At 43.7% G+C, this 130,901-nt stretch overlaps 5 protein-coding genes and 1 long non-coding RNA gene across 16 annotated transcripts; 3 read left to right on the plus strand and 3 right to left on the minus strand.

Annotated features, from left to right (window-relative positions):
• Positions 1–15,819: 15,819 nt before the first annotated feature.
• On the plus strand, positions 15,820–31,393 carry Lrrn4 (leucine rich repeat neuronal 4). Of its 6 annotated transcripts, none has more exons than XM_085696765.2 (6): positions 15,820–15,961; positions 18,590–19,712; positions 20,637–21,303; positions 22,465–22,669; positions 26,406–26,543; positions 27,531–31,393. In XM_085696765.2, the coding sequence occupies exons 3-6, from the start codon at positions 20,646–20,648 to the stop codon at positions 28,735–28,737; spliced, it is 2,208 nt and encodes a 735-aa protein (XP_085552891.2). In that variant the 5' UTR covers positions 15,820–15,961; positions 18,590–19,712; positions 20,637–20,645; the 3' UTR covers positions 28,738–31,393. The 6 variants fall into 6 exon arrangements, with proteins under 6 accessions (XP_085552891.2, XP_048311364.3, XP_048311365.3 ...); XM_048455408.3 differs by having other exon boundaries at positions 15,849–16,049; positions 27,621–31,393; XM_048455403.3 differs by having other exon boundaries at positions 15,852–16,049.
• Positions 31,394–33,593: 2,200 nt separating this feature from the next.
• Positions 33,594–53,621, minus strand: Crls1 (cardiolipin synthase 1). 3 transcript variants are annotated; one of them, XR_015004169.2, is made up of 8 exons: positions 53,156–53,621; positions 50,482–50,619; positions 45,522–45,651; positions 39,480–39,565; positions 38,776–38,844; positions 36,302–36,393; positions 35,446–35,548; positions 33,594–34,480 (listed from the first exon to the last, which is right to left on the minus strand). XR_015004169.2 is itself a non-coding variant. In XM_048455400.3 (7 exons), the coding sequence occupies exons 1-7, from the start codon at positions 53,462–53,464 to the stop codon at positions 34,393–34,395; spliced, it is 912 nt and encodes a 303-aa protein (XP_048311357.3). In that variant the 5' UTR covers positions 53,465–53,621; the 3' UTR covers positions 33,594–34,392. The 3 variants fall into 3 exon arrangements, 2 of the variants coding, with proteins under 2 accessions (XP_048311357.3, XP_048311356.1); XM_048455400.3 differs by lacking the exon at positions 35,446–35,548; XM_048455399.3 differs by lacking the exons at positions 35,446–35,548; positions 53,156–53,621 and adding an exon at positions 52,408–52,539.
• Positions 52,554–55,301, plus strand: LOC125413759 (uncharacterized). Its single transcript, XR_007236027.3, has 3 exons — positions 52,554–52,693; positions 53,613–53,862; positions 54,946–55,301. It is a non-coding gene; the product is annotated as an uncharacterized LOC125413759 (long non-coding RNA).
• A 5,361-nt stretch (positions 55,302–60,662) lies between these two features.
• On the minus strand, positions 60,663–92,543 carry Mcm8 (minichromosome maintenance 8 homologous recombination repair factor). 4 transcript variants are annotated; one of them, XM_048455393.3, is made up of 19 exons: positions 92,323–92,543; positions 91,338–91,509; positions 90,887–90,970; positions 88,880–88,962; positions 88,339–88,488; positions 87,030–87,133; positions 84,066–84,264; positions 83,017–83,102; positions 80,693–80,844; positions 80,184–80,379; positions 78,059–78,089; positions 77,210–77,350; positions 74,900–75,041; positions 70,635–70,830; positions 67,821–68,040; positions 67,052–67,261; positions 65,675–65,751; positions 61,832–62,021; positions 60,663–61,278 (listed from the first exon to the last, which is right to left on the minus strand). In XM_048455393.3, exons 2-19 carry the CDS (start codon positions 91,483–91,485, stop codon positions 61,186–61,188), a joined length of 2,502 nt encoding a protein of 833 aa, XP_048311350.2. In that variant the 5' UTR covers positions 91,486–91,509; positions 92,323–92,543; the 3' UTR covers positions 60,663–61,185. The 4 variants fall into 4 exon arrangements, with proteins under 4 accessions (XP_048311350.2, XP_085552890.2, XP_048311349.2 ...); XM_085696764.2 differs by having other exon boundaries at positions 92,309–92,543; XM_048455392.3 differs by having other exon boundaries at positions 92,264–92,543.
• Positions 92,544–92,686: 143 nt separating this feature from the next.
• Trmt6 (tRNA methyltransferase 6 non-catalytic subunit) lies at positions 92,687–105,986 on the plus strand. Its single transcript, XM_048455395.3, has 11 exons — positions 92,687–92,916; positions 97,788–97,915; positions 98,941–99,050; positions 99,531–99,622; positions 99,735–99,818; positions 100,075–100,199; positions 100,817–101,172; positions 101,534–101,619; positions 102,934–103,036; positions 103,135–103,221; positions 104,696–105,986. Exons 1-11 carry the CDS (start codon positions 92,789–92,791, stop codon positions 104,885–104,887), a joined length of 1,491 nt encoding a protein of 496 aa, XP_048311352.3. The 5' UTR covers positions 92,687–92,788; the 3' UTR covers positions 104,888–105,986.
• Positions 105,987–114,793: 8,807 nt separating this feature from the next.
• Positions 114,794–126,930, minus strand: Chgb (chromogranin B). Its single transcript, XM_048455391.3, has 5 exons — positions 126,788–126,930; positions 123,281–123,327; positions 122,748–122,841; positions 115,798–117,557; positions 114,794–115,123 (listed from the first exon to the last, which is right to left on the minus strand). Exons 1-5 carry the CDS (start codon positions 126,855–126,857, stop codon positions 115,046–115,048), a joined length of 2,049 nt encoding a protein of 682 aa, XP_048311348.3. The 5' UTR covers positions 126,858–126,930; the 3' UTR covers positions 114,794–115,045.
• Between the last annotated feature and the right edge of the window lie 3,971 nt (positions 126,931–130,901).

The raw sequence follows: 130,901 nt of genomic DNA on the forward strand, positions 1-130,901 counted from the left end.
TCAGGCAGACACACAGACAGAATACTGTATACATAATAAATAAATAAATAAATATTTTTTTAAAAAAAAATGAAGAAGAAGAAGAAGACAGCTCAGGAGGGGAGCTACCCTGAGGTCATATGGCTGAGAATCAATGGAACCAGGATTCAAAGTCAAGTTGGTGAACCTTCTCCCACCCTGCTCAGCCTTGAGGCACTAGCCACCTGCCACATGCCCCCCACTCACAGGGCCACTGTGACTCAGTGTCCACCACTCTCAGCCACCAAGTCAACAGCCCCACGTCAGACTGATACTGGTAGGAAAGTGTCACCAGCTTCGGGAAAATGGCTGTCCAGAGTTAGATGGGCAGGTAAAGGTGAACCAAGGAGGTCTCAGAGACAAAGAACTCACTTAAAAAGTTTCTTTTTCTTTTAATTTGAGTTTTGAATCCTAAAAAGTAAGGAAATGAGTCTTTTCATTTGAAAGCTAGTCCTTTAGTTGGTAGCCTTAGGATCCAGGGTGTTTTGCAACGGTTATTTCCTGAAGCAATGTAAAAACCATTTAATTGGCCTGAGGACTATCTCGGTTAGTATGCTTCGTGCCTAGCGAGCGTGAAGCATAACTTCAAAGCTCACCTATATAAATCTAAACCTAAGAGTACGTGGTAACTTCTCAGATGTCTTTGCAAAGGAAACTATCTTGCTAAATGAAGAATGGGACCCTAATAATTAAACCATCCCTAAATCCAGAGTCACATGGAACCCAGCCTTAATTCCACCAGATTGGAAGGTATAGAACAGCCTCCAGGAGGTCCTCCAACATTCTGAGATCACATGACATGAAAAACTGGGCCCTAAGGAGGAGGCTTGGTCCTTTGTGAGAAAGCAGAGGGCTTCTGAGAAAGATCCCAAAGCCTATGGGGTATGACCCAAACAATGCATCATCATGAGGCCTTGGTGGCCCCCATACAGATTAATAGAGAAGGCCCTGTGCTGGCAGTGGGGGAGCTGGCTTGAGTGCAGTGCCTGGCTGGATCCCAGGTGTGCCATATGGCTATCAGGAGAGAGCAAGGGCACTGTTCCCGGCATCATAGCAATTTACCAGTGGAGTATTCTTGGAACTGAAGAGGGCTGGGGTCTTTACAGAAGGGACTAGACCTCCTTGTTGTCACTCAATCTTCTGGCTGCCCTCAAAGAACCAGGATTGGAAGTCAGGCCAACTTCTGACAATCACAGCTACATTTTTTTTTTTTTTTAAAAAGCCAAACCAGTGTTTCTTTTCCCAAAGATACACACTTCCATCGAGGATTTTCTCGCTGCTGTTAAAGACCATGTGTCGAGTATTAAACCCCCAAAGATTTCAAGCTGAGGCCTTGCTACTGAAAAGGTAATCCTCAGCCAGCACATCTATCAGAAACACAAGACCCAAACCAGGACAGAGTCAGCAAGGCACTATAAGGCACACGGCAAGAGGCTGTGCAAATGCCAACACAACCTTCTCATCTGGGCCAGCTCATCCGGCTATGTAATTTACATTTCAGGCTAAGAAGACAGACAGCACTGTTGCCAGATATGCCCCGGAGCAGAAAAGATACCAGGAGGATAAGCAGCTATGCAAAGCTACGTGACAGTGAATGAAACCAGCTTCTACAAAGAGTAATCTCAACAATATAACTTACAGGTCATCACAGAGTGATGTGGTATAGCCTTCTCTGTGCTATGAATATGTTTTATGACCATTGGTTCATAAAGAAGCTGCTTTGGCCTATGGCAGGGCAGAATATAGCTAGGCAGGAAATCCAAGCAAACATAAAGAGAAAAAGAAGGTGGAGCCTGGGAGATGCCAGCAGCCAAAAGGGGAGCAAGGTGTGAGGTAACAAGCTGTGAGCCTCATGGTAAAATATAGAATAATAGAAATGGGTTAATTTAAGTTGTAAAAGCCAGTTAATAATAAGCCTGAGCTAGTAGGCCAAACAGTTTGTAATTAATATTAAGCCTCAGAGTGGTTATTTAGGAACTATCGGGTGGGAGAGAAACCTCCAGTTATAACAGAGAGAGAGAGTGACTTTGAGAGAATGACAGAGAGATGCCGATATAGTAAGGGCTGTCACTTGTGCTTCGTGCCTCCCACAAACTCTCTCCATTCATCCCCTCTTAGTCAAGGACACATAACAAGCCCCACTGCACAAATACAGGAATGGTGTGCCAGTAAATGCTTAGAAACTCTGGTGGGGGGGGGGATGCTGATTTGCTGATTCCTCTGAGGTCAAGACTCATGCCACAACTAATGCGACAGCAGTGGATCCATGCTTGGAAGAAGATGTGAACACCAGGTGACCCAGCTAAAATAATCCAGCTCCAGTACACAATGAGATTGTGCATAGAAGTCAAGCAGCTTGTCTTGGTTAAAAGCTAATATAGAGGAAACAAGGCTTTGAGTCCTTGTCTTCTGAACTGAACACTGATCTTGAATCTCAGTGTGAATTTAAGGCTCCTATGCCAGGAATCCTAGGTGTATTTATTCATAACAGCATCTTTGCGGGGCAGGGAAAAGTAGAGAATAGTTCTGTTACTGGGACTCTACTTGGTTTGGGCAACACACACACACACGGAGAGAAAGAAAGAGAGAGAGAGAGAGAGAGAGAGAGAGAGAGAGACCTTTTCTAATAATGCCCTTGGAAGCCTGTTAGCAACCTACAGACCCAAACCTGTTTTGAGCAGCGTGCACAGTCTTTTCCTCCCCTATTGATCAGGTTCTATGCAAATATGGTCCCAGTTATGCCTGGGTACAGGAGGCAGGGTTCAGCCCAGGCTGAACTATTTGGGGGTACATGAACAATAAGCATAACTATGTCCTCACATGAACTTGTAGGGGAAATCCCCTCTTTATTATCTTATGCCTCCGTATAGTTGGAAGCACATGTTTATAGCAGATGTACTATGGGAAGGGCAATGAGCACCATGCAAAAGCTTCCATAATCCAAATCTATTCATTAAAACAGAGAACTGCCCACTCTATGCCCCTTAGCAACCAATGCCTTCTCCTCTTGAACTCCATAAAAGGAAGCCCCAAACAATAGTCAGGGACCACAAGTATTGTCACTTGTCATGATTTGCTGTCAATCCTGACAGTAGAGTCCTTTCTGTCCTGTCTTCCGTTCTGTACGATGAAATAAACTCTTTCCTCCCAAGTTGCTCATGGTCATTGTGTTGGCTAGCTTTCTGTCCCCTTGACATAAGCTAGAATCATGAGAGAGGAGAGAGCCTCCGTTGAGAAATGCTTCCTTTAGATCGGCTATAGATCACTTTTTTAATTAGTGATTGATAGGGAAGATACCAGTCCATTGTGGATGGTGCCATCTCTGGGCTGGTAATCCTGTATGCTATAAGTAAACTGCACCCCTTCATAGCCTCTGCATCAATTCCTGCCTCAAGTTTCCTGCCCCCTTTGAGCTCCTGACATGACTTCCTTCAATGATGAACAGTGTTGTGGATGTGTAAGCCCAATAAACGCCTTCCTCTCCAAGTTACTTTTGGTCATGGTGTTTCATCACAGCAATAACTGTAACTAAGGTTGTCATGGTCTTCATCACAGCAATAGGAACCCATAAGTCACCTGAAAACACCTAACTCAGACACTGACCACGGGTAGGTAATACTTGATTGATTTTTTTTTGCAGCATACATTGAGATGAAATTCATAAAGTCATGGAATTTCCCCCTCTGGGTTACTTTATATTAGATTTAAAATGCCAAATTTTCTACTAAACAACTCATCAGATGCCAAGGGTCGCACAACTCCTCAGGTGCCAAGGATCACTGCACTTGTCCAGCATGGCACTCATTTGCAAGCCTGGCTCATGGGTGGGCTGATGGGGGAAGGGATACCAAACCCCAACCAGAGACCTGCAACAAACCCTTGGTTGGCCCAAACCTTGCTGTTGCTTGCAAATGGTTGATGCCAAATTACACCAGAGAACAACAGCTCTCCCTCAGGGACTAGAACCCCTTTGGGGAATGAGTAGAGTGAGATGTTGTTCTAACCTTTTCCTCCCTTTGTAGCTGGCTTTGGAAATCAAGGGTTCATCAGGAAAGCAAATGACCAGAGGATGCTTGGGAAAGGGCTGCTAAATAACCCCCTTCTGGAACCTGTAAAATAGAATCGCAGACACAAAATCACTGGGAGGCAGGGCACGGACAGGTGTGTGGTCAGTCAGCTATGAGGCCATCTGTGAGCCATCCCCTGCCTACTGTTTGCAGAGGAGAAGGGAACTGAGGCAGATACATTTGTGTTCTGGTTTAAAGATGGTTTCACACTGCATATCATAAAACAGAATCGGCACACGTTAGTAGTAGCTTAGCCTGTGCCCACTGCTAATCGTCTATGTGTTTTGAGTTACTGCCACCTCTAGCCCAGATGACTCTGGAAAAGTACAGAGTTGCCACCGCAGACATTAAATTAACTGGACTCAGCATTTTGAGATGTGCCTGGGCCCAAATGTCCACAGGGGGCGGAAAGAGGGAAAGGAATGGTAATGAGAGTTTAGCCATCATAACTCTCAAAAACAAGGCTGACCTCCTGACCAGAGGGGCAAACCTGAGTGTCACAGTGATTGACTGCCTTTGTCCCCCTTCCCGACCCCTACATATACTGTGCCTTCCGGCAGTGAGATGCAAGACAGATCTGGGCATGTTAATCCGCTATCCTCTCAGAGGGCCAGCTCTCTGAACAAAATTCCATGTTAAAGACTCAAGTCCTGTCTCTGTCACCGGCATCTGCAAGTGACAAGTAGCATGCAATGCTAGTGTTTTTATTCCAGTGTGCACACATGGCATGGCAGGACAGATGCTCAGTGGTGAAGGGTACATGTTGCTCTTGCAGAGGACCCAAGTTCTGGTCCCAGAGCCGACTCAGGTACTTGTGTCTCACAACTGTTTGTAACTCCAGCTCCTGGGTAACCCAATGCCTCTCACCTCCATGGGTACCTGAGCACACATGTACATCCTCACACAGAGAGACACGCTGTGTGATATTTTGTTTGTGTTCTGACAAATAAAGCCTGCCTGAAAATCAGAGGACAGAGCTAGCCACTAGTTAACCATAAAGGCCAGACAGTGGTGGCACACACCTTTAATCCCAGCACTTGGGAGGAGGAAGAGGCCATCCTTGAAATCCCATTCTCCTCCTATTTTTTCTCTGCCTGGCAGCCCTTTCTATTCCTCTCCTGCATAGCTATTAGGTGTTCAACTTTTTATTAGACCAATCAGGTGTTTTAGGCAGGCAACGCAACACAGCATCACAGAGTTAAACAAATGCAGCAGAAAAGAATGTAATGCACATGTGCATCATTAAACAAATGTTCCACAGCATAAACAAATGTAACACATCTTAAACTAATATTCCACAGCAAATTCCTTCTTGGGGAAACTTCCTTCTTCCTCCTAACCCTCCTCAGGCAGGCAAGGCTAGACTACAAATCATGATACAAGCCAGGAGTCTACATACTTCCATCTTTTTGCTCTGCCATATTCAGCTTGTAGTTCCAAAGTCAACCCTTGGTCCAACAAGGCAGCTATAGTCCCAGGTATGTCATATGGCTTTAGTTCTTCTCAAGAGAGTTTGGAGTATTTGTTCTTTATTCAAAGTGGCCACAGACTGAACCAGAAGTCAAGATTATTTTACTGTTAAAAATGGTGAGAGTGGATATTGGGAGACAAGCGACTGCCTCTCCACGGGCATGCATGAGGTGCCAGTTGCACAAAGTGCAAAAACAGGTAGGAGACAGACGATAGGGCAAAGCAAGACAGTCAAAAAAAAAAGTTAGACAGTTTGTGCTAACACAACAAATAAAAACACACGAAACTAAGGAGAGGATAGTTTGTGACAGTGAAGTCAAGGGCCTGTCAAAGAAGTTTCTGAGTATTTAGACCCGGCCTGAAAGGTCAACAAGAGGTTTGCCAAGTAGAAAGAGGAATTCAGTCAAGCTTGGCAGACATTGACCATAGAGAAAACTCAGCAATGCTTGTCTCCAAGATGGCCCACAGTCAGCTTGGCGTGCAGAAATGCACGTGTGGCAGTTGATGGTGGAGCAATGGAAGGCAGGCCACATTGGAGAGTGCAGGGGCAGGCCAGAGCTAAGCCAGCACCTGGGGCAGAAGCACACTGGCAAGCCACCTCAGAGCCAAACAAACTTTGCTGCTGTGGCCCAGACTATTATCTATGAACAAAAACCATTTTCCTTTCTTCCTCGGTAATAGAACTTGATTTTTGGCGAAGTCAACGTGTCCAGCCCCGGTGGTGGATGTTTGCTGCTCTATCCCAACCGTGACGATCCTATTTCCCAACCTCTCATCTTGTTTTGCAGAGAAGGGTGCACATATGACCTAGTTCTGACCAGTGAGGCTTGAGTGTGCTGTGCAGACGCCTGTGACCATCTCCTTTCTTGATGAAAAGACAATGCCGCTTGTCTATACTTCACCTTTCTAGTTCATCCTGTCCGGAATTTGGATGCAATGCTGGAAGCCTTGGAGTCACCTGCTGCCAGAGGGGTGGTGACCAATCCACACAAAAATGAGACAAACGCTGAGACAACACACCTCTCACACAGAAAACTCCTGTGGCAACACGGAACGGCTGAAGGGAAAACAGTAGCTCGCACCTGCTTGTACGTTTGTAATGCCATTCATTTCTGCCAGTTTTGACTGGCGAGGGAGAGAGGCTATTTCTAGGGGCTTCGTTATACGGCCATGAATTCCTGACCTTATTAAGTAGGTTTTCTTGAACCTACGACTCAACACACTCCTGGTTGTTCTAACACTGACCCCGTGAATTAGCTCAACGAAGGGAAAGAGTCAAGCTTGAACCTGAAATTTCTTGCTTGGTGAGCTGAATAGATAGAAACTCAGTGAACAGCCACCAAGGGTCCCGTACACAGTCAGTGGGCCCCCAGTGTGCTGCTGGTGTGGAGATCAGAGCCCACTCGTGACAATCACGCAATGCTATGAACCCTGTGAACTTTTACACTGGTGCTGCCCAAAACATTCTTGGAATTCCCCTTGGGAATCCTCAGCAAGGTCTTATCTACTGTTAGAATGTCCTCACCGTCAGCAAAACCACATTAGTCCCATGACGACCCAGTCTTTGGAAATACCCAAGATAAAGGTGAGAAGTGAGATTATGATAAAGCAGTTTTAATGGGTGATTAAAGAAAAATCTCTGTACGTATGTGTGATAACCTCATGAAAGAAATTTCAGAGCAACAATTACAAGTACATAGTCAGCAGGATGGCTCAGTGGGTGCTTGTCACTAAGTCTGATGACCTGAGTCTGATCCCTAAAAGGTGTCCTCTGATTTCCATGTACATACCATAGTGTCCTACTTCCCATCTCACATAAATAAATACATGTAATAAAAAAGTTACAAGCATAGTTTTGCATCACTTGCAAAAAGATATTGCCTATAAAGTAAATTTCTGAAGAGTAATTCTTGCCTGATTTTTTTTTAAACTGATTAGAATGGATACTACAGTTGATCTTAGTCAAAGGGTTGAGAAGCAATGCCAGACTCATTTAAAAAGAATTTTTATTGTGACCACAGATGCTCAGTGGTTAAGGGCATTTGACACTGTTTCAGAAGACCTGAGTTAACCTTACATGAGCATGTGTAGTCTCAAGTGGGGAAATCCTCCTGGGGACTCATGCTCTGGGAAACTGACATCTTTTGTTTATGTGCATATATTATTTATGAGCAGTAAAACATTTTAGTTAGTATATAGTTAAAAAAAAAAAAAGAAGACCTGAGTTTAGTTCCTAACGCCCACATACTGATCCAGGAGATCTGATGTCCTCTTCTAACCTCTATACACATCAGTCACACATGTATAGCCGTGGTACACACACACACACACACACACACACACACACACACACACACATGCATATTATACCCAGATCCGCAAAGTTCCCCAAAAACCAAAAAGGAGACCAAGTCCCATATGTAAAAGCAAAGAGCCTTTATTTTATACAAGTTTGCAAACTCGGTCTCTCCGTGGGTCCAATGTATTGGAATAATCGGAAAGCCCCAAGCTCAGTTAGAGTTGGATTTTTATAGTAGTAAAGATGGGGGTGAGGGATTTCTAAGGTTCAGGACCCCTGATTGGCTGACATTTGTCTAGGGGTGTCCTGGTGAATGTGAGCTGGCAGGTGATCCTATCTACAAAGGTTGGAACGTTAGGCATTTCCTTTGGATGGTCTGTTTTTGGGTGGTGCTGGATAATCTCAGTTTGAGGTTCTCCCGGCAACCAGGTATTGCCTCAGGGTAAACTACTGAGACTCAGGCCTCCATTAAGTTTCTCATGGCTGGGTCCTACACTGGCAGGTGATAATGGTTGAAATTAAGAACTTCCTTTAGGTGGTCTGTTCCCATTGAGCTTATCATGGCTGGGTCCTATAATATACAGGCAAAATTCTCATGCATTTAAATGAGCAACTTTTAATGATTCTTAATTTTTTTTAAAAAAAAATTCATGTGTGTGTCTATGTCTTTGTGCCTGTGTGCCATAGGTCAATCTGATGGAATCAATTTCTCTGTGTGCCATAGGCCAATCTGATGGAATCAATTCCTCTGTGTGCCATAGGCCAATCTGATGGAATCAATTCCTCGGTTTAGGGTCCCTCTTCCCAGGAGACTCTAGTTTGTGTCAAGCTGACAACCACTTAGCAGCAACTCCTAGAATATGGGCTATCTCTCACAGGTTCTGTAAAGATTTTAGGAAATCAATAATTAGCAATAAAGTTGCAGGATTACCAATACATTATTGGGGATTAGTAATTATGTATTTCTAATTGATGTTATTTTCAGTAATGACAGAATGCCATCCCTATTTAAATCTGCTTTAAAAAAAAAAAATCTGGTCTCCCAGCCCTGAGTTTCCGTGCCATGCCTTCTTCCCATCTCCACTCTCATCAAGTGACCTCAGCCAGTGTCATTTGGACGTTTTGTCTGTTGAGCAGTGTGGCGTGGCATCATCCTGCCCCTGTGTCTGCCCTCTCTATGACTTTCTTCCCTCTTGTCTCAGTGAGAAGAGTACCCATCTCTAGCCTTCTGAGTGTCCCCTTAAGGCTTCTGAAGGGCTTCACTCCTGCAAGTTTCTCTCTCCTAAGTGTGACTGATTTTTCCCAGCTTCCTGGCACATTCCCATCCAGCCTGTAAATGTATTCTGCCTCGGTAGGGGTATTAATCATCGCTGTAAATTATTTAACAGTGTTCCCATGAAGAGGTGGGATTATACCATTTCCTAAGAGATCCTGGTGGGCTTGTGGTTGAACTGACCACAGAACACGGCAGAAGTAACATCAGGCAACTTCCAGACATAGATGACAATAGACCATGTGCCATGTCTAATTGGCTGAACATTCTCCTAGGAAGTCCCAGCCTGACCCAATAGAACAGACCTTCTAGCCATCTCAGAACAGTGTGTGAAATCACCTGAGTTCTCAAGGGCAGCCCATTCAAAGCTGAATCTTACCTATGACTTCATCCAACACTCCCTGAAGTAAATGGCCACGTAGCCAAGCTCTGACCAAATTCTTCACCAGAAAATCATGGAACAGACTACAAGGACTTGTCTAAAGATATTAAGGTTTGGGGTCTGGTTAGCCAGAAGTAACCATAGTATCTTCCACCTCAAAACTGTATGTTGTCCCATCTTCTTGTACATCTCATAGCAGAACTTGCCCCAGTGGGGCTGGGGAATTGGTTCAGTGGTTAAGAGCACTGGCTGTTCTTCCAAAGGACCAGGGTTCAATTCCTAACACCTATACTGCAGCTCACAGCCATCTGTAACTCCAGTCCCAGGGGAATCCAACACCCTCTCTGACCTTCTGTTTGCTTAAAAACTTACTGGCCATGCTTTTCTAGGTGAAAGTGTTCTCAATTTCCTGAGTCAGGTTTCCCCGAGTTTTCGGCCACCTCCCTAACTGCTCCTTCCCAGCCGCTCTGGCTTATTCTGCTTTCAATGCTGGTTTGACCTTTTCCTCTTCTCTTCACACACACACATTCCTTGGGTAAACACAACCCATCAATTTCCCCTAAGAATCATTTATCTGCTGATGCCTCCCTCCCAAATGCAACTAACTCCCCAGCACAAGGGAGAATTCCAGAGTTACACAGCCAGTTGCCTCCTCAGCATGTCCTTTGAAGGCAGAACAGCCATTTGAAATTTAACATGGCCGAGAACGGAGCCTGCTCCTAATCTGCTGTGTTTGTAGATTCCTGTTTAGGTCTGTTCAACTCTCCGCCAAACACCAAGTCATCTTGACACCTTCTTCTCCCTCATCACATCAATTAGTTTCCCATGGCAACTGTAAAGAATTACACAGATTTGGTTGCTTAAAATAACAAGCAATGCTATCCACTCGCAAAAGGGAATTAAATTTTAATACACATTCTAATGTGAGCAGGCCTTGAAATTTTGTGTTTAATGAAATAATTCAGGAACAGAGGACACTGTGTATCATTCCATTTACATGAAGTACTTTAAATAGGCCATTGAAAGAAAAAAAAATACAGAAGAAGCTATTAGGAGCTTGGTAGAAGGGGCAGAGGGAGCTATTGTTTAATGGATGCAGGGTTTGTTGGAATTGATGAAAGTGCTTTAGGTGTAGTGTTGACTAGTTTTATGTCAACTTAACATAATCTAGAGTCATTTGGGAAGAGGGACTCAGGTGAGAAAATGCCTCTATAAGACTTGCCACTGGAGATGGTGTCATGCTCTCTTTGCTAAATAAGGTAACACCCCTTCTGGAAGTAAGCAATAAACATCTGTCAGACTATTATTCAGCCCACCACACTCAATTCCAAACTATTAACAGCTCTTGTTCATTCTAATTGCCAACACTCAAGACTATTTGTGTTCACTTTGCTGTCATTCCTCCCGGGCCAGCAGCAGCATGTTGACCCATGACGTTCATAACATGCTTTCAATGTAACATTTCTACCTTTGCTCTTTCCTTCAATCACCATGGCAATCTTTGGCCTTTGAACACCTGATGTATGTCCTGTGCATCTTACTCCTATGATAGCATCCCTGCCTACTTCTCTCTTCACTCACTATCTGCTAGCCACAAAGATCTGTGACTCAGGCACAGAAGGATCTTCCTCACCATCCCATAGAACATGCCTGTGACCCTCTACGTGACGTAGCTCTATCTCCTCCAGGGCCTCCGTTCCAAAGAAACAATGCCTCCTGATGGCCATCATCACTCTCCTTCCCAGTGTCTTTACATTCAGTCCCCTGGTTATTCCCTTTATAATGCTCACAGAAATCAGGAAACACCTTGTTCATTTGCTTACTGTCAGCAGAGAAGGACAGTGTCGGCTCTAGCATTCAGAACAGCTACTGAGTATAGAAAAGACATTCAAAGTCTTGAACTGAGCCCAACACCATACCCAAGGCATGCGACTGTCTAAACAGTCGAGTTCATGGTAATTCGCTCATTTCTCACACTACATACAAGTGTTCAGGCCAGAGGGAGTTCCTAGAGACCTGTGTAGCTGGGCAGATAAAGCAGCCACCATCACAGACAGAAGATAGATAGATAGAAAGATAGATAGATAGATAGATAGATAGATAGATAGATAGATAGATAGATAGATAATAGACAGACAGGCAAATCAATAGTTGTGCCAAAGGGAAGACAGACAACCCCCTCCACTAACAAGGATCACACAGCAACAATTGACTCTGATACCTGGAAACATGCCACGTTCTATAATTATTGGTAAAGCAAAGCTGGGAGAAATGTTCTTACTCAACTATGAGGGTTAGGAGGTACCATCCTACCACACAGTCAGACAAAGGAGAATGTGAGACGTGAAAATGCACCAAAGATGAATTAATGCAAAGCCTTTCACAAAATGACCACATATAACCTTCCGACTCTGCTCCCTCCAGCCCCCTGTTGTCTTCCTACCACACTGAATTCCCTCCACACACCATGCCTATCATACATTCAGTCCTCTGCCCATACTGGATCCTCCACCTCAGAGGCTCTTCAGAGCTAACTATCTCTTTAAACATCAATTCCTTTTTTGATACAGAGTCTCGCTATGACCCTAGCTTACCTGGAACTCACTTTATAGGCCAGGCTGGCATTGAACTTTGAGATCCTCCTGTCTCTGCCTCTAAGTGCTGGGATTAAAGGTGTATACCACTACACACAGCCATCATTTTCTTGAACTTCATATAAATGGGAACATAGATGTACTCTGTGTACCTAACTTCAAACAAAGCAAAGCCATGGAGAGTCGTATGTGGTTTTGAGAGTAGCATAATTTTTTTTCTCTTTTGTGGCTCTGCACCAGCTCATTGTATGTATACACTAAACTTTATTAATTAATTTTCATATTTAAAAGCCTTCTAGGTTGTTCCCAGTTTGGGCATTTACAAATGAAGCTGTAATAAGCATTCCTTCTCTCAAGGATAAAACTAAGGGTATGCTACGGACCGGCTCAGGGGAGCCACTCAGACCGTAAGGGAATCAGGGCGAAGGCACAGGAGAAATCAGGATACGGCAGAGGAAATTGACAGACAGTCACTCTCAATGTAATTTTGAAAATGCTGCTGTGATTTACTTACTTCAGTGCAGGATTATATATTTCTTTTTTACAATCAAAGAACTTGGCAAAGGCATACATCATCAAATCATAAAACAGAAAAGAACAGCATAAAACAGTTTACAAAAAGAATCTTTGAAGATGCTTTGACTTGGGCACAAGGACTTCTGCTCTCTCACACTTTACAAAACAAACTCTCTCCTCTTGCCTTCATAGAGATCACTGCCCTTGAGCTAGACCATCTTTATCAGCTTGCAGGTGGCTGGTTGGTTTGAGCTAAGTGACCTTGTGTGCCTGGGTGAGAAAGAAAAAGGCTACTATCTCCCTGGGAAAGCTTTCTGCTAGGAAATTTCTAATACATAGTCTTGAATCTCTCTGAAGTTTACTTTATATCACTAACTTCAACTCTCCTCCCTTCTCAATTCTCAGGCTCAGATATTGTCAGCTTAGGTTAGGTCTTTTTCTTCCCACAAGAAAGGTTTCATAGGCCTTCTATTTACAACTGTACATATTTCTCAGGCAAATGCCTAAAGCTTCTAAGGTTTTTCTTAGTAAAATTAACTCCTTTTGTTCCACATCATCAAGGAATTGTCCTAATGATGATTCTGGCAATTCCCAGAACTGGCTATTTTTTTTTTAAGGTTTTAATTAATAGTGGAGCAGATTTCAAAAATGTCCTCAGCAGTTTTGTTTGTATCCGCAACTGCCTGGAATAGTCTGATCTGTTAGCAATATGCAAGAATCACAAAGAACACACAGACAAGGGAAAAGACAGACATATGGCTCCAAGGACAGCCAGGTCGAGTCAGTACAAATGGCGACTCAGGTGACATTACACCACAACTGATTGCCATGGGGCAGCCAGGGACTCAACTCCAAGGAGCGCAGATCCCTATCCTCCGGCAATATTTGCCTGCCTAGTCAGCATTTCTGCTACACTGGCGAGACAGCCGTGGATGTAGCAGGGGCATAATTTCTGAGTAACAGGGTGCATGTATGATATCATATGGCATTCCCATGAACAGTCCATGAAGATTCTTTTTGCTCTGTATCCTTGGCAATACTTGGTATTGGTTTTCTATGTCTTGTATTTGCTTTTTTCCCCCATTGTTGGCCAGTGTGATGGACATAGTGTCTCATAATGTCGTAAATGCATATTTCCATGGCAAGTGATGAATTTAAACACCTATTTACTGCTTACTGGGCAACGTGACTTTCCTTGTTGTGGGGAGCAGATGTATTCCTGAGTGAATGTGCATTATTTGACACGGGCACAGCCATGTCCATAACCCCAATGCCCAAGACCCCTGGTCGAGGCAAAGCCTTCTCCCTTCCCCGTACAAATGTTGATGAACAATTGTCCTTTAACCCAAACCGATGTGTGCAAAGAGTATCAAATGCAACATCCTCATCCTTCTGGAATATTGACATTGTGTACAGAACTACCAACCGCAACAGCTTCCTCCTCCCAGATTACTACAACCTGAGACTGCTCCTACAGAAACCTCCTAAGAAGGCCTTCTACCAAGATTAGCTCATCCCTGTCCCCACTCCGTGTTGGTGCTGAACTTGCTGAGTGTCTGGACTGATGCTGGTGCACCTGCATCAGAACACAGAATCCTCCCCACCCCAGCTTTTCTGTATGTGTGTCTTTTCTTCATTTCCTGTCACCCCAGTAAGGTCACCCGCTACACTGTATGTGTCATTGAACCTTATTCAACAAAATGCTGTTTAACATGTTTATTACACATGCAAGTTGCTGTAGACCGTGGTGACAAGCAGTACCCACGTTCCTTAGGGTTACAAATCATTGTTTGGTTTGTGTGATTTGAGTTCTTTTATTTTGAAAGGACTTTCCTGAATATACTAGAAATCTAAACACACTCAATTTTGATTGCCTCTTCTCCAAAACATGCCAGATAAAGAAATATAACTAATCAGAAATAGAAGGGTACAGAATAATCAATAAACGTAATCAGTAAATAACACTTAAATAAGTGTGTTGTTCAGCTTTCTGTTATTGTAACAAAACCCGAGACAATCAACCATCTTACAAGGAGGAAGATTTGTTTTAGCACACAGTTTCGTAGGCTTCAGCCCATGGTAGATTGCCTGTCATTTGGGGGACTATATAAGGCAGTACATTACAGCGGTACCAGGTAGCAGGACAAACCCGCTTACTTTCCAGTGACTAGGAAGCAAAGAAAGAAGAAGAACAGGGTTTCAATATCTCCTTCAAGACTGCATTTATGATAAGACAACTTCCTACCAGTAATCCCTACCCCTTAAAGTTTCCAAATACCTCCCAGAAGTGCCAGGGACAAGGGACCAAGCCTTTGGGGTCTTTGGGGGCCTTTGATGCCCAACTCACAGAACATGTATCATGCATGAGTCCTGCCAGATATAGGGATGAGCAGTAAGCAAGCTGGAAACAGCTCACGGCTCAACTCCTTCAGATCTGGCCATGTGTGCTCACATTACATGTGGGGGCTTCTGTCTTCTGCTGCGGGGCCGGGTCCAAGTCTTACTCAGCTCCCGGAATTCATTTTATATGTGGGAACCCAAGGCAGATGCTGGCATTGCACACTGAAGTTGATAAACCAGCTGATCTGTTTGATAAATGCTATGTGGAATAGGCAGAATTTACATTGTCCTTGGTAAGGTGGGAGCCGCTCTAAGATGACAGTTCACATCCTACGTCCCACTTTAAAGTTCTTTGCTATCTAGAGTATCCCTAGCTGTGGAGAACTCCAGAAATCGGTCTATAATACAGCCTATGTCTTCATCTCACTTCTTATGTCTACACACAAAAGAATGGGACACATTTGTGCCTGGCTCCTCGGTTCGGTCTGCATCTTTTCCATGATGGATTTGTTTTTAAGTGGTGTGTTTTTCCCTGCCAAGCCTCCCACAGATCCCTGTGTTGAAGTCTCACAGACACTGAGTAGTTAAGCCTGGCTTTCGACTGCCACTGTCTTATTCCTTAAGACCACCTCCTCTCTGGCAGGTCGTCAGTGAGTTCACAGGGATGCCGTGAGCTCTTGCAGCCTTGGTGCCGCATACCATTCCATGAGAGCAGGCCCTTTCCGGAGACTTGACAACCTGGTACCACGTCCTCCCACACTCACCCTCCCGTCCCAGCAGCTTATCTCAGGTGTCAGAGAAGAATGAAGCTTTGCTCTTGGACATTCCAGCGCCGGCAACTGGAGGGGAAGTCCGCAACAGAGTCAGCTGACATCCGGAAAGCCAGGCTGACCCATCAGCTGAGCAGTCACCTGGCCAGTCCCTATCAACCAGGCTGCCAGAGCTGTGAACACAGACAGACAAGACCCCCCTTGGGAGATCTCTGGGCAACCCGTATCTAAGGTATATGTTCTGACACTCCTGGGAACGGGACGAAACCGCACAGGTCAAAACCCAGAGCTCTCTCTCCCCAGTGCTTGGCATTCAGGAGGTGAGTGACCGAACCGTCTGTGTAGGTCAGGTTGTCACTCCTACACCAGGGCGGAGAGACCTAGTGGACTGCGAGCAAACGGCCTGGGAGATTTATGAGAGGGAGGTCACACTTCTCCTTACTAACCAGAAACTCACACCTCTGTGACCTCAGCCACATCTTTGTCCTCTCTGGAACTGTTTTCTACCTCTAAAACGGGCAGGGTGCAGGGAGGGTCAGACAAATGGGCAAGCCCTCTCTCAAAGCAATGATCTTTGACCCTGACTTTTACACACCACCAGAGAAAAAGTATAATTACTTTTTTTTGTTTGTTTCCCCAGGGCCATGTGTTTCTAACCCTGTAATCACATAATCTTCCGGGAGAAATTCCCCCACCCTGAACCGCTAGAATGTGTTGGGAACCTGGGTTTGCAAAATCCTTGATTTAAGTTTCGTTAAAAATATTTGATCTAGGTCTATTGTTTATTAAAAATATATATATTTGATCTATGTATGTGGCTAAGTGTGTGTATGTGTGTCCATGTGTGTGCCTAAGTGTATGTATGTGCATCCTTTGCATGGAGGAACCCAGAAAGGTCAGAAGAAGGCAACAGATCCCTTGGAAGTAGAGTTATGGTCTTGAGGCATCATACGGACATGAGGAGCCAAACCCAGTTCCTCTGCGAGAACAGTACGTGCTCTTAACCACTGAGCAAGCTCTCCAGCCCCATGGTGATTCCATTTTCTATTTCTGCTTCAGTTTCCTCCCCAGTCTCTACCTCTCCTTAGCAATCTCAACACCGGGACCCACCACGATCCTGGCATGCCTTTGCCTGTTCATTTGTCAAGTATTTTCTCCAGGTGCCAGATTCTGCCCTACACTCTTGAGCTGCCAATGTAGCTAGTTCTCAGGACATTCAGTCTTACAGATAGAGGTACGCTATCAGTCATCTGTGGCACGCAGGCAGTACCACTTGGGAATGAGCACCCAGGAAGGATATTAATACAACTTAGAGCAAGGAGCTAGGGTTGATGCTCTCGGCATTCACCCATGGCAAGTGGGCCTCCTTGGAGTGGCTCCATCCATGCTCAGGGAAAGCCAGGTATGTCTGGGTGCTGCAACAGCAGTCAGAACCCTGCACCCAAGTCCTGAGTTAAAGGTCTCCTGAGGGAAACTCCAGGTATAGAGGAAGTTGCTACGAGACTGAGTTGGTCAAAGGGGAGACACCCCAGTAGGGGAATAGTTCAGGAGGCACCACGTTGGGGAAAGGATGTGGTAGGGATTTGAAAATCATGAATTTCTTGGTCCCAAGACTTTGTCACAGAATTCTAGCATCCTTTCTGGTGAAGTAAAACATTTATGCCATCTTTTCCTGTACTTTCAAATGTTAGAAGAGGAGAAAGGACTGCCAAAGGGTTCTTTGGTGTCCCTGAGAGATGCCCAGGGGTTCCATATTGTAGTCACCTTCAAGCCTACAGTGCTCATGAAGTTAGTTCATTGACAAAAGGAAATTTTCAACATGTTTTAGCATCTTAAGTGATATGTATTTATTTAAATATCAAAGAAAGATTATCTTTAAAAGGAATATAACACCTGGGTGGTGGTGGTGGAGCATACTTTTAATCCCAGCACTCAGGAGGCAGAGGCAGGCAGATCTCTGTGAGTTTGAGGTCAGCATGGTCTACAGAGCTATTTACAGGACAGCTAGGACTGTTACACAGAGAAACCCTGTTGAAGAAGGAGGAGGAGGAGGAGGAGGAAGAGGAGGAGGAGGAGAAGAAGAAAAAGAAGAAGAAGAAGAAGAAGAAGAAGAAAAGAAAAAAGAGAAAGAAACAAAAAGGAATATAGCAACAGCATCAAATACTAGAATCAGCTGAAATATCTAAACACAGTGATGCATACAGCGCACCCATAATCTACTCCAGAGCCCAGTCAACCTTGGGAACTGCGGATAGTAGTCAGCACCGTAAGAAGATTCAGTGGGAGAACACTTGTGGACCTGGGGTCTAACGACGGGAAGTACTTAGTGTAAAGCGGTAGGCGGTGATGAGAGGCAGAAAGCATTACACAAGGGCAAGGCTAGCCCAATCCATAAAAATCCTAAACAAACCCAAACAGGGACTGACATCCCTGGCACAGAGACACAGTTGGATAACACCAGGCCCTATCTGCTGAAGCAACAGAGCCACCCAGAGGTTCCCACTTAAGCAGCGCAATCAGCATAGGCAGGCCAGCTCTGGCCAGCTGACCAAGCAGGCAGCAAGCAACACAGCAGGTTAAGAGGGCCATCAGGTTAGGTTGGTTAAGAGGGTCTGGTCTGAGCTCCAGGAAAGCACATGGTGATGATCTCAGGGCCAACAGCTCTCCCTCCCCCTCCCAACTAGTGCACAGGGGCGTGTCCCCAACATGGTTTCTCATCATATTTTACAGTCCATCCAGGTCTATAAATGCCCTTCCTCCTGTGGCCTGTTAGAACTTACGTTTAAGTGGGTTCTCCTCTTTCTTATCTGATGTCTCCAGCTGAACTCATAACTCCCCTGCTTTCCCTCTGCTTCCACAGTGCAATGTTCCCATCACCGGGGTCAGGACCCAGACTCCTGGATAGTTCCCTCTCTGGACCTGCCTTAGGCAGAGGAGGAATGCTTCTGATCAGCAACGCCTCAGCTGGCCCTAGACTACAACACACATCTTTGAGACATTGCTTGAAGACCTCAAAGGAAGCCGCCAGGGACTAGTAATCCCATCGGACCAGTTTGCGAGGTGCCTGGGACTGCTCAGAGCTGCCCAGATAAGCAGTGACAGGAGGGAAAACAGGAAGCTCTGGTCCCAGGGTCTGCAGACAGAGAATTGGGGCTAACAGCCCAACCTGCTCTCACACTTCTGATAGGCCTGGGAGGATGGGGAAGGGTGCAGGAGCTGGATGGGAGAACAGCGCTGTCTGCTCCAAACAGGTGCCCCAAACAAAGCTGTGTCACCTTGTCCTCTGGGGGCACCTGCAAGCTTTGACAAGTGGGATCCAGCATGGGGCAGGAATGTCCTTTCTGCATTTCTGGTCTCTGTATTTATTGTCATGTCTCAGTATCAAACACAGGTTGTCAGTGAACTGGGTCTCAGAACAATCACTCGGCTTGCTGGCTTTTGCACACGGCTTGAGCTAGGTACAGTTTGAAGATTCCTCTGCAGGGCTGTGGTCACTTCTCTGTGAGTCTCTGCAAGCCACTCTGGGAAACTACCCCTCCCTGAGGAAAAACAGCTTCTTTCTCTCCCAGCTCCAACCACCTGGAAGAGAGAATAAGATTCCTGGGTGGGGGCAGGGCTGCCTCCCTGGGCACCAGCCCTTGCCGCTGGCTCCTTTTCTCAAGCTTGGGAAGAGTGAAGTAAGGAAAGACGAGGTGGGAAGGATGGGAGGACTGTAGGTGTGGGTGACGGTGCCAGGTCTGTGGAGGAAAAAGCCTGAGGCGGGAAAGAGAGGAATAAAAACCAGAAAAGTCTTGGTGGAGAAGGAGGGGCTTCAGGGCTGGAATATCTCAGGCTCCTCCTGGACGAGCTGAAGGAGGGGCAGCAGGGAACCAGAGGTTTTCCCTCTGACATTCAGAGTCACAGTCAGAAGGCATTGGTTCCTGCAAAATTCAAAAGTTTGAGGATCGTGAAGGGGTGCCACATACCACAGGGACAGCTTCCAGGTAAGTAAGACACACACACTGCAGGCATCCGCCCCTGGCCTTACGTCCCAGCAATTTTCTCATCACTTCAAATCCCTACCTTTCCCTTGGAGCCTTGATAGTGACTCAGAGATGGGTGTTCAGCGGGAAGCCATGGCAAGAATCTACAGTAACATTGGCGATCAGGCAGTGACTTCTTGCCCAGGGCCGGCTTAAAAGCCACTTTGCCATTCCCAAGTCAGCCCATAGCCACCAGAGCTGCCTCAGGCTACTGCGGCCAGAGGAAGCACAGGTAGCAGGACCAGGAAACGCTTGATTCAAGGGTCCAAGTCTTGTAACTGTCTAGGGCTCCTGTCTTCTTCTGCAGGCAGCCCTGAGCTCCCTCCCAAGAGAGGGACTCCAGAACTCACTTTGGGCAAAGTAGGATGTAGCTGGGCACTTCTAAAGAGGAAAAATTGGTCCAGTCTAGGTATGACTAAATCTGTCTTGACTCCCATTTAATCTCCGCTAAAGTTTAACCCGGGGGCATTCACAATTAGGGTGCAGCTGTATAACCTGGGGGGTTTACAGAGGAAAAGAGAACAAACAGCCTTCTCTCAAAAACTCATAGAAGAGGGACAAGGAAGCATGGGGGTTCCTGGAAGAGTCAGGGCAGGCATGGAAAGGCATTGCCAGGACAAGCAAGTGTGCATGGGTCCTGCACCAGGGATGGAGGGAAAAGGTGGTTTCCTCCTGCACGCTGACAGTACGAGGTGGGGGTAGAAAGGGGGTGGGGTGGGCTTCTCTCTCTCTCTCTCTCTATCTCTCTCTCTCTCTCTCTCTCTCTCACACACACACACACACACACACACACACACACACACACACACTACAGGAACATCCAGGGACACACTTTTGCCTTCCGTTCAGCGGCCTCCTCTGAAGTCATGGGCGGTCTTTCCCTAGAGACTCGACATGCAGTGGACGCTGCTGCTGCTTCTGCAGCCACTGCTCCCACTGCTGATGTTGCGGAGCCAGAGCCTGGCGGGACTTTCCCAGGAGACAATCCCCCTCTTCCGACTCACTCATCTGGGACCCTGGGACAACCACAACAGCCACGCCACCGACTCGCCCTGCCAGGGGCTCCCCTCCACGGGAGCCACGAGCCTGACCCTGGCAAACCAAAGCCTGGAGCGCTTGCCCAGCTGCCTGCCTCACACGCTGCGCAGCCTCGACGGCAGTCACAACCTGCTGCAAGCCTTCGGCGGGCCGGAGTTCAGTCGCCTGCCCGAGCTGCGCGTGCTCACCCTGAACCATAACCGCATTTCCACGCTGCACTGGGACCACGGCATGCCGGCCGAGCTCACCGAGCTCGACCTCAGCTACAACCTACTGGCCGCGCTGCCCCCCTGCTCCGGGCCCCCGGTGCGCAACCTGCGCTCGCTGATGCTGGCCGGGAACCCACTGAAGGCGCTACAGTCACGGACCTTCGCATGCTTCCCGGAGCTGCGACTGCTCAACCTCTCCTGCAGCGAGTTGGGGCGCATCGCCCACGAGGCATTCGCCCGGGAGGACGGCGGGCCCCTGGCGGCGCTGGAAGTCTTGGACCTGAGCGGCACGCGCCTTGAGAGAGGTGAGTGTGGTATGAGGGCTATGCGCGGTGTATGCGCCTCTGGGGGCATGGGGGCGGCTGGAAGTCAGGGCTGCATTCTTCCAGAGGTGGACCCAGAAACCAACCGTGTGACCCCGAAGTGCCACACAGTCGCAGAACTGTTGACAATCTCCTGGTTACATATGAGGAAACTAAGGCACAGAATGGCGGAATGACTTGACCAAAGTCTCACAGGTCTAGCGGCTAATGTCCCTAAATCCAAACCCAAGCATTCCACCAGCAGAGCTTAACACCTTAGCCACTGTTTTCTGGCTGGCTGGAAGCTGTGGGGTGGTGAGGTGGCATTGGGGCTCATGAACATATACATGAGCTTTGCCCCAAGCGTGCCAAAGAAGAATCCATTGATTTTTTTTTTCCCTCAATTGTTTCTACAGGTGTTGGATTCTTCCAACCGGGTGTTGGAGGGAGGTGCCTTAGATTCACAGGCATGCTTTGATTGTTCTTTGAAAACACTTTACGTGTCGAGCTATCGCAGCGCATGCCTTTAATCCCAGCCCTCAGGAGGAGGAGACAGGCAGATCTCTGAATTCGAGGCCAGCCTGGTTTACAAGAGCTAGTTCCAGGACAGAAATCAAGGCATCAAAGCTACAGAGAAACCCTGTCTTGAGAAAAACAAAAAACAAACAAACAACAACAACAAAAAAAACACTTTACATGTCTATAACCCCTTGTTCACCACAGTGGTGTGAGGAAGGGTGAGTGGCAAGGGGCTAGAGAGAACAAGAAATTTTAAAAGGGGGGGGATATTCTCCATATATTGGTAGACAACAAAATTGAGTTCCTGGGGTCTCCTCCAACCATGCGCCCCGCTCCTTTCTTATGCTCCTCGAAGGCTCTTAGGAGGCATGAGAGCGAGGTCTAGCTATTTTGCATGTGGAGTTTAACCTGAGGTTGTGACAGCACCAGGCTTGGAGATAATATCCCAGGTACCCACTTATAGCTGTGTGGCCTTGGGTCAGCCATGCTTCTCTATGTTTTTGGCTAACTTGTAAGAAAGGATTAGGCCTCGCCGAGAAAGGGCCTTTCCAGGGTTAGTTATACCTGTGGCCTCCTCCGGTCGCTCATGTCTCTGTCCTCTGGGGTTCTGCGCCTTGCTGTAAGGATAACTCCCTTTGATTCCAGTTGAGTCTGGGTGGATCAGAGACTTGCCACAGCTCAAGTCCCTCTACCTGAGAAAGATGCCCAGGCTAAAGGCACTAGAGGGAGACATTTTCAAGAAGACTCCCAACCTGCAACACCTGGATTGTCAAGAATCCCCAGCGCTTACTTCTGTCAACACAGAGATCTTTCAAGACACACCTTGTCTACAAGTCCTTCTGCTGCAGAAGTAAGTGATTCTAAGCCCAGCTCAGTCACAGGACTGATTTTGCCCATTATACTGTATTGAATTTTATATGCCATACCAGTCTTTACTGCTTCTGTCACCGCCCTTCCAAATCCTCTCTGGGCTTCTGTTCTCCCCCATCTTCCCCGGGGTATTTTAAGCAGGTGTTTCCGCAGCTTAATAGCTAGCAATGAGGAGACAAGGATGTTGGGTCTTCTCTCTACTGGAAGCCCCTTCGTTCCCCCAATGATGCCATTTCAGTCCGTCCCAGGGTATGAGTGGGGCTGGGAGGGAAGGAGGCAGAGTAGGAAGGTTTACCATGCAGTAGGATCTGGGCTTGGCCCTCTTCTTCTAGTAGCAGCCATTGGCTTGACTTCTCAGAGTAGCAGAACACTTAAGAGGACCCCAGGCCACCTCTGTTCAGTGTGGCCCACATCTGGGACTTGTCATTTGTCATAGAAGCATCCTCTTTTCTCCCTTTTGGTAGGGATGGGGTTAGAGGAACTTCCAGACCAGTGTCCAGTCTCTTCTCCCCTCTTTGATCAAGTTTACAGATGGACAATGAGCCAGTAACCCCCTTGGCATCCCTTGTCTTGAACAGGGTGTAGAGCAATTCTCTTTGGGATCTGAGCACCTCAGCCAGCCCCTGACTCAGTGCTCTCAGCCTGTATGGTTTCTGTTGACCCTAAGCCTAAAACAGCCCTGCTGGAAATACCAGTTATTTAACAGTCTGTTCTGTGTCATTGGCCGTTTGTAAAGGATTTAAAGTAGCAGCATTGCACCTTAGTTCTGCATGAGGTTCTGTGTTCCCTGACCCACCTGGGCCTGGCATTGTCCAGGGGACAAAGACCTGCACGAAGATGGTGTCTTAGAGGTGCTACAGGGCTTGCCACATGATGGATAAAGGTGGTGCTGTGGCTAGCAATTCCAGGGTAGCCTAGGAGTGTGTCTGTTTAGTTCTCTTTTGCCCAGTGCAGGTGCCAAAGATGAAACTGCTTTTCCTTAAGAGTAAATACTTGTCCTTCATTCAGTAACCAGATACTAAGCACACATGGTGTGGAGGGAAAACATTTTGTGGTTATGATGCCTTTGAGCTTGATAGAAATACAAAAATTCAAAGTAAAAAGAATGAAACATTGGAAAATTATATAAAGTGATACATAAATATAACACTGGTTCTCCCTTTGGGGCTTTTCACTTGGAAAAAGCAAATGGGAGGCCTTAAATTCATTTCTGGAGTATAGGAGGTGTCTAGAAAATAGAAGAAGGGAATAGAGAGGTGGCTTAGGGAGAAAGGTGCTTACTATGCAAGCATAAAGACCTAGTTCCAATCTCTAGTGTTCCAGGCATGGCAGTGCACATCTATAACAGCAGCATACTGGGGTGCAGAAACAGGTGCCCCCCCGCAATGTGCTGACCAGCCTCAGCCAAATGGCCAACTTCAGGTTCAGTGCAGAGACTGTGCTTCAAAAAATAAGGTGGACAGCAATTGAGGACGACATTCTGACGCCAACCTCTGACATCCACAGGCACATCCATGGATACACATTCCCACGTTCACATTGATAGGCACATCCCTGCCCCATTCTCTCTCACACAAATGTTAATACTAACTGGTGGAGAGGATGCTGGTGATGGTGACAGCAATGACAGTAGCGATGATGACTGTATGGTAATAATGGTGGTAGTGAAGCTGCCGATGCTGAAGATGGTGGTCATGACAGTAATGATGATAATATGGCCCCATCTTTCAACAAGGCCACAGTTTTAGTGTAGGAAGCAGGTGACTGCCAATAGAACAAGCCATCGTGAGTCACAGCAGAGGCACACACCCTGTGCTGTGTTATAAAGCAGGTAGTGGTAGTGGACCCTCAGGCTGGGGAAGGGAGGCTTCTGTAGGAAGGGCGTGAGGGAGCCATAGCTCTGTACAGCTCATGCTGCCCATGATGAATTGTAACTGTGAAGAGCAGGGAAGGAAAATCTAAGAGTCAAGGAGCTCAGAAGATGTGAAGAGCCCAGTTCAAACATTCTGTCAGACTCCAAGGAAGAAACGGGAGAGACAGCCAAGAGTGGATCTGCCATTGTTAGGGATAAGAAACTGTAAATATGCCTAGAGTAATTCTCCACCACCCCATTCCCCCGTTCCTGTCTGTGATTGCTCATCTTCACCCATCAAAAGCTTGACGCTTGGAGCATGGTGACTTTAAGCCAGTGTTGTATTAGCAAATGTAGACAGAAAGAAGAAAGCCTTGAGCCGGGTCTCTTTTCTCTTTCTCTTGGAGCCCCGACCGCCAAGTGATGCTCTAGGCTGACCTCCCAGGTGGTAAGAGGTGCATGGAGAGCCCACACACCCACTTGAGGCTCTCTATAGGTGAGGTAGTCCTACATCACCTGGTCCAGGAGAGCCTGCCCACACCAGCAACTACCAAGGCACCCCAAGAATCTGTGAATGAAACCAAGGCATTTGTAAGCTTCTACGTGTTGGTGCCATCCTCCACTTAACAAGGGCTACTGGGCACTAAGTGAGGCATGGTATAAGTATTGGCATTGTGCCATCAGCTATGGTCCAGTTCTAGCACTCAGTTGTTTTCTTATTTCTGGTTACATTCAATTTGCTAATATCCTCCTAGCCTAAGTCAGCCACCATGTTTCAAGGGGTAGAGAACTACAGATTAGCTTTGGATGGGGAGAGATGCAATCACATTGCAAAGGTACTTGCCTACAGAGATGAGAGAACCTATGGCCATTCTTACAAATAGTCCACCATACTCAGCAATGGCAAACCCACTCCTGGATCTACCCCTACCCCATTCTTTCCTGGAATTAAACAGAACCTTCGTCCTAGATTCATCCCACTCCCTAGGTCTCTCAGCTTCCTCAGGGGTGTTTTCACTAAGAGTTTTGGATTAAGGGTGGTAAAATGTTTGCCTAGTATATGTGAGGCCCTGGGTTCAATCCCCAGCACCCACCTTTAACAATCATATCTACTATCTACTTTTTGCGTAGTGATTTGTATTTACTAACACATTCATTATCACAGACTTTTGATAAAAGCACTTGGCATTGGGTACTTTCTCTGTTCAATGAGTTAATAATGACTTCTTTGGTTGGCAAAATAGGAGGTCTAAACTCATTTTGGGCTCTACTCAGAGTTCTATCATTGGCAGATTGTTTTTCCACAATCCTGCTATGACTCTTAGGAACACTTCTTTTTCTTTAAGGTTTAGTTATTGAGGGCTGGAGAGATGGCGTTAAGAACACTGGCTGCTCTTCTAGAGGGCTTAAGTTCAATTCTCAGCAACCACATGGTGACTCACAGCCATTTATAGTGGGAACTGAAGAGCTCTTTCAGTATAAAGGAATACAGGCAGATAGAACACTCATATACATAAAAAATAAATAAAAATCTTTTTTAAAAGATTTAATTATTTTTATTTCACGCGCATGTTTGCGTTGCCTGAATCTATGTCTGTACCGTGTGTGCAGTGCCCATGGAAGCCAGATGTGAGAACCTCTGGAACTGGAGTTATAGCTGGTTGTCAGCCACCATGCGGGTGCTGAGAACTGAACCCAGATCCTCTAGAAGAGCAGTCAGTGCTCTTAACCCCTGGGTCATCTCTCCAGCCCTTGTGGGAACATTGTGAACCTAATTGTTCAAATGGAACCTAAAAGCATGACTTAACTGGTGTGTGTGTGTGTGTGTGTGTGTGTGTGTATGTGTGTGTGTGTGTCATTTCAGCTGCAACTTGAGCTCTTTTGGTCCTTGGATTGTGAATTCCTCCCAGGCCTTATCTGTCGGCCTCTTTGGCAACCCTCTCACTTGCAGCTGTGAACTGGCTTGGCTTCTCGAGGATGCAAACAAAACGGTCTTATACAGGTAACACATTTACCAAACGGATGGCTGTGAGGTGAGCTCAGCCTTCCAGAGTTGGAGTTGTCCCAGCTCATGTCTTACCCATACACCACGTGGGCATTCACCCCAGTGTAGTCAGACAGGGGGGATGGGGGCTCTACTTCTACTCCGGCCAGCCAGAAAAAGCAAAGAACATGGGAAAACTGACTTGGGAGTTTTTAAATGGACGAAGCTGCCAGATGGTGCTCCCCAGTTCCACTCATATTGATTGGCCAACAGTTAGTGGATGGGGCACAGCTAACTGCAAAGGAGACTGGGAAATGTAGTCTGCATGCCCTGTAGGGAAAGGAAAACCAGCTGTACCATTTCTGCCTTTTACAGACAAAGGAATGGAGCCCAACCTAGTGAGGCACTTGATAAATTCATGCGGCTATTGAAGGAGGCAGTATCCGTCTCTATCTTCATCTGCGCTCTTAACCACTAGGCCCCTCCCCAAGATGGCCTAGCTTCCTGCTCTTGGCCATTCAGCCTAAGCCCAGTATGCTTACAGAACTTTCTCAAGGGCAGGAAACAAATTCTAATGGCATCTCTTAGCTTAGAAGAGCTTTTTTTTTTCTAAGATGCACCAAATCCCTTGACAATCAGGGCCTCCCTATGTCGGTAAAAAGGATGTTGTGAGCACACGCTGAAGCAAAAAGTACAGCTTTATTCTATTTCCTATTGTAGGTATGACTGTCGCACTCTGTGGGGATGACAGTTCCTACTGCACAGTGCTCCCAGGTTTATGCTCTGCCATTGGCTAGCTATGGCATCTTGGGCAGTTAGCACCTCCCTCCGGTTTCCTTCTCTGCCCAGAAGGGATGGTAGGAACTTCCTTCAAAGGTTTCCTGGGTCAATAAAATAATGTTACTAGGTGATGCCTGGTAGATATGTGTTGGCAAAGGAGATCCCCACATTGAGGGTTTAAAACCCTGAAATCAAGTATCTCCTAATGATTAATTTTCCCTCCAGGGCACTAGATACCATGTGTGAGCCGGCTCCAGGAGCCGAGGGCCCCTTCTCTGGCTCTCTCTCCCTCACCCAGCTGTCTACCGTGTGCAGGTCAGACCAAAGCACCACCCTCCTGGCTTCAAACCCGCCCCACTTTGATCATCCAGTTTCTGCACCGCGGACACAGGGGCCTTCCACTGGACAGAGCACGACCCTGTCCGCTCAGCCTGGAGGAAGCCAGCAAAATATCACTAAGGTCTCTTCCCACACCGTGGCTTCTCTTACACAAGGGTCACAGGTGCATAGCAATACTTCAGAGGAAGCTACCCAGGCCACTGCTGACTCTGTGACTGTTCACAGCCCCTCCAGGGCTTGGCCTGGTGCTGCCGGCACCGGGGCAGAACATATTCCCACACATATCCCTGAGCCCGGTATCTCACCTGCCTCCACCACACTGCCTGGCAAACACCTTGGGCCCTGGCCTACTTCACCAAACCCCAGGAGAGTCTCTCAGACCAACCAGAGGACACAAGCCACCACCGGGGTTCTCCGCACACATCCTCCGCAAGACGAGATCCCAGTCTTGCTGTTAGATGACAACAGTGAGGAAGAGGAGGAGACTCAGCAACAGGTGGCAGCCCCTCACCAGGATGTCTCTTGCGATTACCACCCCTGCAAGCATCTGCAGACCCCATGTGCAGAGTTGCAGAGGCGCTTCAGATGCCGCTGCCCTGGCCTCAGTGGGGAAGACAGCATCCCAGACCCTCCCAAGCTGCAGGGGGTTTCAGAGATGACCGACACATCAATGCTCGTTCACTGGTGTGCCCCCAACTCAGTGGTGCACCGGTACCAGATCAGCTACTTGGCAGAAGGAGGATCTGGGAATCAGTCAGTAATGGACATCTATGCTACAGCCCGGCAGCACCCACTGTACAAGCTGTCACCAAGCACTACCTACTATGTGTGTGTACAGGCAGCCAACAGGGCTGGCCTGAGCCAGCCGCAGATCTCAGGCTGGAAGAGGTCATGTGCTTCCTTCACAACCAAGCCCAGCTCTGTGGTCATCTTCTGGGGACTGTGTACCTCCAGTGGCCTGTTACTGGTTAGCACCCTCGTGCTCTCTGTGTGTCTCTGGAGGCAGCGCTGGAGGCCACACAGGCAGTTCTATGGCACTGACCTGGTGGCCTTCAAAAACCCGGCCAGGGCTGAGGAAGTAACTCAGTGGTAGTGACTTACCCATGCACAAGGTCTTGGGTTTATCCCCAACATCAAAATCAGACACATTTGAGGCCTTGGATTAACCTCTAGCAGCCAAATGAAACAACAGGCCAGCCTTTGACCACCTGCTGAGGCTCCAGACCTGCAATTATCCCAGCTTCTTTTTTCCAGTCAAACATCTGCATGCAGAAATTGTGATCTAATACCTAAAACAACCACAAGTTGTACATTTCCCAAAGTCTAGACGTGGTCTTACTTGCAACCCATACTGGCCTCAAACTCAGACCCTTCTGTCTCTCTCTCCAAATGCTGGGGTTACAAGAGTTTGGAGAGGAGGCAAAATTGAACCCACAAACAGTGTTTATTTCTATTGTAAGAAAAAATTGTTTGAATCCATCTCTGTCTCCAGAACAGGTTGCAGCACAAATACCATGCTGCAGAAAGCAAGCATATCCTAGTTAGACCCGAGTATGAAACACGCTATACACTTCGGAGTGACTAAGTTATTCAAGCATGTTTTCAACATACTAACATATAGCCCTAGTTTCATCAAATATATGCCCAAGAGAATTGGAGTAAGCATTTGAAAGCCCTCCCCTAGATCCTGCTTAAAAAGCTACAAAAGTCAAACATGTGGATGAGTATTGTCCTAAGTAATTAAACGGCCCCAGTGTTCTTAGCCTACACTATGCAGACACTGAGATAAGTTTGTCAATCAGCATATACAAATATATACCCTAGTATTTTCATTCAAAACAGCTCTAGTATATTTTTTTTAAAATGAATAGAATGCTGAGCAGTAGTGGTGCACACCTTTAATCCCAGTACTCGGGAGGCAGAGGCAGGTTGATCTCTGTGAGTTCAATACTGACCTCATCTACAGAGCTAGTTCTAGGACAGCCAAGCCTACACAAAGAAACCCTGTCTTGGGAGAAAAAAAAAAAGACGATGTATTTTTTTTTAACAATTTGGTATAAAAACAATCGTGAGGACGTTTGAACTATTTTGTAAGAGGAGATATGGAAAAAGTGATGAACAGAGCTAGAGCAAAACCCCTCTTACTAAGGCTACTATGAAACAACAATAACCACATAAGCAACTATAGTAGAGCAGAATAAACATCTAATTTCCTCCCTAAGCACTTTGACATCTTTTTATTTGACATCTCTGTGGGCTCGCCATCCCGGATGCTCCAGCAGTCCCTGTGTCTCTAGTCTCAGCGTCTCAAAGTTAGAAACTGTAGGGAGAGCTGAGGCGGGGCAGCCCCCAGGCTTGCCCCCCCCCCCCATCCCTCTTCCCTGTGAATCATGGGTAGGGTCTTCTATACTCCAAGGCCACGGCAGCTGCATTTGTCACTTTTCTATTACTTCGACAAAACATCAGGACCAAGGCAACTTACAGAAAGAAAGGTTTATTTAGCTTGTGGTTCCAGAGGGGCCAAGAATCTGTCACGGCTGAGAGGTTGCAAGTAGGTAGTCATGGCAGGTGGAGCTTAATGTTGAGAGTTCATTTTGGGGGGGGGGGTCTAAGTAAACTTTTCGTTGTTGTTTACTTTTATTGATTCTTTGCAGATTTCTCATCATGCTTCCCAATCCTACCCACCTCCCACCCCCATCCCCTCTCTCCCCAAAACAAATGAACAAACAAAACAAAGGAAAACCAACAAAACAAAATAAGCAACAACAAAAGAAGAATCTTGTGGAAGCTGTAGTGTGGCCTGTTGAGTTACGCAGTTCACCCAAGGCCCTTTCGTCTTCAAGTGTTCTTGCTAGGAGTCACTGGGTCTGGCTCAAGGTTATTGATAATAGGCTCTCACTAGATCTCCCCTTGGATATCCTGTTGTTTGTCCTGTGTCCTGGGGATTCTGCAGTTTTGGATGCATAAGTTTGTCCCCTTCACCTGTTCCAAAAGTTCATAGATATGGTGGATGTTCAGGTGGGCCAATGTATGGCCCTGGTTCTGGGCCTGGGTGGTAGCTGGGCTGGCCAGCCCACCAGCTCTCCTCCATTGTCACCCCTGGGATGAGCTCTCCAGCACTGTCTTGGTGAGCTCTCCAGCCCACCCAGCCTGCAACAAGGAGCGGGGCCAGTTTTCTTGCTCTCGGCCCCATGGGTCTGGCTCCCCCACAGATACCACCAGAGCCAGCTCCACTGTCTTGCCCAGGCAAAGGGGCAGGGCCCTCTCTCCCCATTGCTGTACTCGGAGGAGAGGGCATGGGACAGTGAGACCAACTCTCCTGTTCTCAAGCCCTTAGGGCTGGCTCACCTGCATCCCAAACAAGGTTAGCTCTAGTGTGCTGCCTTGGCAGGGTGAAGGGTCTGCTCTCCTGTGTACCACAGCAGTGAGGTGCCAGGCTAATTCTCCTACTCTCGTGTGACCTCAGGCAACAAGTGGGGGGCAGGCAGCTTTTCCTCACCTATACCACCATTGGGGGCTGCAGACCCGTGGCTCCTTGACTTTCTTTGCCTGCCTCAGCCCCTTTGCCTGCTGGAGTGGAACTGAGCAAAACAATTTGTTTGCCTGTGCCTGCAGCTGCTCTGAGTACGAGACCCGGATGACGGGGAGTGGGCTCTGGTGAGGTCGAGAGCTGGGGCGTGGCTATCAGTTAAGGATCCCTATATAAGCTTCCCTGGAGCACAATAAACTTGGCATTTTTGTATCAAGAATGACCCGTGTCCCTGTGTCTCTGCCTGTGTGTGTGTGTGTGTGTGTGTGTGTGTGTGTGTGTGTGTGTGTTTAAGTCTCTAGCTTAGTTCCCGGTTCGCATACCAGCTCGCATACTGTCCTGTAGTGCAGGCGCTACATACCACCACATGGCTGACTAGTGGGTGAGGGACCATTTCTCCTGCCCTCATACCCTCAGGGCTGGCTCACCTACAACACCATGTCAGCTCTAATGTACTGTCCAGGTGGTGTGCAGGGCTGGCTCTCCCATGTGCTGCGGGGCCCACTTGTGTGCTTCAGGCGGTGAGGGAAAAGGCTCATTCTCAAACTTTTGTGATACGAGAGGCCATTCCCCTCGCTCTTGCCGAACACCATGGCCCTGGGACACCAACAGTCTCCTGGCTGACCAGATCCATGTGGCCTTTGGTGGTACCACGGGCCGTGGACATCATCTCAGACCCTGGCTGCTGTAGAGCCACGAACCCAGACATGGCCCAAGCAGCAGCCCTGGCCTAGATGATATCACTGAGATCAGCATGGCCCTGGTGGCAGCAAGGCCCTCAGACATTCACAGACCCCCAGGCATCAGTGTGGCCATTGGTGGCAACATGGGCCACAGACATCAATACAGATCCTGGCTGTGGTAGAACCATAGCCCCAGACGGCAGTGCACGCCCCCCAACACCAATTAACACCAAGTGGTGGTCCAAACTACAGGCCTCTGCGTGGCCCTCAGTGCCAACAGGAGTCAGACGTCAATCCAGCTGCTTCAGATCAAGATTAGCCCAACAGGTCCAGCCATCACCTCGGACTCAGGTGGCAACAAGGCCTTTCACACTGGCCTGTTTCTCATCACCCTCCCCTCCTCAGATCTGGCTCTCTCCAGCCCATGGACCTCTCTACCTTACTCTCTTTCACTTCCCCATACTATATTTGCTCACCATGATGGTGTCTTGGTGTTCCTACCAGCCATATGGCATGACCTGGATCCATTGTTGCTGTGTCCCAGCCCACAGTCTCTAGCCCACTGTGTAGCTAGAGTCCACAGCGGCTCCTAGTTGAGTCCTGCACCACCAGCGGCATGGCATGGAGCCGTTGCTGTGCTGCGGGCAGGGGCTAGGGCGCAGGGCCCTCGGGCAGTGTTCAACCAAGCATGGCGCAGAGCATTTGCTTTTGCAGCCAAGGGCTGGAGTCCCCAGGCAGCTCCTGGTTGGGCGGAGCTGTCGCTGCGTCAGAGGCCTGGGGCTGCGAGGGAACGGGGAATCAAAAGCACATGGCTTTGAAACCTCCGAGCCTGAAACCTCAGGAGTATGACATGCTTCTTCCAGCCAGGCCACACCCCCTAAATCTCTCCCAAATGGTGCCAGTAACTGGGGACAAAACATCCAAACACCCAAAACTTCGGGACATTCTCATTCAAACCGCCACAGTAGATAATCTAGTACCTGACGACATGAGAAGCCAGGACCAGCAAGAGTTGCACCAACAAAAAACGCAAGGAGGCTTGAGTTAGTTATCTCTAACTTCTGTTTTAACACAGCTCAACAAGCTGACTGCAGAGCTGATGGGGATTCCCCTCTGTATGCTGTGAACATGTTTTATTACCATTGGTTAATAAAGAAGCTGCTTTGGGCCTATGGCAGGGCAGAATAGAGCAAGGCAGGAATTCCAAGCAGAGAAACAGGAGCAAAGAAGGCAGAGTCAGAGACATACCAGGTAGCTGCTGAAGGAGAAAGGTCAGCCATCAGCCACAACCTTACTGGTAGGCCACAGCCTTGTAGTAATACACAGATTAACAGAAATGGGTTAATTCAAATAAGAGTTAGCTAGAAATATGCCTAAGCTATTGGCCAAGTGGTATTTTAGTTAATATAGTTTCTGTGTGATTATTTTGGGTCTGGGTGGCCGGGAAATGAATGAGCAGAGTTTTACTATATGGTTCCACATTACACTTAGGTTAAAACTAAGGAGAAAGGTCAACCAAAGGCTTCCAGTATGTAGAGGAACCCCCAGCTTTCTGACCCTACCTGCACCCCACTATCCTAAACACAAGGTGTGGCAGGTGTTCTTTCAAGTAAAATGGTCCTGAACCAGTTATTTTTACCACGTAAGGGGAAGTGCTGCATCTTACTGCACTTCATAGATTGGGAAACTTCGACAATTGCATAAAGACACACCATGGAACAAACCAAGTGAAAGACATGTTTTCCCCAGCACTTTTATTCTTTTATTGAGTTAACAATAGAAGATTCTCCAAAGCTTAAAAAAAAAAGACTCCGAAAAATATAAAGTTTTATATTATTTACATGACATATGAGTACAGGTTACAATATCATACAAATCACATGTGAAGTAGTGGGGAGGCATGATGTAATTCTCTGCCTTTTAGATTCCTGTGTTACCTGTTATCCTAATACATAAACTATTTGGTACCTGAGAGGCTGGAAGACTACTGATAAACTCCAAGACCATCTATTTTATTTGCTCTTTTTTATTTTCAAAACTCTGTGCATTTTAAGTCTCTGTATACCTTTACCCTGCCCACAGCTAAGTTTATTCTCATCTTTTCAAACAGTCAAGTATCAACCCCATAAATTGTTAATGTGTACATAGACTTAAAATTCAAACATAAAAATGCGCAGCCACGCTGTGTAGGGTATATACCTAATCTCAGGAAAGCTCTCCTGCTTTTTTGTTTCAATGCTATCAACGATGTTTTTAAAAAACAGTAACTAGAATAATTCATCTCACAAATTAATCAAAAACTTAAGATTAAAAATTCTACATTATAGTTTTATTTGTATTTAAAAATACACTGGAAATTCTGCATAGGCCCATGATAGAGCTTATTTTCAACGTACATTACTTCGGTTTGAAGACATGGTTTGTCTGACAAGTCCTTTCTCAAGCTGAACACCAAGATGGGGAAAGTCCTGTAGCTTTCGCTGGCGCTGCTATCGACGATGCAAGTCGCTTCCTTGCTGCTGGAGCTGGGTGTCTCTCATTTGCCCTTTATCACCTGAACAGTTTTCCGACCATAGTGATAATAACTGTATGCTGACGCAGCTGTAGTGAAGGCTGTGCAATACCTTGGGAGGGGAGAAATGGGACTCAGCTGTCAAATCTAAAAACACTAACAGCAAAAATCATAAAGTACACATGTAAAAGATGGACTAAGAAAATAGAACTGTGTGACAGAATTGTCTAGCTAACAAAAATCTAAATCCATTACTTCCTTCCTGTAAGACATCTGAATTGGTGATGCCAAATAAGTCATCTAATCATCAAGGCCTACAACCCAATTAGCAGTCCTAGCAACTGTCCTTTCTGACTACAACCGTAGGTGCTCTATGTTCTCTTTTTCTCCCATGAAAACATGTTCAGACAGACAGAATGGAGACAACTGTAAAAAGACTGGAGAAATATGGCGTAAATCTAGACTGCTCCTACTTAGACGGCTTGGCACATATCTAAATTACCTTGCATTACCTTGAAGCAAAAACAGAAGAACCAAGTTATACATGGATGCAGTTTGAGAGAGAGAAAACCTTCACTAATGAATCAAAACACACACAAAAAACCCTTTCATTTTATGTAAGAAAATAAAGTTCAGATTGTATCATTTTTAAAAGTCTTTAGCATAATTTACTTTGGTTAACAAGCCACCTTTGTTTCAGACTGCTAAAGCATGTTTTAATTATAATTAAAAGTTTACTAAAATATAGTTCAAAATCAATAATGATAGTCTATATGGAATGCTTAAAATTTAAGCTGACGCATTTCAAGACATTTACAAATAATCACAAATAAGCTTTCTTGTCGGACTTTCTTTAGACTACTAGCCCCTAAATAATGACACAGTGACTTATTAATTATGAAAGCTTGACCTTAGCTTAGGCTTGTTCCCAACTAGTTCTTACTATTTAAATTAATCCGTTCCTGTTAATCTACATTCTGCCACATGGCTCTTTGCCTTTCCTCTACTCTGTATGTCCGACCCCTCCATGTCTGGCTGATGAATCCTACCCTCCTCTCTCTCAGAAGTCCCACTTACCCTTTCCAATGCTATTGGCCATTAAGTTCCTTATTAAAACAATTGCAATGACACATCTTCACAGTGCACAAAATGCACTTAGCCAGTCAATGGTTTTCAGGTCCTGCTAACAGAAGCGGGCTTAGTGCCATCATGTGCAGGAGGTTTTAAATCCAATCAGAAAGTAGTTGGTTATTCCCAAAATATTTGTGCCACTTCTGCAAACATTTGCTATTAAAGATTTCAGAGTTCAAAGCTGGGCAAACTGCTGCTTATGAGAACCTGTTTAGTACCCAGCTGCAAACAGAAGAGCTATACATCACATTCCCTATCCCCAAAGCTTAGAGATCATCATGCAAGAAGTAGGAGAAAATTTTAAGAGCCAGAAGCAGTGGGCATTTGCAACAAAAATAGTACTTACTGAACATGATGGTGACACTATACACATAAACTTATAGTGGCTATGACTGTAGGCATGCATTAAGAATAGCACAAACCAGCCAAAATGTCTGCATGAAGAAAAGTTGGGACTCATGAAATTCTACCCCTTTCTAAGATGCTACTGGCAACTGATGCCTGCTAGGGGAAAAGAGAATTGGTTTCCTTCAGGTATATGGTTCCTTAGAGATTACCATGTTCTAGTAGAGGGTATTATATACCTGCGCACATACAACTAGCATTAAGTGGACTCACAGAGCATTTAGAAAGAAAAAAAGACAGCAAATAAAACCAGGAAAAGTAGTAGAGGAAAATAATTGAAAGAGAAAAGGGGGTGGCCAGAATTTTGTCATCTAACTTCAAGAACAAAGTCACGCTAGGATTGTCACAATAAGCCATTGTACTCATTATTCTCAGAGTAATTCTAAATGTAGCTTACCACAGTATCTGAAGATAAATGCTGTCAGCATAATTGAAAACCGGAGCTGCCAAAGAAGCTGCCACCAAAATTAACTGGACTGCTGTATTTACCTTAAAAATAAAGGCATTATAAATGAACGGTGCCAAATGGGTCATGTTTTAAGCTTTCGAGGCAAAGGTATACTCATCATGACACACTCTAAGCATTGTGGATCAAACAGTGTTACCCATGCCAAAGTTGGCCTCCCAGGTGAGAATACCTAACAGGTCAGAATCAACAACTAACCTATCTGCCTACATCATGTTATTTACAGCAAGGGTGCTGACAACTATCAGAAGGGACATCTTGATTCCCGCAGCAATTCAAGGGTGCTAGAAAACTTTTTACCTTTTTTCCTTGTTACCCATCCAAACAGCTCTGTAAATATGAAATAATGAAGTGGTTTCTCCCTGGGTGAAAGAATCACAGCAAGCAACAAAGCCAAACCCAGAACCCAGACTTCCAAGGCCGTTTCCTTGCTGCCTGCCACACCCTGTGAGGTCAGAAACTGAAAAAATTCATTGCCATGAAATCTTCTGGGGAAATAAGCACTGCCTATCCTCAACAGCACAAAATAGAGCCCAAAACAGTCTGAAGACGACATTCTATGAAGCAATCTGAGTATGATGCAGCTAAGGAAGGTGCAGAGACACATCTTCGTCCTATTATTTATCCTTCAGTCAAAGGACAGTGATCAGTGGGATTTTTTTTTAAATAAACAATAAATTCTGCCTGAGAAACCTTCTGTGAGAACAGTGTTTATTCTTTATCCAAACTAACCAAAAGGCAGAGAGAGACTATGCAAATTAACAAAATCAGAAACAAAAATGGGAACCTAACAACAGACATGGAGAAAACCCAGAAAATCATTAGGTCATATTTCAAAAACCTGTACTCCACAAAATTGGAAAACTTAAAGGAAATGGACAATTTTCTGGATAAATATCACTTACCAAAATTAAATCAAGACCAGATAAGCAAATTAAATAGACCTCTAACTGCTAAAGAAATAGAAAGTCATCAAAAGTCTCCCAACTAAAAAAAAAAAAACCCAGGACCAGATGGTTTCAGTGCAGAATTCTACAAGATTTTCAAAAAAGAATATCAATACTCCACAAATTGTTCCACACAACAGAAAGAGAAGGAACATTGCCAAACTCTTTTTCTGAGGCTACAATTACCCTGATATCCAAACCACACAAAGAAACGGAATTACAGACCAATCACACTCATGAACATTGATGCTAAACTGGTCAATAAAATACTGGCAAAATGAATCTAAGAATACATCAGAAAAAAATCATCCACCATGATCAAGTCAGCTTCATCCCAGAGATGTAGGGATGGTTCTACATACGAAAATCTCTCAATGTAATCAACCATATAAACAAACGGGGAAAAAAAAAACACCACATGATCATCTCATTAGATGCTGAAAAAGCCTTCAACAAAATATAATATCCCTTCATAATAAAAGTCTTGGAGAGAGCAGGAATATAAGGAACATACCTAAACATAATAAAGGCAATATATAGCAAGCCAAACTAAATGGAGAGAAACTCAAAACAATATGGTGTTCTGATCACATGGAGCCAAGAAAAGCACAAAAGACTATAATCTTGCATCTCAAGAAGCACTTAAATGTCACCTTTTATCTGCCCTATGATCTCATTCAAGATAATTTCTTATCCCATCAATAAAGACAAACTACATATACCAAAGATCTAAAAAAATTTAGAAGACAGAAGAATTAACTTCAGACTGTCTACCTGACCCCTCTTCTAGCCCCTCTAATCAATGCATTTAAATGTCTCATTCTCAAGTTGATTAAGATGGCCAGCAATCAAAAGTGCCTGTAGCCAAGCCTGACAACCTGAGTTCAATTCCCAAGACCCACAGACAAAAAGAGAAAATTGACCTACAGTGATATTTCACTTGTATTTTAATAAATAAAGCTTGCCTGAAGATCAGAGAGTAAAACAACCATCCTGGTCAACCTTACAGACCAGGCAGTGGTGACACACACCTTTAAACCCAGCAGCCACACTAGTTTGCCACAGAAACCAGGCAGTAGTGGTGCACGCCTTTAATCCCAGCCCTAAAGAATATAGAACGGGAGGAGACAGTTCTCAAACACAGTCCCATTCTGAGATTCCTGGAGGCAGGATCGCCATTTCGGACTGAGGTAGAGGAAAGAGCAAGTGGCTGGCTGTTTTGCTTTTCGGGCCTTCAGGTTGAACCCCAATATCTGTCTCTGGGTTTTTACTAATTGTGCTACACTGATCCCCACAAGATGCCTCTGCCCTCTGGACATGAGCATGTACACACTCGCACACAAATGTTTAAGAATGCTTTTATTCTGAGCTGCTCCTGACTGAGACTTATATGCATTCTATTATAATAAAAGTTCATAAAGGACAGGCTTCTTTACAAGGCTGCTGTGAGTCTCTTACCTTGCTGATGAATGTGGGCTTCAACCTAGCAGTAGCATAGCAAGGATTGAAATACTTAGCTAGTGTTCGCTGCCAAAAGAAAAAAAAAGTTTCAATTTACTGTTCAGGTTTCAAACAAAAGTTATCAGTGTTTACCCTATGTCTAGCCCCAATGTACTGCACTATGTACATACCTTTCTAATCATTCTAGGCTATTGAAAATAAGATTCTTCAAACTGTAGATTTGTCAAGTCCTACAAAATTATTCCACTCTTCTATGACATATTAAAAATAACATCTGGATCATTCATGGTGAGGCTAAATGAAACAATATACAGCTTGGAACTATGAAACACCTATAAGAATGAGCTGTTTGGTGCCTGGCAAGCTGCCCTGGGTTTCATATATACTATCAACTGAAATTAGTTTTTGTTCTGTTTGAGATTAGGATCTCACTGTAGCCCTGTAAACCCCAGACTAGTCTCAATCTCATAAAGATTCACCTGCTTCTGCCTCTGGAATGCTGAGATAAAAAGCATGTGTCATCATACCCAGAAAGAAATCCATCTTTTAAAGCAGACTATGAGTGTGTTCAAACTGCAGGGTAATTTTTTTCAAATTCCCATTAAAAAACAATTACTATAAACTATTCTCATAAAGTGAAATTACAGTCAATAGAGTAAATATTTATGAGTAATGCTAAAGGAATATTTTGTGAAACTTACCGGTGTTGGCAGAGTTCGGTATCTGACATAAAACACTGCAGCGATCAACATTACATCTCTTGAAATGATCATGTAAGTGAGAGGGACTGAAAATCAAATATAAAAACCAGAAATGAGGAGTCTGAAAATTACAAATAGATACTTTGACTGCAGAAAAGCCTCAATCAGCCTCATACTACTTGATGCTTTCCATTAGTAAAATCTTTGTAATAAATACTTATTGATGATTCAGGCCCCTACAGTGAAGCTCTGCTCTTTTTATTCCTTCTTGTGATCAGAATGAACCGCAGACTCTGGCTCTGTGACTTCCCTCCGCTCACCACTTTTATTCTCTCCCATGTCTGTCTATAAACTGCAAGCCTGTACATCATAGTGGAGCCACACTCGGCCTCCCCATCCCCCACTCTTCTCAGCTTTGTGATTCTGGGAAAAAGATGTCCTGGTCACTGGAACTGGATGTAAAGTAACGAGAAGTGAATGGGGATGTAAGGGAAGTTAAAATATCCTGAGGTCTCAGTATCCCTTGTATCTGAATTGTAGTCTACTCTCTAAAGAGTGTCTACATACAGTTTACAGAAATACAAAATATGTTCACTCTTGTTGAGCTAGTTCCTACACACACAACTATTATTCTTCTCCCTACCTCACCTGTCAATTCTTATCACAGGCTGAGTGTCCCTTATCCAATGTGCTTGGACAAGAGATGTTTCAGTTTCTTGGATTTTGGAATATTTGCACATTGCCAGCTGAACATCACTAATCCCCCAACAACCCAAAACCCCTAGCTGCTTGCTACTGGGGATACTCAACTCATATTCCTCAGATTTTCCAGCACGGTCCCAGGGCCATAGTCAATAGGAGGATATGTTAGGTGGGAGGACAGAGAACTTACTTCACTTTAGAGCCTTCTGTACCATACAAAGTTTAACACACAATCCTGTATCTTTCACAAAATAAATCTGATGGGAAAAAATCCTGAATTCAAATCATGGTTTACCAATATCCTTCCCATGGTACTTTCAAACAGCTCAGAGGTAATCTGAAGCAGTGTTTAGGGTCCTATCCAGTTCTGACATACTATTGACTCTGTACCTGCAATTGCAGAGCAAAATGGATTTGCCTTGGTCTCACCCTCCACGACAGTGCTGCTTCAAAGAGAAAAATGTGTCTAGCAGAGCATATGACTCTAGTAGCCAGGCTACAATGAACCATGTGGATCATGATTTTTAGATGCACTTCCTTAATTATTAAGCAAGCATTTCTATAGTAAGCATCAGCAGATAAATTAACAATAACCATAGTTTAAAAGCAAGTTAAACCATTAACTGTGAGGAATCCGTGCCGGGATAGAGGTCTATGGAATGCAGACTTAGGCAGTACTCTTGGAGTCAATACGGCACCGGGACCTGGCAGTGTCTCTGGAGTCATTTTACTACCTGCAACCATCTGGTGGGCCACTTCCAAATAAAACACTCTATTTTTCATAAATATACAATTTTAACTTATGTGCTTTTAATATCATGATAATTAGAATTGCGGGGGGTAGAGGGGAGATGAGTAAAACAAGACACACCACACACACAAAAAAAACCTTTAACCTCATCTCTCAGTAACTTTCAAGAAAGCAAAAAAGGGGGGGGGGGAGGAACGGGGAGTCAAGATGTGAAAGATTTCAACAAGACTGAAAATTACACTTGCTGAGCTTATACAGAGAACATCACAGCATAGTACTGCAGAGTATCCATTCACTGAAGCACACGTTTATAAAATCTGATTGTATACAAGCTGCGAGACTAAAGTCATGGAGCATAGTCTCTGAACATGCAGTTAAGCTTGAAATCATTAAAAAGACACCTACAACATCCATACAAATTGACAACTAAAAAATATTGTTATTTTAGTTGAACCGGGGATTGAACATAGGGCCTTGTGCATACTAGGGAAATGTTCTGACCCTGAGCCACACTCACCCTAAAAAATAATTATTAGCCAGACAGACAAAAGATTATGAGGAAAATATTCTGTATTGGACAGCGACAAAGCCACTAACACAAAACACACACAATGCAGTGAAATGGTACATAAGCAGAAAATGCAGCCTCAGGGAAATGTGCTCATCGATAGACTGTGCTGTCAATACTACAGCCACAAGCTCACCAAAGTAGGAAGGTGCAGTAAATTGAGTAAACACTTGATTTGGAAGTTTTATAGTTTAATTTGGTAATTTCTTATTGAGATATGCTAGAATCACTTTTGAATTACACCTAAAGACTTAGTGTGTGAGCATGTGGGCGGGGTACACATGTGCTGACAAGAGAGTCAGAAGTGACTGCAGAATCAGTTCTCTCCCTCTTCTATGTGGGTCCAGAGGATCGAACAGATCCTCAGGTTTGGAGGCACCTTACTAGCCTGTCAATGACCCAGAAGAATGCCATTAATCCAGTGCATTAAATAAAATGCCTCATCAAAATTTTAATCTATTTCTTATTTTTAATATAGTTATTAAAAATGTTTCATTATATGTAGTGTCTTTTTTATTTCTACTAAAAGAACTGGTATACAAAAAAGGATCAAAGAAAACCCAGAGAAAGAGAAAGACAGAAGGGGAGGAGAGCAATATTTAATAACACAAATAATCTGAGTCTTTTCAAAGCCTTATTTGGTTCATTGGGACTCAAAGCACTGGCAAGCATGTGAAAAAACTAATCAAGAGAAAAGCAAAAGGAGTAAGACTCAAGATAAAAATGTGGACATTTTTATATACCATAAATCTTAAGGTACCACCAAAAAGTGCTAAAATAATAATTTCTTAATATAAATAAAATGGGTAAGTTCTTAGGGAATAAAATCACCACTTGCAAAGGTACAAAGGATGAATTATTAAACTGAATTACCCTGAAACAATTAAACAACTTTAAAAATTAATCACCTTTCAAAATTCTTCTCAATGGTTTCAACAAATTCTATCAAACATTCAAGATGAAAAACTGTAATGTCACACAAATACTACTCAAGAACTTAAGAAAAAAGTCACTAACCTGTTTGATAAGTTACAACACTAGTATAAAAACAGGGACCAACAACAAATGTTGAAGAGATTATGTGGAAAGGAGAATGCAATTACTAGAGGGATCTGTATGGAGCTTCCTCAAGAGAGAACAGAGCCACCATATAACCCAGCTATGCCACGCAAGTACGCAGCAGAAGGACTCTGAGAACTGCATGTCTATTGTTGCACTATTCAAAAAGGTCAAGAAACTCAAACAGCCTAGATGCTCATAAATGATTGGAAGAACAAAATTTTTACACCATTTAAAAAAAAAAGGAAGTCATTGGTGCTGGAGAGATGGCTCAGCGGTTAAGAGCACTGCCTGCTCTTCCAAAGGTCCTGAGTTCAATTCCCGGCAACCACATGGTGGCTCACAACCCTCTATAATGAGGTCTGGTGCCCTCTTCTGGTCTGCAGGCATACACGCAGACAAAACACTACATACATAATAAGTAAATAAATATTTAAAAAAAAAGAAAAAGGAAGTCATGACGTTTATAGCAAATGGGCTGGAAATCATTATTGGGCTCTGTAAGTCAGACTCAAAATCACATTTTCTCTCAGGTAGAACTTAAATTTAAAATTTTACACGTATGAATGTACACATGTATGTGTGCATGTATGTGCGTATTTACACTTTTGTAGGTCATAAAGCTAGAAAGGGGTTCCTTGAAAGAACAAGATCTTAAGCAAGGTGGTTGCAGAGCAGGTAATGGTATCATGTGTAATAGGAAGCAGAGGGCATCTAACTGGAGAATGAAAAGGGTCTACTGAAGACAAAGGGGAATGACTGAGAACAATGTGTAACAATACCTACTTATGAAGATGCCATGATGAAACCCATTACTTTATAACTTAAAAAGCTAATTTAAAAAACCAACAAAGACTTTTCAAGAAACAAATTCCAGCCTACAGCTTGGGAATTTAGCTCAGTGGTAGAATGATGCCTCGCAAGTATAAGGTGGGGACAAAAATCACAACGAGTGCCTCCCACAAAAAAGTATGCCAGCTGATCTCATAATCTGAATGCAAAATCTTCAACAAAATATCATCAAACCAAATCCAACAATATCTCCATGTATCGTGGCTAAGTTTAATTTTCACAAGAACTACCAGGTTGTTTTAACACTAGAAAAAGAGTACTACAACTCACCTCAATAGCAGCTTAAAGGGAAAACATGCTAGACCATAAAATGCCAAGAAGCAGTTCTCAGTGTTCTGTCATGATGAACACTTGGAAGAAATTTCCAAGAAAAACTACTACTTAATTTGCAAAACGGATCTATGAATACTTGGGGGAATCACGCCACAAAGTGGTTGTAAAAGCTGCGTCTGAATTGGGGTGAGTCAAGCTTGCTCCCGCTCAGCATGAGACACACAGTGTAGTGAGGAAATGAGAGAGACAAAACAAAACAGTCACAACCACAGACAGTGCATACTAAGCCTGGAGACAAGCCAGCAGACTAATAGCGTCAGGAGTAAGCCTTACTAGACACAGGCTAACATAGGAAAAGACCTGACTGCTGTCACATCAGTAACAATGATCATCACACAACAATGCTTTAATGATTCCAATGGCAAGAACATTACGAACTATCAGATACCTGAGAATAAATCTGTCAAAAGATGCCTATAAATTCCATGTAACCAAATCACTCAAATCCCCAACAGATTTTTATTTTCCCTTTGAAAAAAAGCTGATTCTAAGATCAGACACACTGGAAACAGCTAAGAATGTCTAATAACTAATAATGTTATTAGTTATTAATAATTAATGTTATTAGTTATAACTAATGTGTCTTGAGCACTTGAAAACCTGAATCAAACTGGAAGGGCATCACTACACGTGTCTACCAGACACCAACAATGGACACTCAAGGACTCTACCTAGAGACCAGAATGAGGCATCACTACACTTCACCTATCAAATGCCAACAATGGACACTAACGGACAACACAATAAGACACCACTGCACTTCTTTTACCAGACACAAACAACGAACCAGCTTCCGTTCTCAAACCTCACTTCTAACTCTTGGGGGATGAGGAAGAAGACACGCTTGACAAATACAGCCAGAGCACAGAATGAGGAACCATAGAGGCACGACACACATAAAGATTCCGAATACTCAGACAGTGCATTGTGTATGTATATAATTTAAAACTGAATAATAATGAACAGTGTCGGGGCTGGAGAGATGGCTCAGAGGTTAAGAGCACAGGCTGTTCTTCCAGAGGTCCTGAGTTCAATTCCCAGCAACCACATGGTGGCTCACATCCATCTATAGTAGGATCTGATGCCCTCTTCTGCCATGAAAGCACACATGTAAAAAGAATAATCATATGAATAAATAAATCTTTTTTTAAAAAAATTAAGGTAAAATTTACAGATATCTTTACAGTATCAGAGTTCCCATTATGAATAAACTGTATTTCATAAAGATAACCCTGGGGGCTGGAGAGATAGCTCAGCAGTTAAGAGCATCAGCTGCTCTTCTAGGAGACCTGAGTTAGATTCCAGGACCCACATGGTGGCTACAACTGTCTCTATCTTCAGTCCCAGTGGATATGATACCCTCTTCTGTCTTCCGTGGGCACAGACATACATGCAGGCAAAATACACACACCATATATATAAAATAAAAATTAAAAAAAACAAATCAGCGACTTGCAAGGATTTTAAATTATTTCCAAATATCTGTGTGCTAGAAACACATAAAGTATCACCAAAAAATTCCAGAGTATTGTGGATCAGCACTGTGGACTATTATCTCAATTAATTTTAAATAAAGTTATAAAGAAACTGTTTCTATTAGTGTAACAAGAACAAAATTCTACAATAAACAGTGTGGCAAGCAAAACGGCTTATTTAAAATTGAGGAAACAGTTTAAAGCTGAAAACATTTTTGAAGAAAAACTATTTCTCAAGAGAAGTCCTAAGCTCACTACCATTGTTCTTCCCTGTTATTTAAAGTACACACAAGTGTTCTTACCTGGAATAAGATCTGCATAGGTCAAGCTAACATATAAGATGCTGATAAGAACTTTATCAGCAAGTGGATCAAGAGCACTTCCCAAAGCTGATTTTTGATTGGCCCAGTTTCGAGCAATAAATCCATCCAACTGAAAATAGAAGTGTTTTTTAGATAAACATCATCATAGGAACAGAATAGGTAATTTGTAGCTTAAGAGATACCAGAAACAACTATGCTTTCAGAAAATGTCAGCAAAATCTCATTTCTTATCCCCAAACATTCTTAGTCTTTTAGCTTTTAAAACAGCAAATTATCTAAAAAATTTCATGTTTATAGTACTGTTCTTTCTTCTCCAAGGGGTCCTACTGACTTCTTACTAATTCCACAACATGCCCATGTGAAATGAGCACAAACATAAATGCAGAGATAAAAACCCACACAACTCACGGAAGGCATGACTGACAGAGCTGGGACTAAGAGCCCACTGTTTTGAGCCAAACGGCTACTGTTGCCTGTAAGAACTACTTTTTAACTGTGAGACACTCAGCTTTCACATCTCTGTTTTCCTGTATTGGCTGACTCTTGTGGGTCCTGTTTTAAAACTTATGTATATGTGTGACTGTAAGCTGTGTGTTTGTATGTGTACATGTGTGTTCACAGAGGCCAGAGGAAACTGTTAAATCTTCCAGAACTGGGCAACTGGGAGATGTCTGATGTGGGTACCGAGATTCAAACTCAGGACCTTTGGAAGAGCAGGAAGCACTCTACAGTTGAGCCATCTCTCTGACTCTTATCTAATTCAATCTTAAAATTTATTTCATTAGAGAGCTGGGGTGTATTTCAGTGAGCGCTTGACCAACTTCGATGAAGCCCTGGGTTTGATGACCTGCCCCCCTCCCCGCTTCTCCTCCCCCTCCCTCTCTCTCTCTCTCTCACACACACACACTCACACACACAAAGAAATAAATGTGCCACACACATACATATATTGTTTAGTTCCACTATTAATTCAATTATTCAACATTCTATGAAAGAAAAATGTAATCCTCTGTACCTACCCTAGTTAAAATGCTAATACTTAAATTATAGGGTTTCACTATGTAGCCCTGGCTGTCCTGGAACTCAGAGGTCTGCCTGCCTCTGCCTCCTGAATGTTGGAATTAAAGATATACATCACCACACCTAGCAAATTACTTCTTTTATTACTTATTTTGATTAGAAACAATATTTTAACCTAGATCACACCAGGTTGCCAAGTTTTCTTTTACCATAAACAATGAATCTCCAGTCTAACTCGAGAGGTGCCAGACTTGGTCATGAGGACCACAAACAGGATCAAAAACTGGTGCTGCCTAGTCACATGACACAAGGCTTGTTTATCCTAAGCTCCAATGTATAGTACTTGTTTTATTTAACTTTATACCAACAAATGTCTGAAACCTATTCTTATTTCTAAGAAAACAATATAAACTAAAACTAACTTATGTAAGACTAAGTACGGATTGCCAAGTATCCCAGTAAGTTAAGGAGAAAGAGTCCCAGGAGTGGTTACATCGCTGGTTTAAGCCTGAGGATGCGGCTCAGGTCACATCTCTCACCTGATACTCAGAAGGCCAGATGATCCCTAGCACAACAAAACAAAACCCACCAGCAACCACACAGCCACAACAGCAGAACAGACTGCTGCAAGTCCTGCTCTGCACACCCTTCTTGCGTGGCCTTGAACAAGGCCTCTGACTTGGCTTTTCTTCCTGCTTAAAACAGGTAACACCCACCTACCTCAAAGCCTTGGCTACCTTCAGCACATAATATGATTAATGCTTGTTCAGTCTCTTAGCAAGTCCTCAAAAGAGCAGTTACTAACTACTCCAATCACTATTAGAACAATTAGCTTTCTTCTTCCCTGCCCTTTCCCTCCCCTCACCCTGTAATATTCATTCATTCATTCACAGGCAGATTCTCTTACTCTGTAGCCTGGAGCCTACTAAGTAGACCTAGCTGGTCCAGATCTTGCAGTCATCAGCCTGCCTTTGGTGCTGTTATTTTAAGTGGACTGGAGGTAAGGTTAATTAACAAAGTGTTGATAATGGGGAGTTAAAGCCTTGAAGACCCAGCTTTTGGTACAGGTTCTGTTCTCCACTTCCCACGTTTTGGCATTACTGCCGTCTTCACTATTGCTCTAACTCACGTCACTCCTGTGCAAACAAGCACACTGCTCTCACTGCACTTCATTCCTCCAACAACACCAGCACCATGCACGTCAGGCCAGCATGCAAGTGGCCAAACACTGCTCCAAAAAATACATAAATGGGCTGACTGATCTCACAAATTCCTGACCACAGACTTCTGTGTGCACTCAACGCCTAGCTGTTATCTACTGACAGTATTACTTTATGCTGTAACCCTGACCTACTTCATGCCTATTAAATGCTCTCATTCTAGCCCACAGCCACGTCTCTACTTTCCTAGAAGAAAACAGTCACAGACAACCAGCAGTATTCCCTGCATTGCACCTAATACACAGTCAGCTGCTGCACTCATCTTGTCTTCCCTAATGGAATTCCATTCCTCATTTTATTACTTAGCTAATCCAAAATCTTCCCCAGCACACCCGTCTTTAAAACAACCCTCCTTTGGCCCTCCTTCGCTATTTCCCTACAAAACAAAACTGTTCTAAAAGCAGTGCCAGCCACTACCACCCCTCATTTGCTTACCAACTTAGGCCAATCATCCTCACACCTCTACAAAGTTCTCATGCAGATCACCAATGTGCTCTGCATGTTCAGACCATGTGACCTCACACTAGCAGCACTTTGGCACTGTCTCACCTTCCTTTCTCATCATCCCTATCGTCCCTGCCAACTTCTCCCTCTCACTGACTAATTCACCTCACTTAGATAGTTCCTCTGATCAGGCAGCTCCCAATCTGCCATCTTCTGGTCTACATTACCACATTCAACTTAAAGCAACAGCTATCAGGAGCTTGGTGGTTTCCCCTAAACCCTGTCCTGTCTCAAGGGTTCCCCATTCCCCAGTTTTATCACCAAGAACCTGATTTTGAAGATGGGCGTGGGTGGGGGTGGCGTGCCTTGGTGATCCTGTTTTATTTCCAGTCAATCTGCCCAGTGTAACAACATATCAATACTTTATTCAGAACATTATCCAAGCCCATTCACTTCTAACTCCAAACTCCAACTCAGTCTAAGCTACTTCCTCACCAACTCTTTGGCTCCCAACTCTTGCTGGCCCAGAGCCTACTTCCCACACAATCAGATCCTGCCATTTTCCTGCATAAAACCAGCAGGTGCGGAGGCATCCAAATCTCCATGGGAAAGTGCACAATATGGTACCAGTTAATTCTGGTTTCCATACACATCATGCCATGCTTTTTGATGGGGTGCCTCTCTCATTCAATAAGGCCATGTCATGTAGCAGCTGAACCCTTACCCCACAAAGTCCTCACAAATTAACAAATATAAAAGGTAAATCCAATGTCTGGGGGGAAAAAAACCCAACTTTACTATCTAAAATATTTCATTATCAGTCTAATGTTCTAGGACAGATTTTCAGACCACACCAATAATGAGTGGAGAGAGCTTCAGGAGAGGGACAAACAGGTCCTGAAGAAAGGAGAAGAAATGATGAGTAGACGGACAGATGCTGACAAAGGAGAACCACCATCTGAGAAGGAAAGGCAAAGCTCACTGAAAGGCTGTACCTGCTGCATATTCAGAAACACTAAGACAACACAAATGCTCACGTCTGTCCATCTTCAAAGCCTTCCATTAACTTCATTCATTACTAACACTACTGTTACTAGGTATCTCTATGAACCACAGACAGAAAAGCAAACTTTTTTTTAATTTTATTTTTTTGGTCTTTTGTGACAGAGTTTCTCTGTAGCTTTGGAGCCTGTCCTGGAACTCATTCTGTAGTCCAGGCTGGTCCCTAACTCAGAGATCTGCCTGTCTCTGCCTCGTAAGTGTTAGGATCAAAGGCATGGGCCACCACTGCCCAGAACGTTTTTAAACTTCCATACAATCTTTACTTTTGGGAAATCAGTTTTCTACTCTCATTAAATAAATGTTGAGCAAAACTGTTCAAAAACAAATAGGTTTGAAGACATAAATTTATCTCCTATCCAGGTGTAAACAGATCGCCCAGTTTTCCTGTCTGAGAAAATATTGGTTCTGTTTCCACATGCTCATACCGCCCTGACCTCAAGTTTTTCCTCTGCCCTTCTCCACTTCTCTCAACTGTGTTTGTGGGCATAAAATTTTGTAAGCCATTGCACACCCTCTGTAAAAAGGTAGGGAATAAATACAGTCATCTATGATGGCAGTGCTGGCCAGCAAAAGCAATAGAGCCTTCTATTATGGCACTGTTCTCCAAATTCTAATTTGATATCACACTCCCCAAACTGACAGTGATACCAAAGAACGCCTCTCCTTGTCCACGTGCTGAGGAAGTAGGAAAAGGGATGCCCAATTCCCATCTCGAACCAAGGCCTTCACTGCACAGCAGCCACAGGTGTGTTGCTGGATGACCAAGCAGAACACGACCTGCACCAGCTCCCAGGCCGCATCCTCCTCCACTTTCCCGAGATCAGAACACTTCCTTCACAGTAGACATGGAGTACCAGAACTTCTCTTTATTCTACCGCTACAGTAAGTACTTGGATCTTGAACATTTCTACATGTGTGGTTTTTTTTTTAAAAGAAGTTAAAAACCAAGGGTAAAGATTATCCTCTCCTACAGCTCTCCACAACCTTTACACTTGGAGATCTTAGATCTTCATCGTCTTTTCTAGCTCCTCTAGATCTCAGAAAAGCAGTTCCACATGGATGTTGAAGACAAGTCCTTACACAAAGTGCTAGATCACACTCATGCTGAGGTTGACCTTCCAGTACTCCAGGGGAATTGTGGGTAGTATGGGATTTAGAAGGGAGCAAAAAAAACAAACATATTCATAACTTACCAAATCCGTTAGCCCAGCTAAAGCAAAAACACCTAGTGCAACATTAAAATCTTCTTCAAGAATGAGATAGCCCAACACTGGGGCCAAGCCAATTCTCGTCATTGACAACATATTTGGGATTGTCCATGGATTTTCATACTGAAAGACAAAGACAGCATAATTTTTATAAAATACAACTTCATACGTTAAAATACATGGAAATGAGCTGGGCGGCGGTGGCAGATGCCTTTAATCCCAATACTCTGAAGGCAGAGGCAGGCGGATCTCTGTGAGTTAGGGACCAGCCTGGTCTACAAGAGCTAGGTCCAGGACAGGTTCCAAAGCTACAGAGAAACGCTGTCTCAAAAAAATCAAAACCAAACCAAATCAAAACCAAAAACCCATGGAAATGGAGAGTTCTGTAAATCTCTCCATTTCTAAAGTGGCCATGGAGATGCTGAGACACTTTCTCCTCCCTCAAATAAAAACTGAGGGTGTTCCCAGCTCCCACCTGGAGTTGTGACTTCTTGAAAGTTCATTTGGAGCCAAGCTGCAGAAACTGGCACTGACAAAAGGGCTCCTTGGCAGCTGCCCTTAAGGACAGACCTCCTGTGCCAAACAGGAGATTCCCGAGAGCACTGCAACTTTGGAACTCCAGCCCAGCAGACCTGACATGCCCTGCGCCACATGGGACAGAAACAGCAAGAAAATGTCTGTCCCTGGAGCCGGAACCGCGGAACCTGAAAGCAGATTTGCCCGCTGGACTTTGTCTTCAAAGAACCATTCTAACATCTTTTTAAATCAATAAATTAGTAACCAATTTGCCTGAACCTTAACCTTCTTAGAAAAAAGGGGGGGCAGGTTGGTGAGCTCAGCAGGTGTGGGTACCTGCTGCCAACTCTGACAACCTGAGTTCCCAGGACACACGATAGAAAGAGACACACCAGGAAAGTTGTCGTCATCTTTGCATGTGTTCACAGCAAGTGTGTGTGCACGCACCAAAGGGAAAAAGCGTCAATGTTCATTTCCCAAGATATCTTAAAATCTCATGAGCCACCTACCTCCTAAGAAAAGGCATTTATTTTACAAAAAGAATCCAACAGAAAGCATACTGGTGTAGAGGGATAATGGGGTAGCTGTTGGAATCAGATGACAAAATACTCTCACTGAAAACTATAGAACTTCAGGGCTGGAGAGATGGGTCAGTAGTTAAGAGCACTGACTGCTCTTCCAGAGGATCTAGGTTCAATTCCCAGCACCCACATGGCAGCTCACAACTGTCTCTAACGGCAAGATCTGACACCCTCACACCCTCATATGTGCAAGTAAAATATCAATGCAAACGAAATAAAAGTAAATTTAAAAAAAGAGAAAACTGTAGAACTTCAAATCCTACTACACCAAAATCAGAAGCAATACAGCCCTTTACTCTGGAATGTTCTATTCAAAGTCGGATCACATTATAAAGTTGTATGAAAACATGCTCATTTACACCCAGGTTCAAAATATTAGAGCATTCCTGAAACTTAGGAAAAGCGTCAGGCTGGTGAGACGGATCAGGGACGCTGTCCTGACCTTTGTGCGTGTAAGGAGGACAAGCCTGCGGAACACACTATGGTGGTACAAGGTCAGTCAAACACTGATCCAATATCACAGCAACTCACAAAGGCTGGGAAGAGGGGAAGAGAGCTCGTGGTGGAGAAGATGTGACACAAAGCAAAAGCCAGGAATGAAGAGCTCCAAAGTTAGTCTGCTATGCCCCCGGGGCAAGCCTAAGTCAGAGCTGCTGCCAGCAGTCGTACACTGGATGGGCAGCTACTGGGCCAGTGAAGGGGCTCGAGCCCTACAAGAAACGCTCGCCGAGAGCTAGTTATCACAGTCATCTGTACAAGTCAACACTGGGAAAGCTTAATCTCAGATTACCCAACCAGATAACCTGCGGCATACTCGGCCAACTGTGCTGGGTAGGGCTTCAGCCAGGTTGAGGGCCGCTTCAAGGCATCCAGCGTTCAAGCTCCGAAGGGCTTTAAAGCTATTCCTGCCGTTGAGACCCCTGCCGGGGTGTGGCCACCTCAGCCCATGCTGTGTAACTGATGAAAGCGGAGCAGGACAGGGGCCTCTGAAGACCTAACAATTGAAGATGTAATAATTGCACGAGCTTTGCTAACATGACAACAAAAGGTGTACCACACTCATGAACTGGGGTCTCCTGCCTGGGACGTGATGTTAGCAGGTAAGGTGTCACCTCAAGAATAGGCTTAAGTTATAATACAAAGTTGAAGGATCTTTCCATTACAACCCACGCTAAATAATTATCCTCCGTGTTACTGTATATGATGACCAATGGCCAAAGGTTGAAGAACCAAACCTGCACTAGCGAACAGATGGGCCTTCTTAGACGCTTCCGAATTTACCCTATACACTCAAGATTCGCTTCAAAAAATTAAAAATAGATTTTTAACTAGACGAGCGAGAGCTATGTTTTACCAATGCAACGTGCAGACACACCTCCCAGCAACGGGTGTAGACAGACGGGGATTAAAGTGGGTTCTAATTTGGCCAGAGACTGTACCCGGCTGGGGCCCCCGGAAGCTCACGGCGACCGAACGCGCCGCCTGCCCGTAACTTCCCAGAACATCGAGTGTCGCGACAGAGCGTCGAGCCCGTCACCTGCTCGGTCGACTCTCGTACGTACCGGGCTGGCGGCGCTCGCCGGGCCCCAATGGGCGCCCGGGGCCTGCGCTGTGGCGCCTCCTCCGGCCGCGGGCCCCGGGGTCGCCGCCTTCCCAGCGCCGGAGCAGTGGTTCCGCGGGCTGGCGCCGGGCAGCCGCAAGGCGAAGGCGGCCGGACGCAGGCGCCAGCGCTCGGCCAGGCAGCCCAGGCAGCAGGCCGCGGGCGGCAGCAGGGCCCTGCGGGAGCCGCCCCTGCCGAGCCGCGCCCCCGGCGGCCGGCCGGCCACGCGAAGGGGCCCCCACGCGCCGCGTGCCACGCGCCAAGCCAGCATGGCCTTGCGGCCGCCGTGCAGTCCAAGTCGAGAACTCAGCAGTCCCAGGCGACGGCCGCCTGCTTCTCCACGGGAACGCGGCAATGCCCAAGCCGCAAGGATGTCTCCATACTAATTTCCACACTCCAGCACGTCCCGCTTATTACAGGTGGCCCGGAACCGTCAAGGAAGGCCGCTTTCACGACACTTTCACGACACCCAGCAGCTTGGGCGCCCCCGGACGGCAGCGGCAAGCATGTGCAGCTAAAGCTGGCGAGTTCGTTCGCCCTGCAGCTCTTTCGCCTTCAGGCTAAGAAGAATGACAGGCAGAGAAAACCAGGAGCGAGTGCCACGTGGCCATAGGAAGCCAGTCATCTCAGGCCTCGACCCGAAAGCCTCTGGTGCCAAGTTGCCCTCAGGTATGCATTGCACTGTATGACTACCGGAGAAGTTTTAAAGTATTTGTGATGGATTAAAAGTATTAAGTACCGGACTGGAGAGAGGGTTCAGAGGTTAAGAACATTGCCTGGTCTTCCAAAGGTCCTGAGTTCAATTCCCAGCAACCACATGGTGGCTCACAACCATCTGTAATGGAGTCTGGTGCCCTCTTCCGGCGTGCAGGCATACACACAGACAGAATATTGTATACATAATAAATAAATATTTTTTAAAAAGTATTAAGTACCTACCCTGTTCTAGGGGCACTAAATAACATTATGAATAAGTCCAAAGAAATCAATGCAAAATGTCAATCATAGCAACCACTATTGCTATGAAAAAAGTGATTTCACTATTACTTGAAAAAAGTGTTTATTGTATAAGCTATTGTTCATCTAACCCTATTAACAACTCTAACATACGTTCTCTTATTTCCTTTACTTTTATAGGTATGGAAATCGATGTACAAAAGAAACTTGTTTATTCTTCTTTTATAAAGTATTTTTATTAAGGTTTATTTTTATTTTATGTGCATTGGTGTTTTGCCTGCATGTATGTCTGCGTGAAGGTGTCAGATCCCCAGAATGGAGTTACAGAAAGCTGTGTGGGTGCTGGAAATCGTACCTGGGTCCTTCGGAAGAGCAGTCAGTGATATTAACCACTGAGCCATCTCTCCAGCCCCAGAAGTTTATTCTTAAGAAATCCAAAACAGGACAGTGGTAACACATGCCCTTAATCCCAGCACTCTGGAGGCAGAGGCAGGCGGATCTCTGTGAGTTCAAGGCCAGCCTGGTCTATAAGAGCTAGTTCCAGGATGACCCCCAAACTACAGAGAAACCCTGTAACCCTGTCTCAAAGAGAGAGAGAGAGAGAGACAGAGAGAGAGAGAGAGAGAGAGAGAGAGAGAGAGAGAGAGAGAGAGAAAGAAAGAAAAAAAAGAAATACAAACTAGTAACAAATCAGTTCACTGTTCTGTTTTAACAAGGAACCTGTTGTTACAAGTTACACATTACTGGTACATTGGCTTCCTAACCTTACAAGCATCTTTCTACCTTTTGTTTCAGTGCTGGGCTTGAATCCAGGGCCTCCCAGGCAAGGGCAGTACCAGTGGAACAGCACCGAGTTCCTGTCAAATGGCAATCAACAGTTTTGCAGTCTTTCCACCATCCTCCTTCAGTCTAGTCTGAAAGCATACAATCATCTTAAGGTTGTTCTTAAAGCTTGAATTAAATTTAACGATTATAGATTTGAGGAACATTTTATCAAGACCATTTTAAACTTTGTTTTGTTTTTGGAGACCAGATCTCTTCATATGGCCCTGACTGGTCTGGAACTTGCTTTGCAGACCAGGTTGGGCTTCCACTCGAAGATATGCCTGACTCTGTCTCCCAAGGGCCAGAATTAAAGGCATCTACTACCATGCCTCGCTATCTTTAATTTCTTGTGCACCCATTGGAACACTGCTGTTAAGAGAAAAAGCTAGGGACTAGAGAAATGGCTCAGTGGTTGAAAGCACTGGCAGCTCTTCAGAAGACCCAGATTAGATCTTAGCACCCACATGGTGGCTCTTAATCTAACTCTAGTTCCAGGAGTTCTGATTCCCTCTTCTGCCTTCCATAGAACCAGGCACACAGATGCCACAGACATATATTCAGGCAAAACGTTAAAAATTAAGAAGATCTTTAAGATTCCAAACATGTTAAATAGGAAAAAAATCCACATTATACATTAAAAGAAAATCCAAGGATGTTATTTTAACAATGTTAAGACGTTATTTTTAAACTACCATTGGAACGAACGGTTCATCTCAAAAACTTGGGATAATTCTGGCGAGAAGAAGGCAAAGGGAAGAAGAAGCAGAGACCAGAGCCTTTGTAGTGAGACAGTGGTGGGTGGTAGCCAGCAAGAGATGAAACCCGTGGGGTTTGGGCTAGAGGGTACCTGATGGTTTCTTTGGAGTTACAAAAGCTGCCTGGCTGGAAGATGTAAACCGCTTTAGCTATTTGTTTATTTATTTGGTTTTTCGAGACAGGGTTTCTCTGTATAGCCTTGGCTGTCCTGGAACTCACTACATAGACCAGGCTGGCCCCAAATTCAAGATACCTCACCTGCCTCTGCCTCCTAAGTGCTGGGATTAAAGGTGTGCACCACAATCACCCCATGTTCAGCTGTTAGTTTGGTACTGTGACAACAGATACCAAAGAAACAAATACAGAATATAAGAAAACATTCAGCCGTTTCTCATAATTAGGCTTATAGTCTCTTATGTAACAGTCTTACCCTTAGACATAACGACCTGATAGGGCCATCTTTCTTTGAATGATTGTGCATTTCATCTTCCTCTTTCATGAAAAGCTACTATGCATTGACTTTTCTGAAATAGGCTTTTCGTTCTATTAACAAATTATCAGCTCTTCTTGCCCTTCAACACTCTAGGCTGGGCAAGGTCAGGTGCTCGCCTTTAATTCCAGCACTCAGGAGGCAGAGGCAGGCAGCTCTCTGAGGTCCAGGCCAGACTGGCTTACAAAGCAAGTTTCCAGGACAGCCAGAGCTGTGACACAGAGAAACCCTGCCTGGAAAACCAAAAAACGAATCCCCAGCTGGTGAGACAACTCAACTGGGATCAACTGACTCAATTCTCTGAGTTCACAAGAACACCATGACACCCGTTGCCACCCTCCCCCAAAATTAAGCATAGAGAAAAACATCTTTTAAAAGTAGACATCACCATATTGAACTGTAGATCCAGTTCAGTGTCCCTAGGTTCAATTCACTACATCATTATATTTAGACTAACAACTACCATTTGCTTCAAGTTAGGCCTTAATATTTTTATGGTATTTTGTGGCATTTTATCCCACATTTCATTTTCATTTTGGATGTATTATCAGTTAAATGCACATTATAAAATATGAGTATTTGTTTTATTTTCGTTATTCAATATATAGTGCCATTGTGTGTGTGTTTGGTGTAGGTGTTCAGGGGTCAGGGAAAGAGGCTGATGTTGAGTGACTTCACCTTACTTTTTGAGACTGGGTTTATCTATGAATTGGGACTCACTACTTGAGGCTGGCCAGTGAGCTTCAGGAATCCGCCTCTGTCCTACCCGCCCCGTGTTAGGGTTGCAAACCCTCTCGGCTTTGTAAGAGGATCTGAGCTCAGGCCCTCATGCTTGCATGTCAAGCCTCGCCAACTAAGTAAGCCATTTCTCCAACCCAGTTTTGGGGTGTCTTTTGTTGTGGTGGAATATTCCTTTACACTGTGTGAGGATATGTCACTGTGATTAGTTTAATAAAAAGCTAAATGGCTGATAACTAGGCAGGATTTGGGGGACAGAGAGGATGCTGGGAAGAAGATGGAGTCTCAAGGAGATGCAGAGTGAGCGGGATAGGATCTATGGAGATGATAAAGCTATGTTGACTTAATATAAAAGCTAGTTAGAAACAAGACTAAGCTATTTGCCAAGCTTTCATAATTAACAAGTCTTGAGAGCTGGCTGGTGGGACAGAAAAATCTCCTATGTGTGGCTTCCGATGGGGGGGGGAGGGCATGCATTTTCACATAAGATCTGAGAATGCTTTTAAAAAGTTCCAAATACTGTTTTGAGAATTCAGTCTGGTAGACAATTGTATTGGAGCAGCTCGGCCGAATGGGTGTGGTCGTCTCTAGGGATGCGTGACCCAATAAGAAATAGGGGCAAATGGTCACATGCTCTCTTGGATGGTGGGTGAGTTGACAGCAAGCTGCAGCTTGGAGCTTCCCCATTGCCTTGGGAACGGGGTTGTAGAGCAGCAGCAGTGAGCTGGTTCCCCAGTGGGAACCGCAGAGCAGCTGGCGACACAGGCTGGATTCCTCATTCTGTCTTGTAATCACTGTGCATGGATTTTGATATTAATAAAAGATAACACAATTCCCAAACTTCCCTCTTTAAAACACACCAAAGTGGAGACAAATGTGGCTTCTAGTCCCATTCTCTCCTAAGGGCCATGTTACACGGATGTGTCTTCCAGCCATTGCCTGAGGGCTTGAGCTGCCACACACCCTGAGTTGGGGTGCACAGTGGTTTAAGATTTTGCTCATGCAGACAGAAAAGGTGACAAATATGCAAAAAAAAAACCAAACAAACAAATCTAGACTGGGGGAAAAACTCTAAACAGTACGGTGTGTTTAAAAATGTGCCTAGACTTAAGAAAGAAAAGAAAATGGGTGTAGACAGTCATAGAAAGAGTAAACTGTTTAGAAGAGAAAAGGAGGAAGTCGTGTAGATGGAAATGCACAGGGGTCTGGGTCTGGGTGGTGGTTTGCTGACTTCAACCTTTCTGATTGTTGCCGATGAGCAAATAACAGCTGCTGAGACACTGAGTTATAAAGCCACTAAATTAAATCAACCTACATATTTTACAAATACCTTAACTTCAAAGTGGTAGTTAAAAAAATGTTACATTGGGAAGAGGTTATGCTTTTGTCTCCGCAGAAAACAAAAGGCTGTGGATTCCTTCAAGGTTGATAGAGATTGGATTTGATCGGGGAGACCTGGAAATCCTGACTACAGACATAAAGAAACAAACCTAGAGAACTACAAGACAGGTGGCATATTTACCTGTTCAGATATGGGGGGAAAAAAACCCAGCAAGGGGACCAGACACCAGTGAAAATGAGTGGCAGGTGATCCAGCGCTCAGACGCCTCTGGTGCAGTCTCCTCAGAGTTCTGCAGCCAGCACAGCTCCAAGGCAGTTGTCTGAAATGGCCCAGTCTCACAGACTATTCTAGCCAGGACTTGACCATTATCCTAATTATCTCTGGGTCCCCAAAACATGCCAGCACCCCCAGACAACATGAAGCAGTTTAGAAAACCCAGTACCCACATACCGCAAGATGAGGTGAATGATTATTGATCATTTGGTGGGTTATGGATGTTTGTCATTGCTTAGGAGTATTGGTTACAAATTGTTACTGGTTACGGTCAGGGAGAAAGCTAAACAAAAATTTTATTAGATTCAAGGATCTATTTCTAAAAGGAAAAAGTGGGGATATAATATAAAAGTGATGGGATAAAATGGTAGATTGCTGAGTCTATTTTTGAACAACTACTTGTCTCAAATATTTTACACTGGTATAAAATTTATTTTGTTATGCTGTATATTGTTTCTTGTTTAAGGTATTGTGCCTATGCAGCTCATTATAAAATGTAAAGTTTTAGCTTTAAAAGCTATTTAAAATAATAAATAAGTATAGTTATTATTAAACTATTATTTAATAATAAATAATAGTTACTCATCTATAACAATCAAACTTATAGTCATGTTAGATATGTTTTCAAGACCACACAGAGATATATTTTAGATAGGATGATCTTCAAAAACTTTGAAGACCTACAGAATATGCATTTAAAATGTTATAACAAGGCTCTTCATGAACGCTCCTGACAGCACCAATCTACTTCAAAAAGAAAGAAAGAAAGAAAGAAAGAAAGAAAGAAAGAAAGAAAGAAAGAAGAAAGAGAAAAGAAAAAGATGGGCAAAAAATCTCCAAATGAACTTTGCTTTCTTTGTGGTAAAAGCTAACCATTTGGGCAAGAAACTGCCCTTGCCTCAGTTGCTGACCGTATACTGTCAAATTGGACACAAAGGAAAGCACCTGCCAAGACACGGTAGGATAGTCCTTCAAAACTCCTCCTTCACAGATATTCTAGCTCTGTAGGCTGAAGATGGATGCCCTAGCATTGCAGAGGGTCCTTGGGTGACTGTTCAGGCAGTCAACTGTTCCTGACGTTTCTATACTTTTAGAAGTTGTTTACTCTACAGTTCCTGTTTACTCATGTAACATTACGTCTAAGGTCTTTGATGGAGTTCAAGACTAGGTAGTTATAGTTTTACTTAGTTATGATAAAAGAGAAATTAGATACAGAGCTTTGGACTTTCAAGATAGAATTAATAATGGAGTATTTTCTCCAAATATGCCAAACACAAATGGACTGGACATTGTAAATGTAATTCTTACCTGATACTTATTGTTTATAGTTTTATTATGTTAGCGTTAAAACCTTTCCTTTTTAGACACAAAGTGTGAAATGTGAACTATTCCTTTACACTGTGTGAAGATATGTAACTGAGACTGGTTTAATAAAAAGTTGAACAGCCAATAGCTAGGCAGGATTTTCAGGGTAGAGAGAATGCTGAGAAGAAGGCAGAGTCTCAAGGAGATGCAGAACAAGCAGGATGGGTACTACAGAGATGAGTTAATAAAGCCACAAGGCAGGAAGTAAATGAATAGAAATAGGTTAAGTTATAAGAGCTAGTTAGAAACAAGACTAAGCTATCAGCTGAGCTTTCATCATTAATAAGAAGTCTCCTTGTCATTTATTTAGGAACTAGCTAGCAGGACAGAAAAATCCTCCTTCATTTTGTTTCTTCAATTTTTCATTCATCCGGTTTCCTGGAAGTTTAGTATATTTCCAGCCAGTGGCTCACAATGCCTGAGTGCTTATATGTGGAAGTGTTTGATGGTTACAGATACGAAGGTGTCTTGGCTAGAGGTCCAGTTTCACTTGAAGCTTCTCACAATCTATTGTCAATTTTGACTTTATGGGCTCTGCCTCCTTGAAGCAGACATCAGAAAACTCCCCAGTTAGTCCAGCTTTTCAAACCAATGTTTCTTGTTGTGCTTTTTCTTCTGAACTCGCAACAGAAAGAGGCCGGATGAAGATGCTCATTTCCTGCTGTAGGAATGGCATCTGTGAGGCACGAAGGTGGGCGTGCTTGAGACACCATGACAGCAAGCTAGTTTTACATTTCTTTTATCAGTCTTCATACAATTTTGTAAACAATTTTCTAGAAAGGACTTCTGCTTAAGTCAAAAGATTTCTACTATTTCCAAATGAAAAACCAAGTCAGACCACAAGGGTTAGAAACAAATGAAGAGTTTTTTTCACGTAAACATTTTATGAAATTCAAAGTTTAATATAAATAAAGTTTCACCAAAATACATACTCATTTGTTTATATATTACCTGGATGCCTGAGAGACACTTGATATATAAGACTATAAAACACTAATAAAAATATGACAAGAAAAAGTATAAATAATGTTCATGTTATTTAGATAAAATAATACAAACATTTTACTTTTAGCCTTCTGGATAAATTATGGATTACTAATATACAATCTCACCACTTCTCAGCTGACAATAACATTTTTTCATTATGAGTTATGTGTCATTTTTCAGACCTTTTATTTTCAGTTTATGTAATTAAGATGATTTTGAGCTATAATAAACCACAGGTGGCTCTGACTTGGTAAGTTTGTCACATAGTTTGAAGTTGGTAAATCTTTGGGCCTTTTTTTAAGAGGTAACCCTGGTCATTCAGTGATCCAATGAAGTTTTCAAAAACGGCAACCTAGAAGCAAACATCCAGAGTCAGCCCATTTAGGAACACACCAAATATGACTTTCACATCAGTCTCTAGACAGACACCCAACAAGTATCCCAGGCAAATAAAATAGTATGTGCTTTCTATAGTCGAAAAAGCAAAGAATACTTTGTCTTAACCAAAAACCCAACTTAGACTACCGTTGTGGGACAGTGGTCTGTATTCTGTCAATTATATTTTAAATAAACGCTGATTGGTCTGTAGCCAGGCAGGAAGTATAGGTAGGACAACCAGACAGGAAGCAGAGGCAGATCAATGAGAACAGGAGAATTCTGGGAAGAAGGAAGTCCTTTCCAAAGTCCTGGCCCAGCCACAGAAGAAGCAAGATGTGACTTCCCCGCCTAATAAGGTACCGAGCCACATGGCTAACACAGATAAGAATAATGGACTTATAAAAGTTATAAGCGTTAGTAAGAAGCCTGAGCTAATGGGCCAATCAGTTTTTAACTAATTAGTAGACCTCTAGTAATGAGGACCCTCTGAAATTATTACAAAAACGATCTGTTAAGTATTCAGGTACCTGAATGTTTAGTTCTTTGGCAATCTGACGAAGTTGATGAAATTGAAATATATTATTGTAAGTTCTTTCAGCAATGCTGTTGAGAGCAGAAATAAATCTTTTTGCTGTTGACCTGTTGCTCATTCCAGAGCCATGCTGGGATCGCTCAAAATCCAGGTTCCCAAATTCATCTGAGTAAGTTCCTAGCATGCTTAAAAGTGGAGAAAAAAGAATTATCTCACATGGCATGGCTACAGACATTTTTGGACTGGGCTTCCAAGTCATAACAGAAGTTTGGGAATGGCTGTGAGACTTAGCTAGTTACTTTGAATCTAATTTGATATACATTGACAGAAACATATTTTGAACACAATTACAGCTATAAAGAAAGCATTTCAGCCAGGAGTGGCAGTACATGCCTACAATCCCAGTGCTCAGGAGCTAAGGCACAGAACTTCCTTGAGTTTAAAGTCATCCTGAAATACATAACAAGTACCAGGTCAGGTAGGGCTAAGAAAACCAATTTGCAAACATGAAATGCAAAAGCATAGAGTTGAAAAACAATATTACAAATAACAAAACATTCTTTCTGATTAATAAAACTAAAATTTCTGACCATAGCATTTTTGGCTTTCCCAGGTAAACATGTGCTATTAAATTCCACAGCAGCTGCAAAGAAAAGATGTTTCAAACTACTCTAGAGGGGCTGGAGAAATGGTTAAGATCACAGGCTGCTCTTGCAGAGGACCCAAGTTTCGGAGCAGCTACACGGCAGCTCACAAGCACCTGAAATTCCATGAGATTCCATTCTCACTTCTGGCCTCAGAAGGCACTGTGTATATGGTGCCAAGATGTGTGCCGGCAAAACACCCACACCTGCTGTGGAGCAATCTTTGCACACTGTACATATGTATTGCTCCCACTGGTTAATAAAAGAGCATGGCCAGTAGCTAGACAGGTAGAGGTTAGGAGGGACTTGCAGACAACAAAAGAGCACAAAAAAGAAAGAAAAGTCTTAGGAGTTGCAAGGAGACATAGAGAGAAACAAGGTGAAACTGTCGTGTTGAAGAAAGGTGCCATCACATGGCAGGGTGTAGATAAGAAATTCAGGTTAAGTTATAACAAGCATGAGCTGTCAGTCAAACATCTATTACATTTATTATAATTAACAGGAAGTTTCTGTGACTATTTGGGAACTGGCTGGAAAGCCTGCCTCCACATACCTATAAAAAAAATTCTTAAAAATAAATTCTCTAGGAATAAGCTTAAGCTCATGCTGACTTGCAGTAATGACAGGCACTAGCCCCACTTCTCTTCTGTTTTATTTTTACAGTATCACCAAAAATGGGAAATACATCTGACAGTGAGTTTTGGATGGAGTCTGTAAATACTCATTACAGACAGAATTAACCACGATGTAATCCAGCTCTACTGCTGAGTCCATCTGTACAATGGGACACATAAAACTCATTGCCAGTTTAACAAGTGAAGGTTTTTACCCAGGAATTATCAAATATGTATTGATCACCTGTTAGGAAGTGGGCTCAGGGTGGTAAACAAATCTAATCACTGTTCCTTCTTAAGGAGTCCTTAGGAATGACCTTCAGAGGTCATGGTCTGTTCCTCGAGTAGAGAAAAAAAAACTGTACATACAGAAATGTGCATCATTCAGGAAGACAGGAGCACATGACAGAACAGGGCACGTTAACGACCTTCAGGCTTAACCCACCTGAATCATGTAACAAACTAACGCTCCTCTATTGTTGGAAATGCTCTGAGTACTGACACGGCAATTCTACTTAGTATCACAAGCATCCTCCTAGTGACCTTGTGCTTTGAGAATTATCCTTACTCCATTTTACAGATGAGGACAGTTGTGGCAGAAAGACAAATGACTTTCCAAATGTTAACATTCCTAAAGAGTGACACCTGGAATTTTGATCCATGCTCCCTTGCTTCCATTTGAAAAAAAGATACATAAAACATTTGACATACTCCCCTGAATTGGAAAAGCTCACAGCAACCTAGTCTCAGTAGGCAGTTCTACTCCTAGAATATTTCCAATTGTGTAAGAATACTCATATAAGCTGTTTATTAAATAAAAACATTTACTTTTCAAAAAATGTCCAAGTATGTATTATGCTAACTCAGATAAACTATGTCATGGTTCATATTTTTCTTGTTCAGGTTTCTGCTTCCCAGTTAAAAGTATAATTTCACAGAATAACATGTTAATGGTGGTCTCAATGACGCAGAAGAGATAGTAACTAAAAAGGGCAAATTTTTTAAAGAGTACTTTAATTGATGAATTAATGAAGTATGTTTAATAACAAATGCTAGCCATGACTGTGGGCCCTGGAAAGACACTGGTAAACACACTAAGGTCCTTTCTCTCATACACTAAAAAGCATGTTAGTTTAACAGATCTGAACTTGATGTGTTAGCCAGTCTCAATCTCTGATAATGCTAGGCAATCCTAAGCACTGATCAAACTATTCTCTCCCCTTGTTACTGACACGGTGAATTAAAGAGAAGGCTGTGCTTCCACAGACTGGTTATAAAAGCAGGGAACAAGCAGTTACTGCTCAAGCTCTAGTGGACAGCAGGATGCCCGTCTACGTAAGTCTGCTTATGTACCTGTGGGAAGAAGGCACAGGTAAGGCCAGAGCCGCCATGAGCACAGCAAAGCAAGGTGAAGCCTCCCTCCTGGGAAAGGGGGGAGAGCAGTCATCAACGCCACACTCCTGAACAACCACAAGGACAGCACAAGAGCCAGACCCCAAAACATCGTCGTGACGTCTAATCTGTGCAGTAGTACTTTCTCATCGGGCCGCCAGCTCACAAATAGCAACTCAGAAACTTCCTATTAATTATGAAGGCTTGGCCATTAGCTTAGGCTTGTCCCACTAGCTCTTATAACTTAAACTGATGTGTTTTATTAATCTGTGTTCTCTATGGCTCAGTTACCTCTACTTTGTACCATATGTCCTATCGCTTCAGTGTCTCCCTGGCATCTCTCTGGTGCAATCTGCCTGCTTACACTCCTCCTCCTCTTCCTCTCTCTCCCTAGAAATCCTGTCTATACCCCTCCCCGCCGCCTAGCTATTGGCTGTTCACAACAGATCTGATCTCAGTTTATGGCATGAGTCAGAGGAAGGGGATCTATGCAGCCTTTAATATCATCAGATCTAGAGGACAGCAGTGCCTGCCAGCATGCACTACATTAGCACTGACAGAACACTACTGTTATTATGAGTATGCATGCCACAGCACAGGAGTGGAAGTCAACTTTGTGGAGTTAGATCTCTCCTTCCGCATTTATGTTGTTTCCAGGAATCAAATCATCCAATTTGTATGCCAAGAACTTTTACTGCACTGAACCACCTTGCAGTCCCTTTGGTATAACTTGCCATAGCAGCCTCAAGTTGGACTGTAAAACCCTTGCTCTTCAATTATACAGAATTGTGGTTCAGGGTCAGAGAGGAACTGGCGAAGCACCCTAACATGAAGCAAGTTCAGTATCTATACAATTTACCTTTGAAGAAATAGAAATTACCTATCAAGAACATCCAAAAGGAAGAAAGGAAAGAAGAAAGGACAGAAAGAGGAGATAGGGAGGAAGAAGAGAGGGAAGGAGGGAGTGAGGATGGGGGGATAAAGTTGAGAAAGAAAAAGAGAAAGGTAAAAAATACAAAATTTAAGGGGCCAGCAAGATGACTGAGTAGGTAAAGGCATTTGATGGGTCTGACAGCATTGGTTCAATCCACGTGGATGAAGAACAAAAACTGACTTCAGTTGTTCTCTGATGACCACACATGTATATACACTGCCCCCAGACAAATGTAAAATTAGTGTTAATCTTACCTATGTTTCATAATTTCAATTATATCTTCAGCATCTTCTTTAGTTGCTTCCTCTCTCAATTCTAACCTTGCTCGTGCCTATGAAAGAAAACAACTATTTTAAAATAAATGATAAATACTGTAACCATTGATTGTGCCGGTGTGTTGTACCTAAGCTTCATTATTCACTGTATTTCACTGTATGGGGAGGGCTGGGGGTGAATATGCTTAAAATAAGTTGTATGCATGTGTACAGTTCTCAAAGAATAAAAATTAGAAAAGTAACCAGATAGTGGTAGCACACGCCTTTAATCCCAGCACTCGGAAGGCAGAGGCAGGCGAATCTCAGTGAGTTTGAGGTCAGCCTGGTCTACAGAACAAGTTTCAGAACAGGCACCAAAGATACACAAAGAAACCCTGCCTCAAAAAACAAAAGCAAAAAATTAGAAAAATGTACAAATAGCTTAAATATAACCAAAATTTACTTTTACCTACTCATATTTTTTTCTGAGTGTTCATTTTATGAGTTTTGGTTATGAAAATGTGTTTTTTGTTCTTGCCTTTTATTTTCAGGAAATCACAGTTTATTTAAACTCAAATAACAGAGGTGTCAATCATATTTTAGAATCACAAGAACCTTACCATTCACTGCAGCTAATTTTAACTGCAACAGTACTCAGAGCACCATGCAATGTGACAAACAGTGCTCTTAGAAAGGCTGCCTACACCTACCGATCTGTCACACAATCAAATCAAGTAGTCAAGACACTCGACATATTCCATGTTCCCATATGCTCAACACTTGGAAGCCCAGGATTCTAGGTAATCTAACCATTTTTCAGACACTCCAGCAATCTACAGTGTCATTAAAAAAATTGACATTGCTTGGCATAACTGGTGCCTAGAAAGAAATCTATAGCTTTAATATGCTACAAAAGTAACTAAATCTTCTTTTAAAAAAACTTTTATTCATCCTTTTATGTTTTTAAAAATTTTTTAATGTCTCCTAGACAGATCTAGTCAATAGTGAAAAAAACTGATCAAAAGAGAAATCATAGTATCACAGACACATACATACATACTCTCTCTCTCTCTCTCACACACACACACACACACACACACACACACACCCTCTCTTATAGTACTGGAGACTGAACCTAGGACTTACACACACTGAGGAAGCACTCAAGACCACTGAACTATGTGTCATCTCTTTGTTGATTTTTTAGACATATCTCATACTAGGTAACCTAGTCTGGCCTTGGACTCACTCTGTAATCTGGGCATGCCTTCAATTTGCAATCCTCCTGCCTCAGCATCCTAAGTAACTGAACTTACAGGCTGAGCTCCTTCCCTCTTCCTCGAGCCACAAAAAGCATGACTGCAGGGAAATGCAAACCTCTGTCAGACGGATCAGAGACTCCAGCTGCCGGGTGGTGATGGGTGAGCTGCTCATGCGCTGGCTCTGCTTGCGGAGCTCCAGATAGAAGTCCTGAAGAGCCTGGGCAGCTTCTACGGAGAGCCTTGGGTGGACATACTGCCGTGCATAACCAACGTACTTCCTCAGCAGCTGATGTGGAATTGGATCTGTTTTCTCTCCAGGAGCCACCTAGAGTAGAATTTAAAAATAAAAAAACAAAACAAAACAAACAAACAAAAAATAAAAACAAAAAAGTTACCTTGTTTAGGTAAATTAAGAAGTTCCAAAACTTCTCCAAATAAACCAAACACTATGGTTACAGCTTCCAATCCCAGCCTTGGATCAGTGGTTCTCAACCTTCCTAATGCTGCGACCCTTTAATTCCTCAGATTGTTGTGACCTCCAACCATAAAATTATTTCATTGCTACTTCATAACTTATTCTGTTCTTATAAATCGTAATGTAAGTTTGTGATATGCACAATATCTGATATGCAACCCCTCAAAAAAGAGTTGTACCCAGTTTGAGAACCACTGCTTCAAATTCCAAAGTACCAGGTAAATATCTAGGGATGAGGAGGAAGGTGGATTTTATTCTGGGGGGGAGGGGTAGATGCTGAGGATTAAATCTAGAGCTCTGTACATGCTAAGCACATAATAAACCACTATGACATACTCCCAGCCCCCATAACACATAGAATTTGCACATTTAAGCACAATGAAACTAAATGATTAAGAAATAGGAATACCTTTAATCTTTCTGATAATGGTTTCTCAGAAACTACTTCAAGTACCGAAGTGTTTGGATCCTGACTGAGCGTCCGAGCTACCGTGGCACCGCTAATGGTTTTCTGCTTCCCAGCTCTGATTGCGATCACATGCTCAGAAAGTAAGTGGTCATGCTGCTCATTTGGCGTATCTAACAAGATAAAGACCAAATCGAATCTGGACAGTAGGGCACTCCCCATCCTAGGAAGTAGGGAACAAAGAAGCAGAAAAGCCTAAGAAAGTGTTGACTTGTTTACTAGTTCCGCGCAGAACTCCTAAGGAACAGTCAAGCTTTAGGTTAAAAAAATAAGCTTTCCGCAGAGCTGCGTGTTCCCACTCCTCACATAGCTGGACAGCTGTGGATGTGGTCTCTCCTCATACCGCAGAGTCACTGAGACCTACGTGCTCATGGACACAGAGCCTATCTATCAGTGCTTTCATAGCTCTTTTTGACTTTTTTTCCTTTCACATGCATGGGGGGGGGGGGGTTTGCCTGCATGTATGTCTATGAGCCAGAGGTGTGCCTGGTGCCTGAGCAAGTCAGAAAAGGATGTTGGATGCCTTGGACCTAAAATCAAGGATGGTTGTGAGCTGCTACGTGGGTGCTAGGAACCAAGCCCAGGTCCTCTGCAAGAGCAGCAAGTGCTCTTTAACTGCTGAGACATATTTCCAGCCATGTTTTGATGGCTTATCTCATCTAAACACTGTCTCTCCAGTACTCGTGTTCAGTTAAACACAGCAGAGTAAAGATGCTACACTCTTTTAGGCATCACACTGAGCCCACTGACCAGGAGCTTTCCTATTTATAACAAGAAAAACCAATCTAGGTAGTTTTAAAAAGTTTGCTGAAACCACCAAAGAATGTTTGTGCTAAAAACAGAACCAAGTCTGTGTAGGGTTTGCTCACCAGGATTATACAGACTTTATAAAACAGAATATCATTATTTTACTAAGGGAAATCCATTAACAGAAGATTGACTTTGTTGGAAGCAATGAAAAAACACTGCAAATTTCCAAATGCAATTGCAATTGTGTTCTATTTTTTACTTAAAAAAATTTCTCTTTAGATGTATTTGTGTGTGTGTGTGTACCATGAAGCACACCATGAAGCACACACATTCCATGGTACCATGGAATTCACAGGAGTTGGTTCTGGAATAAACCTTTACCTTGATCTTGCTAACCTGACAATTTCTATTTTAGATGTATAAATTTCTTAGATCTATTATTATAATTATTTATTTATTTTTGGTTTTTCAAACAGGGTTTCCATATATAACCCTGGCTGTTCTAGAATTCACTTTATAGACAACACTGGCCCCTCAGAAATCCACCTGCCTCTGCCACCAGAGTGCTGGGATTAAAGGTGTGCTCAACCACCACCTGGCAAAATTTCTAATTTATGCATGCATGTATGTATATATGTATGTTTTTTTTTGACAGAGAGTATCACAAGCACCACCTGGCAAAATTTCTAACCTATCTTAAATTTATTTATTTATGTTTTTTGGACACAGGGTCTCACTATGCAGCCCAGGATGGCCTCGAACTCACAGAAGATTCACCTGTCTCTGCCTCCCAAGTGCTGGGATTAAGGGCGTGTGCCACCACACCCAGCTCAAGATGTATAAATTATTTAACATTAGCTGTGGACAGCATCACATGCCTGTAGCTTCTATAGACGAGAAGATAGTGGAAGACAGAAGAAGACAGCAAGGGTCACTTAAACCTATGGATTTAGGACTAGCAATGAGTAACACAGTGAGATTCCCCATTTCAAAAACAAGAGGGAATGGGAGAGGTTGAAGAGATGGCTCAGTACCCACAGCACTCACAACCAGCTGTAACTCCAGTTCCAGGGGAGTCCAACACCCTCTTCTGACATGCAGGGAAAATACCAATATACATAAAATAAAAACAAATAAATCTTTAAGAAAAAGTAAATTTCCAAAAGAGAAAGAAATAAGCTGCTCTAGTAAGGCACTAGTTTTCCCTGAGATATTGTCCTCTCACTTTTATGTCACTTAAGTCTGTTTTTCTTTTATACACATTGCATTCACCCCGTACAAAATACAAAATAAATTAGAAGTGGAAGCACAAGCCAGGAGGTGGTGGTGCACCCCTTTAATCCCAGCATTCGGGAGATAGAGGCAGGTAGATCTCTGTGAGTTGAAGGCCAGCCTGAGCTAGAGAAAGTTCCAGGTCAAGTACACACAGACAAACCCTGTCTCAAACAAACAAAAAACAAGACCAAAAAAGAGGAAGAACAAAGTGAACTTTGTTCTTGAAAGAGTGAGGGCACAGCCCTTAAGTACACAACATAGCCTTCTTACTAAGCAGACAAGGATCCTTTATCAGGGTATGCAAAGCCACTAGCTTCTCACTGCTGCTTCCCACTATTCAGTCTTACTGAGGTTTAAACAATTTCTGATTTTTGATGGTGTTAACACTGCAATGCACATTCCACACACATGTCTATGGAGTTGCTAACTATGATCAGGATTTCCTAAGCATAGAGTACTTAGAATAAACAGAATTACAGAATCATACAAGGTAGTTTTCAACATACGGAGGACATGAGGATTCTTTCCCACTCCTTTAACATAGATAAGTGCATCTAAAACCTTGGCCTGTCTGGTAGGCTATCTGTGGCACCTTACTGTTTTTTTTTTTTTCAGGACTTTAGCACATTTCTGGACATTTGCTGGAGACCTGTAACTTCTGTGAGCTATCCACTGATATGTTCAGCTATCTTTTCCTTAGTGATCACAGCACACACATTTGAAGAGACTTACTTTAAATTCTCAGAAACTGTTTTGGCTTTATTGTAGTGTCCTCCAACTGGATTTGCAGCAGCAATAATGGAAGTCCTTGCAGGGAGGCTGCAAACCACACCAGCTTTAGCAAGGCTAATGCTCTGCTGTTCCATGGCTTCTAACAAGGCTTGATGTTGGTTCCCCATTTTATCAAATTCGTCTATTCCACAAATGCCTACAAGCACAGTAGGAAAATAGACAAAAACATCTTTCTCTGGTCAGGCTTCAAATCTGTTAAGGCAGAGGTTACTGCACAATGATTATTTCCATTTATTTCTAGAACTTAAAATATCAGGAGTTAATGAGAACTGCCATTTATTTTATAGCACATGATACATCTATCTTATTACTAAAGCTTGTGCATTATTCACCATTCTCTGTGGGTAACACACTATGAGGTGGCTCCATATATGAAGATATGCAAGTCTTAAAATGCATCAAGACCTAATCAGTCAGGTAAGACACAGACATCGAAGAAATGTACTTCTCAAACCTCTTAGGATATGCAGGATTATGTGCCTGCTTTCTGGAGCACAGTCTAGCTTAACTAGGGGAATTAAAAGGGCTGAAGGAAAACGTACTCCTTGAGCTGAGTCTTTGGGGGACTGTAGGCAACATGATTCAGGTTGAACATAGCTCCAGTCAGAAGGCGCAAACATGGCTCAGGAAAGGGAGGCATTGATTGATGGCACTTGCAGGGACTCTAACACATAGTACCACCACTGCAGGTTTTTTGAGTACCAGGGATGTCATGCCTGAAGTACAAGTTACTGGGATCATTAGCACATCTGGTAGTGTGCTTTCTCCCACTTGTGCACACCAGTTAGGGGATTCTCTGGAGGGCTTTCCCATGGTTAGACTCATTAATACTCTGTGGCCACCTAATCCTTGCCAGCTAAGCACATATGAGAAATAACTGCTTTTTAGCTTGTTCACGTTTAAAGACCTATACATCTAGTTTGTGGTGCTGGGACTTGAACCTAAGGCACATTAGAATCAGAGCTCTCGCACATCCTTCAATTCCAGTGCCACTTCTGGGTTCCTACTTCACGGAACCAACTTCCCTTTGTGTAGCATTTCCTTTCTCGTCATCTCTACAGATGCCCACGTCTAGTTATTCAGAACTTTGCTCTTTTCTTCCATACTCATTGACACTATTGTAAGCCTTTCCTCTACATCCTCTCATTTGGCAGGGTCAGTTTCCTATATTGATTATCAATTTTTATTTTTATGTTTTTGGTTTTTTCAAGACAAGGTTTCTCTGTGTAATAGTCCTAGCTGTTCTGCAACTTGCTTTGTAGACCAGGCTGGCCTTGAACTCATAGAGATCTGCCTGCCTCTGCCTCTTGAGTGCTGGAATTACAAGCATGTGTCACCACCATCCAGTAATTTCTTATTCTAGTATCTTTATCTCATTTTATTTCATATCTTTGTCTCATTTTATTTCATTAAATTCGTGTTCTCATTAAGTTTCCTGGGAAATTTTCATTGGTATTTGGATTTCAGTTTTGTGCTACCTTGCTTGTTTATCCTGTTCATGTTTACTGGCTGTTCTGCTCAAGCCTGTTTATACTGTCGTTCCTACCAGTACTTTTCCTTCTCTAATTGTGATCCACCCTTTCCCCTTGTCTGTTAGTTTACAGACTAGGTTGTTGACTACATTTTAGTAACCTGCAAGTGACCCAGGAAAGGGAAACAAGAGTGACTGGACTCTGCGCCACCTCTCCTCCTCTGCTGAGAGGGCTCACCCACCCATGAGGAAGGCACGAGGCTGCTCCACAGAGCTCTAGGACATGACCCTCCCTCCGGGGTCGGCTGTGTGCACATCACGCTTCCTGTGCTGCCCGCTGTCCTGTCCATGCCTCTGACAATGATGTTACTGGGAATTCTTAGTTGTTTGCACATTTCCTCCCAAGCGGGGATGAGGTGGGAACAAAATCAAGCAACTCCCTCTGTTGGCTCCTACTTCACAAAGTATAAAGCGAGGCAGCCAACTTTTTCTGAAAGGGTCCATAAGTAAGTATCTTAGGTTCAGGAGGCCATAGTTTACATACACTTATGGTTGGTTTTGTTTGTTTGATTGATTTTTCTGTACAATTCTTTAGCACTATATTTTAAAAAGTTATAGCTTTTACAGGCCCAACACAGGGATCCACGTATGGACTGAAGTCTGCTGTGCCCTCGTGTCAGTTGGTTTTAAAGGTCTCATTAGATAGCCTGGGTGATCTATAAAGCCTCAGAATCATGGTTCCCTCCTCAGTTTCCTGAAGGCTGGGATCACAAGCACATTCTCATCCCTGGATTTTTTTTATTATTTTATGTGTATGAGTATGTTGCCTGTATGTATATTAAGTGTACCACAAGTGTGCTTGGTACCCAAGGAGCTAAGAGGGTGTCAAATCCCCTGGAACTGGAGTTACAGATAGTTATAAGGCTGGGAAATGAGCCCAGGTCCTCCTCTGAAAGAACAAGTGTTCTTAATTGCTGAGCCATCTCTCCAGTCCTGGCCCATGGCGAAAACCAAGAACTAGAACCACCCTCAACTCTTCTGCTTGTTTGAGTACGAACGTTAAGTCACAAAATTTAATATGTAAACCTCTTCTGGTCATTTCATCAGATGCTGAAGGAAAATACTCTCTTTCTTTTCTTTTTTTTTCTTTTCTTTTGAGTTTTTCAAGACAAGGTTTCTCTGTGTGGTTTTGAAGCCTGTCTGGGAACTTGCCCTATAGACCACGTTGGCCTCAAACTCAGAGAGATCTGCCTGCCTATACCTCCTGAGTGCTGAGATTAAAGGTGCACATTACCACCATCTAACTAGAAAAGACTATTTTTTAAAAGCTTTATATTTTCTTTTTACCTCACAGCCCTTGTAAAGATTTTACAGAACCCTGTTTGTTGCTAGAACTCAGTCCTACTGGTATTTGTAAAATTCCTTTCTACGTATCTAACTGTGCTAGATAGCCTCACAGTGTTTAGTTAATCTAAATATATGCAAAACATGGAACTAACATTTCACATCTTACACTTCATTAGTGGTTGTACACCTAACCCTCTAATCACCCTGCCTTCTAAGAAGTAGCCTGAGTCTGCCAGCTAACTACCCTTACGTGCACTATTTCCTCCCACTGAGACCTCAGGGAAAGCACTGCGACTTCTGACAACACCAGACGACACCTGCTTCAGCAGATAATTGCTGATTATTAGTTGGACACCAGTGGCATGCTCCACACATGGAGAACAGCACCAGAAATACAAAATCGCCCTCCCCTTGTGAATTTATCTGGCCAGAAAGAGGCAGACAATTGAAAATGTGGTGATAACCGCTCTGGAAAGAAAAGGTAGGCATGTCAATGAGGACAGATTCTGCCACAGAAGAAGGCCAAGATGGAGATCAGCACAGTGAAACTACTTAAGTAGCAGCTCTAAGTTCATGGGGCAGTTCTTCTAGAGCACAAGATGGTATCCATCTTCTTTCCTGTTTCAAGGTAATTAGAACAATTTTGAGCTAAGTAACAGTAAGGCTCTCGCTGGGTACTCACTGTACACACACTAAGCAATGGGAACAAAGTAGTCTACAGGCTAAGTTCAATCCACTCCATAAGGAACTTACCACAGAACTCCAAAAGAAATGATCACAGATGTGACAGGGATATTAGGTGGGAGGTGTAGAAACCACCCACGCTTTATCTGATTATTTAATTTCAACATATATTGCTGTAAGATTCTGAAAACAAATCAGTTTCAATTGTGTAACAGAAATAAATATGATAGTACTGTATGTTCAATTATTTGACATTGTCAATCTACTGGTTGGGACAGTGCTATTTAAATGGCTCTCATACTAAAGTAAATTCATCAAAATGAAGAACGTATGCCAGAGGTGGTGCATGTGCCTCTAATTTCAGCATTTAGGTGGCAGAGGCTGGAGGTAATCCGATTTACACAGCAAGCCCAGTGTTCTAAGAAGTAAAGTTTTTGTTTTGTTTTGGAGGTTTTTGGTTGGTTGGTTGGTTGGTTTTTGTGTTTTTTTTTTTTCTCTTTCTTTAGCATTTTTTTGAGACAGGGTTTCTCTGTGTAACAGTCTTGGCTATCCTGGAACTCACTTTGCAGACCAGACTGGTCACAAGCTCATAGAGATCCGCCTACCTCTGCCTCCTGATTGCTGGGGTTAAAGGCGTGCATCACCATTGTTCATCTGAAGGAAGTTTTTAAGCCCAGAACTATTAATCCCTTTTGTTTCTCACCTTGGTCACCAAGTACCAGAGCACCAGCTTCCAAAGCAAAATCTCCAGAGGAACTGTCTTTTGAAAGAGTTACCGTCAGCCCAGAGCTGGTGGTGGTATTTCCACAGACATACACACCACGGGGTGCCACATTGCATGCTGCCTATTAAAAACAAAAGTTTTAAAAGAATCATTCAGAGGGATGGAAAAATGGCTCATCTTTGTTGCCATGTAGCATGAGAACCAAAGTCCAGATCCCCAGCGCCCTTGTAAAAGCTAGACAAAGCAGTGTAACGTTCCTAATCCCAGAGCTTCAGGAGTGGAAACAGCAGTTCCTAGGGACTTGCTGGCCAGACATTCTACTCAAAATAACAAGCTCCAAAGTTCAGTGAGAGACCCCATCTCAAAGAGCAGCATGCAGAGTGATAGAAGACACCTGGCTGCCTCCACACAGTAACACACAGGCAGGCACGCACGCACACACACAGTTAAAAAAGAATCACTGACCACAGGCAGCGGTTCAAACCCTGGTAGTGCGCACATGCTAAGTAAGGGCTTTATCCCTGAATTTTTTTTGATGGATATTTCTTATATTTTTGGTTGTGAGCCTACCCTTTAATGGCTGTGCCATTTCTCCAGCCCTGATGGATATTTCTGTGTGTGCACCACAAACACACTGGTGCCCATAGAAGCCAGAAGAGGGTACTGGTTTCCTGGAGATGGAATTACAGGTGATTCTGAGTCACCTGACAAGGCTGTTGGAAACCAAACTTGGGTCCTCTGGAATAGGAGCAAATGTTCTCAACTGCTGAGCCACTTGTTTCTCCCCAAGACAGGGTCCTCTTCAGAGTCACTAGTGGTAAGAGGATGGCCCTGGAGCGCTGCTTTTACAAGGGTACACCACCACAGCTGTCCTTTGTACGACAAGTATTCTATCAACTGAGCTACACTCGCAGGCCTCTTTGTTAGTCTTTTTTGAGAAGTCTCACCATGATCTGAGAGTGGGGTGGTTTACTAAGTGGTCAGAAGAAAGTAGGAATATAAATGCTAAGTGCTTCCCAGTAGTGCTGGTCTAAAACATGGCCTCTAATATTATAGCTTTTTAAAATTGTTTTTATTGTTTTGGGGGGGGGTGTGTGTTGGTGTTTTACATGAATGTATTAAGTGTACTACATGTGTGCAGTGCCTGGGGGGCCAGAAGATGATGTCATATCCACTGGAACTGGAAACACAGATAGCTGTGATCTGCTATGTGGGTACTGGGAACCAAATCCAGGTCCTCTAGAAGAGTACCAATTGCTTTTAATCACCTAACCAGCTCTTCAGCCTCTGCTTTCACTTTTACTATAACTAGGTAACCCTTGCCTCAATATCAGGCTGTTGCAAAGGTTGAGAACAGATTAAAGTATGTTCTTCTGGCCAGAGACCCAAACAAGGATGCAATGTTTTAAAGGAATGAAAAAGACAGGTTTACTATTGAACCACAGGGAATAAAGATGACAATGTGAAGGGTGGTGGGATGAAAATGCAATGGCAAGATCAAAGTAATCCTGTCTGCATACCAGGATCACCTTGGGGCACTACATGCGGACAAGTACTAGCTTCAGGCTGCCTATATCCTCAAAGAGTTTCAAAGACAACTGTGATATACAACCAGCGCTCAACTGCTAGACAAAGATTCATCAGCATAGGAGTGACTGCAAGGAGGGGGTTTGTGGACATCCTTAAGAAGGGCACTCTGGGAAAACCACGAGCTTCCAACAAAATACCTTCTAGAGCCATCACGAACCCAAGAGGAACACACCATCAGGCTCCGGCTGACAGAGACAAAATCTTCTTTGGTGGCTAACAACTGACTGGTCAGAAAAGCTGTTTTGCTTTAGATTCAGAGAAACAGTGGCAATGTACACAGATATAGATCCCTTACCTTTACCAGAATATTCTGAAGCCCTGGCAAGATGCCTATATACTTGTCAGGATAGAACACATGACCCAGCTGTATTTCCTTCTCTATTGTTCATTGCTGTAGTCACATCACAATAGATCAGCAAAGCATTACTAGGTGCGATAATGGTCTAAGGAAAACAGCATTTCATCATAGTTAATATTGCCAGAGACCAGGATGCCTATGTGGTCTGTGTGGCAGGAGACCAGCCTGATGTGAAGATAAAGCCACACACACAACACACATCACTAATACGAACTCCAGCTCCTCCATACCCTAGAGAAACTAGATCCTCTGCAACCCAAAATGCCATTTGTTGAGAAATGTCACCTGTCAATTATTCATACATTATATAAGCAGAAGGTAAAATACTAAATAATTGATACCTGCAGCATCTGACTCTTTCCCAAGCCTGGATCCCCAACAATCAGGATGTGTGGGTCTCCTCGAATAGGAATCCTGTTTTTGTCATCTGCGTACTTCTGGCTACCGCCAAAGAGTGCTAACGTCAAACCTGCTTTAACAAGCTCGTGTGGAAGGAGGGAACAAAAAAGAAAAACATCAAGATGACTAGCAAGAGGCATTCCTGCATGGTTACAGTACGACTTGTCTGTCTGGAGACTGTTTTCTCTTCACAGTGCTGATGGAGGGCAAGGCTTGGTGCCTAATTAGTCAGATCTCTAACCCTGAGCTATACTACCAGCTAGGATACTTTGAATTGTGACTGAACTTTATTTTTTTACAATGAAGTCAAGAAGCAAAGCCAGGCATGTCAACAATCCCAGCGCTAGAGATACCGACACAGGAGGGTTCTAAGTTCAAGGCTATGTGGGGCAACACAGCAAAAACCTGTCTCTAAAGTAAAAACATCTAGAAATAAACTTCTATAACACAATGATTAAAAACGAAGACTGAAAGTATATACATCAGTGGTATCTTAGACACTGCTAAGAACAACTTTGTATGGCAACAATCCATTCCCAAGTAAGAGGCATTCCCTATGGTGCTGACTTTAACCTGGTGTCTAATTACTTTGTCCACGTGTCACAGGGGTGCATTCCCAGTAGCTGCTGACAGCTCCCGAAGGCTATTATTTGCCTCCAACGTAATCAACTTATAGAGAATGGTGACTCAAATTAAAATATTAGTAACTGGTAAGAGAATCTAATTACTTTTTAGTATTAATATTGACACCTTGATGTACTTTTTGAATGAAGGTGAAGTAATATACTTACTTCATGACCAAATATGACAGGACAAAGTGAGCTGAAAAATAGAAGACAATTTATAAATTCTAACTTAAATTTCATAGGTCCATTAGAAGGTCTACTTTACAATTTGCTTAATTTTCTTTACTTAGTATCCAGAAAGGGAATAAATTTTACATCTCCTTAATCCCACAAATTTTATTATTACAGTAAATTTTATTTAATCTATAAAGAGAAAATGCTTTAAAACCCATGCCTCTCTGAGGGAGTACTTGAAAAACATCTTAACACAGCTGATCTTACAGAATTAACACTTAAAATGAACTATTATTGGGTTTTCCACATTCCAGGTTTCTTGTTTTATTTGAACATCTTTGATCTGTATAGTTAAGTCACTGAAAAGAGGACACTAATGACTAAGCTCAGTACAAATATTAGTATTTGAAGATAGTATAGAGTTTCATTTCTTTTCAGTTCAATTCAGAAGGGTCGGATTAAAATGTGAATATAAGAAAATAGATCTACAAGGGCTGGAGAGTGATTCAACCTACAGAGTTCTTGCTACAAAAGTATAAAAATTTCAGACTTCCAGAACCATGTAAAAAAAAAAAAGTATAAGCCAGATAGTGGGGCACATGCCTTTAATCCCAGCACTCTGGAGGCAGAGGCAGGCACATCTTGAGTTTAAGGTCAGCATGGTCTACAGAGTGAGTTCCAGCACAGTCAGGGCTACACAGAGAAGCCCTGGAACAAAAACAACAACAACCGTAACAACTGCCACTCTCAAAAAAAAAAAAAAAACCACAGGTATAGTGTGAAGCTGTAATCCTAGCACTGGGGAGGTAGAGATAGACGGATCCCTGGTGCTCACTGCCCAGCTCAGCCAACCTCTAAGTTCCAGATTCACTGAGAGACTGGTTCAAAACATAAGATGCTTAGCAATAAACACAAGGAACATACCTGATGTCAACATAATGCGCGTGCACACATGCACTGAGTATTTGCATGTGTCCATTTTGTAAGTAAGGAACAAATAAAAATGGACAGGGTAGTAGCCAGGAGTAAAGTGTGAATCTTCCTTCTGTTTTAATAAACAGAACCTGGTGTCCCTTGAAACTAATATTTACCATGTCCCAATCTAACTGCCACCAGCTTCCTACCAAGCACCTGTGCCTGTGACTTTTCTCCAGCCAGAGAAGCATCGTCAGTATACACAGGAGCAGAACAGAAGTGCTGGGCTGTTGCTCACATCTAGGTCCCCAGGAGGCACCCGTATTAGGGCGCCATAGCCCAGCTGCCGTGCCTTCTCTGTGCTACCCTGCCTTCCTGCTACTTCTGAGCTCTTCTCCCAAATGAATGACATTTAACCAAACTGCTGCTTCAAAGGCACTAATCTGCTAGGTTAATAAAGTGAAAGACAATTCTTTAAAAAACTTCAGTTTGGATGATGAAATCACAAACACGAAGACGGAAAAACAGGCAAACTGGTGAGCAGTGCCGAGGACAGGCCACTGAGGCTGCTGCACTTACAGCCGGCAGGAGGGACAGCTGCCTGAGCCTCCACGTGTCTGCTCCTGGGCACCTGCCGGCCCAGACACTCCTCTGTAGCTTACACGCGCTGGCCCTATCACAGAACTAGCTTTCCCAGAGTTGGCCAGGGTGGCTATGTGGTAGGAAACTCTACATGTTTAAGGACAAGAACTTAAGTAACACAAAACTTTCCTTAGTTGGCAAACTGACATACGAAAAACAGAAAGAAAAGACTCAATTCTGGAGCGCGAAACCTTGATCAATTTTTCACAGAATGCACTCCGAGCCTTCTTCCTTCTTGATTTTCCTCATTTCTTCAAAATTACCCCCAAATTGTCAGAATGCCAAAAGCATACCATATTAAGTAAGACAAGTATATTACAAACTAATAACTACATGGCAAACTTCTATGTGAGACAGTCGTCATTTAAGCTAGGCATCATTTTTCCTAAAAATGCATTAAGTATAAACACCCCTTGCCATGAAATAACAAATAGCGGGCTACATGTATGTGCTCTACGGACTCAACTTTGTTGCACATTTTGACTAGCTTTTCTGACAAGTCACCAAGAACATACTGACATGCACATCTGTGGCAAAGCCTCGGGTCACTAAGACATACTTAACAATGAGCTTCAGCAGGTTCTCTTCAGCCTGAATCTCTTGGATGGCATACAGGTCTTTAAGTGAGAACTCCATCAGTGTCCCATGCTGACACCCGTCCTCTGCAGTCTGTGCTTTCTGTCCTTTGCTGTTGCTAACAGAATTTGCCTCAATGTACAAAAGGAACATGCACTTATCATTCTTATTCCGAGAACCTGTAAATTCAAAACATTAAATGTACTGTTTTAATTTTCCATAAAGGACTTGACTGAGTGTTCAACAAGATTTATGGCTGAGGAACTTTATTTACTCATTCACTTGAGGCTTTTAGAGCCAAGGCCTCAAGAGGAATCTCAAACTGTGACAATCCTTCCACCTCAGCTTCCTGAGGACTAGAGCACTTCATCTTACATAGAAAAAAAAGGGAATTTCTAAATTATCTGAGATGCAGAAGTATCTTACACAGATTTAAAAAAAAAGCAAATATATCACTGTTGAGAGACAGTCATGAAGAATGTTACAACATACCTTCTTCGGTATTTGAGACTTTGACAATTCCAGTAATCGTCACTGTATCTCCTGGGACACAACTATCTACAAGATCATGAGCAAGTTCGCATTCGATTGTTCGAGGGATCCGCCCTGCTTCTCTCTGTGCATCAGACATCAGCTCCTGTATTCTAAGGCATTCAACAGTTTCCAGTTAGAATACATCTTCCCTTTAGCTGTTTCTTCAATACAGTGACTACTCAGGATCTGTACACTGCTGCTCTAGATGAAGGCAAACTGGTTTTTTTTTTTTAAATATTTTTTATGGTTTATTTAGCTTTATTTTATGTGCATTGATGTGAAGGTGTCAGATCCCCCGGAACTGGGTTTTCAGACAGTTGTGAGCTGCCATGTGGGTGCTGGGAATTGAACCCGGGTCCTCTGGAAGAGCAGTCAGTGCTCTTAACCGCTGAGCCATCTCTCCAGCCCCGGCAAACTGGTTTTTAAGGAGTTCAATGGTATTTCAAAAATCACTTTTAACAGTTCCCAATTGAGGAAGGCAGAATGAACATATGTATTCATTTCACCTAGCATCCCTAAGAATCCAACAAATAAGATTCACCAAAGAAGTGAGAGCAAGTTTGGAGCAGCGAATGTGGCGGTAACAAATGAGGTATTAGTGAAACTTCTGAAAAGAGCAAATAGTGAAACAGTGATGGATGAAGCACAATGCAGCCCAGAATGCACAGACACAACTCATAAGGGGATAGAGAAGTGGCAACCCAGGTTCTCAGAAGAGCCCCAAGATGTTCTCAAAGTTGGGGACAGGCAGCAACAGACAGTACAAAAATAAGTTTTTAGAATTTCTTTGGAAGGAGTGGGCAATCGAGTAGGGAAAGAACGAGAATTTACCACCAGGAGCAGGAGCACTATCCAATAGGAATGGGCAAATTCCTTCTAAGAGGGGAGCTAAGATGTCCATGAGGCTATCTCAACTCCAGAATAAAACCTCCTCAGTTCGACATTTTAGAAGCTCAAACCAATTCAAGAACACTAAGAACTGTCTTACTTGGGAAGAAGACCCGAGAAGGAAGAACTCCAATCCACAGAGAGCAGAAAAGAAGAACCTACCTCTCCAAACAATGTCTCACCTCATCTCTGAAATGGCAGAGGTTCAAGGAAGAGAAAATAAAAAACAGAAGTCTAAGAGTATGTCCAAAAAACAAAATAAAAAGTGTTTTGAGATGGGAACAGAGGGAAATCAGAAAATTAAAATCACCAGGGTAAGTCAGGGTGGTGCACATCTGTAACTCCAGTGCTCAAGAGGCTAAGAGAATTGTGGGTACAGGTTACACATGGGCTACAAAGTTAGTCTCGATACAATGACAACAACACACATAAAAAGCAAAGGTTTCTAGAAATGGTACAACAACGCCAACTTAATTTGGAAAGCAAGCGAGAAAAGAAAGGCGGGCAGACACGAGGCAATGGGTGACGTAAGGGACGCACATGACTGAGGTCCAAAGAGAAGATAACTCAGGGACAAAAGGTTTCAAGGGCATGAAGATAACTAAATACTCCTTCGCCATTCATAAGAACAGAAAGAGATGACAAAGGGGGAGTTCAGCACCCTAAAGGGAATGAGAGTTCGACAGCATCAGACGTCTCACTAACAGCAGGGAAGACAAAAACTAAGTAGACTCGAGGAGCTGTCATGGACATAAAATCAAAACAGCTGGAATGACTAGATGAAAACTACGTAAATGAGGAGACTGGAGAGAGGGCTCAATGATTCAGAGCACTTACTGCTCTACTAAAGGACCCATGTTCAGTTCCCAACACTCATGAACTGCCTGTAACTACAGCTCGGGGTCAATCTTCTGGCCTCTACAGGCACTAACACACTCATGGCTTACATTCATGTAGACATACTACACATAAATAAAAATAAACCTTCTTTGCAAAACAAAAGACAATGCCTTATTTGCAAAACAAATAAAGTAAAATAAGCCAATAGTAAATGAAATAAAATGCTGAACAGAAAATGAGAAGCTATCATAAAATAGCCCACTTTTAAATGATTATCTAAAACTTCAATATTATCACAGTCCATCATAGAATATGAAATGAGTCACGGCATTTAAGTACAAAATGAACCACTTCTCAGTAGCAATGGGATGAAATAGTTGTATCCTTTCTAGAATCCAGTACCAATCAATGTCAAAGAGATAATTAGCATTTTAAAACACAGACTAATCAAATAAGCACTGTTTGTAGATCAGATGCCACGATATATATATAATAAAACCATAGACTTCCTAGGCAGAACAAGAACTCTTTTACTTTATGTTCTGAGTGCTTACTTGATCAACTGCCAGTCCACTGTAACGGTGAGAGGAGAGCTGCGCAGAGGAGCAAACGACTTCCCTCGACACGCAGGCACAGGACACTGCAACACGAGATTTACACGGACTCTGGTAAGCCATAATCACATCGTACAGTAACTAGGTTACAATCTTACCCACTTCTTGTTATAATCTTCAGATGTCATTCTTGGCCCTTTTCTAGTTGACCTTTCTCACCGCTTGTACTTCCTTTGCTGTCAGTAGCCAAAGTTCCCACCGCATCTCCCTATCGTATACTTGTTCCTTTCTCTAAGCCCAGGAACTCTCCTCTCCCAGTCTTAGGCTCCTTGCCTGCCGCTTCTCCTTCAGTCTACATGCTTTGACCCAATCTTCTTCTTCTGGAAAGTCTTTATCAGGAACCTTTGTTTTAACCCTCAGGTCTCCCCTAGCCCCCTTTGCAGTGTGTGGTATATTCACTTGACAAGTGATTCTCACCGTATATGCAGGATGTGTTCAAGTTTTCCTAAGTCACTTGTTGGGTGTCTGAAGCTCCAGGTGCATTTATAAACTTTAGGCACTGTAACAGTGTAGCTCCCTGATGGAGCGGGAGTCAGTTTCCCCTCCTGGAATCTGGCAGTCTGACAGAAGTCATGGTGCATGATTTCCAAGGCTGGCATATGGAAGGCAGCATTCTGCCTACCAATTGCTCTCTTTCCACGGCAGCTGTCAGCAGCCAAGAGCAGACTACAAGCTCTGAACTGCCATCATGTGTGTGAAAAGCCAAAAGCTGCCCATAAAGAAGGTGCCCAGTCAGGACACCTCTACTAGCTCCAGCCATCATGGGCTGGAACACCATAGAGACACAGGCAGAATTACCCAGGTGGAAGTTCTTTTAGCCTTCTAAACCAAGAAGTCATTGAGAAATAATAGTCTTGTGGTTTTGAGCTCTAAGTATAAGGCCATTTGCTCTGCAACAGCTCTATCAAAGACACTGGGAAAGGTTTTCTGTAAACAGATGTGCCTTCTGAAAGAAGATGGAAGGTAAAGTTGGTTAAGGAACATATCACCTTTGTAGGAAGATTGTACTTCCCATCGGGAAGAGGGAAGCTCTGGATCTCTCCACATGCAGCACAACGAAAAGCCATCTTGGTGCAGAGAGGCTTGATGTTACCGACACGAACCACAGTCCCTCTTACAGAGATGTACTTCCCATAGCAATTTGCTCGGACACTCTTGAGGTGTGTTAAGGGCTCATAGTTGTACACTCTAAAAATAAAGCCAAGAATGTGCCTATCTATAAACTTATAATGAACAGAAGAGCTGTATTTTCACAAGTTCCTTTGGGAGCAGTCATAGAATTTATCCCAGAAATTTCACATCTGCTAAATTTTATTAAAAATACAAAGATGCTAAATCTTATATGTTGCCATCTAGGGAAAAACTGGGAGAGAGAGTATTAATGAAGAAAAAGGAAGTCATTGTGGAGTGTACGCCTTTAATACCAGAACCCAGGAGTTAGAGACAGGCAGATCTCTGAGTTTGAGGCCAGCCTGGTCTACAAAGTGATTTCCAGGACAGCCAGGGCTAACAAAGAAACCCTATTTTGAAAAACAAAACCAACAAAACAAAACAAACAAAAAAACAAAGAAGAAAGGAAAAATAATTTCAAGAGGAAAATTCTACGGATAAAGTGACTCTAGAGTTTCTAACGTTTTTCATGTTTTTCCATTTGTCTCTCTCTGTTTTATACTTAGTTTTGTTGTTGTTTTGAGACATTTTGTACACCGTCAAGGAGTATCACTCTGGTTGGTTTAATAAAGAGCTGAATGGTCAATAGCTAGGCAGGATTTCCAGGCACAGAGGATGCTAAGAAGAAGGTGAAGATGCCAGGAGACACGGAAGAAATAGGAAAACAGAATGGACAGTATGTAGATGAGGTAAACAAGTCTCGGGGTGGCCCACAGATTAATAAAAATGGGTTAATTTAAGTTATAAGAGCTAGCAAGAAACAAGTTCTAAGCTATCAGACAGGCTTTCATAATTTAATAAGAAATCTCTATGAGGTTATTTGGGAACAGGCTGGAGGGACAGAGAAAGACTCCCAACAGAGTTGAACTCAGATATCTGCCTGTCTCTGCTTCTCAGGTGCCAGGATTAAAGGTGTGCACCACCACACCTGGCCTAATTTCTCGGGTGCCAGGATTAAAGGTGTGCACCACCACGCCCGGCCTAACTTTTCGGGTGCCGGGATTAAAGATATGCACCACCACACCTGGCCTAACTTCTCGGGTGCCAGGATTTAAGGTGTGCACCACCACACCTGGCCTAACTTCTTTTTAAAGAGCTGCTACAAAATATCTCCTATAAATTTTTGGAAGAGAAAAATAAAACCCTGAAATTTAAGGAATTAAAAACTGGAAATGATGAACTAGAGAATATTTACTCCCCTGTGTCTAATATAAATCTAAGAATTTAGCTAAGTACACTCCACAAACTATCATATTTATATAGTAGTCTTAACAGGTTCAAAAACAACCTTCACAAAAGTTTTCAGGTCAAGAAATTAGCTTACTTGGGCTGGAGAGATGGCTCAGAGGTTAAGAGCACTGGTCCTCTCTTTCAGAGGACCTAAGTTCAATTCCCAGCACCCACATGGTGACTTACAACCATCTGTAATGAGATCTGGTGCCCTGTTGGGGCATGCAGGGATACATGTGGGCAGAACACTGTATATATAATAAATAAATAAAATCTTTTTTTAAAAAAAGAAAGAAATCAGCTTACTGGGGTAGAAAAATACTAATTTTATCATGATATGTTAGAATAATCCTCAGTAGGTAATTTGGTTATGGTATTAAATAAGCAAGGAATTCCTTGTTTATATAAACGGAGGTTCTCGTTCTGTTTTTGGCCTTTTTTCCTTTTCTTTCAGCAATTTGCTGATTGGTGTGTGCAAGGGCACACATGAGTGTACTATGGCGTACATGTGGTGCTCAGAGGACAACCTGTGGGCGCTGGCTCTGTTCTCCACTATACAGGTTCCAGGGACTGCGCTCAGGCCAGCAGGCTCAGTGGCAGCATCTCTTACACACTGAGCCATCCCACCGACCCAAGGTTCTTGTTCTTAAATACTTTTCACTACACAAAAACATGTGAGCAAGAAAGAATACACTGAATATAGTTCACAAGGGAAAAAATACAAATAACCAACAGGTATTTGTAGAATTTCACTGTCAATTAGGCATTATAGAAAAGCAAGATAAAACTGCTTTGAGATTTCATCTCAGTCAGTAAAAATGACTATCAATAAGAAAAAGAAATGGTAACAAATGATGTCAGGATCTCTCATACACTGCCAGGGAAATGTAAACTGGAAAATCAGTAACCCTAAGAAATGGAAAACAGGATTATTATATTACTCAGCTACACCACTACTGGGTATAAACCTAAAGGATCTTGAGTGAGCACACCACAGATGCCTGCACACTCACATTTACTGCTCTGCTATTCACAAGAGCCAAGATAAGGAACTAGTCTAGATATCTGTAATAGATAAATACATACAGAAAACGTGGTACATAACACAATTTTATTAAATTGAAAAGAAGAATGAAATTATAACACTCATGAAAATGGATAGAATCGAAGATCATTAATTAAGCAAAGTATGCAAGACTCAGAAATCTACACTGTATGCTTGTTCTCATACATGAAATACAGATTTATAGATTTATAGACACACAAATGAACGTAGAAAGGGTCATGGAAGTGGGGGAACAAGTCTGAAGAGAGATAGGAGGGGTAAACAAGAGAGGGAATCTCTGTGCCATGAAAACAGAAGCAGGGACTATTTAAAGGGAGGAAGGGATCCAGTCAAAGGCTGAGAGGGGAAATAAGTGAGGCCAGTGGGGGATGGGAGGAAAATAAAAACAGTCATGATATATGTATGCATAAATATTTCACAATGAAATTCATCTGTTTGTGCAATAATCAAAAAGTTATTGAGAAAAAAATAGCATCAAGTTTCTTACCTTGCAAAAATATGTGGCACATTTACCATTGTTTTCCCATTATTAGACAATCCCTCTTGAGCTTGTAATTCAGCTGCATGCCGTTCAAGGTCCTTGGTTAATACCTTAGTCAAAAATTCAAAAATAATACTATTTAAGCAGAACTCTCAGAGAGAACCCAAAGTTCATGAAGAACTCAAAAAAAAAAAAAAAAGTATCGTCATAGTCAGTTAAAAGACTGATAAGTGATTATGACTATTTTGCAGTAGATTGCTTTATTTGGGATCTTCTTGTACCTGTACCAGAAAACTTCAGCATCCCTACCTTTTGTCCCAAATAAGCCTAACATTAAAAGTCCTTACATAAGGGGCTGGCAAGATGGTTCAGCAGTTAAAAACACTCGCTGTTCTTGCAAAGGACTGAGGTTCAGTTCCCAGCACCTGCATGGTGGCTCAAGTTCAATTCTAGAGAACCCATGCCTTCTTCTGACATTATTGCCACCCACAATATACACATACATGTGGGCAAAGCACTCAGACACATAAAATAACAGCCCTCAAAGCCATTACCCACTGGGTTCCACTAAAAAAAAAAAAAATTTTGTAGGGCATGCCTCAGCCTGAGCCAGAGCAGGAAGGATGGAAAGGAATTGTGCTTATGAGCGTATTAGATGAGTAAGCTGCCTGGCTAGAGAAATAATGGACTGGACAAATCTGAAAGCAAGAGGCAGGGTTCCCAGTGCAGGGTGTTCAGCAGTGTACCTGGATGTCCTGACCTCCCCTGCAGTGTCCAGATTCTACGTATTCATTTAAGACCAATCCTAAGCCCACATCTTCCCTTGAGCTTTCCCCATTCTACCCCACCTCTGAAGGCACCCAGCACTAATCTGTGCCTTTCCTGGGAACTACTTCCCTTTACCTGGAAGCACTTCGGTGGGTGCTTTCAGGTGCTGTGTCGTCTGTCCCTGAGAAAAACTGATACAAGCACAGAACAACTGTCATTGTCAGTCTACACATGGGACCCTCGGAGAAGCGACTTTCCTGATGCTGAAGGAACTTACATTTGAGGTCAGTCCTTGTGCTCCAAATTCCTGACACCATGCCTGTTTTATATTCCATATTAAATCAAGTATCTCCTCAAAAAGAAATCATAACTTCTATATCTTTAGTAAAATTAAGCTGATTCAAGGAAATTATATATAGGCTGAATTTGCTATCTTCTAGGAAAAGTCTGCAATCCTTAAATTCTAACCAACTTCTGTTAGTAAAAGCTAAGTACCTTTTAAAAAGTACTGGCACTATCTCCATTTTAAAACGTTGGCTAAATTTACCTGATGTATTGCCAGGCCCATACACGCCAAGGTTTTCTCAGGGGCATCTCTTAATGCATTTTCTATGTCTGGTATCAGGTTAGTTATTTCATCATCTTTTGTCAGCTCTTTAAAGTCCACCAGAATGCTTCCCTTCCTTTCTATTTCATCCTATAAAAGATTAAATCTTAAATATAACAACTGCTTTTTTGCAAACCAATTATCATAATAATTCAGTATGCATTTTGAGAAAGCATGGAATAGTCAGTCACACAGTGATAATTCTAAGTTCTCTGACATAGCTGTAATACTGCAAATATTTTCATGTACACACTTAACAAACTTTTGAAGTTTCTATTTATAGTAATATCTCTAAGGATGAGAAAGCTTAAGTAGAGAGAATATAATTCACTTAGGCCCACAGTGCTAGTATGTGAGAACCAGTATCTAAGTGACACCCATCCACCTCCAGCGCTCACTCACTAGCACCTCAAACATACTGTCCAGTTAGCTGTCACATAAAGACAGACAGACTGTCAGTGTTGTTGTAGAAAGCACTTACCTTATCATAAAGGTCAATATGCCTTGTGAAAAATTTCTCAAAAGCTTGAATCTTCTCAATAAAAGGAGAGCTATTACTGTAAACTAATCCAACAAATACAGCATTAGCACCAATACTCAAACACAGAAGCATTTATATTTTCCTGAGACAGATCCCTAGAAACACCACAAATTTCCCCCTTACTTACTTTGTATTGTGATTATATTTGAATACTGATATGAATGAATACTTGAGATTCTAAAAAGAAAATGACATCTGAATAACCTGAAATATCTATAAAAGTCCAAGCATCTGAAAAACTTTCTACTGAGTCTTGAACTCCTCAAAGAGTATATCAATTCAAATATCTCATACAATAAGCTTAAACTAACCATTATAATAAATGCAAAGCCATACACATGAACGGAGCTAAACATAATCACTATCTTTGCAAAGTAAATTCTACTTGTTCAGACTGCCACCTTTCAAATTATTTCTAAAGACTGAAGACAGACCACAGACCAATGCTTAACTATAATGTCCAAACTATAATGCTGCTTCAGTCTAGTGAAATAGAGCTGGTCAACTTTAAGCAAGGCATCTCTTAAATCCCATCTTTAGTAACCTAAAGGTCACAGTTCTCTGAGCTAACTGCTAGGACAATAATAAAAACGTTGGTGGTTAATGTATCATAAAGGAATTAAAAGATCTTCCGTGAAACACATCTATCAAGTTAATAGGGAAGGAAAGAAGAATTCACTCACAGAATGAATACTGAAAATACAAAGACAGGATCCTTGACCACAGCAATATAGTATACTAGGGGCGAAAAACACACAGCTTTAGCTGGGCGGTGCTGGCATACGCCTTTAATCAGGAGGCAGAAGTAGGCAGAGTTTGAGGCCAGCCTGGTCTACAAGAGCTAGTTCCAGGACAGGATCCAAAGCTACACAGAGAAACCCTGTCTCGAAAAACAAAAACAAACAAAAAAAATCCACAGCTTTAAATAAAAAGAACAAAAAAGCACATTTCATAAAAGATATAACAAGCATGTAGACATCATAAAGAAGGAAGAACAAGATCTCCACAGTTCACAAAAATGTCTGACAGTAGATGGTATTCTTCTCTACACAAACTTGAAGTGGCATCTAACTCTTGGTTCCAAGCCTATTACTCTGTTTCTTGCTGGGACACTGACACCTGTGCCCAAGTTCCCAGACAACCTTTAGGTTTACTTACTGGAGACACTGTAAGGACTGGAAGGCGGCAAGAAGTATGAAATAAACTATTCTTGTTTTTATTCCGTCTTTTAAGATTTACTTTTATGCATATGTGTGTCTGTGTTAAGTATGTTACATGTGCAGGTGTCTGCAGAGGCCAAAGGAGGGTTTCAGAGCAAACTTTCTTCTGGAACCCAAGTTCAGACCCTCTAGAAAAATAGCAATTATGCTTAACTTCTCAATCACCTCTCCAGCGCCTTGTTCCGGCTCTTTTCAGTATCTCTCCTACTGCACAGAACAACTACAGTTCCAAGCTCCAGGATCCAACCAACATCTGATGAGTCCTTAGTTACTAGGATCAACCAGCTTCATTCATCTGTGTTCTGAGCACAAAGCGGGGTGCCTTCCTAAGTCCTAAAGCACAGCTTTGGAGGGTGCCCTGAGATTAAAGCGACATCTCTACTGTTCCTCCACTTTTGAACTCCCAACTTCTGACAGCCTTGGAATGTCTGGATTTTTGTCCTCCCTCAGCCACAAGGATCAGACTGCTGTGTTTGGTAACACTGCTTTCCAGGAGGTTACCTCAGTGTTCCCTTTCTGTTTTTTGAGTCTTCCACATACACATCTAATTCTTTGAGACACTCACCAGTTTGTTTTCCTGATACATGTATAAAAACAACGCTCCTAACAGATGTTTGGGAGAGTAGAAGGTATGTTATCAGACAGCCAGCCGAATCATGGTAACATGAAATGTAGTATCCAGAAATGGATACACAACTCCTGGTACTTTTAAGCTCTTTAACTCTACCTTCAGAGAAGTAAAGCTTCCAGCCCTTATACGGTATAAACTGATCCAACGTTGACTGTAGACGTAAAGACTGTGAAGTCTGCTCTGAAAAAATAGGATATAATGTTAGTAAAAAACAAAGCACTGTTTTCACTCCTAGTCCCCCCCCCCAGGGTCTATTAATAGAGTCTAAACTGGACAGTTCAATAAAAATAATATCCTGCTGTCTACTAGGCATGACTTGCTTTTTTAAAACATGTTTATACATATGTGTTGTCTGTGACCACGTGTGGGCCAACACATGCCAGTGTGCACATGTGGAGGTCACATGACAGCTTGCAGGAGTCAGTTCTCTCCTTCCATCATGTGGGTTCCTAGGGACCTGAGGGTCATCAGGCTTGGTGGCAGGCACTCTTTCCTACGCCACCATTTCCTGGCCCGTAAGCTGTTTATTTCACGAGAACGTACTTACCAGAAGTGTGTTTTCCTGTGGCTTTACTGGGGTCAGCTCTGTCCTCTCTTCCTCTCCAGCTTCCTGAGAAGCTCCCGCCACCTCTTCCTCTCTTCCAGCTTTGGAATCTTCCCCGTCCAAAACCTCTTCCTCTATATGCACTGCTCATGTCTTCTAGAGGTCAATAGCACTCCTAAAAATGCATTAACGGAGTAAAAGGAGGAAATCAATGTATTGTGTTGAGACTTGCAAACAGGCTTGCAAAATTCCATGCCACAGTGTAAAGCTTACGTTTTGTGTAATTATTTAAGAATTTTTTTGTTTGTTTTTCGAGACAGGGTTTCTCTGTGGCTTTGGAGCCTGTCCTGGCACTAGCTCTTGTAGACCAGGCTGGCCTCGAACTCTGCCTCCCAAGTGCTGAGATTAAAGGCGTGCACCACCACCGCCCGGCCTCAAGAATTTAATACCCGTCACGATTTATGGTACACTACAGTCGTTTACTCAGCACCAGTCTTCAAAGAACCACCAAGACAGAAATAAAGACGGTAACTTGAACCTGTCTGCAGTGTTTGAGCCTATTATTAGGCAATACTAGCTGCACATAATCCCCACCCGTAAGATTCTAGGGCTATATCGTAGTTCAATCTTTGTTGTATTATTTCCTGTGGCAAGCTGTCCTAAACTGTTCTAAAGGATAATAAAAATCCACTTAAAAACTCCTATCCCACTGCTACAAAGTATTAATGATATATTCATACACTGCGGTGAAATTCATTAGGAGAGCCTATTCTAATCTCGACAGGGTTTAGTTAGTAACTAAAAGGTTCGAAAGCAAACTAAGCTTGATTGTATTAACACTGAGATAAAAACTCAAGCCTTCAGGACCCTCAAGATGAGACATCCCATCGCAACACTACGTTCCACATGGACCCAATAGGATAACATACTGGGAACAGTGACAAATCCAACATATATTTAGGGAAGTAAGCCACCCGCAGTCCCTGACTTCATTCGCGTCCCATCGTCCTCACTACGGGAGTCCCAGTGTTCTCCCAGCCAGCGACCGGGCCTAGGTGGTGCGCACGCGCATGCAGGGCTACGCGGACACTCGGGCTCCAGAGCAACCCGGGTGCCAGGGTCGCCGAGCACCGGAACGCGAGACGCAGGGCGGGTAAAGCCAGAGCGCAACACCACAAGGTACACTCCGTGTTTCTCCGGAGTTCTTTTTTGGCGCGTCTATGACGCTTAAGGAAGCCACGCGACGGGAGGGCGGGATGAAGCGCAGCCAATCAAAGAGTTCAGATAGACGGAAGCCGCGAGGCTCCCGGAAGCCGTCCTGAGGTTGGGACCGGAAAGCGGAAGCGGCGCGCAGCACGTGGGGGCGGTGCCGGCGGAAGGGTAGATTCCTCTGGATCGTGTGGTGTTGCTGACGGCTGGAGCCGGTTACGGAATTTGGAAACGATCTGACGTCCATGGAGGCATCAGCGGAGCAGCCAAGCCCGCAGCCCCCGCAACCCGGGGAACACTGCATCCGTGACGGCGACTTCGTGGTGCTGAAGCGGGAAGATGTGTTCAAAGCAGTGCAAGTCCAGCGGAGAAAGTAAGTCAAGTTACTGGCCTTGGCGGCGCGCACCATCACCTAGATAGATAATCACCCCCTCCAGTGTCCCACTCTTGGTTCTTTAAATCCGGCGCCCCAGCCGTTGTTGCCACCACCCAGATCTTCCTACCAACAGAGGCCGTTTCCCACTGGGATCTTTTTGCATCCTTGGCCTCTAGGACTTCATTTGCCCCTTTCTCATGCTACAGTACTCGCCTCTACTTTTCATTCCCCAACCTTCTACCTTCAGCGCCGGATTCCCTTCCCAGGAATTCCGTTCTTGGTACTGCCGTCCCCGAGGGTGCTTTCCTTAGGTTCTTAGGGTCTTCTCTATTACGGAACTCCTCCGGCCTTTTACATTGAGATCTCTTTATTATGTCTGACTCTCATCCCCACCTTGCCCATAAATTCGACTTCCTCTGTAAGAAGAGGAGGGAGGAGAGAGAAAATAAGATCCCTTACACTTATTCTGACTTTCAGGTAGGCAGACCTCTTCTCGACCTCAGCGGGAAAAATCTGTCTTCTATGAATAAGAAAAGCCAAATTCCTACAGTATGCAATTACTGTGAGCCCTTCTTTGTACATCAAAGTCCTGGAAAATCGAATTGTTCATAAGCAGTTCGCTTAAGAGCTCAGAGCTCATACATAATTGGGCTTGGTAACTTTGTGACAGAGCTGATTAAGTTACTTAATCCTAATAGCTTATTGATGGTTAGAATTTATTGGAATATTTAGGTTACTTTGGTACAGTGAAGTTTTCTTTTGAACTTATGTATCATACTGCTTCTTTATTTGCTTGATTGTTGTAGTGCAGTGCAGAGGCTCTGTGCATACTAGACAAGGGCTCTGCCACTCAGTCACATTGCCATTCGCGTGATACTCCTTTGAAAGAAGTAAATCGTACAAGGTCAGAAGAACAACTCTCTGTGCGTCAGAAAACTGGGTATCATGAAATTTGGAACCCCTTCTAACGCTCACTTTGCATAAGTTATTTTTGCTACTGTTTGATTCAAGCCATTGAGTGGTATTTGAAATGGAGCAGAAAACAGTAAAAATCCTAAGGGCTGGTGATGTAGCTCAGTTGCTAGAGTGCATATCTGGCGTGCTCCAAGCCCTAGGTTTAGTTTCCAGCACTACATAAATAGACTGTTGGTGCAGGCCTGCAATTCCAGTACTTGGGAGGTGGAGGAAAGGAAGATCAGAAGGTCAGGGTCATGCTTGGAGAGTCTGAGGGCAGCCTGGCCAATGTCTCAAGAAAATAAAGCCAGTTAGACAGGCAGCAGTGTTCAGTGCATCAAGTCAGTTGGTAACCAACCTTTCTTGGCACAAGCACAATTTGATAAAGAAAAAAAAATCAGGGGGACGGAGTGTTCATTCTGGTCTAAAATCAAATATCTGCACCAACTTTTGAGCATTTTAAAATTCTCCATTGATAAGACTTTTTTTGGTGTTTGAAATTAGAGAAATCTTACAACTGTCCTCGTTGCCACTGTATTTTTGTGTTCTTGAAGGTAGTGTTTTTGGTTTTCCTTTGCAGAATTTCAAATTAGAAATCCTTCAAGTATGTAGGTTTTGAAATTGGCTATTTATAATTTAAACTTTTAAGCTGAAATGTAACTTTAGTGCAGCAAAACTCTTAGATTGCAAGCATGTATGTTGATGAGCCTGCCCTGTGTGCACATCAGCGCTGATGGCAAGGTGAAGCATGTTGTTCTTTCAACAATTTTCTGCCTCCCAGGTGGTGGTGGGATTACAGGTCTGCTACACCATGCTCAGTGTGCTTCCTGGTCAGATATAACTATCTGAATGTCTCTTTATAACCCTTTCCATTACCAATAAGACAGGCAGTATCTTTAGCTCCAAAGAGTACTCTTTAACACTAGTTTTTAAATTTTATTTATTTTTTTACACACTAATCCCAATTCCCCCACCCTCCTCTCCTCCAGCTCCCCGCCCCACCTCACCCTTCCATCTGCTCCTCGGAGGGGGTAAGGCCTCTCCATGGGAAGTCAGCTAAGTCTGTCCCATCACCTCCTTGAGGCAGGACCAAGTCTGTTCATCCCTCTCACCCCTCCCCCGTGCCTAGGCTGAGTAGGGTATCTCTTCATAGAGAATGGGCTCTGTAAAGTCAGTTCGTGCATTAGATTTACATCCTGGTCCCACTGCCAGTGGCCCCCCATACTACACGAGCCACAGCATTATCACCTGTATTCAGGGGGCCTGGATAGTCTATGCAGGTTCCCCCGTTGTCAGTCTGGAGTCAGTGAGCTCCCACTAGCTCAGGTCAGCTGATTCTGTGAATTTCCCCATCATGGTCTTGACCCCTTTGTTCATATATTGCTCCTTCCTCACTTTGATGGACTCCAGGAGCTCAGCCCAGTGGTTAGCTGTGGATCTCTGCATCTGCTTCCATCTTTTAACACACACCTTTAATCCCAACACTCAGAAAGCAGAAGCAGGCAGATCTCTGAGTTGAGGCCAGTCTGGTCTACAGAGTGAGTTCTAGGACAGCCAGGGCTATACACAGAAACCCTGTCTTAAAATACATAATTTTAATTGTGTGTGTATGAATATGTATACATGAATTTGGGTGCCCTCAGAGGCCAGAAACTTTGGATTTCCTGGAATTGGAGTTATAGCCAATTGTGAGGCACCCAAAGTGGATGTGGGAACCGAAGTCAGGACCTCTGGAAGAGCAGTAAGTGCTCTCAGCTGCTCACTCATTCTCCAGCCCCCTAGAAAGTACTCTTTAGAAATTATTTGAAAGCTCTTTTTATCTACCCATCTTGGCAAAGTCATGATGGTAATTTTTGACCTGCTGAATTCAGCTGCTTCCAAGCCAGACTCCCTATCACTAGAGCAATCCTGGCTTTTTTCAAATCTTAGTCCTTCCCAGGAAATAGAGAGCTCACTTACTTATCAGATCACATCCCCCAGTTTCCTGACTGAGCCTCCAGGTAGGTCGGTTTGAGTACATATCTCCCTGTCTTTGCTCGTAAGAGGCTGGCAGAGAAATAAATCAACCCAGCTTTAGTGTTTAACACCATGTGCAGCCAAGGGGCTGCAAATCTGGCCTGAGCTGAGCAAATGTTTTGAGTCTTATATGTTGGTTACTGAAAATTCAGCAAAGAATAAGAGTTGTCTCTGTTAGGAACACTTTAAGAGCCCACCTGAGTTCAGTCATATTCAGGTGGCATTTGATGAATGAAGCTAGGGAGATGGCCCAACGAGTAAAGCTGTTAGCACACAAGTGTGAGATACGGTGGTACATATCTGTGATATCAGCAGCAAGAAGGAATCAGAAACAGGAGATGCCCTAGAAGTTTGAGGGCCAGCTGGCCTGACATATGCAGCAGTAAACGAAAGAGAATTTGCCTCAAAATAAGATGGAATTCATCTCCTGACTTCCGCTTGCACGCTATGGTCCTGAAACATACATACATGTACATATACCACACGCGTGTGTGCACACACACACTAAAAATAGTTTCTTCTAAAGGATGTGATACGCAAAGATGTGGCAGGATAGAGAACTCAAAAGGAAAGACGACACACGTAGGACTGCAGTAGTGGGAAGCACATTCTGCGAGCCTGTAGAAAAAGAGAAAACAAGAGAGGAGTGAGAGGGTACAAACAGAATTCACCAGGGCCGGTCTCAGAACTCAGAATGCTGTGTGTGCAGACTGGGCTCTGACGCTTCCCTAGGTGCAGCACTCTTGTGTCAGCTGTGCTGGGTGATATAGAAAAACACTGCAGACCTGTATGGGTCCCCCAGCTTTCGCTCCTCACACAAGCAAGCACACACAGCAGGTGTCATTGTGTGTTGTGTGACATGCTTCTGGGGAGTCATTACACACGTGCAACCCAGAAGCTGCAGAGCAGCTCCAAAGTTGGACTTCTTTCAGCAGCCTGACTGGTCAGAGTTGTCCCCCACACGCTCTACCCAGCAACTATTTACTCCTTTCAATGTTGATGGGTAGGAGACTTCAAGAATTTGAAGATTTTGTTCTCCAGTGTGTGACCTGTTGCTGGTGTCTCCTCCCCTCCTAGAGGAAGTGTTTCAGTTTGGAGGGAACACTGCAGTTCAGAGGAACATGTTTCAACACCGGCTGATGCCCAGTCTGACCTGGAGTTTAGCACTTGAACAGTACAGTTTCCCAGGTCTCAGATTTCTGTCCTGGAAAAGGGCATCCCAGTATCACTGTGAGGATGGAAAGGGCACACACACTGCTGAACATCTAGTTATTACTCAGCAGGAGTTCATTTCCTTTCTTTGAAGGGAAAGGGATTTTGTTGTGTGCTTCCCTTTGAAAGTCAGTACAGGGCTGAGTGACAGGAAAGCCTAATGCCCCGCCCTCAGCAGTGCACCATCAGTATTCAGTTTATTTCAGATGTCTAGATTGCCACTAATGTTTATTTCTAATACGGGTTATTAGGATTTGCCACTTTTCTAGTAGAATAGCCAGTTAGACAGAGACCAGGGAGTTTTAAAAATTGTTGTCATCTCAGCGGTTATCTCAGTGCTTTTAGGGGTTTTCTAGTGCGAGCGGCGTGGGTTATCTCAATACATCCTCATGGTCTGGGACTCTCGGCAGTCATCCGCATGTTGAGATCTCCAGAATCTATGAGTTTAAGCAAAGTGCAAACAGATCTGTGCCCCATAAAAGGAATATCTTTTTTCTTCTAAAAGTCGGTGTTTTCCTAGCTTCTTTATGAATGTTTGTGTCTCTCCTCAGCCTGGTTCTCTCTAGTTCATTTGTCAGATTTGTACCTAGAAGCAGCGCTGTTCACTGTGCATCGTGAGAATGAGTGCACCTGTTGTAGCACGAATGTAAAAGAAGTCAATTTACTGATTGCTTTTCCTTCCTCAGGAAAGTAACTTTCGAAAAACAGTGGTTCTACCTGGATAATGCCATTGGCCATAGTTATGGGTCAGCATTTGAAGTGGGCAATGGAGGATGCCTTCAGCTCAAGAAGAAGAAGGAAGAGCCTACTTCAGGTACCCCACGCTGGATGTGTGAGATGGACGGTGTACAGTTAGCTAGGCAGACTTCCATTTAATTTGGATGCTCTCCAGGAAACTTACCTAAAACAAGAGGTGATCCTAAAAAGCCAAGGCTGACTTGAGGGGCTGATGGTCTAGGTGTAAAATGGAACTTGGGAAAAGAAGGATTGCAGATGTGGGCTTGTAGCTCAGTTGGTAGGGCATTTACCCCGTGTACACAAGGCCCCAGTTTCATCTGCAGCACTCCATGAGCGTGTAATTGAAGTACTTGTGGGATGGAGGTAGGAGGATCAGAGTTCAGATTCATATTTAGCTATATAGTGAGCCTGAGGCCAGCCTGTGCTACCTGAGAACTTATCTCAAAAAGAAACTCTGAGGAGCTAGTGAGATGGCTCAGCAGGTATACAGACTTGTTTCTTTTAGAGCACCCAGGTTTAGTTCTGAATGCCCATATGATGCTCACAACCTCCTGTGACTCCAGTTCCAGGCATCTGATACCCTTTTCTGAGTTCAGGCACTAGGCATGCATCTGGTACATACATACATGTAGGCAAAACACTCATACACATAAAATTAAATCTTATCTTCTTTTTTTAATTTTTGAGATAGGGTCTCTACAAAGCCCTTGCTGTCCCTGACATGTAGACCAGACTGGCCTCGAACTCACAGGGATTCTCCTGCCTCTGCCTCCCTAGTGTTGAGATTAAAGGTCTGTGCTGCCATGCCCAACTCTTTTTAGAAAAAAAAATTTTTTTTTTTTTTTAAAGAAAACATTGTGAAATAATTTCAAATGAAGGCCAGCAAGATGGCTTAGTGGGTAAGGACCTGTTACCAAATCTGACAACCTGAGTTCACTGAGACCTACTTGGTGGAAGGGGAGAAAGAACCATGTCCTAGGACCAACATGTACTATACCATGTGTGAGCCCACACACATATACAGATACATGTAAAATTAAGTAATATAATTTTAATAGTAGTTTTATATCACAATTATCATAAAGCCATTTCTTTCCTTAGAGACTAAAGAAGCGGGCACTGATAATCGAAATATAGTTGATGATGGAAAGTCCCAGAAACTTACTCAAGATGATATAAAGGCTCTGAAAGACAAGGGCATTAAAGGAGAGGTAAAAAGGATTCTTTCCCTTTGTTTGTGTGTAATAAGCTTGTTTCTAATGCCGATCTTGAGGTAAAATGGGTGTCAGTTAAAATATGTGTGCAGTGGAACCCACGGGGATTTTGTTCCTCATGCATAGGAGTAATGGGTGAGCGGCAGCACTAGTGTTAGTGGAAGAGAAGGGAACAGCTCGTTTGTTTTGATCTTGGCTGATCTTCACCTCTCGTCTCCCCTTCTTGGATATCTCTCTTCCTTTAGCTTGGTTTAAAGGAGTTGTGTGAACAAGGCTCTGGGTTCCATCCCCAACACCAGAAAAAAACAAACCTAAATGGAGTTGTAATATGCTTATTACAAGTCCTAAGTAGAGTGTAGAGACACAGTTGAGCGCCTGGACTTCATGGAGGAGGGACTGGAGATGAGACCTTTGGCTAAGTGCTGGGGTAAGACAGTGAAGCCTCAGGAAATCTGCTTGCTCCTCCTTTTCTTACAGGAAATAGTTCAGCAGCTAATTGAAAATAGTACAACATTCCGCGACAAGACAGAATTTGCCCAAGATAAATATATTAAAAAGAAGAAGAAAAAGTAAGTCGTTTTGTTTGAAATGATTGAAAATAGCACATCTTTTTTATTTACTAAATAAATACTACTAAAAATGAGGTATTTTTAATTGTTATTCTGCTTTTAATTCCCCTAGATATGAAGCCATCGTTACTATTTTGAAGCCATCTACCCGTATTCTTTCAATTATGTATTATGCAAGAGAACCTGGAAAAATTAAGTACGCTTTGTTTCCTTTCAAAGTATAATTGGGGGAAAATATGTCTTTAAGAGAGTCATGATTTTAAGTAAAATGAAAAGCTTGCTCACCTGCATAAAGTGTCCTCCTTCCTCATAAATTGTAAGTCCTTTTACTGTCGCCTCAAGCAAACAATAATCTTAGCAACATAATTTTTATGAAACAGCTAGAAAAACAATTATTAAATGTCAGGCTTTACTTAACTAAAAGTAAGTGGATCATCCTTTTTTTCCCTTAGCCACATGAGATATGATACACTAGCCCAGATGCTGACATTGGGGAATATCCGTGCTGGCAATAAAATGATTGTCATGGAAACGTGTTCTGGCTTGGTGCTGGGTGCCATGATGGAGCGAATGGGAGGTGAGTCTCAGTGTTTTCAAATACAGTGAACTGCCCTGATGTGAGTCCAAAAATTGAAACTTAGAAAACCAGATGGAGTTTCTTTAAGAAGTCAGTAGATTTCTATGGCTCCTGTCCCAGAACCTTCCTGTGTGGTCCATTTCTTTCCCACTAAGGCCGTGTTAGTGTCCTGTGATGCTGGCCTTTCCTGCTTTGGTGTCTGTGGGGATGACTCTGGAACTGCAGCTGGCACTGAGGGGCTGAATAGGGAGGCTTCCCAGGAGGTATCCTCTCTTGGAATACACAAGCTGACCTATCTTGGTTTCTCTGACTCTGTGGACGATAAGTATGAATCCATCCTCTCTGTGGATGAACCTAAATCATGTAACTAAACAGGATCACTAGGTCTCCCTGCCATAGTGTCCTGAGGAGATAAGCTTCTTTAAAATTCCCTGTTTGTATAGAGGAATTATATTCTCTCTATAGGGAATGAAATATTCATAGCGGTCAAGGACCTCCAGGTGGGTTGCAGCATTCTTCACCCTCTAGACATGGGAGAAGAATCATGAATTAATTATGTGAGGACTTGGGCTTTGCACAGTCTAGATTCCTTCCATTTGTTTGTTTTGTCTGTTCAGGTTTTGGCTCCATTATTCAGCTGTACCCTGGAGATGGACCTGTTCGGGCAGCAACAGCTTGTTTTGGGTTTCCCAAATCTTTCCTCAGTGGTCTTCATGAATTCCCCCTCAACAAAATAAACAGTCTTCTAAATGGAACATTTTCTGCTGAGATGTTGTCCTCGGAGCCTAAAGACAGCACTCCGGTTGAACAGAGTAACGGTGAACATGAGGAAAAGCAGATCTCTGAACAGGCCGATGAGGACAGCATAGCAGAAGCCCCAGAAAGTAACCTAGAAGAACAGAGAACAATGGAAATTGTCCCTCAGGACCCAGAGAATAAGGAGCCTAAAGAAAAAGGAAATAAAAGAGATTATGTAAGAATGTTATGAGTCTTTATCCTTGTAATAGCCTCATTTAAGTTGTGAGATTTGAGTTAACTTTGAAACATTAGGTCCCTAGATGATAACCGTCAGAAACAACTGGGGGAAATGGGCGTGTTTGTACACAGCTGTGTGACAGTCTGGGGGCTGGAACTCTGGGTGACTTTAGCAGCAGCTTCAGCAATGCTCAGGTGACTTAGGGCTGACATTTGAGTATAACTTCCTCGGGCATCCTCATCTTCCTTATAAATCACCCCTTTCTCTGTTGTCTGCTGAATACCTCTGCTCTAATGAGACAGAGCATTTTGGTTAACTTGGCTGAATGACCTCAGTGCATTGGGTTCTTGCTGTTCAGATTCAGGAAAAGCAAAGAAGACAGGAAGAGCAGAGGAAAAGACACTTAGAGGCTGCGGCTCTGCTGGGAGAAAGAAATGCAGATGGGTATGTTGATGAGGGATGCGGGGCACTCGTCGGTGCTGCTGCGTTCTGCCTCGGTCTGTCCTGATTCTTGTGGGAAGTGAGATGAAGATTTTCTTTTGATTGTTTTGATTTTTGAGAGACTGGGCCTGGGCTGGGGAGAAGGTTCAGCATTTAAGAGCACACACTGGTCTAGCAAAGGACCAGAGTTAGGCTCCCAGCACCCTGCCTGGTGACTTCAGTTTTTGGGAGTGGATCCAACACCTGTGGCCTCCTTGAGCACCTGCACACTCATACACATATCTGCATGCAGGCATACACATTCATAATCAAAAAGGAAACAATTAGTTTATCAAGGCTTTTATTTTAAGGCTAGTAAAAATAAGTAGTTGATTGGTTGTTTTAAAAGAAAGGCCAAGTCTAGCAGAGGGGTAAGTTGGAGGTGTAATTTGATAGTTTCAAGGAAATCTGAACATTTAGCAATGACTATCAGACAGGACTGAATAGTTGTTAGGTGTGGAGGTGGAGCATTAATATGGCTATAATGCTGGCCAAAAACAAGCCAAGAAAATCCCTGTCAGAGGCTAGAGAGATGGCTAAGTGGTTAAAAGAGAGTGCTTGCTACTCTTACAGAGAACTGGTGTTCAGTAGCCAGCATCCATATTGGCATCTCACAACTGTCTATAACTCTAGTTCCAGGGGATCTGACACTTGGCCTCTGTGGGCACACACATGCTAAAATAAAATATGTCTATAAAGGGAAACAATACCTCTGTCAGCGGGACGTGAATTCAGAAGTGTAGTGTTAGGTTGCTTCCAGGTGATCTAAAAGCAAAAAATGCAAGAATATCCTACATTTAGCTGCCAGGCAGCACAAATGCTTATAACCCAGTTTCTTATAAATAAATAGCTCATGATGTCATTCTGCTCTGAATTTCTAGAATGTTGTGTTTGTATAGGTCACACTGGCCTACTCCCTGTACAGTTGTGGAACTAAAGGCAGTCCTCCTGCCTAGGCCTCATTGTTAGGATTTTAACCATGCATAACTAGGTGATCATTTTATTTTTTAATTTTACTTATTATTTATTGATTTATTTTTGCTTTATTTTCCCCAGAGGCCAGGTTTCTCTGTGTAACAGTCCTGGCTGTCCTGGAACTCACGCTATAGACCAGGCTGGACTTGAACTCACAGAGATCCACCTGCCTCTGCCTCCCAAGTGCTGGGATTAAAGGTGTGCGCCACCACTGCCTGGCTATCCGTGATCATTTTAAATACACTTAAAAGCCATGTTCCACTGGGAAGATGTAGAGGAATGTTCTCTCTGTTTTCCTTGCAGTTTGATTGTGGCCAGTCGTTTCCACCCTACTCCACTGCTGCTGTCTTTGCTAGACTTTGTGGCCCCATCAAGACCGTTTGTGGTCTACTGTCAGTATAAAGAGGTAAATGCTGAGACAAAATGCACAATTCCTACATCTGAATTTTGATCCCCCTGTTGTAGCTCAGAAAATACCTAACAGGATTCTGGTTTTGCCTTTAGCCTTTGTTGGAATGCTATACAAAACTTCGGGAGAGAGGAGGTGTCATCAACTTGAGACTGTCTGAAACCTGGCTCAGAAATTACCAGGTAAGCATTCTCACCACCGGGGTCTAGAGCTGCTGGCTCCTTGCCACCATACTGCAAATTGTTAAATAAGACCATTGTTTACAGTGGCAGTGGTGGAAGTGTCTGCCTGTCACTCATAGAAAATACCATGGCTTCCTGACCTTTTCATATCAGGGTGCACGTGCACTGTTCTGTGACTCTGGTCCAGAGGAAGGTGGGGGGGTCAGTGGGTTTTTTTGTTTGTTGATTTGGTTGGTTGGTTGGTTGGTTTGATTGGTTTAGTTTTTTGAGACAGGGTTTCTCTGTGTAACCCTAGCTATCCTGTAACTCCCCTTTTATATCAAGCTTTGAACTCACGGAGATCCACCTGCCTCTGTGCCTGACTAGTCCAGAGTATTTAAAATGCAAATAACTGGTTATACTACTCTCAAGACCTTGTCAATGGAGGTGGGTCACTGCAAATGAAGTGACCCTGTCCTCTGCTGCAGCATCTTCCCAGCCAGTTCAGGATCCACTGGTGGGAGGTGTGTTATTCCAGAACTCACGCACTGAGCTCTGTTTGTGCTTACCCTCTCCCTCGCCTACCCCCTCTCTGGCAGTGTTAGAGATCAGAATCAGCATCTCAGGCAGGCAGGGCAAGTACTCTGCCACTAAGCCATATCCTCAAATACATGCCAAGGTAGGCGTTTTATAAGAGGGTTTATTAGGGCAAAGGGGACTTTCAATATATATTGAGAGAGGGGGCGGGGGCAGGAGGGGAATGGAATTATGTAGGTCAGTACTAAGAAAAGAGAAAAGGAACAGCCTACATCCGTACACTGAGATAGTCTCAGGCAGGCCAGTGGGGAGCCAGGAGTAAAGACTGCTCGTGAGAGGGACCTCCTGAACTGAGCAGGAGTGGTCAGGTCTTTTGCCTGGGCTCAGTTTGGTCTCAGTATGATCCCTGCAACAGGTCCCAAAGTCACAGCAGCTGGAGACTTTGCTGCCTGAATACCTCATAGCCAGTTCCTTCAGGAAGGGAGGTTGGAAGGGTCCCTCCTGTGTTACCACATGTTCCGTCAGTCCTGCTGGTTGGCATCCATTCTTACCATGGTAAGGATGCTGTTGAATACAGAGTAACAAGTGAGAAGAGCCCTTGCAGGGATTAAACTCAGGGGAGTGTCCAGCCTGTGTTGTTTCTCCATATACCACACACCCGATTGTTGGCCATGAAGCTTCCTGGAACCAGAATTACTACAGAAACCATTCGCCCTTCCCCTCACACTAGCATTCAATTTGAGAGAAACAGGGCTTCGGTTATTCTTGTTTAAAACAAATAGATCCCTTTGTTTTTATACCTTCTTTTGCATTGTGCTGTGAAGAAGTGGTCTTCTTAAAAGTTAGTCATAGAAATCAAGAGAATTTGTCATTTAAATTCTGATTTTTGTTATGTTGTTGACATAGTTTGTAAGAGTGCAGAAAGATATGAATGTCTGTTTTTTTCTGTCCTGGTTAGGTTTTGCCAGACCGGAGTCATCCGAAGCTGCTGATGAGCGGAGGAGGAGGATACCTTCTGTCGGGCCTAACTGTTGTCTCGGACAGCCTTCGAGCGGACCCCAGCCTCAAGTCTTGTGCAAGCACTTTAGACTCACACGCGGCTGAGGAGCCAGCCACTAAAAAACAGAAATGCGTGGGATCTGGCTCTTAGAGATTGCTGTTTGTTCCAAGGCATTCTGCAGCTGGCAATTACACTTTAAATGACATCACTAAATGTGTTTTCCTATCCTCAGAATGTGTGTACACCTACCTGTTCCTGGGGTTAGTCAGCACTACAGCTCCGACATGTGGTAATGGGTGGGTACAGCAGTCCTGTTTCTATAACAGACTTTGAGTACTTAAAACTAATGTCAACATCCTGGAAATGTTGATATGTAAGACTTTGTTTATATTTTAAGCAAAGATGAATAACACAAGCTAGCTAACATGATGAACAGAGAAAGGAAGTTCCCTCTCATCCATTCTCCTCTACCTAAGCAATATGGATGTGTGCGCCTATGAGATTTACAGTACCAAAAAAATGTGCCCTGCAATGGAATAAGCTTTTTTAAATACTAGATTTTATTATTTTAATAGTTGACATCCTGAGGAAGATCCAGGCATTTCTTTTACTGCCTCTCCCCTTTTCGGTGCATAGAAAGGTTTAGTAGGTGCTTTTTGCAGTGGTTCGTGCATCTTCTTTGTTCTAAAAAAGTGATTAGAACTTCTGTGAACTTCTAAACAATTGATTTTTCCCTCTCTAGAAATGTGTGCCAGTGTTGGTACGTCTGTATGTATCAACACAGACAGAATGTACTACCTGTAGGGGAGAGAGAATGAATGCAGTTTATTTGAACTGTGGTAAAGACTTGTACAAGTCACACCAGCTCTCAGTGCGTTGGTATCATTCCTTGTCAAGTGTGTTTTAAGTGCCTTTTCCTGGGATTACTCACACTGGTCTCTGAAGGTCTGTCTGCTGGAGTGAGGTGGGTGGCCTTTATCAGCTCTGAAAAAGTCTAAATCAAATTACCATTTCCATTGTAAGAAATAAAAATGTCTAGAGTAACTCAAGACTCCTGCTCACTAGAACATGCTCGTCGTGTATAGTGCGTGCGTCATAGACGCCTACCCAGCAAGGAGCATCTTGGATGAAAAGGATTGTTTTAGTAGCATGTGCTGTTCTAATAATGGCTGCTCTGATTGCCAACTGTGGTTTTTATTCCTTTTCCTCTAAATAATTGCTTTTAAAGAATAAAAGTTTCCTACTCTGAGCCATGTGTCATTAATGATAATGATGCTACGTTTCCCACATTGAACTGGCAGTGACATGTCTCTGTGGTAGAGAAGACACTGAAATGTGCCACGCGCAAGTCATTTAGGAGAGCACAGAGGAAACGCAGTAGGGTTGGTCACTGTTAAAATGACCTCAGCTGGTGTCCCGGGTTCTGTTCCAGCCTCTGAATTGTTGAGTCTGCACTTGAGGTAGGGATTTAGGGTCTGAGCTACTAAGCCCTGCATGCCTCAGAACACTAGCAAATACCTCAAAGCGGGGGAGGGGTCTCTAGGGTTGGAACTTGGGTTGTGTGTGCCTTTACCGGCCAGCCATCTCACTAGCCCTGACATAGTTTTGATACATAAGAAATTTTGAGAGTATTCGGATGTTGTTTGAAAGCATAGGTTGTAAGAACTGCAACAATACAAATACTAGAGACTATCCTAAAAATCCAAGGTCTGCAGCATCCAGATACTTGATCCTGTGATCTGTGGTGTGCAGTGCCAGCGGGGAGAGTGGACCTAACCACCTTACTTGAAGTAGTTAATTTTTATTTAAAGAAAACAAAAGATGCCAGGCAGTGGTGGTGCATGCCTTTAGTCCTAGCACAGAAGCAGAGGCAGGAGGATCTGAGTTCAAGACCAGCCTGGTCTACAGAGTGATGAGTTAAAGGACAGTCAGGGCTACACAGAGGAATCCTGGGCTGTGGCTTGATGGGTAAAGGTGTTTGCTGCATAAATCTGGCGACCTGAGCCCACATAAAGTGAAAGGACAGAACCAAGTTCACAAGACCATCCTTTAATCGCACATGTGACAACTCTGCTCACACCTACACATCATAAGTAAATTAGTTTCACTTAGATTATGAATTTATTTGGACTTAACTGTGGGTATAGGTCAGATTCTAAGACTGGACAGCTAGTTAAAGAGCAGGGAATAAACTGTTAGCAATCCTGTTAACATAAGGTACCCACAGCTTTTTAAGCCTTTATTCATTGGAATAAAATTTTAATCATACCAGGTTTTTAAATGGGAGCCTTATAAAGCTATACCAACACCAGAGGTCACAGTCCAATGTTCTCATACCACATACTTAAAACAGTTTCTAAACATGTTATTGTATGTGTTCTGTGTTGGATGTATGCCAGTAATGGCATATGCATGCCACAGTGTATATGTAGAGGTTAGAGGGCAGCTTTGGAGTCAGTTCTCTCCTTCCTCCGTGTGGTAGTCAGTCTTGGACAGCAAGTACTTCTATCCCCTGAGCCATCTTGCCAGCCCTGAAGCAGTAAGTACTGGGGTGATAGGCACAGTGAATAAAGTGATTGCAACCCATATATGATACTTGAAGTTCCAGAACCAAATAAAGCCAGACACGGTAATCACAGTGTTCATATGGTAAAATGAGAGGCAGAGACAGGAATGTGTGGGATAATCTTTTTGTACACTGTGAAGATGTGCCTTCTGCCAAGGCACCTTCTGATTGGTTTATTAAAGAACTGAACACCCAATCATTAGGCAGGAGAGGATAAGCAGGACTTCAGGCAGAGATAGGAGCTCTGGGAAGAAGAGGTGAGATTCACCAGCCCAACATGAAGGAAGTGGGACAGACGATTGGAGGAGAGGTGGCAAGCCAAGAGACAAAATGTAGACTAATATAAATGTGGTAATTTAAATTTTAAGAACTAATTGGGAATAAGCCTAAGCTAGAGTCAAGCTTTCATGCTTAATAATAAGTCTCTGTATCATTATTTGGGAGCTGGTGGTCCAAAGAAAGCCTGGCTACACAGGAATCCTTCAGAAGCTCAAAGACCAAGAATTTTAACAGTGACAAACAATGAAGTCCCTGTGACAAAATGGAAGTCAAAGGCTGAGGTTGTCCTCTGACAACCACATGTTGGCCATAGCACATGCACACTCACACGATGTACACACAGCACATACACAGTCGCACGATGTACACATACATGGCCATGCACACTCACAGTGTACACATAGCACATGCACACTCACACAATGTACACATGGCACATGCACACTCACACAGTGTACACAGCACATGCACACTCACACGATGTACACACAGCACATACACAGTTGCATGATATACACTTAGCACATGCACACTCACATGATATATACAAAAACTGTTTTTTAAAATCACAGTTCCATTCTGTCTTAGGATTTCTATTGCTGTGATCAAACAGCACTATAAAAGCCACCTGGGGAGGAAAGGATTTCTTTGGCTTAGACTTCTCCCTCACTGCTCATCATCAAAGGAAGTCAGGACAGGAACTCATGAACAGGGCAGGAACCTGGAGGCAGGAGTTGATGCAGAGACCTTAGAGGGATGCCCCTTGCTGGCTTACTCCTCATGACTTGCTCAGCCTACTTACTTATAGAGGTACACTACTCTCAGTGGACTGAGTCCTCCCCCATCAATCACTAATTAAGAAAATTCCCTGCAGGCTTATATACAGCCAGATCTTACGGCATCATTTTCTCTATTGAAGTTCCCTCCTCACTGATGGCTAGACTTTGTGTCAAAGTTGACGTAAAACTAACAAGCACGTGTTCCAAGGATTGCAGTCTTGAGTGTTTATCAAGTTAAATGTCTATGGCAAGCAGGACAGCAGAGCAGAGGCCAGGAGTCAGACCATATCGTAGAGAATACTTACTGAGTGGTCTCAATTACACCACAAACCAAATGACTTCCAGCATTTTCCTCCATGCACTTGTCCTAATCATCTGGTTTACCATGGATTCCTGTGTTGCAGCCAGTAATTGAATGGTCATCTTTGAATAAATGCAGACTCAATAGACATTTGGTCACACCATGTTTGCTAGTAATCACACTGCCTAGACCTCCAATGTATCGCTCTTGATCTTCAGTCTGAGGAAAAGGTGTTTCTGGTGGTGGTGGTTTGGTTTTGGGAAGCTGATTGGTATATTGATTATTAACACTGCTGAGACAAAATATCTGATCAAAGCAACTTCAGGGCTTATTTTGGCTTACAGTTTGAGGGAAAGGCGAACATGGCAGGGAAGGGGTGGAAACAAGCATGAGGTTGCTGGTGAGATGGTCAAGGAGGCAGCAACAAATGCTGGAGCCAGCTTTCTTCTTTTTACCAAGTCCAGGATTCAGCCCGGGCAATAGTGCCACCCATATTTAGGGTGGATCTTTCCACCTCAAATAGCCTAATCTGGATAATCCCTCACAGACATCCCAGATTGGGATTGGAGATCCCGTGTTGTTGATAATATTACCCATAACAAGCCCACCCCTTGTCTACTTGACACTCAAAAGTTAATACTTTTTGTTTTGGAGGGGTTTTCTTTCTTCCTTTCCTTTCTTCCTTCCTTTCTTCCTTCCTTCCTTTCTTTCTTTCTTTCTTTCTTTCTTTCTTTCTTTCTTTCTTTCTTTCTTTTTCTTTCTTTTTCTTTCTTTCTTTCAAAAGATTTATTTACTATGTATACAGTGTTCTGCCTGCAGGCCAGAAGAGGGCACCAGATCTCATTATAGATGGTTGTGAGCCACCATGTGGTGGCTGGGAATTGAGTCCAGGATTTCTGGAAGAGGAGCCAGTGCTCTTAACTTCTGAGCCATCTCTCCAGCCCTGGATGGGTTTTCTGTTGTGGGGTATTTTTGTGCATTTGTTTGCTTGGGGGTTTGTTGTTTGCTTTGTGAGACAGGTCTCACTATGTAGCCTTAGCTAGTCTGGGATTTACTCTGTAGACCAGGCTGGCCGTGAACTCAGAGGTTCACCTGCCTCTGCTTTCTTTATTCACGCCAGGTGTCACAGTACGTGCCTGCAATCCCAGCACTTGGGAGGTGAAGGCGTGAAGATCAGGAGGTCAGAGTCATCCTCTGGTCTATTTAACATGAAATCCATGTTACCTTTGGCCAGCCCTGCAGTGTGTCCCTGAACCACAGCCAGCCCATTTCCCTCCCCCTTCTGTTTGAAGTAGGTGGTCCCCTGTTGTGAGCATTGCTCTTAGGCAGGCACTTGGTGCCTCATGGTGACTGGGGTTGGGGGCTCAGTCCAAGCTCTGAGAGTGGGCAGAGACTCTCAGACCTTTAAATCATAGGAAATGAATATAAGCCTTTATCTTTAGTTAACTTTTTTGTTGCTGTTTGTTTTGTCGTTGTTGTTGCTTTTCAAGACAGGGTTTTTCTGTGTATCTTTGGCTGTCCTGGAACTCGCTTTGTAGAACAGGCTAGCCTTGGACTCACAGAGGTTTACCTGCCTCTGCCTCCCAAGTGCTAGGATTAAAGGTGTGCACCACCGTGCCTGGCTCTCACTTTACATTTTTATTAATAACGTCAACTTTTGGCATTTGCCCAAGAAATTAAAATATGACTAGAAAGACTTCAGTATTTCTTTTCATACTGACACCAGAGTGACAAGGTACTAAAGAAAGTTTGTTTTCCAGTGTGGGCGGCTTCAGCCTTCTGGTTACTTTGTACATTTAGCATTAGCACCAGAGCCATTAATTCAGAGAGTCCAGGAAATAGAGAGTCCTTTGTTTTCTGGGAGGACTCTACCACCTCCTCTCAATATACTCAGGAGGGGTGTGCTGGTCGGTTTTATATCAGCTTCACACAAGAGAGGGCTATTTGGGAAGAGGAACTCTCAACTGAGAAATTGTCTCCATCAGGTTGGCCTATAGGCAAGTCTGTAGTGCATATGTGTTTTACTATATATGTATTGTATGTGTGTGTGCACATGTGTGTAGGTGGGCATACTTGTTGGTTGTTATATGAAAGACTTTTCTTGGGGAGACACAAAACACACACATGTCTACTCACCCCAGAAAGAGAACCCATGGTAGACAAAAGTAACAGTAGCATAAATGTCCTTAGTGACATATCTTTTTAGCTCCCTGGAAACCTATAGGACCACTGTCATATACACGGTCTACTATTGATAGCAATATTGTGTAGCATCTAAGGGTCGTGCGTGTTCATGATAAAAACAAGTAATCTTGGAAAAGCCTGTGAACCGGACCTAATTTGGAAGCGTAACTAAGCACAGGTAAGGTTATTAGGGCAGGCTCATACCCACAGTTGAATATAGGTATTGGACAGTATAGCTATCATCCAGGACACTGTGTAATGCCTGTCCTGTTATGTGGTGGTGGGGGTGAGATTTGAGCCAGGCCTTGTGGCACATGTCTGTAATCCCAGTATTCTGGAAGCTGAGGCAGGAGTCTGGGCTACATAGTGAGACTGTTTCAAAAAGAGGGGCAGAAAGTGTTTGGAGAGATGGCTCAGTGGTTAAGGACACGTATTGCTCTTCCAGCAGACCCGAGTTCAGTTCCCAGCATCCTATGCTGCTCATGACCACCTGCAACCCCATCTCCACAGGATCTGACTTTCTTCTGACCTCCTCAGGCACCTACATACGTATATAAATACATGACCAGACACAAACATGCGCACACACAGTTAAAAGTTAAAGAAAAATTCCTATAAAGGAAAAGGAAGAGAGAGAGAGAGAGAGAGAGAGAGAGAGAGAGAGAGCACAGTCACGTCACAGTAGGCCAGAAAGAAGGAAGGGAAATTGGTACTGAGCCAACTTTCTTCTTTTTATCCCAGTTCATTTCATCTGAGCTCCTCTGTCCAGCCTGACAGGGACCATGCCATCCACACTCAGGGTGGGTCTCGCCCTCTCCGCTAAACCTCTGCAAACACTGCTAGTCTGCCCAGATGTATGCCTGAAACTCCTGGTCACGCCAACTCCAGTCACGAAGACAACAAGGCCCACATAACTCAGCCTGTGTGCTCAGCATTTCCTAAGCCATTACACTGGGCTGGGGGGTGGGGGTACCTAGTCTATTACAATTTACTTTTGCAATACAAGTCTTGAGTGTGGATTGTTTCTTAGGTCATGGACCACCAGGAGCAAATCTAACATTAGAATGTGAGGAGAGACAGTTAATGTGGAAGATGACTCCGAGAAATGCCTCCAAGTTTACCGGTAGGCACTGGACTAGAGTGGGAAAGGCCACAGGCCAGCAAAGGATACATTATCAAGCAGGTTACTGCTGAGACCATCTGGAAGGCAGAATAGAATGTATGTTGTATAGAGTGATCTGCTCAGGGGAGGTGGGAGCTGACTTGTTTTTTTGTTTTGTTTTGTTTTTTCTGACCTGTCATATCATGGTTTTAATTGTGTGCTCAGAAAAACATATGAGGATGTCCCAATCCCCGGGACCTCAGAATGGGATGTTACTTGGCCATGTTATTGTGGATGCAATTGGTTAAGATGAGGTCATTCTGGTCAGTGAGACAGGTCAGTACACAGTGACTGGAGTCCTTTTCTTAATAGTGTCGTGTGAGGAGATGGAGACCAGCGAGGAGAAGGTGGCATAGAAAGAGAAGGCAGAGTGTGATGTAATACTGTCACCAGCCAGGAAACACCAGGGGCCACCGGAGTTAAAGTCAAGAAGGATCCACCTTGGCAGACTTGGGAAGCGTGACCCTGCCAGCACCTGATTTAGGACTTCTGACTCGAGGGACAGTGAAGGAATGAGGACAGCTTTCAACAGTCACGGGCTCTGCACGTGTTCCACTGGTCATTGCGTGCAGCTAATTGTAATCCCACAGCCAGGAAGAGAGACCCCAGAAAGGAGATAGTGAGAGGTCTTAAACGTGAGCCTGTATTTAGAACCATTTGACCAGCACCGGATAGCTTGGTTCCTATAAAGTAATAAAGTCTCAGTTCATTCATCTGGAAAGAATCTGGCTTAATTAAAGTTCAGGCCCTCCTGCGTTAATAAAAATCACCTGCAACCCTCAGACTTCTTTTTTTTTTTTTTAACCAGCTTCCAGCAAACAGGTCTTTATCTGAACAGAAAACAATAAAAATGACCTAGTCGAAGCTGCTATTGATGTGGAATGAGGTGATTGGCCAAAGACGGAGAAGGTGTGATGGAGGAGGGTTATCTGTCTATTGTGTTATTTTTATTGGTCAATAAAGAGACTGCCTTGGCCCCTTGATAGGACAGAAAATTAGGTAGGCGGAGTAAACAGAACAGAATGCTGGGAAGAGGGCTATGAGGCAGATGCCATGGAGCCAGCCACCAGGTCAGACATGCTGAATCTTTTCCGGTAAGCCACCACCTCGTGGTGCTACCACGAGATTATTAGAAATGGGTTAATATCAAGATATGAGAGTTAGTCAGTAACTAACTCTCTAGAGATAATGGGTCAGGCAGTGTTTAAATGAATACAATTTGTTTGTTGTTATTTCTGGGACTAAGCTAGCCGTGCGGGAGCTGGGCAGGATGAAAAGCAGGCCTGCCCGCAGCCCCTCACTACAAAGGTGATTGTCTGATGATCTTGGACTAAGAAGCTACAAGGACGATAAAAGCAGTGGCCAACTTTACCTATGCCATTGATCCACGGCAGGCACCGTACTGTTTCGCATAAACTCTTGTTAGAAATAACCTTCTGAGAGCGATACCTTTATTTGATCTAACCCGAGAACTAGAGATGGAAAGTAACGCACTAGTAACCACACAGCTGCTCAGGTTCAATCACAGAAACGAGTTCTGCATACCTGGTAGGAATCAGGCAAGTCCCGAGGGAGGACCTCCACCAGGTGTTCATAGTCCCAATCCGGAGTTCTTTTCATTATCCAGGCTTTCTATTCAGCCCAGTCCTTGACCACATATCCCTAAAGCTCTCTGGTTAGTTGAAATCTAGTTGCTTGTATTTCTCTTAAGGTGGGTTTTCAATATATTGCTTAGGCTGACCTCAAGCTCTGGGGGTTTGTTCTCTTGCCTCAGCCTCATGGGGAGTTTTCTGTAGACACAGGCTACGGCAGACAGCTTTTTAAGAGGGGGTTCAGCTGCATTTCTCTTCTGTCCTGTCTCACTCCATGCTCTTTGCCACTCTTTTCAGTCCCGGCTAGGGAGCCCTAAGCCTCCTACATGCCAGACAAGCCTTCTACACTGAACTGTCTTCTCTCTTCGGCTTTGCAGAATTTTAAAGCAATGTTCGGGCTGGTGAAATGGCCCTGTGGGTAAGACAGGCACTTAATACTAAGCTAGTCGACCTGATTGTGATCTCAGAGAACCAATTCGTGAAGGTTATCTGTTTTCTAACCACCCAACACACACACACTCTGAATAAATCAAATGCAATTTTAATAATTAAATAATCCAATAATTAAATAATGTTTTCTTTTAAGATGGGTCCTTCAAGTCTGTCTGATCTCTGCTGTAACATGAGGGCCTGTTTTGTTGGGGTTTCTATCCTGCCTAGTTCCTACAGCCGTTTAGTCCCAGAGAAAATCACACAGAGGTCTCCATAAGATTATAAACTGATTGACCCATTAGCTCAGGCTTTGTATTAGCTCTTATAATGTATATTAACCCATTTTTCTTATCTATGTTAGCCACATGGCTCAGTACCTTTCTCAGCGGGACAGATCACATCTTGCTTCTTCTGTGATCTGGGCAGGAATGGGGAAAGAGCTTCCTTCTCTACTTCCTGTCTGGTTTTCCCGCCCATACTTCCTGCCTGGCCAATCAGCGTTTATTAAAAACATGATTGACAGAATACAGGCAATTCTCCCACACCACTCTACCAGGGTAGAAATCAGATGTTTTATTCTCAATATCTTTCTTTACATCTTGCAATATTTTACTTCAGAAATTTTGCCCTTTTTCTGTTACTTACTTGAAGGCCTGCAACTCCTAATGCGATCTTTGAGAATATACTTAGAAGAATGAATTTCGTAATCGCACTCTTCCTAACTAACCCCCCCCCCAAAAAAAGCCAAACACCAAGAAGGATTTAGTTTCAGGTAAATCTTTTATTGTTTATGTTTCAAAGCCAGTTACATGGTCATCGCCACAGGCGTGTGAACATCTATTTCACAGAGAGAATATGCTAAAAGTCACTCTAGTCACACAGCATTAGCATTCTGGCAAAGATAAATGGTATTTCCAACTGCATCAAATATATTTAATAAATAGTAAGCTCCGCTTTCTGCCTTTGGGTGAATCGGTGATATCCTTCAGTCTCTCCCACCGACTCTCCAACCGTCAGCCCCGCTGACTGAATTTTTCCGCTATTTTCTGCAGCTCCAGATCCATTGCAGCCAGGTTCTCCAGTTCTTTTTTCTGGGAAACAGAAAAGTGGAGCGCTGAAGTCAATTCCTACGCTCCAGTTCATGGAGCTCAAAGGAGAATGGGTGGGGGGAGAGATTTAGGTATAGTAGAGGCTGCCTGAGTCAGCCAACATCAGGGGTCTTCAAAGTGTGCTCTCCTCATCAGTAGTTTGGGTACCCCAAGCAACTGCCCAGGAATGAAGAAGATTCCTGGGTCACATCCAAAATTACCGAATGGGAAACTTGGGGTAGGGTGGGGGGAGGCTCAGAAATTCCTGTGACTCTGATATGCTTTCAAGCTGAGAAGCACCATCTGACACTATCGGGTTAGGGAAAGGCGCTCTTTGGGCGGTCAGCATGAGCATTGGAACCCCTTGCCGGCACCAGGTGGCTAAGAACTAAGGCTTACTGCGCGCCCAGGCAGCACCTGGCTCTCACCAGACAGACTCTCTGGGGCTAGATCCCAGACAGTAGTTTTCCATGTTCTCTAAGCAAGACATGAAACACGTCTAAGAGAGACGAGGGCAACGGTGTGAACCATGCTGGCCGGGGGCTGAAAATCATCCCTGCTCTGACCTGGGTACCCACATTTCCCCAGAGCAGTTTCTCCCCATTATCGGACGTGACGATGCTAATATCAGCCTTGATCATCATCATCTAATTTTAAGCAAAAGACTCATACTGTACCTCTTCCTCGGTCAGAATTCTCTGGTCAGCCCTGCCCTTTGCATCTTCCGCCTCCTGGTGAGGCCCCGCCTGCTCCTCCGAGTCGTAGAAGTCCGGAAATTCGGCCGACTTCTTCCTATAGTGAAGGAGCTGGTCCAGTTCAGCCACTCCGTCATCATATTGCCTTTTAAAGTCCAGATGGGGGGCCCTGGCAAAGCTTCTCTTCTCGTATCCCCAGTTCACATCCTCCGAGAAGGGCCTTTTCTCCCACCACTCGTAATTGTACTCCGGGAAGAAATTCTTGTCAGCCAAGGTCAACCCATTTCCATCTTCGCCTTCGCGGAAGCTGTCGTCTGGGTTGTCTTTTTTCTCAAAATCACTATTCTTCCACTGGAGAGGGTCAAAGTAGGGGTTGAGTAGCACCCCTAACCTCTTCCTCTTCTCAGCAGTGGGATAGGGTGCGTATTGTCTGTCTGGAAACCTCACTTCCTCCCTGCTTTCTTCCGGGTCTAGCAGCTCTTCCTGTTGCCACCATTTCCCTTGGTCCCCGTCCTCACCATAGTTGAGGTAGGTGTTCTCCTCTTCTTGCCATTTGCTTTGTGGATATCTTTTTGCCTTATCTATTGGGCCTTCGTGATGAACAGGGTAATGTCCTTCACCCAGGAACCTTTTCTCTTCTCTGGTGTCAGGGGCAGAATAGGCACCTGGCTCACCTCCCCGACCTCTGTGTTGGCCTCCCTTTGCCCCCTCATGGCCCCTCCTTTCCTCAGTTTCTTCACCGTGTCTGTTTGCCATGCTTTCAAGTTTAGAGTTGGTATGGCTTCTCTGGTACTGTCTTTCCTGGCTCTCCTCACTCTGAGGTCTTGCAGCTCTGTCCTCTTCACTTCCTCTGCCCCCGTACTGTGGTCCCCGGAGGCCCTCGGGAACCTGGAAGCCTGGATAGCTTCTTGCTTCTTCCCCATATTCAGGTTCCTCTTCTGAAGGCCTGTAGTGGGTTGGATGGTGGCCCCTCTTTTCCCCTAAACTAGCTGTGGTCACATCTGCCTCCTCTGACTCCTCAGGGCCATGTCTCCTTTCCTCCAAGACAGGATGCCCTTCTTGAGAAGACTTGTTGGGCCGGCTTCTCCCATGGTGGTGTCTGGGCCTTCGTTTGGTTACTTCAGAGGTTCCATCTTCCTCGACTTCCTCAGATTCTTCTTCGCTCTGGTCGTGGTTGCTAAGTTCCCGGGGTTGTTTCTCCTGCCTCCTTGCCTCCTCTCCACTCTCCTGGCTGCCTTGTTCCCGGCTGTGTGTCTTCTCATGGAGGCCCACAGAGTGTGTATCTGCTCTGCTCCAGGACTCCTCTTTTTTCTTACCCGTGGTGTCACTTCTTTTGTTGGAGAAGGTGCTCTGTTTCTCTCCCTGAGCTTCGAGGTATTTCTCTTCGCCAGCATCTTCCCTGTGCTCCCCTTTTGGGTAATTCTTGCCTTCTCCTTCCTCTCTCTCCTCTCCCCCACTCTCTTCCGAATGGTGTATCTTTGCTTCTTTGGACTCTTGTTGGTTGGAGGGAGGGAGGCTCTCCTCGGGCTTGTCTACTTCCTCTCGGCTGTGTCCTCCTCCTTCTACCCACTTCTCATTGTCTGTCTTTGTCTGGTCTTGAGTGTCTTCTCCTGGAGCTCCTGTTTCCTCCCTACTGGAGGACCAGTGGGCTACTGAGGCATCAGTTGGGTCTCTTAGCAATCGTACTTCAAACTTTGAGTTCTCATTTTCACCTTTTTCTTCACCTTTGAACTCTTTGCCACCTGTAATGAAAATATAAACACAGCTGTAGAAATGCTTGAGCCTCAAGTACCAGCCTCAGTGATCGCGAAAAATCCCGAGGATGCTGGAAAATAGTTCCACAATAGAGGATATATTGAGAAACTGATGCTGTGGAAGCCCTTAGGCTGTGTTTAAATCCAATGAGCTCTCTGCAGGTTTAAGTTTTCACAGTACTGACCCAGCATCTCCACTTGTGACTGTCAACAATCAAACTGAAACCCAGATCGAACTTTATAGAAGACTGGAATTTAGAGCCAGAAGAACTTAGAATTCATCTGGCTCAGCCTCCTTGTTTTGCAGGTATAGAAGATATGGAGACTCAGAGGGATATAATTCAGGACCGATCTTTCCATATCTGAGTAAGGTGGAAAAGTTAGCATTGTGGACATGAATGGCTCTGACTATAAGCTCAACTAAACAACATTAAGTAGCCAAAAGAGGGAATATTAAGATTCAAAGGAGGATTTAAAATTTAATTATTTATCAGACTTTGTTATCTAGTCAATTGTGTGGACCCTATCCAGCAGGAAATGACAGCTTAGCCTAACTCAGTCGTGTGCTGTGTATTTTAATCCACAATGGACCGCAAATTTCACAGTGGTCCCATGCCACCATACCATATGATGTCATCATATCATATGAGTCATAACCCTCTTGGTTTCTGTAAATACAATCATGGATATTTTTGTACAGCAGCAAAAAAGGCTTACTAAGAGCCTTTTCAGAATCGTCAAATGATGCATGGCTGTAACCGGTGCTAAGAATAGAAAGGGCCTCTCTCTTCGCTCAGATCCCACCCAGTCCACATGTTCGTTGGTGTCGAGGATAAGTTTCAGTACACTGGGTTGTCTCCACATTTCACAAGTCAGCAACAGAAGACATAACTGGCATTTTGCTGCTCTCTTTCATCTTTCCCAAATGTCAGTAAGTCCTTACTACATCCTCCCAAGGACACTCTATGGAAAGAGATGTGGAGAACACGCTGTCTTTGTTGTTAGCTCAGAGGGCTTAGGTTTCAACCTCTCTCACCAGTTCAGATAGAAGACCCAAAGCCAAGGTCACTGGCAGCTAAGGGTCAACACCAGCATCACCTATCATGAGAACCACCAGCCCTTTGTGGCTGTGGAATACTCGAGATGTGGCTCAAACAAACTGAGTCCTGAGATTTCATACAAAATCAGTGAATGTGTTAAAATAACATTTTTATAGATTGGGTAATACTATATGGATAAAATAAGTACATTAGACAAAATTAGATAGAATGTTGACATTAATTTCACTTGCATTTCTTAAGTTTTTTTAATGTGTCCACTAGAAAATTTGAGATTATATTTGTAGTTCATACTACATTTCTTTTGAACAGTGCTGATGGGCTTTTTTGCTTGTTTTTAGACAGGAGTTGATTACGTGACAAGCATACCAGGAGCAGATTACATGAGTCATTATGAACTGATAGTTACAAAGGACAAAATTTATCTATTTTACAAAACATCAAGAAATTGCAGCTGGGCAGTGGTGGCACACGCCTTTAATCCCAGCACTTGGGAGGCAGAGGCAGGCAGATCTCTGTGAGTTTGAGGCCAGCCTGGTCTTCAAGAGCTATTTCCAGGACAGGCACCAAAGCTACAGAGAAACCTTGTCTCAAAAAAAAAAAAAACCCAAAAAATATTTTAAAAATTGCAACTAGTTTGTACCTCTCTCTTAAAGCATAGCTTGGCATGATGATAATGTTCTCATGTTTACAAAGCTGCAGGTTTGTCTGCTACAGACATCTGAGAACCAGTTCACTGGTCACAGCCCTGTGCCATGTAAGAGACCATGATGATGCCCAGAGGATTATGGGTTCTACATCAGTTTGGGCTACAAAGTGAATTTAAGACAGCCTAAATAACAAAGCAAAACCTTGCCCCCCCAAAAGAGAGAGAGAGAGAGAGAGAGAGAGAGAGAGAGAGAGAGAGAAGAAAAGGTGGCCCCTGGTATTATCTACAGTGCTGGGACAGGGCTAATCAGGTAGGCATAAGAAAGCAAGGAGGCTTTGGGTGGTACCCTTGACTTCTTGTGCCGCCTTTCCAAATTCTTATGTTGGAATCCTAAATAACACAGTGCTGTGATAGTTTGGGGAGACGAGACCTTTGAAGATTTTCAGGTCCTGAAGGTGGAGCCCTCATGATGGGAGCAGGGTCCTAACAAGAGGACACATGAGAAACACAGCCTCCCTTCACACAGGAGGACATAGTCAGAAGGTGGCCATGTAGCCAAGGAGTGGGAGCTTACCAGGCACCTTGGTCTTGTGCACGAGCTGCTCCTACTGTGAGAAGTTACTGTGTATTATCTAAGTCGATGGATCTAGGAGGAGGGCTGAGGCTCTCACAGCTGACTCAGACAGATGCTCGTGTTATTCTCAGAGTCTACTGGAAGACAACAGAGGCCACGTGTTCCTCTTCCTACCTGATTTAGGGGGTGAGGTGTCTAGAGTGTCAAGAACAGAAATATTTTTATCTCTTTCGAGTTAAATGTGTATTGCCTGTGGCAGCTGGTACCTGGCGCTGAGCACTTAGCCCTAAATTTAGCGCTACGCCCAGCAGGTGAGATTGGAAAAGGGCTGATTAGCCCAGGAAGGTTTTGGCACTCTGTAACATTGAAGTGTGCAGCGCACCCTTGCTGCCAGGTTTCAAAGGGAGCACGTCTCATCCGTCCTGTTTCAAAGCTGACCAGATCAACCTTGGCCAACCCTGGCCAGAGAAAGCTTGTACCTGGTAAGAAACTGAACTTCTCTAAAATCTCTTTAAGCCCCAAACAAAACAAAACAGAAAAACCAACAACAACAACAACAACAAATAACCCCACAATTCTTCCCTTCTCCCCAAAGACTTCTTTATTTTACTGAGGGCAGGAGAGTGGGCGTAGAGCCCGGTATGGGGCAGGACACGGGCCAAGCAGGGCATTTCCTTTTTCAGCTGCACATTTGAGTCTGCCCGTTGGCTCAGGAGAAAGAAGACGAGGCCAAGAGAGAGAAAACTACAACAGGACAGGATGGTGTGGCCTGAACTGAGTTCCCTTTGACCTATACTTTGAGGCAATATTTAAATATCAGATGCTACCTTAAACAATCAAGATTTTAAGCAGGGTGGTGGTGGTGTGTACTTTTGATCCCAGTACATGGGAGACAGAGGCAGGAGGATCTCTGTGAGTTCGAAGTCAACCTCCTGTTTGCATAGTGAGCTCCAAGCTGGCAAGAGCTATAGAGTAAGACCTAGTAAAATCCTGTCCCAAAATAAATACATAAGTAAATAGAAAGATAGACAGACAGACAGACAATTAGCTTGGGATTTAATGCACTGGTAAAATGCTTACACAACCTGAGTAAGGCCCTGGGCTTGATCTTCACCACCACCAAATAAAAACAAATAAAACAAATTTTTGACTTCCTTTGGAATTTGCAAAGTCTAAATAGCAAAATCTGGTAACAGAGAGTGTAGTCCTACCCAGAAGACTGAAAGCCGAGCAGCACACACTCCACTGTGTAAACGCCCTCAAGGCTGCTGGGCTATGCTGCTGGGCTATGCTGCTGCCCTAAGAAGGGGACCACGTTGCTGCTGCTGTACCATGGATCCTCAGAAGGGGCCCACACTGCACTGCTTCTCTTCCGCTCTGAGTCTTTCTTGCTCCTTCATGCTTTTGTGTCTAGCTTGAGTGATGTTTGAAGCTGTAACCCTGCAGGAACACTTCCATCTTCCTCCCCCCCCCCCCCCCGTCTCTATCTGTCCAGTGTCCTTGTTAGAGATCTGAACCAGTTGTTTTGCTCTCTGGCACAGGATTAACAGAAACACAATCAGCAAGCTGGAATTACTATGACTTCAGCCTGAGGGCTCAGTACTTGATTTTGGAGGCAAGGAGAGTCTGGCATCGGTAGCACCTCTCATCCCCTCAGTAGCCATCGCTGTCTGGTGACCTTCTACGACAGACCCCTCCCTTTCACAAAATTCATCTGGCAAATGAAGACAATGAAGACAGGAAAAGGGTACCAGCCAAGTGCTTCCTGTGATGACTTAGAACTGTTGCCTATACACGCAGAAAATAAACTTGAGAAAAACAGAAGAGAGCTGGGCGGTGGTGGCCTTTAATCCCAGCACTCGGGAGGCAGAGGCAGGTGGATCTCTGTGAGTTGGAGGCCAGCCTGGTCAACCAAGAGCTAGTTCCAGGACAGGCTCCAAAAACTACAGAGAAACCCTGTCTTGGAAAAAGAAAGAAAGAAAGAAAGGAAGGAAGGAAGGAAGAAAGGAAGGAAAGAAGGAAGGAAGGAAGGAAAAGAAAAGCAGAAACACCTTGCCTGGAGTGGTAAGGAAGCTTGCATTCACAGTTTAGTGGGGGTTCTCATGTCTCAGGACACCCCCCCCCATAACTTTGATGATTCTGAGCAGAATAAGTTAACCCAGTTTACTCTGGGCCAATTGTCCATGGTTATTGTTGTATCACTTTATGTACAAACCCCATATGCAGCAGCCACAAAAGTGTTTGTCTTATAATGAGAGATCCAAGAGGTAAAAGGAAAGAACTCACTGTTTCCAGCTAGACTAAAAACTCCAAAGCAGTGGAAGGTGTTCACAAGGGCAGCGTTTGTTTGAATTGACATGACTTCCCGAATGACAAGAACTGTCTAGCTGTGTAAAATCTGGTAACGGGAGATACTGCTTACACCACTGTTCAAACTTTTGTTTTCCACAGAAGCAGGTTAGCACAGAGAAAATATTCCACTGGCCTCAGAGCAGTTCTCTGGTCCTGACCTCCTCTTAGCTTCCAACCCTTCCTCAGCCACCTCATCTACCCACAAGCAAGCACTTCCCACACCCTCTCCACCCAAAGGAAGACCTGCTTTACATTTTTTAACGATAGGAAGCCAAGGAATTTAAGAACTGATGGACATCTCAAAGACTATAGTCAATCACAATTCCCTCTTTGAAAAAATAAGCCTAGGAAAAAAATGATCTTCCCACTATCAGATAGAGACTAAGGGACCAGAAGTCATATCACTTGTCTCTCTAGGTACCAGTCTAGGCAATCAAGACTAGCTGTAGAATTATACCACAAGGATGTATTTGCAAGTGAGGCAGAGGCTGCAGGAAAAAGATTCGCACAGGCACAAAGGTCTTTCTGGAGTTGGGGACACTTACTCTTCTTCAGGACTTGCCGGCACTCGGGGGTGACAGTTGGGACACTGGACTTGGACAGAGCACTTGAGAGGACTTCAATAATGCAACGGGTCACCTATGAGAAAATACAAGAGTGTGTTGAGAAGCTGGTGCCACGAGGACACAATTCAACCAGGAGCTTCTGTCACAAGAGGCTTGAACGTGTGCCTAGAATCGATGCATGGCCCTCAGGGCTGGGACACAGACTGACAGGATCATGAGGAAGCCTCCCAGGGTACTACACTACAAAATGAAAGAAGTCATTGCCTGGCGGTATCCCAAAGAAGGGAAGTAAAGACCCATGTCCAATGCTTACAGGGACATTGCCTCTGTCCTCAGGAGGACTAAACCCTCTGGGAAGAATGTGTGTCGTTACTACAGGAGGGGTATCTCTTGTCTCTGAGAGACAAAACTTTGGCTTTGTAAGACAACATGGGGGAGGGAGCTGTCAAAGAGAGTGAGGTAGTCTAGGCTGTACACACAAGTCGAGACTCTAGACCAAGGTTTCAACTTACCATTTCTTCATCGCGATTCCTGTTATCCACTGGAGCTGAGCTGACAGCTTTGAAGGAGAAAAATGGAAAATGTCTTGAGTTGACTTCTTGGAGGCTTGATGCTAAATTTGCAAAGCACCCTGCCTTCTTCAAGGGGACTGCAAAATGAATACTAAGCAGAACCCGCAGTTGGCACGATGACATTGGTCATCATTTCCGAGTTGCTTGTACACACGTGTGCACATGCACAGACTTTTGTGGAGTCGCAAACACACACATCTGTTTCCCCCAGCAATGCCTCAAACATTTGGAAAGAAATGCTGCCTTACAGCCTATATAAATCAAATGCAGACCACAAATGAGGGGACTTCTTAAATTTTGGCAGCTTACCATGTCTTGTGCTGATTACACAACTGTCCTATGTTTGTGAAAAGTTTGTTAGGCTGTATAAGTACCCTGTGTAGTTTCTATGTTCTGTGCTATAATAATTTTTTAAAATTGAAATAGAATCAGGTACCCTCTGTAAGCCTTTCCCTCTGTCCACACTGAGTGGCTACAGATCTATGGCCCTATTTGCTACTCCTGTTCCCAAGAAAATCTCCCCTAAACTCACTTTATGAAAAACAGCTATTAAAGACTAGGCATGGTAGAGCACAGCTTTAATCACAGACTCTAAAGGCAGAGGCAGAAGGATCTTTGTGAGTGAATTCAAGGCCAGTTTGGTCTACATAACTCTCAGGACTGCATAGAAAGACACTATCTCAAAAACAAACAAACAAAAAACAAAAACAACAAAACAAAACCAACAAACAAAAAGCAACCTCAACAACAACCAAAAGCGTGAGTATTAGATCCTTGATCACTCAAGACTCCTGCTTAAACAGTTAGCTTCTACATCTGTTTCAATATTATGTTTCCCTGCATTGTATACAATTGTGTAAACACCACTAGAAGTATCGAGTTCTCCAGCCCACTATTATCCAGCTCATTAGGGTCATTCAAAAATGTGTAAAAAGTGCCTAACAAGCTATGAGGAAAGACCCCAGGTTCTTCCTCAAACACAGGTTAGATAAGACCTAGCAGGCCAGCTTTTGGCACTCAGGGTCGTATGACTGGCTTTGGGGGTTCTGTTGATGTTTTCCCTTTTCATTAGTGCTGAAGATTGGGACCAGGTCCTCACACAGGACAGATAATCGCCCCCGCACGGAACTGCAGCCCCTGCCCCAGGGCAGCCCTATATACTCCGAATGACTGCTGTTTTGAGAACATCCTCACTTTGGCACTTTTTTTCCCCCACTTGAAATCTGTGAAATTCTCTGGAAAGTAACTGTGGAAAAATGACTCCCCTGATGACAAAGAAGTCACCCTTTTCCGGTTCAGCCTCAGACCGTCGGTAGCAGTGCACTCCACAGTACAGTTGTCTATTATTTTCCCCAACTTAAAGTCAGTACTTACCCATACAGCCAAAGTATTAACCCTTGTCAGATTTGATGGTCAAGGGATGTCCCATTGTCCTAGACAATTAACAGCTTACATCCCTGTTTCCCCCAGGGAGGTTCCTCAGACTCTTCTTACTAGAAAGGAACTAGGGTTTGCTTATGAAGGCACAGTGTGTACCTTGGTGAGACTGCTAAGTCACAGGCATTTCTTCCTATAGAATCTGTGATAGCAAAGTAATAATTAAAGCTATATTGAACTCCCCGAACTGTTTCAACTTATGTTGTAGCAAATAAGAAATAAATTTAACCCTTATGAAAAAGTGAAATGATCAAGTGGTAAAAAGAATCAAATAACACATCTGGGAATAACTTCTGAGGTGTCAGCATCCATAGAACTATACAGTTGCAAAATAGGTTAATCATGTTCTTCTGCTAGTAAACCATGGGCTCCCCAAATTCGAGTAAGTTGCAAGTCAAACAAGATCTACATAGCAAAAAGAAATCCTTCTGTATATGGTAAGGATATAGATATCCTACAGTTAGCTCATTCATATTAATCTTTAAAGTGCATGATCCATACACAGTTGTGGATCTCCTTCTATAAGCTCTTAGTGGTAGGAAATGAATTAAATAACTCCCCGAGGGCTCCCTACCAACCAAGATTTTGCTAAATAACAAACGACTTGGAGTGTCTCATTGCCTGATTTGGGGAAGAGAAATGGGGAAGTGATTGCTAAGATACAGGGTGTCTTTCTGGGATGATGAGCATGTCCTGAAATTTGGTAGTGGAGACAGTTATCGTCTGTGGATAGCTTATACACCACTGAGTCGGACACTTTCAAGAGATTGGCTACATAATGTGTGAATTATAGCCTAAAATATGAGCGGGTACCATAACTCCATTTTAGTCACTATTAAGTATGAGCTTTATCCCCTCATAGGAGGTATGAAAATGTTTAACCACCACAATTAAGTTGCAAAAATGTTACTGTTTTATAATCTAGAACACAATGTATAGTATCACTGTGACCTCTACAGCAAAGCTTTTCTGAAATACTTTGGACTTTAAGAATTCTAAATTATTCAGTTTGGTTCCTTTAATCAGATTGAGAACATGTATTAGTTATTTACAGGAATGATTTTTTTTAAATTGAGAACATTGTGACTACAATAAAATAAATTACCTTTGACTTTCGTTTTGTCAAGCATTGAATTCCTGTCAATCAAAGGTTTATATTTATAGAGTCAAGCCTAGTTAGGAATCTCGGTCTCTGAACACAGCACTTTTCTGAGGCCAAAGAGCCAAAGAAAAATGCTAGCTTAATTTGGTGCTGTACTTATTTATCAGAGATTATTGAGTAAATTTAGCATAATTTGAAATTCAACACCACAATCTTCCACACACAAATCATCAAATATTAACTCCTTCTGTTTTCATCCTCCAAAATTGCCTGAAACATTAGTTTACTACTCCGGAGGTACTTTTATAGTTATTACACAGTCCCGTTATTTTTATTTCTAGAGTACAAAATAAATATCCAGTGAGGTTTCCATTCAAAAATTAAAAACCGGTCAAATTAAACGTGAGTTACCTCTATCTAGATATATAAATACAAAGCATAAATATGTTAGTCCTGTAAACATAGACACACGAAGACCTGCACAGTCATATATGGCATGCTGAGGAAAATGCCTTCTATGCACACGGGTCTGGTTCTAACTCGGCATCTTTATAATAATAGACAAAATTCTGCAGGTGCCAACTGCATGCATTCCCACCCCATGGCGGCCGCAGTGCTGTCAAGAGTCACACAGAGAGAATCAGACTACAAGGCTCTCTCTAGTCCTGTAGAGAGCTTGACAATTTTGCAGAAAACACAGAAGGCAGCTTTGCTCTCAGGGGCCGCACAGACCCCGCGGGGAGAGCAGCAAAACGTTGGGAGGCTCTTGTTTCTCCAACTCACAGTAGTGAGGCAAGAGATACAAGGGAGAAAAGAGGCCAGTCAGGTAGAGGAAGAAACCTAGCGTCTCCATGCCGGGGCTCTGGGACTAGGTCCAGTAGCTGTCCGCGGTGCTGAAAGCCACTCACCGGCCAGAGCTGCGGCGCCCAGGAGGCCGAGGAGCACGGTGGTCTGCATGGCTCCTCTCGCCAGCTGCATGCAGAAGGAGCACAGCGGGTGCGGGCTCCGCAGAGCAGCTGTGGCGCGGTGGACGCAAGCCTGGCTCTTATAAAGGGCAGGCGGGGTGCAGCGCCCGGGGGCGAGCGGCGAGCGGGGGCGCCCCTTGCTCAGCCCTGACGTCACGGAGCAGCCCCGGGGCGGTGCCAGGGGGCGGAACCTCAGTCAGTGAGAGTGGCCCTGCGCTGGGTCCAGCAGGCGCAGGAGGGGATGCGAGGATGCCAGGTGTTGTTTGTCCCAGGCAAGGAGGGGCAAGGGTCCAACTCGGATTGCACAGCGCCTGCGCTCCAGCCCCCCCCCCCTCCATCTTAGAGCCTGCAGAGGCGAGGTTGAGACTGTGGATACGCGTGATTCTGATGTGTGTAAACGACGAGGTCAGCGTTGTGTCTCCTCTTGCCCAGCTAGGAAGATTCTTGCTTGGGACACACAAGCAGTTCTTAGGCCTTTACAAGAGAGTGATGACTGTAAACCTAGAGCATGCAGCCAGGAATCTATAACGGGCTCTTGGTCCAGATGTTAGGTCCGTATATCTGTGTTCCCATCTAGGCCTCTGTCTTCCATTCGTGGACACTCCCATCCCACATATATGGCTCATTCAGATGGACTTTAAAGAAAAAAATCAGACAGGTCAAAAGGATGCTCTGTAAAATTATCTATTTTAACTGCAGTTTCCAAGTTCGGTTCCCTCTGGAAGCACTTTCTGTGGCCTAGGCCTAATTTAGTTTAGAACATATATGTAACTGGCACTATTCCTCTCTCACTCCCCTTTTCCTTCCCCACTTTTCCTATTTCTCTTGGATGGCCACACTGTGTTGCTCTGAATGGGTATGTTGGTATTTAACTAGCTCTTCCTGATAGACATTTATTTAGGTTGTTACTCCCCCACCCCCTTTTGACCTATAGTTACTCCTTGATAACATGGGCAGAGCCGGAGGCCAGGGTATGGGTATGAAGTAACCACATTGTAGAAACTAGTAAATCCTTGAAAACCTGTTCATCTTTGCCTGCTTTTAAATTGAGATAGAAATGCATTTTTAAATTATGTGTGCAAGGGAGGTGATAACATCTTCCAGATTATTTTTGACATGGATTCTGTTAGCCTAATAAGGAATCAGGAGAAAGCACAGGCAAGCATCCTGCCTAGAAGAGCTACAATCTGCTCTGATAACAGATTCTGAGGAACAGTGAAACTTGACTTGAGATCTCCTCGGTTAGGTGATGAAGCTGTCTACTGAGACAACCAAAATGGGATCTCCAGTTCCTTTTCCTGAAGAGTCTCAAATTCTTTTTGCATGTGCTGAGTATATAGATAGATGCATCTTCCTGGAAGATTATTTTTACCAAAACTGCAGCTATAGAATATATGCTTTCAAACTTTTATTTGTGTTTTTCTGCATTGGCGGGGAGAAGATAAGGCCATGGGCATTAGGGGAGCACACTACCACTGTTCTATATCATCAACCCCAGAAGATTAGAATTGTCTTGAAAATGATATTTCTGAGATGACTGCTAAAATCTGAAAAGGCGTAAAGATCACATGACCCTACTGGCTTGTGGTGGGAATAGAAACTGGAGAAAGCAACATCAAGACAGATACGTGAGGGTCTGGGGATTTGGCTCAGCAGGGAGAGTGCTTGCCATGCTGAAACAGGGCCCCAGACCTAAGTGCCCGCCCCACCTCAGACTCAGTGCTGGCAATGCCATCCAGGCTGAAAACCCCAGCGCATAGACAGTACCACCTGCCAAAACTAAAGCACAGGCCTAATCTATCCAAGTCCATGGTTCTGGGAAAGTCTCTAAATGTCTTAATTTTACTTTCTGGCTTCTGTAGTTCCGCTTCTGGCTAACTGTCATTGTTAACTGAGGAATGTCAACCCAGAACATGGTTTTTGTGCTTAAAAGTTCACCCCAAGAAAGGCTTGGTGCTGCATTGGGACCCTGAACACCCAGCGTGGTCGTCAGACACCTAATAAAGACTTTCTATTGACTTAAACCCAAGTCTGAGCAGTCTTCTCTAGTGGCTAAGCCACGACAATGGTAGCCTGCTACTGGAATTCAAACCCAGTTAAGGTGGAGGGGAAGAACCAATTCCTCAAGGTTGTCCTCCGACCTCCACTCATGGACTTCCCACTACACACACACACACACACACACACACACACACACACACACACATGAAACAAAATGGGGAGCCAGAGAGATGGCTCAATGGTTAAGAGCACTTGCTGCACTTCCAGAGGAACCAGGTTCAATCCCCAGCACCCACATTGCGGCTAACAATCTACTATCTGTAACTTCAACTCCAAGGAATCTGACTCCTCTTCTGGACCCCTTGGGAATTGCACAGACATACACAGACATATATGCAGGCAAAACATCCATCCACATAAAAGTAAATAAATCTTTCAGAAAAAAATTAAAAAGTAAAATGTGAACATGAAAGACGCTTATTGGCAAAGAAAGACTGGAAACCCTTGCCCACCTAGGCTACGCATAGAATCAGGGGATGTGTGAGAAAAGACAGCATGTTACACTACAGGGGTCAGTGCTGTGTAAATGACCTGCAAACGCCCCAAGTCTTGTGACCCAGAATTTTTTGATCAAATGCTTGCCCCAGTTCATTACACCATTCCCATTTTCAGGAGTGACTTCTTTTTTTCCTGTCAAAACAGGGTTTCTTTGTGTAACAGCCCTGGCCATCCTGGAACTCACTCTGTAGACCAGGCTGGCCTCAGACTCACAGAGATCCACCTGCCTCTGCCTCATGAGTGCTGGGATTAAAGGCATGCATCACCACCACCCAGCTCAGGAGTGACTTTTTACAAATTTATTAAATTATTTACTTATTGAAACAAGATCTCACTATGTAGACCAGGCTGATACAAAACTCACAGGTATTCACTTGCTTCTGCCTGCCAAGTTCTAGCTCTGTTTTCAACCATGTGTTACATTTCAGTGGGTCATCCTGTCATGTTCCATGAACCCCCCACCACCGTGACCTGTACTTATAGCTGTGCTGGTAATTCTTTGCTGATGTTGAGGCAAGTTCCTTGAATATTCAAAAAATATTCTGTTTTTTAGAAAATGCATATCAAGACTTCAAGTCTCAAATTTTGAGAAAAATATAAGGAAAAGAAAGAAAAAAAATCACTTAAACATTTTAAAGTTTTTCTTTTAAACAGATCTTGCCCCAAGTTTATTTGTAAAAGCAGCATAGGGTTTTGACCATCTGCAAATAGTGTAGGTGTATCACACCAGTCCATCTGTCTTCACATTGCCAATAGAAACCTTGTCTATGGGGCTTCACAGGGGCCTGGGAACCTTTGGGAGCCTGAACTGGAGCTGCAGCCTCCGCCTTGGTTTGAGCTTGGGCTTTGGTTGGCAAAGTCTACCACCCTTGGCCATGTAGCTTCTAATCCACTTCCCAAACTTGGGATGAACAATAGAAGCAAGACAGCTGAGTTTGCAGCTGGAGCCATTGGTATCTTGATCTTGACCACCATGGGCTTCACAAGAGCCTTGATGGCGTCTGCCCTGTGCTCGCTGCCTTCTCAAGGATTTGCCTGCATTTTCCTCAGGCCTTTCTTGTTGTGCTTCTTGCCAAAGCGCATGCTCCTCAGGAATGTGGGGTCAACTCCTTTAAGAGATTCCTATCTTTGTGATCAGGGTTTCTTTTTTTTTTTATTTTTTTGTGATCAGGGTTTCTTGATGCCATTTCTGTGTTTGGGATTGGTTGTGTGTGGTGTGGCTCTTGGACTTGGCCATGTCTGAACTGTATCTGTGGTTCCCGAAGCACCTTGAACCAGAAGAGAAAGAAAAAAGATCTCTCTCTCTCTCTCTCTCTCTCTCTCTCTCTCTTGACAGGGTCTCATCATGTAGCCCCAACTAGCCTGAGACTCACTATGTAAACCAGGGTAAGCTAAAACTCACAGAGATCCTCCTGCCTCTGCCTCCCGAGTGCTGATATAAAAATGAGCAACACTATGCCTGGCTAAATAAAGACAAACTAATAATAAACATTTGGGC

The sequence above is a fragment of the Myodes glareolus genome, chromosome 10, assembly GCF_982192425.1.
Source record: "Myodes glareolus chromosome 10, mMyoGla1.1, whole genome shotgun sequence".
Taxonomy (NCBI): domain Eukaryota; kingdom Metazoa; phylum Chordata; class Mammalia; order Rodentia; family Cricetidae; genus Myodes; species Myodes glareolus.

Coding starts and splice junctions, on each gene's coding strand:
- Lrrn4 (XM_085696765.2), top strand. CDS start 20,646: ATGCAGTGGACGCTGCTGCTGCTTCTGCAGCCACTGCTCCCACTGCTG. Junction 21,304..22,464: donor CGGCACGCGCCTTGAGAGAG/GTGAGTGTGGTA, acceptor CTTTGATTCCAG/TTGAGTCTGGGTGGATCAGA. Junction 26,544..27,530: donor AACAAAACGGTCTTATACAG/GTAACACATTTA, acceptor TTTTCCCTCCAG/GGCACTAGATACCATGTGTG.
- Crls1 (XM_048455400.3), bottom strand. CDS start 53,464: ATGCTGGCTTGGCGCGTGGCACGCGGCGCGTGGGGGCCCCTTCGCGTG. Junction 50,620..53,155: donor CGGCGAGCGCCGCCAGCCCG/GTACGTACGAGA, acceptor TTTGTCTTTCAG/TATGAAAATCCATGGACAAT. Junction 45,652..50,481: donor TAGCTGGGCTAACGGATTTG/GTAAGTTATGAA, acceptor TTCTATTTTCAG/TTGGATGGATTTATTGCTCG.
- Mcm8 (XM_048455393.3), bottom strand. CDS start 91,485: ATGAGCAGTGCATATAGAGGAAGAGGTTTTGGACGGGGAAGATTCCAA. Junction 88,963..90,886: donor GAAGCTTTACTTCTCTGAAG/GTAGAGTTAAAG, acceptor TTGTTGGATTAG/TTTACAGTAATAGCTCTCCT. Junction 87,134..88,338: donor TGGGCCTGGCAATACATCAG/GTAAATTTAGCC, acceptor TTTTTGACTAAG/GTATTAACCAAGGACCTTGA.
- Trmt6 (XM_048455395.3), top strand. CDS start 92,789: ATGGAGGCATCAGCGGAGCAGCCAAGCCCGCAGCCCCCGCAACCCGGG. Junction 97,916..98,940: donor GAAGGAAGAGCCTACTTCAG/GTACCCCACGCT, acceptor TTCTTTCCTTAG/AGACTAAAGAAGCGGGCACT. Junction 101,620..102,933: donor GGAGAAAGAAATGCAGATGG/GTATGTTGATGA, acceptor TTTTCCTTGCAG/TTTGATTGTGGCCAGTCGTT.
- Chgb (XM_048455391.3), bottom strand. CDS start 126,857: ATGCAGCTGGCGAGAGGAGCCATGCAGACCACCGTGCTCCTCGGCCTC. Junction 122,842..123,280: donor GGAATCGCGATGAAGAAATG/GTAAGTTGAAAC, acceptor ATTTTCTCATAG/GTGACCCGTTGCATTATTGA. Junction 117,558..122,747: donor CCGGCAAGTCCTGAAGAAGA/GTAAGTGTCCCC, acceptor TTTTCATTACAG/GTGGCAAAGAGTTCAAAGGT.